Genomic DNA, 121,896 nt, shown 5'->3' on the forward strand with positions numbered 1-121,896 from the left:
TTCACTAACTGTTTTTTCAGCTGTCTTATCGATCAGGAAATGGTAAAATGGTAACGACTGTCAGATTGTCGAATTGTCATATTCTAAAGACACCACAGTACGACATTATAACAGCGTTTGAACATCCCACCCTGAGCGTGACATCAGAGGAAAATGGCCGCTAAGTCACTATGGCAAAGGACTCTAACCTTCTCCTCTCTCCGCCACTCAAATTCTCTTTTTGACATCTGTTTTATAGCTCCACCTCTAAATTTCTTAGGTTTCATTCTGCTCTCTAATGCCGGTTATATATTTAAAATGTATTTTTTATAACTCACCCACCTTTTTCACCTTTTGTCCTTAGTTTCTGTACTTTGTAGTCAGACTTTTCTATAAACCATAAAGGTATCTAGTCTCCATCTCCTCACTTATACACGCTCCACACACTCCAATGTATTCCAGACCCTACAGTCCTTTATTCCCGACAGTGAGCTCCCACTGACACTGTGTTTGTCCACTGAAGTCAAAAACAGAGCTGCCCTCAGTGATTGATTTCTCAGTAATCCCACAGAAACAACAAAACAAGCTCTAAAATCACTGTTGCAGCACGTGCTCCCCCGCACAGCGGGTAACGAGCAGGATCACATGATTGGCCGAAACAGCCCTGACGATCATCGCTGTCCCCCCTCTTTCACCACAGGATATAAATGCTTCCATTTTTAGTGTTTAATTGCGGAAGCCATTACCGTCATCCACAAAGACACAGCGGCCCTAACTAGAGCCGAACTACCCGCTGTGACCCCGCAACCTCAGCCCTGAGTGAGCTTTGAAACCTGAGAAAGCAGCCCTGACCTTTGACCTCCAGCCCATCACCTCCCACGGTAAGAGGAGCCCCCTTTTTTCCCCCTTCGGACAGGATGTGACCCATGAGAGGAGCTCTGTAGGAGGGCCTTGACCCCAGACACTGTCCAGACTGAGTGTCTGGACCATGGCAGAGTGAAGGCAACAAGATGCAAGAGGTTACGATAAGTGTTAAAAGAACAATCTGTGTTTATTTAAAGTTGAATGAACGATCAATTGAAATCTTAGCGGATCAGTTTACAGATTATTTTTGTTGTGTTTAGGCTCTTTGAACATGTGTCCTGTCTTACAGGAAGCTGTTAGTTTCCATTCATTTCTATATGTAACTTTTATACAATTCCTTTGATTTTAGTAAAAATGATGTTATTGTTGCACACTTGAGCATTTGAAAGTGATTGATATGATATCTCTGCACAGTACTACCAGGCTACGATAACATATCTTTGACAACAGGCGGACATGATGTTAACAGTGATGGATCACTGATCTTAAGCAGGTTTCAAGTGACTTCAAAACATGCAGAAATGAATAGAAACCAAAGGCTTTATGACAAACTTATGTCTTAACACTGTGGGATGTGGAAACAAGGTTATTGGAAGAGTAATGGTGGGTTTTAAACTCATTTATCCGACTTAACCGACTGTTTCAATGTAGCATTTCTCCATGTCCTCTCTCTTCCTGACTTTTATCCTCTTTTTGTTCTTAAAGGGCCAGTTCGCCGATTTTCAACCTCTATCCTATTATGCTATTATGGGGAGCTAATGCCATTACGGTAGAAAAAAGATGCAATTTCACTCTGCCTTTGGAAGACACTATCCACTTCTCCAATGGGCCCTGGAAAACCTCCGCCGGATTACGTAAAACGCGTCATCTGGTGAGGCAAGGGAGCTTGCTAAACTACACTTCCTCATTCTAGGACGCCCGCCTCCGATGTCACGTCTCGTCTCAGGTTTGAAATGTAGACTGTAGACCCGAAGACTTTTTAGACAATCCACCGGTATATTCTCATCGTATTTCAGATTCTGTACCGCTCTGAGCCATCGCCTGCAGCGATCAATGTCCTTGAATGGAAAACGGTAGTATTTAACTCCAGCGCCTCTCGCTGGGCCGTTCCTTTCAGAGGGACAGGCGCAATGCACGCTGGGTGTTGTAGGAACGTAGAATGGACGAAACTACGAGCTGTTTGTACAACTTTCTCCACAGCTATGGCGCCAATTTTAAATATTATTGCTTTTATATCAAGAACACCAGCTTTTGCTGACAGTGTTTTTTTCCAGGGGCAAATTGCTCCTTTAAACATAACTCACACTCCATCCCCCACCTGACATTATAAAAGTATCCAGTCACTGCCGGTAAAGTTTATAAGAACAAACTCTCTTTGTGAAGCCACTAGCTATTGTGCATCCACATCATCCATTTGCTTTTGTTTCAGTATTTAGCTTCGGCTTTCCTCCGAGTGCACCACTGAAAAACTGGTCAAACCACCGTCTAAGCTTCTCCATTCAACTCAGAAAACTGCTTTGAAGCTTTTGATTGAGGTGTTTTTGTCCGATTCCTTTTCAGGTCGGACCGTTGATTGTTTTCTTTGTTGGTCTGCAGAGCGTCAGCCAACAAAACATCAGGAGGAGCTGAGCTGTTAAGAACAGGCAGAGGGTTTGGACGCGTCGGGAACGGGGTCATGACGTCTGGTGTGTGTCAGCGGCAAAGCAGCTTTCACCGCCAGAAGAATGAGAACAAAGAACTGCTGCAGGATTTCACTAAGGCTAAGTACCAACAGTTTGATAGCATGACGTGTTGAACTGGTAAATGAGAAATTACCGGTGTAGGGTTCAGTTTGGTGCAACAGTTCTGGTATGAAACTTCCTGAAAGTTGACTGTTGTTTTTGTGCAGTCAGCATACATTCACATTAAAATCCTGGGCAGGTTAGTTAAGGACGTTTACAAAAGTACTGCTCTCAGGCACTTTGCTGAGGTATCTTGTTTGGCTTTAACTACTTCATTACAAGTGTATGCAGAAGCTTTATTTGATAAAGAGGTATGTTTTAACCCCGTCAGTTAGACAGATGTATAGGTATAAAGCCTTGTACAAAATAACCAACAGACTGGGCCTTGACACTGGTGGTGATGAGGCAGTAAAGAGCCTCAGTGTGAAGATGAAATGGGCTGACAGTTATCCTTCTGCTTGAACTCGCACTAAAGCTTCTTTACTCTTCCCACATCTGGCTTGTTGTAATAACCTTGTTTTCTCTTGTGTTTCCATTTACTTTTTTTACAGTTTAACAATCCACAAGTGATGTCTTCGTGATGTTAAAGCATAACTGTTTATACAGTCTTTATACGGTAAATGAAACACATGTTACAATAGTTTTTCAACGGTCAAATTGCTGCGTAAAAAGATATGCGGAGCAATTTATTGTTGTACATTTATAACATATTATACCTTAAGTCACAATCAGAGCAAAGAGTCTGTCATGACACCATTTCCCATGATGCAACACAGCAGCATCCTTCATTAGCCCTTCCCACATCTTTCATTCATTCATTATTAAATCTATTACATCTATACCGCTTATCCTGTTCAGGGTCACGGGCGGGCTGTCATTGGTCGAGAATGATCGACCGGTGGACCAAGCCATCGCTTTGTTTACCCGCATTGAACAACAAGAACAAGAGTGCAACCTTAACATTCAAGACAACATTGATGTTGTTGCTCACAATCTTGCCAGCGGTAATGAAGGTCAAGTTAAAGACGTTGCTCCCGAGCCTCGTGTTGAAGTCCACCAGCCTGTGGAACCAGAACTTCCCCTGCCAGGAGGATTCAGGCCGAGAGAAGATGATGAAGGTGTCGAGATGAACAAAGAGAAGTGAACAAACCGCAGTGACCATGTCTCTGAGCGTGACCTTGAGGATGAAGTAAGCAAAATTAAGGATGAAGACACAGAGGATGAAGACAGTGGATGAAGACACTGAGTATGAAGACACTGAGGATGAAGACACTGAGGAAGCACCCCAATTGAGCCCAGTACCTGGAGGATCCAGGAAGAGGTCAAGGGAGGAGGATGAGAACGGCGACGAGATGCGCAGCAAGCATTTCAAATGAGAGAGGAATGAGAGGATGAAGCCCAGTACCTGGAGGATCCAGGAAGAGGCCACTGGAGGATGACGAAGAAGATGAGAGAGACAGCAAAAAATTCAAACACTTAAATGAGTTTGCTGTAAACATTTACAGCACGCAGCATTAACTTCATCTCAAGGGGGACGTTATAATAAAGATCATCAGCTTTTCAGATTAGGCACAATTGTTGTCTTTTAAAATGCTGAAATATATCATCATAAATTGCAATCATTTTTTATTTCATGTGTTGGAAAACATCACAGATGAACTCTGAGTGTCAAAAGACAAGTCAACGTTAGACAAAAGAAGTAGTTACTGCATGCTGTCCAGTACAGTAACACTAATGGAAATTTGTTGATGTTTATCGTATAAAAATGTTTCAAAATACTAATAATAAAGAACCAATAATCAAGTGCGAAAAATATTTAATTTATATTTACTTAAAACTGAAGCACAGCCCCGTCATAGACCTGTGTTGCAGGCATGTATAAAAGGCTCATCTCAAGCTTTGTTAAAGCCACAGTCTGCATTTGTATCCAGCAGTCTGACAGTTACAATTCTTCATCATGAGCTCTAGGACTGTGTGTGTGTGTGTGTGTGTGTGTGTGTGTGTGTGTGTGTGTGTGTGTGTGTGTGCGTGTGATTGCTCATATGGGACACTGACGGGAGTGAACCATAAGGAGACAAAAAGGGAGGGAGGGACAGAAGGAGATAGAGGAGGTCTGGGAGAGACAGGGGGAGCAGAGGAGACAGTGAGGGAGTGTGATGTGAGTGAAAATCAGAGGGCTAATCGAGAGCGGTGCCATATTGCCCCGGCTGTGGGAACAGGCTCACGTGACGGCTGCAGCCGACGGCCATAGTCAAGGAGAAGCTGTATTTATTGTTTTTAAGGTTTGGGTAAAAACGTGGATCATTTCCGAGGACAAAGTGAGGCTTTTATTCCTGCTGGGATTTGAGCGAAGGAGAGATTGAATACCTCCTCGCGGCAGCCTCCTAATTGGTCTCATTACTGAGTAACTTCCTGGTGAATGCGGGCCGCTCTGACCTTGGCCTTTGAAATATAGAGCCATGGCGTCTCGGAGCTGCCGGCCGAGGGAAGGAACAACCACTCTCTCTGTCAAACAGTGCATGCCTCTGTGTGTGGATATAAGTATGTGAATGAACATAATGTGTGTGTGTTCAGGGGCTGGATCATGTGTGGGAGTCAGCGGTGATCCGTCTAACGTAAAGCTGCTTCACAGACACTCACTTACCCTGACGGCGGCTGACACACACCGTGAACCGACCTGTAACCAGCACATTCCTCCTCGCCTGTATTTGCACTGTAGCGTCTCGAGCAGGATCGCCGTGCGCTTGGTACGGTTTCATGCTGTTTCTGTGTCGCTGTCGCACACAGAGAACAGCTTGTCGCTCGCTCGAGTGACAAGCAGAGAAAATGTCCCTCGGGCCAGTCAGGCCGGGCCGTGTCCCGACTCATACCCACTCAACCCAGCATGAACAACTGCTCTGTGATGGTGCATTCTTCTGAGATCACAAACTCTATCAAGCGTTCAGTCTCTCTCCCTCTTAGTATATCAAGTCTGATTACTGCCCTGCCTCAGCCCCCTTTAATTTATATACATAAATCGTTTATAAGAAGTTCAACAGACCTCCTGCAATGTGGACAGCCTTTCTGTTTGTTAAATGATAACAAACAGCTTTCAGCTCTTTCTCTTTCTCATTACATCCTCTAACTCCTTACCCTGTTTGCCCTAACAGCACGTTATCCTTCTCCGTGTATTCCTAATCCCCTCTCTCATTCCCTGCAGAGAACACACTTATTCTGTTTATCCTTCCCTCTCTCGTTTGTCCCGTGCCGCCGCCGTCTGTTGCCCAAAATGAGCCAGGCGACTGCGTCGGCCAGCTGCTGCAGATGTCTCAGTGCGTCTATAGATAGAATCACTCTAGACTGGCAGGCCAATCTCCCCGCTGAATACAGCTCATCTTAATACTCACACAAATACAGTGGACATGCTGCACAGTCACGCTGCAGAATCCGGACGGATTTAAGGCTCCAATTCGAACCGTACAACTAAAAAGACGTGCATCAGATGGCCCGACATTATATTAGTTTAACTGTACTGCACATAGTGATGCAAACAATCAGTTTAAATGCCATGCTAACCTGACATTAGCATCATGTTTCCGCTGACTGAGTTAAAGCTGAGCTGGAGCTCTGTTAGACATGGAAAACCTGAGTCCATGTGACACCTGACATCTGTTGGAACAGTGTAATCATCAGGACGTCTGTCTGCTGTTCCACCTGGATCTGTGTGAATAACAATGCGTCTTTATTCGACCAAACTGATTCACTACCTGTTGACTGAAATGATGCAATCCTTGAGCAAGCAGCCAGCCGGAGTAACAAAAAAAACAAACAGAGACTAAAGAAAAACAAAGAATGAAACATTGGAAAAAATTTTGAATGGATGTTTTTGTTGTCTTAATGCAGGTGGGACGCATATGAGGGCGTCCAGGGCCGGAGGGGTCAGCTGGTGGGAGCGAGCGGCAGGTCGGCGGAGGACATTAAGTCTATCTGTGTCTCCGTCAAAGGGGCTTATTGACGAGTGGAGGAGCGTAGACGCTGATAAACAAGAGGTGCCATTCTCTCACCCTGACATGTCACAGCATGGAGAGACGGCGCGCTGTATGTCCGCCCTTATGCATTACTCTGTTCTTCCATCAACCCACCCTCTCCCTCTCTTACATAACACACCCAAAAGTCTCTATAATGTACTATTCATGCACACGCTCACGCACTGCAGCGAACAATAGGCTCGCATGCATACAGCCCACAGAGTTGTGCAGGCGTGCCGTACTTTCTGCATGCATTTGCAGAGATTTTGCACATCATTTAAATCAACTCAATATATCAGAGTGCTAATTTACCAAGCAGACTCTGCTGAGACATTATTATAATAACAGCTGCTTCTGACCTCTCTGACTGGGGAGTGAGTCAGACACTAGAAACACCCTGCAACATAAATATAGTAAGATAAACAGACCCGACAGGCTGCTGCGTGAGTCCGTCGTGTTATATAAAGCCCGCTGCCTATTTAAGACATGCTGGCTAATGCAAATGCTGCCTCAACTCTATATTTTAAAATAGACATGCAACTACAGACTCTACTACTAAATAAGAAATAGAAAAGAGGTCAGGAAAACAACATGGCGACACTTTGTTTGTATCTGTGGGCTGATGGAAAAGTGGGCAGGGTGGGATGGGCGCTGTTTTACGGCCTGTTGATTGACAGACGCCCCGGAGCTGCAGACGGAGGGGATGACATAAGAAGGGGATGTAGGAAAAGTAAATGTCGGGGCACAATGGTGCAACCTCAGCTAGGGGGGAGAAAAAGGGAGGCGGTTACAGAAAGAAGACAGAGGAGGGAAGGAGACGAGAGGGGGCAGAGGGAACATATAAGGAGGTGGGAGAGAGAGGAGAGGAGAAGTGGGGGAGTGACAAAGCTATAAATCATGTCTCAGTGAAAGAGATACAGGCAGTAAAAACGGTCCCCAGAATGCATTGCTGTGAAATACACACTTCAGCCCTGTCAGTAAGTCCGCAGCACTGACGTCAGAGTCTCACAGTTAGTGGGAGAAAAGTAAATATCAGGCTGCTTTTGAAAGAGGTTTGTGAGGATTAGAGCTAACAAAGGACACCTGCGTACTCCAAAAGCTGTAAGGGCATTTACTGGAAGTCAAGCACGCACACACACACACACTGTTCTCTTTGAGGGGTTATTAAAGGCGAAACTAGTGGACTCTGTTCTCCTACAGAGCAGAGGGAGCCCTTTGCAGCAGCAGAGCAGAGGGGCCTGTGTGTCAGTGTGATCACGGCAGCGTGTCATAAAAACAGCTCCGGAGGGCCTTCAGATGACACACACGCAACAACACACCTGAGCAGCCACAGAGGTGAGAGCGTTTCTATACATGTGAATACATGCCAAACCTAAAATGAGTGATATGATGCTGTCAGGTACGGCATAGAGTGACACTGGGGTGATGTAGGGTGACACTTTCAGGACTTTTTTTTTTTCAATTGGCAGCAGAAACAATTTGTGGACACAACACTGACATCAAAATGTATTGGGCCACCCATCCATTATCTATACCGCTTATCCTGTTCAGGGCCAGGGGGGGCTGGAGCCTGTCCCAGCTGTCGTTGGGCGAGACCCCGGACTGATCGGCAGTCAATCACAGAGCTGACACATGGAGACAGACAACCTTTCGCACTCACACAATGAACCTAACGAGCATGTCTTTGAACTGTGAGAGGAAGCCAGAGTGCACGGAGAGAGCCCACGCATCCACGGGGAGAACATGCAAACTCCACACAAGAAAGGCCAACCAGAGCTAGCCACTGCACCACCGTGCAGCCTCAACCTGATTGGTTGATTATCATTCGCCTTTTAACTTTTGGTCTCCACCAACTCCTGATGGGAATATCAGGCTCTTTAACTAATAAACACTCCATTATGTTCTTCAGCTAGTCGCTAACTGTGTCTGCTACTAGACAGGTTTATACAGAGGGCATTTTGGACCTCTGGTGGTCATTAAATCGGAGTAAGGGAGGTCGTCAGGCGATGTAGTGCAGGGAAGTCACTGTAGGGAGGAGATAAGGGTGGGAAGAGGGGTCAGACAAATACAGGACTTACATCCTGAGGACTGGTGTCCATGTCGCATGTCTAGCCTAACCAAAGGTCAAAGTTGACTTAATACCCAACCTAAGTAGGCATGTGTCATCATGTACATAACTTAAGTTACTTAACTGACTCTTTTGAACTTGATCATCTAAGTTGTTTTAGGAGTCATTTAAAGTCAACCTGTTATGTTTAGGTAAGAGTACGTGTATGGAAAAAATGCACAGGAAAGTTGCAAGCAATTATCTCAAAATTCAGTTTATGTCATGGTCTGGGCTGTGCCTCTCCCTCATTCCTAGTGTTTCAGTTGTTTTCTCCCCTCCTCGTGTGTGTTGTTCCCGTGTGTTTTCTCTCTGTCCGTGTGTGTGGGCGTGGCTATCAATTACCCTCCTGCTGCCAATCCACCTGCACACCTGGGATCCATTCACTCATCAGCTCCTGCAGTATATATACCCCGGCTCTTCACTCCAGTCTTTGCCAGATTGTTCAGTTCGCATCAGTGGTACTGTGCTGCGGCCAAATTAATTCTTGATCTGTGGATCTTTTTTCGTGTTTTTGACTCTTGAGTAACACCGCTCCCACATAACTCCAGACCAACTTCTTATCAACCTCAGTTGCAAGTTAAATAAATAACTTTGAACTTTCTCCTTCTGTCTCTGCTTTTGGGTCCAACTACTACACACCTTGACAGTTTAACTCTGCGCTCTTTTGATGTAAATCGGGCGTCTGTCAGGTTGTTTTTAATAATGTCATTTGGTACATTTTGATCACATAAAGTATCAGTTACTGCAGCTTTTAACCACATGCTCGTCAGATTGTCTGGAACCCACAGACAATCGCACCTACTTTAGTCAGATTGTGTCTACTACTAAATTTGAAGCACAGAGGCCTTAAAACACCTTTCATTTAAAACACAGTTGAAGTGTGAAAACAGCAGATGCTTCTAGAAAGATTTAAAACACCCAAATATGAAGGACAATGTCTACAAACTTGGCAACACAACAACCTTTTGTCTGGTAACTGAATGTGCAGAAAATAATTGAGCCAATTGTTTGTGGCTCATTCATGCTAACTGTTTAAAAAGTAGTGTGTAATATGAGTTGATCTGTCGTCCTGCCTTTGACTTACACACTAAATATTTTATAGTCTTTCACATTTGTTCCCCCCGACTCTAAGGGGAGTACGGGTAAGGAGGGCTGAAGATAAGGGAGAGATTACACTCCCAAAGAGGGCAAATAAAGTCCATGTCACAGTGCTGAGAGCAGAGCCCCTGTAAGCCCAATCTCAGGGGTTTATCCCCCAGCTCAGGCCTTTAAACCACATATCAGCCATCATGCCAGATATCAGATTTAAGGCGATATAGGGCACACTTATTACTGAGCACACTTTTTTAATGTTCTTTGCTTTTATCTAAGTTGAAATGTCACAGCGGAAACTCGGTGTAGTCATATCAACACTTTTTCTGCTTCCACCCAGACTGATAAGAGCTTAAAGAGGGAAACGTGATGCTATATTTGGTGTTTACTGAATAATAGCAGTATAATATCCCCTGTGCCACACACAGCTCTCGGTCTGACGCTTGGCATAAACACTAACACGTGTCTGATATGAGCCAAAACAGAGCCTCTGTTCTAATATGGTTTTAGTTGAGTGAATATCAACAGAAGAGAGGACACATTTCACTCCCTGGAGACGGATCCGCAGCCTGTGATGGATACAAGACACAAGTTATGAAAACATTATGATTTTTTCCTTGTTTTTTTCCACTCCCTTCTGTCTCCTGTATCCTCCGAAGACAAATATTATCATCAGGCCAAGTATTTGCTGTGTCGGAGTCGCACTGTTTGTATAATAAAGATTTAGTCAGCACCTTCCTGTTTGCAACGTGACCTCCTCTCACAGGACACACACACACAGTTTGCATTCGTGGAGGCACACAAACACAGGGCACGTGATGACGGGCGCACACACAAACAGGGAGAGACAGATGCAGGAGTGTAATTGAATGTTTGTGGACAGGCAGAGTGCTCCGGGCTGCGTGAATCAGCACGGTTGTGTTTGGCCTCCTAAACCGCTTCAGTGTTAAAAAAGATGTTCAATTTCTTTTCTTTTACACTCTCATGTCATCCTCCTTGTTTCTCGTCCAGATACTTTCTTATTATAATCCATCAAGTAGCTTAAATATCTGATAAGTGCATCTATTGGTGAGACTGTTGCACCTGAGAAGAAAAGGTTTAAACTGAAGTCCACCATCCCCGCAGTTTTAGCGTGGGAATCCCCCGACAACTGGTTATTTCTGCTGCCGGCATCTGCCTCATGCACTATCATGTGTCACACATGTACGCAACATACATAACATACGCACATATATGAAGCAACACACACATACCGTGTTCCCCCAGCTGCTGTGGGTCACTTGTTATTGTCGCTGCGACCCACGTCGTCTGTCGCTGGGGAGAAAACCAGAGCGGGTCTCAGGTTGCACGCCAACATCTGCCATGTTTGACGCACATCTTTTCTCCTCACACACACACACACGCACGTTTCTCAATTTGTCAACACTTTTGTTTATGTAAAGTTGCAGTATTTCTATCATGTCTTTAAGCGCTAACTTCCAAACCTTTCAAAGTAAAAGCACAAAAACACACAGGACTGTATGACCAAAAGTGAATCATTAATATGCTTCTTTTTTACTCTTCTTGGAGGTGTTTCCACAAGAGTGTGAAGTCTGGTTGCTGGGGTGTTTTCCCATCCTGCCACGAAAGGATGAGTGAGGTCAACCACTTCTGTTGGGCTTAAAGGCCCGGCTTGCATTCCCTGCTGAAGGTGTTGGCTGAGGTTAAGGTCAGGGATGTGTGCAGGTCGGTGAAGTACTTCCACAGCAAAATGGGAAAATGATTTATCTAGCTTTGGTGCAGTGGTTAGCGCTGTTGCCTCACATCTAGAAAGTTCCTGGTTCGAATCCCAGTTTGGACATAGTGGGCCTTTCTGTGTGGAGTTTGCATGTTCTCCCCGTGCATGCGTGGGTTCCCTCTGTGCACTCCGGCTTCCTCTCACAGTCCAAAGACGTGCTCGTTAGGTTCATTGGTGACTCTCAATTATAGTGTAGTTGTGTATGTGAGCGTGAAAGGTTGTGTGTCTCTATGTGTCAGCCCTGTGATTGACTTGTGATCAGTCCAGGGTGTACCCCGCCTCTCTCCCAATGACAGCTGGGGTTGGCTCCCCACCCCACCTTCCAAGAGTGTGAAGCGTGGTTGCAGGGATGTTTTCCCATTCTGCCACAAAATCTTAAGTGAGGTCAACCACTTCTGTTGGGCTACAAGGTGGTGGCTGAGGTTTTTTTATTTGCCTTGTATGCCTTTATTGAGAGAGTGAGGACAGTGGATAGTGTCGGAAAACAAGGGGGGGGGATTGGGATGACTCGCAGCAAAGGTGTCGAGGTTGTGAGCTGGACGAGGGACGACCGCATCGAGGACTGTGGCCTCTGTGTGCGGGACGTACGATTTAACCGCTAAGCTAAACCGCCGCCCCAAGGTGTTAGCTGAGGTAAAGGTCAGGGATGTGTGCAGGTCGGTGAAGTTCTCCCACACCAAATCATTTCATTACGGATGTGACTTTGTGCACGGAAGCACGCTGAAACAGGAAAAGGCTTTTCCCTAAATGTTTGCTACAAAGATGGAGACACACTAGAGCCTCAGCGTGTCATTATATATGAGATACAAGAGTGTCAAAAGAGTGTTTCCTTGGTCCTTGTGTTTCCATTTATTGACCTCCTTTGTGCGCTAAATATGAAGCTAACAGTTTCATCCAGCAGAGACTCCAAGAACTAGAAATATAGATAGATGATAAAAAGATGAAGAGCTATAAATATGCAAAGTCTCAAAGTATGCAAAGTATGCATTTAAAGTCTCTGTGTCGTGTTTTGTTTTAATGCCTGACCACTGGACAGAGCGTAACAGATAACACACACACACACACACACACACACACACACAGAAGGGAGAAAGACGAACATGCAAACAAAGTAATAAAGAAAGAGTGACAGTGGAAACAAAGAGATTTGACAGGACCGCAGCAGGAATGTGCCGGCAGGTAGCACAGGGGCCCAGGAAGCAGGGAGACATGGGAAAACATGGAGGGGGGGAACAATGGCAGCCGTATGTGTGTGTGTGTGTCTGTGGTCGGGGTAGAAGATGGGGTGTAGCAGAGCCTGGGGGTAGATCGGTTTACCCACCGCCACTTATACCTGCTCAGCTCAGCACACACACGCTGGGAGCAGGCCTCAAAGGGAGGCGCATCAATGGCTGCTATTCATATGTGTGTGTGTGTGTGTGTGTGAGCTGTTGATTAATTGATGCAAAGATAAGGCGGGGAGGAAATCTCTCAGACTTTGTAAACTAAACAGCCATGTTTGATTTGCATGTGTGGTTTCTGTGTAAAGGTTTCAAAAAATGTGATTTCCGCTGTGCAACAACTCTCACAAACGAGCTACTCGCACCAAATCTCAGAGCGGATTAACACATTTTCTGGCTCTGATACAGAGAGGAGATTATGTAAGTGTGTGTTGTGGGGCTGTTAATTACACACAAACACTTAGAAAAGCAAGTAATTGTGTGCAATCAAACACGTGTATCCCCATGAGCAAAAACCCTTTTTTTTAATAAGAGGAGGAGACAACACATCGGGGATTTTCTGGGATGGATGAGGGGATTTTAGTGAAGAGTCTGGCAGAGGAGAGATATTGAGTTTCTGATATTTTTTTTTTTTCGAATGTAAGGTGATTGAGATTTTCTTGTTTTAATAACGTAGATATACAAAGTTTCAAAACCCCCCATAACTAATGTTTTGGCCCTTTGTGTCTTCTGCTCGAAGAGTCTCATAGACAGGAGAGAGGGAAAGTACCAAAACCAAAAACCATTCTAAGCACTGAGCTTCATGTAGGCCGCCATGGGTATTTCCATTTGATGCTACTTTATAGTTTTTTTCTATTAACTTCCTGGTTCGTGCATGCGTGTTTCCCCTCTGGGTCCAAAGACATGCTCGTTAGGTTAATAGATTAATTTAACCTTAAATTCCCCGTCGTTGTGAACGTGAGTGTGAATGGTCGTCTGTCTCTGTGTGTTATGGTGCGTTCCATGTACCTCGGAGGTCGGAGGTCGGACCTGGGAATGACGACACACCTGAGTTGACCTTGTTCCAGTACAGCCTATGGTTCCAGTACAATAAGTCAACTACAGAACAAATATGAGGTCCACAACATGTCCACGGATAGAAGTTGGACGTGTGAGTACGGCTGATTTAATGAGACACAAATGAGACAGAAGTGATAATAAACAGTTAATACTACAGCTTTAAGTTACTGTTAATGCACGGAGATATGAGGTCGGGGTTGGTGAGGTTCCTCCGACTTTCCGAGTCGGAAATCTGACTTCAGGGGGACGTTCCAGTTGAAATTTCCGACTGGGAACAAATGGAACGCACCATCAGCCCTGTGATTGACGGAGCATCACTCCAGGGTGTACCCCGCCTCTCGCGCATTGAACAGGATAGGCAGTATAGATAATGTATGGATCACTAGCTTTATAAAATGACGCTTACACATTAAGCAAACAAGCAGGCAGCAATGTTCAATTTGTTATAACAGTACCCTGCTGCAATTTACACGCTATGCAAGAACGATAAATCATCATCCATCCATCCATCCATCCGTTATCTATACTGCTTATCCTGTTCAGGGTCACGGGGGGCTGGAGCCTATCTCAGCTGTCATCGGGCGAGAGGCGGGTTACACCCTGAACTGATCACCAGTCAATCACAGGGCTGACACACGGAGACAGACAACCATTCACGCTCACACTCACACCTACGGGCAAGTCAGGAGTGAAGCTAACGAGCACGTCTTTGGACTGTGGGAGGAAGCCCAGAGTGCGCAGAGGGAACCCACCAGGATTGGAACTAGGAACCTTTTAGCTGTACCTTGCAAATGTAGTGCTCACAACATTACAACACAACAATAAACGTCACTCTGACTTCACTCAGCATGGATCTTCATCTTCTCAGATGCAGGATGGAATAATCACACCGATCACATAAGAGCCAGTCCTCAGGTGAGAGAGATACAAGCTTTTGGGACGAGCTTTTTCCCACATGTGAGTGTTTCTCTGTCTGGTCATTTAGTGAAGCACTTAGTGACCCCCGTTCACAAACTTTAAAGCCCCCTTTCACCCCTCCTTTCACCCCTTCTTCACTGTTTTCCCATCATGTCTCTGATCTTCTTCCCTCACCTCCCTCAAGTCTCAAGCCCCACACCCCTCGGCCATCCCATCCCCAGGGGGCCCCCTAAGAGCCTGACTGGGTGGTCCAGCCTCCTCCCTTTTTCCCCAGCCCAATACAACCCCTCCTCTGTTGGGTCAGAGGTCAGAGGTGAACCCCGACAGTGTGTGGGAAACGTGCTGCGCCGTGTGCTGCGCAGGCAGGAGAGGAAGGAGTCGAGGCTGCCGCGTTTCCTCCTCCAGCTGGTTAATGGGGCTCCTGAGGTCAGCGGGACGGAGAAACACAGGCGTGGTGGAGGTGCTGCTGCTGGTGTTGGTTACAGTTTTGATTTATTGGACCAATTTCTTCTCCAAACGTGAGCTTGTTTGGGTTGAGAGGGAGGCAGAGCAGACGGGCTTAGGCCGAGGGGATCAAGAAAGACGCCGCGCAGGATGAGTGTGTGTGCTCTTGTCTCTGTGTATAAATGTGTCCGATGTGTGCGTATGCGTGTGGGCAGCCTCGATCCCTTGCTGAGTGAAGCATTTATTAGCAACTGTCTGGCCAGTGTCGTGTCAAAGGAGCTTAAAGTGATTTATTTGGATGGCTGAGAGAAGCTGGTTATTTTACTGGCAAATTGCTGTGTGTTTTAGAGAAATGAAGGCCTTGATTCTGTCCAGCGGGGGATAACAAGCCAGGCTGGCATGAAGGCCATACCTGGGCTAAACTGGAAAATCTGTGATAATAACAGCTTCAGACAGCAGGCTGAGATTATACGAGGCCACCTATGAAATATTTCTAAAAAACACAAATACTTAAGCTGAAGGCACGAACGTGAGGTTTATATATCCCACCCAAAGTCACTGATACACACGTAAAAACAATCAAATACAAGAGGGTTTCTGTGTTTTCTTACAATAATATTATAGTGGTAGAAAAGTAGGAAAAACTTTATGTATAAACTTTAAAAGCTACTCAGGATATATGATGTGATAGGCTGCTATTTACTTACGTAATCTTAAATTTTTTGATTGATTATATTTCCGTTTAAAAATAGTCTATAACACTCACATTGAGAGGTCGTCCATAGCAACGGTTTACTCTGTTGCCTTCTTAAAATGAGCTAGCCGAGCTGTTGTTACTCACATTTAATGTTCAGTTTTGTAGATCTCTCCGTCGTAGCAGAGAAATAGCAGACCCCGGAATGTCGGAATCAGAATCGAGTATTTAACACAGCCATGTAATAATATTACATATACGCACCTAAGCTGTATTATCATCTCTGTTAGGTGCACTTTTTCCTCTGTTTTTCATTCAGTAAACTTTTGCACGCTCCTTTCAGTATACATAAAGCCCTGTAATGTTAAAGGGGTTCTTGTACTGCCCCTCAGTGAACATTGAAACCATGTTTTCAGCCCCTTTTGGAAGATCACTCCAGTTTTCCGGTCTATACAGGTGATTCACATCCCCGCTACATCTGCCTAACTTCAACTAAAAAGACAGAAACAGTAAGAGTGAAGGGCAGACTGACGTTATGCTGCTGAACATGCAGCAATGGGCCGGCAACTAATTAAACATCACCTTTAGAAAGGCGACTATTTTACTGTTGTATGTCCAGGTGAAATACTGTATTCGTATGGGAGTCTGCTTTCTGCCCTCCAGCAGTAGGTGAGAGACATCAGAACACTGACTCTCTATGTAGGTGTGTGTGCACACACTCACTAAACTACACACTCATACAGTGTTGCTCATACAAGCAGACCTATAAACATTCTTATTATTGTAAAACACACACACCCTCATTCAAAATCCATATGTGCTGATTGATTTGTGTTTGGTTTCCCACACACACACACACACACACACACACACACACACACACACACACACACACTCCTCCTGTTCTGCAGGTTTGTTTACAGGAGATCAGCCCTGCAGTGAATCCTTTCAGTTCTAATATTTCATCCCTCCTCTGTGACACGTGAGGGACATGGATCGTGTTGAGAAGACGGCTGTAACATGTAAACATATTTGTGATCACGTTTCATCAGTGTGCACGAGCACACACTTTGCCAACAACAAAACTCTCGTCTCATGAAACTGTTAGTTTTGACTCATTCGGCCTTCCATATTCTTTAGCCCTTATGGCTCATCGTCCTGTTGAGTTAATTCAAGCTAAACCCGCCGACACAAACACACTGCGTAAACTTCCCGAGTGTCTCTTACCCGGTCTGCTCTCTGTTGAAACACACAACAAACACTCAATAACAGCGAGCTGTCGGCTGACTGACTCTTGGCAGCTCTCCTCCGTCACGTGTGGAGTGCTGTTTGGTTGGCTTGAACTTTATTACCCGTAAGAAAACATAGCCTACATTTTAATTCCCAACTTTCTCCTTCAATATTTCACGTTGAGATGTTATGGCACATATTAAAACATCGTGTCATTGCGAGGAAATGTCAATAAAGTTGATTCAAACATTATGATAGAGAAAATAAAGTTTAAGGAGTTTAAGTGGAAAGAGAGCTATAATATGATTACAGTTGTATCTGTATGTGGGAACTAGGTATGAGGTGTGTGTGTGTGTGTGTGTGTGTGTGTGTGTGTGTGTGTGTGCGTGTGTGTGTGTGTGTGTGTGTGTGTGTGTGTGTGTCAGGATTCTGAGAGGGGGAAGTGACATCATGGAAAGTGATTGCTGTGAAAACAGAGGCTGGAGCCCCCAGGAGGGCTCTATGATTAAGAGATTGTAGAGGAAATGAAAGAGCTCACACACACATACACACACACACACATGCATACCTCTGTGCACATGCAATAACTTACCCAAGCCTTCAGTGTGTATGAATGTCTAGAAAGCAGCAGAAGCAGTGTGTGTATGTGTGTGAGTCAGTGTGTGTCTACGGGTAAAGGAAGTGAGGTCACAGGGGTTACCTGTCCTGACCAGCAGCTACCTGCAGCTCTGACTCAAGAGCGGAGGGAGCTGATTCAGCATGGCTACAGGACAACAAGCCCCAAATACGCCTCGTCCTACACCCAGTCATCCACACACACACACACACACACACACACAGAGAAAGACCTCCACCTGACTCAGCCGTTAAGACTTTAATTACATTTTTCATCCCTGACAACTAAATTTCACCTGAGCGTTCCACCCAGATCGGCCGTTTTTGTTCCACTTAGAGATGAATTGGCTCCATGTGCTGTGTTATACTGTGTTGCTATTAGTTACACGTGTGGCGATCAAAGAGAAGTTTTCTCTGCAATCAAAACATCACAGCGATATTTGGCTCGGCCTCTAATCGATACCACATTTACGCGAGAAAAACTGTTCCTCCATTGAGAACTTTTACAGACATGTTGTGAGGTTCTCCCACATGTCGTCCATATGCCCTCGTATTGTTTACTGTAAAGGTAAAGCACAGGAACAACAAAAGGTTTTCATGCCTTCAGCTGTCGGACGCGGGAACGCGATCGGCAGCTCTGCACCGCCGAGGCCTCCCGCTGAGGCATCCCAGCAGAGGTTATTTGTTCCTTCCTGGAGGGAGGGGGGCAGTGGGTGATCTGGTGGGGGTGACACGGCCTAAAGGTCTTGTTTTTGTCTTAAGTGATGAGCAGGTTAATTACAAATGAAGTGTGTGGGAAAAAAAGTGGGTGACAGTAGAGCAGAGTGGTGAGATTTTAGCAGGATTATAACGTGATGCGTGTTTACAGCCGTGTTTGTGTGCGTGACGGGAGACTTTGTCGCCACAGTAACGGTAAAGAAGGGATCGGCTAAATTGGCACTTTCCCATGCGAGCTCAAAAGGCCTCCCCCTACTCAGCCTCAAAAGTTGTCACTTGTACAAAAGATAATCCCGGCGCTCCATTGTTTCCTGTTCAGCCACCATTAAGGCCCCTAAAGGCGAGCCACTCACAGCAGCGCAGCCGGCTAATTTAACCCCAGGCTTCTAAAGGCCTATTAACTCCTATTCTATTAAGTGAGAGCCCTTTGAGGCCGTCAAGTCAGCCCTGACCCTCCAAGGAAACAAGGCTTTATGAAATAAACCAGGAAAATGGTGACAGAGAGGGTAAAGACACAAGTTTAGCCTTTTAATTAAGCCAACATGACAAGTGAGTGGCTGATGTTTGCAGTGGGGACACGAGGCCCGAGAGAGAGACAATGACAAGGTGGTTAAAGAGAGGAGGTTCGGTAAACACAGGAGGCACACTCCTGCTGGAGATGAGAGGCCGTTGTGTTTGCACAGACCCTGTCATTTTCGGAGCGGCTGGAAGTGAGAGGACGTAAGGACAGAGCTGCAGCTGGGCTCCTTTAAACGCTGAGGACAAACTTATCATCACAACCTCCCCACAATGAGGTGTTTATCTCACTTTGTTTAGACTGTTTTGAATCCGTAGACGTACTTCTGTCCCAATCAGAGGCTCGTTCGCTGTAACAAAACACATAGAGGTTAGACTAAAGTCTTGGCCTTTGGTTGCACTGTTTCAGGGAGGATTTAGATTTTATACTGACTGATTTTTAAGTCATATATTTCCCAAATGGACATATATACGCAACAGACTTTTAGCGCCCAGCATGACAGAGTTAAAGCGGCTATTATGAATAGTTTGTCATTTCAAATCCATCCTTTGACTACTTGTATGTGGGTCGCCTGTAGCGCTGAGCTCCAAGAGCATTATCACCCACTAACTACACAGCATTATTGTAACTTTCCTCTCATTGGTCTAGTTTTCCATCCCCTGTTGTTGTTGTTGTTTTAACACACTCTTAAAAAAACGTGTGGCAGCATTATTCTACCTCATTTTGGAGTTTGTTAGCATGTTAGCATTGTTAGCACTCTGTGTTGTGTTCCTATACGTTATGATTTATGCTCCTAAGTGGCAAAAAATACATATTTTACAGTTATTTTAGGTGTAAAAACAAACAAACAAAAGCTTTTTTCTCCCCTTTATGATCTTTTAAAAAAAGCCTTCCCTCCCTCTAGTGCTTTTTTTATGTGGGCACCATTATTGTTTTATTTCGATACAGCTCCATAACGTATACGAGTAGTGTACACTTCCTGGTTTTGAATATTGAATTGATGACTCTCTCTTTACTCAGTTAAGTTCTTCATGCTCATGGGAGAAATGCTCAATGGGTGTGTATATATTATTTTGGCACAACACTGAGATTGTTGTGTGCAAGTATGCATGTCAAGTAGACCAGGGTTTTATTGTACTTGAACATCTATTCATCTTATTGTTCTGCTGGAGTATCATACAGAGTGTCTTACCCGTTACACAGTGACTTTTCTCTGCGTGAGAGGAAAGAAACAGAGTGTAATAAAGAGAACAGCAGCGTGAGGCGGGGCTGAGTTTGTGTTTGCAGCTTCTGGAGGGGATGTGGGATGAGAACACAATTAGAGGAGCTTAAGAGAGGCCAGCGGGAGGAAAGGGGATGAGGGTAACCCACACTCACCTGCATGAGCAGTCTGACCAAAGCACAGGTGTGTTGCACACCTGGACCTTTTGGTGTCCCCATTAGCCAAACAGATTAACCCACCTAACGGAGGTCAATGACCCTCTCTCGTGTTACAAATAGAGAGGGGATTTTTGTGAGGTGGAATTAGGACACATTAGCAGGTTGAGTAAGTACACGGATATATGAATGCATGTAGAGCTGAAACAAATCATTTATTCTTCAGTCTGAAAAATCTGTAAAAAATAATGAAACAGGTTGTTAAAAATGTCTTATAACTCCGAGGGATGTCTTTAAATTATGAACCCTGTCTCAACAAGAGGCCAAAACCCGACAACATGACATTTAAAAAAAACGTTTAAAGCAGGAAATCCCCGCACAATTCTTCCAACGTTTTGAGACACAAAGAGGATGTTCACAGACATCCCTGTGATTTGTGGTTATATGGGTGTTGTGGTCAGTGATGTCATCCATCATGGCCCCTGACATCATCCTCAGGGGGTGACTGTTTTCCCTCACTGACACTTGCAGCGGCTGCAGGGCCGGCTAACGGCATGCATGGACTTGCAAAAAGCTCATATGAAGGGGCTCCTGTTAGCATGCACACTTTTGGATTTCATTACATACAAGCTCCACTGACCTAGATTTGCATGCAGTCATTAAAGCTATTTAAGAAATTACAAAATGATTATCCCTTGGGGCAGGGATTTGTGAATCATTTGTGCTATTTTCTTCACACATGTAACAGCTAACCATAGGCGATGTAAGTCGTCTTTACATAACTTGGTGAGAGGATCGAATAATTATGGGATTATATCTGTAAGAAGAGGATAAATTCTCAGGCTTTTTTTTTGACAGCTTTGAGAGGAAGGGGAAATACAGAGGAGGGTTTGGCACATGTTAGTGCCTGAGGGAGGTATATGAGCCCCACAGTGACACGATGAGAACCAGAGAGAGAGATAACCTCTGAGAGCGGAGAGTTAGTGAGAAAGAAAGCGGTTCAAGGCAGGGACAGATAAAATCAAAGGCACAGATTGAGTAACTAATAATTAGGCTGGTCTGTTTTCATTAGATACTATATGTATTCAAGAGTGAGACATATAGGTAATATGAGGCTTTGTGGGCAGCAGGGATCTCCTCCCTCCTCTGCACACACACACACACAGGTACAATGTAAAGGAAGGGGCCATTTCTTCCCGGCAAGCATCAGCCTTTGTGTACGTGCAGTCTGGCATGTCGCTTGATGTTTTCTGGAGGGGGTTTCTCAGTTAAGCATGTGCTGAAAGATGAACTGACAATCACATTTTGCAGAATACCCCCTAAATGAAGAAATATGACTTCAGCTGAAAAGAGAACAAGCAGCGACAGTCAGCTGCAGGAAAGTTGAACTTGTGGTGCTTCAGGCTGCTCTTTCACGTTTTACCCCCGGGGGACCTGCAAGATGATCTTCACAGCAGAGCTGTATGAATTCCACACACTGTGAGTGACATCATGCAAAGATTCCTTAACAAGTTACATCCAGCATGCATGCAGCGAGAGCAGATGATAAGGCCTTCCATATGTCAATATGTGTCATAACATCAGGCAAAAGACTGTGATTGATTATCTTAATGGAGCCGAGGAGAACACATCTGGGCATGCTTCTGATTGAAGTATCATGTGGTAATGTTTTATTCCTTAAGATTTAAGCAATATCTTTGGCTGATGAGTCCAGGCTTTTACGCAACTGACTGATTCAACATGTGAAAATAAGAACAGTATGATGAAATCTGGTTTAACCCACTTGGAACATAGTAATGTTATAAAAGAACACAGTAAGGTTATAAAAGAAGTGAACGTAGTGACCCATTTGTTTGTGGACTACTATTTTGAAGACTTGAGTTTGTTTTTGTTTTGTTTTTTTGGACAAAAGAGAAAAGTTGCAGACAAACATGGGGTAAGTAAAAGCTAAGTTATCAAGGTGCAGCTGTAATTCAAGGTAGCTGTGATTGGGATGCTAATTTTGACCAGTGGAAAACAGGCTTTAAACATACAAGTACATACTAAAAAAAGGAAAAGGGGAAACCTTAGAGTCTTTTATTAGGACTAATCACTGTGGTAGAAGCTTTCTCATCATTTGTTTACTTAATGGGACCATAATTTGCTAAATCAACATAAAGCTGTATCGAAGAAGGCTTGTTCTACTGTGCAGCGTTTGATACCTTTGATACCTTTCTTTATGGGGACAATAAAGTGTACCGTATCGTATCTTATTGTATTGTATCGTATCGCATCACACCGCATCGCATCGTATCGCATCACATTGCATTGTATCTTATCGCATCATATCGTATCGTATCGTATCATATCGCATTGTATGGTATTGTATCACATTGTACCATAACACATCTTATCATATCATATTGCATTGTGTCGTACCGCATCGCATCGTATCAAATCACATCAGATTGTACCATATCACATCCTAACACACACATCGTATCACATCGTAACGTATCGCACCGTACCGTAGTGTAGTGTATCATATCGCATTGCACTATATTACATCGTATCACATTGTATCACATTGTATTCTATCCTATCCTATTGTACCGTACTGTACCGTATCGTATCATATCACATTGTATCGTATCCTATCGCACCGTACCATATCACATCATATCGTATCATATCGTACCGTATCGTACCGTATCGTACCGCATCGTATCGCATTGTACCATATCACATTGTATCATATCACATCATATCGTATCACATTGTGTCATTTCGCTTAGAATCTAATCATATCGTTAACTAGCGACTAAGACCATAAACCCACTAATAAAATGTTTACTGAGGTAATTAATGAAGGCCAGTTTAGGGGCCTTCTGCATTGGATTCATCTTTCAGACCTGTGGGCTACGTCCACTTCTTAGAATACAGTCTATGGTCTTGAACAACAGGAACCTACAGAGGTTACATGCTGAGATAGGTAATGTTTCAATTTCTTATCTCAGAAGGTCTGCAGCTTTCATGATTCCTCATTGTTCCCTGTCACTTCCCCGGTTAATTCTCTCACTCCTACTTTAGTCTTGCACAGTGCTCTTTCAAACTTTCCTTGTTTTGACATGAAGGTGAGCTTACTCCAGATATAGAGTGGAAAGTTTGTTAAATTTAGCAAGAGTGACTGTGAACCAATCACGGATAGGGATTTGCTTAAGGCAGGTGTTTTTCATAAAAGTAGACCTGTGCTTTTTCTACTTACTTAACTATTGTTTAAAGAAAGAAGAAAACATGAACCCTTAAGGCACAAAATACAGCCAGACGCAGACTTGTGGCTGTTGGAAACTTTGAATATGTTTACTGATTTAACTTTCAACTGAAAAAAAAACGATTGCAGTGCACAAACAAACAACTTTAAACCTTCTTTCCGGCTCCAAAACACCTGACCACTAACAACACTTGGCCTCTTTCTCCTCCAGGCTGTGGTGTGGTGGTGTGAATAGCGGAAGGAGAGCAGAATTGGTGGTTGTGGAGGTGAAGAGAGGTGAGTGTGCACTGATAGGAGAAGATGTATGGAGGAGGCTGCCGGGGTTTAGATAGTGATCTGCACACCGCAGAGGTCAGCGGGATTCTTTCCACTAACACAGCAAGGTCGAGTCCACGCTCTTAACCTCTGATCCCCTCTGACCTCTGACTTTAATGACCTCTTTCTCACTGAAAACTCTATTTGCTGGAGGACCCTATAAACATAAAGCAACACAGTCAGACAGTACAACAAGAAATGGATTTATGCTCAAACTACTTGGACGGATAAACTCTGTTACTTTGACTAAAATGGGTCATAAATCCTGACTGCAGTCAGCCAGCTCATGTGGAATGGATTTACCATGCGGATATTCAATACGCACTCACATAGGGAGATTTGGAGTGACGATAATTATTGGTATTGCTAAACATGCAAACAGCAACTAAACAGAGCCAAGTGATCTACTTTATGATGTCAGCCCAAGGAACAAAATCTAAAGTTGTCAAAGTGAGTTTGAGTCATTTCTGCAGTGAAAAACTCTCTGGGAAGATTCCCCACAGACCCGAATTACCAACAGCAGCCACAAAACTAGATTTAAATTCCAAAAGTTGGCCTTAAGCAACATGATCTGACTATCCACTGATGATTTAGAAAGACTTTGAAAAGATTGACTTTGAATATACAGTATGAAGACCACGCAATGTGTCAATATAGTGTTAAGCTAGCCTGTCTGACCTAGCTAACAGGCTTTGCTCCCCTACATTTTAACCCATTAGCATCGCCTGGGCTTGTGAAGCAGTATTTGTTAAAAGATGCCTGTGTTGTTGCTGTTTTGGGTTTGTGTGGACCCTTGAAGTCATTGACATTCTTCTGCTCCTTTGGAACTTGGTCTCATTTCAGTACCTCCTCAAAGCCACCTACGGTGAATGGGGAGATGTAAGCTAAAAGCTTCTCTGAATCTTCAGTTGAGTCTGTAGTTGTGTTCAGTCTTGTGTAGGTTGTGATGCCTTTACTCTATTTTCGGTCTGCTAAGGTTCTAAACTCACATTTTAGCATGTAACCGTCAAAACATGCTAAACTTACTAACAGTTACTTACTAAACAAACTAACAGCACCGTTATCAGATGCTAGTTAGCTAGCTACATTGTTAGCTCAGTTTAGCTGCCACCTCATCATCCCTGCGGGTCTTTGAGTGCTTCGTCTGTATTAACTGACACCTCTGTCCTATGGTGTACATACAGGGGACTAACATGGCTTCCTTAAACGGTCACTAACATGAGCAGACAGATAGTGAGTAAAAGTTGGCAAAACTTAAGGCACAAAGCTACAGTAACATGCCCATACAAGAAGTGTGTGTGCACAGACGCTGAGGTATCCTGGGCTGGGAATTCAAGCAGACTTGGTGACCTTGCAAGTTAAAAACTGTTGCATTAAGTCCTATGTGCTGTGTATTTGTACCTAAGAGGTAGCTCTTAGCTTCTAGGCCTGTATGAGGAAGTTAAATTACTGTGGCTGAGATCATCCATCAGTTAACTGTAGAGCAGCAGCTGGCAGGTGTTTCACTTCTCTCTTGACATCTGTTCCCATCCTGAAAGTAACATCACTTCTGTTTGTACTTCAGGCAATCTATATTACAAGTCGATGCTTATACAAGACACCGCTCTGTGTGGATGGACATGATGACCAGCAACCAGGCAGTTATAACTATTCTGCACACATTTTATTTTTTTTATTTAACCTTTATTTAACTGGGAAAGTCATTAAGAACAAATTCTTCCACACAATGGTGGCCTGGCAAAAGACAAAGCCTCTTGAGGGATGGGGGTAGGGGCTAAAAAGCTATTAGCTTCTAGGCGTATATGAGGAAGTGAGAAGCTAAACTAAGCTAATGGATTGGTAGATGGAAAATAAAAAACATAATAAAACTATTTTGATAAGAAAACCATTCCATTATAATCTCATTTACATAGATAAAATGCAGCATAGTGAACAGTAGTCTTTTTATAGATGGTAACACGTTGTCTATCTCTCTTGATAATGAAAGAGACGTGAACTTTGAGTAGCCAGACATTTATCTTTAAACTTTACTATGACTTTAAAAAGATATTTTCTTGTACTTCCTACTCATTTCAAAGACTACATTTGCCTTGTGTTAACATTCTGCTTTCATTCCCTTTACTTACAAACAGCCTTAACTCATACCCTGGGGCCTCTGCTGTAATGTGTGGTGACCTACCTCTGATTTAGCCAGTGCAGAGTGAAGCATACAGTACTGGAGTAGATGCCCAGTGTGTAAACAAACAGTTGCACAAGCACTACTGTGCAGAGTAGGTATGCACATAAACCCCCTCAGTCTGAATCAGAGCTGCACTGTTGGTTCTCCTCTCCAACAAATAACCGTCTGTCTCAGAGCCTCATTCTGCTTTTGACGGTTGAGTTTAGTGATTTTTCAAACTCTGCTTACAGCAGGCACAGCGCCTCTGTAGGTGAAGTCTGTCTGCTCATGTAAATAGTTTCTGGCTTCACAGAATTCTTGTACTTGTTTCAACTCATTAATACATTCACACCTTTTGGCTGTGTGTGCCTTATAGCCCTTACCTCCTAGAACGCCTTTGTTTCTGTATATAAAACAGCATGGTGTCAGAGGCATCCCTCTGATTTTACTGTACGGGCCGGTGACTCATGATGTGACAAACACCATTATGTTTAGAGTGATGCCGACAGACCGCAGAGCTCACCTGTCTATAGAAGTGTTTCACTCAAATAATCCTCTGGAAAATTACTCATTGTTTGTTGTACACATCGTGAGTGTTGTCGGGTTTATGAGGGGCTTCCCCAGTGTGCTCATCGGTAACACATTTGCTTTGATCTTGGGTCTTAGAAAGTGTCTGAACGGGATATGACTAGTGTTCTGCATCTGTTTTTGGTTGCCTTCAGAGCTATTTTCTGCTTGATGAGTCTATCTAAAAGCAGGGCCTCTCTGTTGTTATTCTGAACTGTCATTGACAGGAGAGTCCAAGGTCAAAATCCCCAAACAACCTACTAACATACGCGCACAAGCACCTTGTTTGCCCTGCAGTCCAAACAAATATCTGCAGTAATGAGGACACCCACAATCGACAAGAGGACAAGAAATAGGACAAAAGAGACAAGAAAGACCTCAAAGGTAAGGAGAGCGCCTAACGGAAGCAAAAACCTCCCTCTTTTCTTTCTGCCTGTCGCACACCTTTGAGGCCAGCCTTTCTTGTAGCCCACCTTAGGAAAACATCCGTGACCCCACACGACGCTGAACCTTGTGTTTCCTTCTGTCTTTAATCTCAGTGAAAAGAGCTTTTAACAAGACTGGGGAGGATGAGTGGATCTGCCAAAGCAGAACAAAGGCAGGGAGGAACTGGGGGAGATAGTAGCAGAGTGGAAAGCTCTGTAATTTATCACCTGTTGCCCCTGGGCGGCCCTGCACTTCAAGCCCTGGGCTTGGTGCGAGAGTGTGTGTGTGTGTGTGTGTGTGCATGCAGGTATGGGAAGGTGATGAATGAATAAGCAAAGGAACCAGACATTCCTTGTACCTCTAAAACCTCAAAAGACATGACTTTGAACATTATTTCATGGGGAAACTAGTTATCCGCTTGCCAAAGGCACCACATCTATGCATAACTCCCTTTAGCACGTATTTTGATGCTACATGTATGGGCACTGAAGGTTTTATTTTCTTGGCCAAGACTCAGGGATATAGGGGTTAGTATAGACTGACGTGTGTAAGTGTCTATAGAAGGTGTCTGCAACACTCATACAATATAATGAAATTTGAATGTGAAATAAATAAAGCAAAAATAAACACAAAATGGACCAAAATGTCATATTATGTTATGTTTTGTTGAGGCTTCAGTATCTAAATAGACTACATTTTGCTCTCCCTTGAAAATTCAGTAAACATCCTTTGTCTTTGCCTGCCACCTTGTGGCTCACTGTTGCATCTACACACATAAATAACTACAGAAAAACCCTATAAATAAGGATTAGTCTCTGTTATATTAGAAATAACCGTATACATTTGATTAGACTCTTATTTGAATAAAATGTGCTTTGACTCGCACTGAGAAATGCACAGTAATTAGGAGAGGTGGTGGGACTGATGATACTTAAAAAATGCTGCTTTCGAGTCCTCTAAGAGAGCACGTTCACAACAGTGGAAACACGCGATTTTTTAAAAAATTACATGAAAAAAAACAAACAAACATGGAAACTAAGTATGATACCCTTTTCCTATCTTTTGTTTCTTTTGAAATTAATCTAACACATTGCTGACAAACAGACAAATGCAATTCCTGATTTTGATGAAAAATCAGTCAATTTGATCGAAAATACTTAAATTATTCAATTAAATATGAAGGGGTAATGGCTGGGTTTCTGAAATATTGTTAAAATAAATGATAATGACAAACCACAACACAGCAAATGTCTACCATGCCAAAGAAAACCCCATTTTCGACGACTTTGTCGGGGTTGTAATGGTTGCTCACTTTAAAATCCCAACACGGTCGACAGCACGAGAAGGCAACACTAGACGACGGATGACGTAGCACGCAGCGGCCGTGTTTGGTTGTGGTCGGAGCAAAAAAAAAAAAGCTAGGAAGGGATCAAGGAAACCTCTAGCATCGTAGATAAACACCCTTAAGAGGTGTGAACCCAGCGAGCTCACAGCTGTCACAATACCAAGAGGACAGTAAAAAAGGCCCGACTGAGTCCTTAATACAGCGAGGGTCAACATGTCTGAGACATACGGTATGTTTGTGCTCGGCGGCAGACTGTAATTTCATGCTTGCTAGCGGCTACATATACACAGCTCTGTGGTGAGATGTACCAGCAGTGTTGCTAGTTAGCTAGCTACATTTGTTAGCTCGGTTTAGCTGCCACCTCATCATCTCTGCGGGTTTTGATAATGATAAGTAACGTTCAGCTGCTGACATTTAATTCAAAGCAACCGGTATAGTTTGAGTGCTTCGTCTGTATTAACAGACCGTCTACGATGGGTGGGTAACATTGCTTCCTTAAACGGTCAGTAACATGAGCAGACAGATAGTGAGACATTTCCAGGTAAAAGTTGGCAAAACTTAAGGCACAAAGCTACAGTAACATGCCCGTACAAGAAGTGTGTGTGCACAGACGCTGAGGTTTCCTGGACTGAGAATTCAAGCAGACTTGGTGACCTTAAAAACTGTTGCATTAAGTCCTATGTGCTGTGTATTTGTACCTAAGAGGTAGCTCTTAGCTTCTAGGCCTGTATGAGGAAGTTAAATTACTGTGGCTAAGATCATCCATCGGTTACCTGTAGAGCAGCAGCTGGCAGGTGTTTCACTTCTCTCTTGACATCTGTTCCCATCCTGAAAGTAACATCACTTCTGTTTGTACTTCAGGCAACCTATATTACAAGTCAATGCTTACACAAGACACCTGTCTGTGTGGATGGACGTGATGACCAGCCACCAGGAAGTTATAACTATTCTGCACACATTTTATTTTTTTTTATTTAACCTTTATTTAACCAGGAAAGTCATTAAGAACAAGTGGTGGCCTGGCAAAAGACAAAGCCTCTTGAAGGATGGGGGTAGGGTCTAAAAATGAAATGTCAAAAGTTATAGGGCAGCAGCACACATCTAAACATTGACAACATGCAGGGCATTCATAACATGCAGTCTAGCACACAAGCATTGGTCAGGTAGCTAGCAGGCAAACATTGACAGGAAATACAACAAGACCAGCGAAGCATACACAAGCAGTATGACAAACAGGCAAGACAAAAAAGAGCAGCAAAATGACACAAATATGCACAGGACAACAGTAAGCAGCAAACAGACAAAGATGAGTTGATTTATTTTTGTCAGGTTCAGAAACAGCAGCATGTTTCAACATTCATTAAACATGACTCCACTTGATAGTATCAGTAGCTCAACAGGCCTGACACAGTAGATGCAGTTGTTTGAAATGGCATACAATCGTCAACTGTTGTTCCACTCTCTCTCTCACACACATACACACACTCTCCATCTGTCTCTGCTTGTACCCTGTCTCCTTCATTCCTTGTATGAAACTTTATCCCAGTGGGCTGTATTTGTGTAAGAGTGCCGGTGCTAATGGTTGCAGTAATAGCCTTTTATTGATTACCGTCTCAGTCTCCTGTGCTGTCTCCTCTCCTGGAGGGCCTGTAGTGGAACTGGCAGAAAGCATTATGATTACAATAAGCACATGGCCAGGTTCAATGGTTGGCAAATGAAACTCCTAACATTTGGTCTTTGGTGAGTGTTGGTGTTCATGTATGGAAAGGGAAACATAAAATACTATGATGGCAGTTTTTAAATGATGAATTATCTGAATTTACACAATTTACTACAATACAAAGTGCTCCATGTAGGCTTAAGTTAATAGATAATGAAGTTACAACTATTGATTACAGTGAATTATTATTTTAATAATATTTCTTTAGCACATTTAGACTAGACATATGGACAATCAATACGTCAAACAATCCCATGTAACAGCGTGCAATCGCTCTCTGATCAGAGGACACATCAGACACAAACGTTGGGTGGATCTGAGGCTCAATGTGTTAAATGTTGTCACAGTGTAAATGAATGCAGATAACAGTGTTAGCCTGTTCCCTCGGGTTATTCAATATTGATGTGTAAAGAATACAAACGCCTAAAAGGGCTGCTGCTGAGAGGAAAGCACTGCATTCTTCTCTCCCCGTCGCTCTGACATATTGACAGCTTGATTGTTGTACGCGGATCTCATATGGGAATATGTGATGTCTGGGAAGATGCTGAAAAGCTGAGGCAAGCTCTTCAATAGGAAGCTGTTAGCTGTTTGATTTTGTCAGTTCCTGCTGTCACGACCGTTGACAACGTGTGGTTGAGATGTAACAATGCTGGCTGCTGTTGCAGAAGGAAACTGTAAGTGCTGGTAGGGGCCTTCCCTTTAGCTGTTCTGGTACAGTGAATTTGACCTCTAGCTGGTGTCGCTTCAGAAAACACAGGCTTCAGCAAACAAAGGTGCACCATTAACTGTGTGGCAGCGGCGGCGGTGGTGTGTGTAGGGAGATGAAAGTGGCTCCAAGAGCGCTAGTATGATCATTTTAAGTGTCACAAAGAGAAGTGAAGATCAACTCATTTCGCAACCTCCTTTCGCCCCGAAACTACTGTTTCTGTCGACCTTGTGTGGAAGTGAATGCTTACCTGGCTGGAAGTCACGGCCAATTAGTAGCCAGACCAGCATTTCTCCCTGCATAGCCAGCGCTTCAGCTTTAACTAAAGTTTCACGCTGTCTTCAAATTCCATGTGAAGCCAGATCTCTGGAGGAAAGGTGCAGTTTGCAATCATTACTTGCTCTCAGGCTTCATCATTCTCAGATTTCCTGTTATTCTTTTACAACATCTCTGGGCGTTACTCACAAACACCCTCTCATTTATGATTCTCAAACACACACACACGCACACTATCCATCTTGTCACAACTACAGCACACCCAACGTATGTAAATCCTGCATTGGTTGCAGCCCCACAAAGGCTGTCTGTACAATGGATGGACTTGCATGTCAGGAGTCATTCGAGCTGTGGATCATGTGCGTGGGTTGGGTTGTTCTCTCCAGAGCGCGGGCCTACTCTCCACAACAACAACATCTGCACAAGCAGCTGGCTTCGGTTATTCAATCCCCGCGCAAGACAGCTAACCTAATCCACGTTCAATAACTCTCAGGCTTTGGCTTTGCTCTAATGAGATGTGTTATTAAGTGCTGGTGTTGGTGTCATGTTCAACCTCAGACAAACATGCATATTAAATTAGAATCATAAGTCGCAGGTTATAATGATTACATGCAAAGCTTTGTGATTAGGAAGCTAATTTGGGGCTGTTGGATGCTGCGAAAGCAGAAGCTCAAAGGGGATTAAAAGGAAATCTAAGGATTGTCTCTTGGGAAGACGGAGCAGCAGGTTTTAGATTCTCGCCCTGACGTCGGCGTTGCATTAATCTCTACCTCCTCCTCTCTGCTTTCAGACTTCCTGTTTAAGTTCCTGGTGATTGGCAGCGCTGGGACGGGGAAATCCTGCCTCCTCCACCAGTTCATTGAGAACAAGTGTAAGTGTTCCCTCATTGAAGCCCATTAGTCACAGCAGGTTCGCAGCAGAGTGAAAACATAATTGTATTATTTCACACAGAGACAGAAATGGAAACAGTCATGAAATTAGTGTCGATTTTTCTGAGTTTTATCATTTAAAATACATTAAAAAAACAGTCTCACTCTGCCGCGATATTCCACGAACATGACTAAACCTGTGAAATCATCTTGTACTGATGTAAGAGTCCACAGTTTTGCTTTCATGAGTAATGTAAATCAGTGTGAACTCAAGAGGACTCATACACACACTCCCTCGCATGCTTGTATTAATTTGATTAAAGACGTGTAAGGTCCCTGTGCTGTCACCGAAGAGAGAAAGGGAGGGCAGGTTGACAGTGTTAATCTCATGCAGGCTCCTTCTAGTCTCTCATGTGGATATGAGCTGTTTGAAGATAACAACTGAGGTTGAAACACACCTACATATTATACATCAGAGGACCAGTCTGGGAGCAGTGTTGAAAGTGTTTTCTCCATAGTGGCAGACTGTGCACACCTGTTGGTTAAAAGGAAAGGCTTAATTTTGCAAGTACAAAACGCTCGCCTGAGTTCTGCTGAGCTGTAATGTCTCTCCTCGTTTCAATCTCTTCTCTCTGCGTCCCTGCTGCAGTCAAACAGGACTCCAACCACACCATCGGCGTGGAGTTCGGTTCCAGAGTGGTCAATGTTGGTGGAAAGACGGTCAAACTGCAGATCTGGGACACTGCCGGGCAGGAGAGATTCCGGTAACGAGGCCTACAATATTCCCTGCTGACTTTTTAAAGAGGGGGCATTATGCTGTTTCATATTTTATATGTCCATACTATGGAAGCTCTTAGCGGACATGCATCCATACATTATATTTACTCCGTTTTCCCGTTTTTTCTTGTCGTTTTCTCGAGATCTCGACTTATTTATCATGTTGTCACGAGATAACGACGCAGCACCACCATAACGTCAGATGATCCTAACTCGTATGACCTTAACTTACCTCATTAGTGTGGGCAATGGCAGCATGGCATTTCCTGGTCTGTAACGTCACAGTGAACAACCTGTTTTGTTTTCTAGATAGCTGGAAAATTATGCCGTTATCGCAAGAAAACAAGCTTTGTTATCTCGAGATAAATTGATTTGCACATTCCAAGTTATTTTTGGAATACCAGCTTTGTTTTCCCAAGATAATGAGAAAAATAGGTCAATAGGTCAAGATGTCAAGAAAACCACCAGAAATAACTCGTTATCAGGGGAAAACAGAGTAAGTGAAATTTCAAATCTGTAGGTAAAAGTATGTTGGAGTAATCCCAAGGCTTCTCAGCTCAGTCTGCAGGCAGGTTTCACACTTTTTTCTACATGCTGCACTTTGTGACGTCACAGCAGGCTTCGGAGAGCTGGCCAATCAGAAGAAAGTGGGCTTGTAGGGGTGGGGTTTCTTAAAAGGACAGACTGACTGAGTCATACGCCGAGCCTGTATGAGAGCCTGCAAAATGATGACTTTTTTTAAACTGTAAATTATGCTAAGCTACTCCACAATTACTCCAATTACTGAGCACGGATGCTGCCTTCCAGCTGCAGTTGCATGTGAAATTGCCACACCATTGAGCAGCTTCAATAGAGGAATTATGCTAGACTTATGATAACAGCTAAAATGCCAGAGACAGTTTCTCATTCCTCTTCCCCGGCCAGATTTCACCAGCTGATAGTGATATGTTGATATATTTTGAATGCATTTTTAACCAAGGTTTCTGGATTCTCTCCACAGTTCTGTGACACGCAGCTATTACAGAGGAGCAGCTGGAGCACTTCTTGTCTATGATATAACCAGGTAAAACAATCCCCACACCCACTGTCCCTCTAATATTGCCTTTTGTGTAACAGAATTTAACATTTCCAAAAACAGTCTTCATATTTTTAGATATACAGACACAATTACATTACGTACACCGTCTCGCCTGTGCAGAATGTGTCTCTCAGACTTGACATTTTATTTTATTAACTGACAAAATAATCATTAAAATCTGCCAAAAGCTGCAGACAGAGGAGCACACTACCATCATTCAAAGCAGTAACATTTTGATCTATTGAAATTGGATCTGGCTGGATTTGAAATTGAAATTTACTGATCCATGACGCGTAACAGTAAATGGTTTTCACTTTATTCTCTCTTTATTTTTATGAGCATCTAAATCGTTCTTTTCAGTCTTTTTAAGAGTGTCCACATCACCTCCAGAAACTGTGCGATTTAATGCGTATGTACTGAGGCCCATACGGTAAAATATGCATACCAAAGCCCACTCACAGGCCTGTATTTCATCAGCTGTGGGTTGCGATAGAGGGCTTGTGAAATCAAGATGGAGTGAGAGCAGTAATGCAGAGAGACAGGAATGTAATACAGTTTGTGTTGCTTAGAATGTATGGGCTTTTGTTGAGTGCTGAGTGACAGCAGCTGTAATGTAGAGGCATCCTCTGGCAGGCAGCAGCAGTCAGGAGAGCACAAGTCCATCACAGGAAGTGTCACCTGGGGGGGAAAACAAACAGGGAGAGTGGAGGGAGAAAACTGCAGGGGGAGGGAGCAGGAGATGGGAAAACAAGAGAGCGAGCGGGGAGATGGAGACATTTATCACTTTTCACAGGTGAAAAGGTCAGCAGGAAGACAAGACAGGAGAATGGTTGAGAGGGTGTGTGAACCAGATTGCAGCCGGGCCGCTCGGTCCCATCAGCATGTGGATGAGGATTGACGTCACCCTTTGGCTGTTTGTGAAAGCAGCTGTTTAACATCACTGTGCTGACCCACACCCTTCTGCACACCTCACTGGCCTCATGTTGCCATTGACACCAGGGTCCTGTTTCCATGGTGACCTGTGGCTTTACCCCAAAGAAGTTTGCATGAAAGTGCTCCACTACCCGGTGTCTGCTTTGTTTAATAGTTAATCTAAGTTTAAGAAGGCTTGCTTTGGATGTTGTTTTAACTTTGTTTTCTTTGTGGCTGTATAATCACTTTTCAAACCCACCCACAAACCAAACATGCAAATGTGTTTGTTTGATTAATTTAGTTAGAGATAAAGTATGTCAATTAGTCAAATATAACCTGGCTTCAAATAACAGCGGAGACGTAGTTATTGAGAGCAAAGGCTGGTTGAGGGAAAACAAGGCTGGCTACACGACAGGTAGTTTTGGTATCACATGCCTGCCAAGTTACTATAATGCTCTTTACTTCTATTGCTTTAATTTACTAAATTCAACGATATTATCTTTTTATTTGCTAATATCTTGTTATTTTATAAACTGTTTTTTGTGCCACAAGATGGCAGTCGCTAAATTTCAACTGCAAATGTTCTACAATTTAAGCCTGGTTAAAGAACGAAGAGCTTCTAGTGAATGAAACACCACAGGGCTTTTAATTTGAAACACACGCAAGACATTTTGAGTTTGTACTAACGGCACTGGTACTAATTTAAACAGAGAAAACAGGAGGTAATCCAAACAAGACCATGCACTGTAAGATAACTAATAACACTGAACCAACTGAGTGGATTAGAAACAAAGGGCCTGCCTCTAAGGCAAGCCTGCTTCAAATAGAGGCCTTGTCCTTCCTGCAGTTAATAACAAAAGCCCTGGTCACTATTTGAGGAAATACAATATATTTGTTTTGTCAGGGGAAGAGCACTAAAACGCTGAAAGATTATAGTTCACTTTATAGTTGGCATGCAGTAACCCTTTGACGACATATAGTGTGCTTTTAGTGTGTATTTTGCATGAAGTCATTTATTTGTGTATAAAGGCTCTTTTAATGTGTGGCACTTTGAGCAAGGGAAAGTTATTTGTTTAATTTAAAAAATGATTATGCAATATTAAACACACAAAGTAAGTAATACTTTAAAGGCCCATATAGACTCCAAAACAGACACAATCTTCAGCTTATACTACACTGGGTGTCTGCGTAGTAGGACATTTTCACACGAGTGAAAGTGCACTCGTCTCCGACATGCACTAGTGACTAAATTTGCATGTCACTCAGACCCCAGAGGCCATGCAAAACAATGTGAGCTTGATATGTTTCCTTTAACCCAATCTCGGATCCCACCGGCTCCCAAATAGAGATTACCTCTACCCAGAATAACAAAGTAGCATACCGCTCACATGTGTCCATCTTTCCTGTCCTCCCTTCCAGTCGGGAAACGTACAACGCCCTTACCAACTGGCTGACGGATGCACGGACTCTGGCCAGCCCCAACATCGTCATCATCCTGTGTGGCAACAAGAAGGACTTGGATGCAGACAGAGAGGTGACCTTTCTGGAGGCCTCCCGCTTCGCTCAGGAGAACGGTAGGCAAAGTTTTATCTACATCGTGTAATATTTCAAGTGTTTATCTCTTCTTATTCTTCTGTATAATTATGTTTTCCTCCTGTGTGCTTTTTTCTTTCACCTTGAATGTGCATGTTTTTGCCGATATAGAGCTAATGTTCCTGGAGACCAGCGCTCTGACAGGGGAGAATGTCGAGGAGGGATTCCTGAAGTGCGCTCGCACCATCCTCAACAAGATAGACTCAGGTACACCTCCTTGTTTCTTTGTTCTAAGGGTGTGACTGAGATGGGCGTTATGTATGCAGACGTTTGCATGTATTTACCTATGATATCATGTGTGACTTTTGGTGGCTCTGCCTTTATGTGTCTGCACTGCTCACATTTTTTTATTACTGCTCCTTTAAAAGGTGAGCTGGACCCGGAGAGGATGGGTTCAGGTATCCAGTATGGAGATGCTTCGTTGAGGCAGCTGCGACAGCCGAGAGGCACCACCACACAGAATAAGCAGCAGTGTAATTGCTAGGGTACGGGGGCCCCACGCTGGCCTCCGCCCACAGGCCCACACAGACAGGACGTCCCCTACAGGTCGGTGGCATTTGATTGGTAGTTTCAAATGAGAGACGTCACATAGCCGGGCGTTTTCAGGAGCATGTCAGTGATCAGCTTCTCCTTTCTCCTCCTACATCTCAGCTCCAGGTGCTTTTCGGTGTGTGGGACCCTTCTCTCTGCAGTCTCACACACCTTGGATCACCTGGATGAGCGGTCGTGGAGATCACTGCAACCCCTTTGCCCTTGCGTCTGGGCAGGGAAACCCCTCGGTGTGAACACACTGAGATCATAAAGAAGAGGAGGGGTCTTCTTAAAAAAAAATGGTTTCTCAGTTTCTTACCAGACAAGGACATGTGGAGGGTTGTGTGTATGGGCTGTCCTGCTGTTGTTTTATCTTTGTGCTTTTTCATTCTGGTTTTAGTAACCCCGACATGCTCTCTACGTTTGCACATCATTGTTTGTAAATTATTATTGGTTAACTATCTTGCACATATTCATCATTCAACCTATCCGGATATGATTCATTACTGGTTTAATTATCCATTCTTTAACTGTCTTTGATATTGAATAAGTGAAACAAAGCAAACAGTCACTGATTGTGGTTTAGAACTGCTGTACATATATTGTAAGCCAGATACAATGCAAATCTAAAGTAGTAACTCCCCTTGATCCAAATGGAAGCAGCTCATCGATGAGTTAAAGTGTTCAAACTCTTAAAGGGCCCAAATGTAGAGCCCTGTTCTTGCCTTCACTTTGAGATGTGTGAGTCATTTGACGATAGCATTTAAATGCACTATGAAGACATAAAGTGTCGGCCTTAGTAATATACTCGATATTGTGGATCTACAGTATATTATTTCATGTCTCCAAAACAGTCCAATCACTCCATTCAACGCCCACATCGACGAGCCTGTGGGTCCAATTTAAAGCACAAAAGAGAGATTTTATTTAACTCCAAAGCTCCCAAAGTCTGCAGATTAGCATTCTAATATTTAGCCCGTATTAAAGGCCCAGTGTCTCTGGTTTAATCACAGTGAAACGTTAAGAAAAAGTCATCATGTGTTTGCAAAACTAACAATGTCTTCACTCCTCTTGCTCGGCTTTTTTCTCCGACTTGTTGGCCTCCTTTTAATTCATGCCGCACATACTGTGTAAGTGATGTCACAGGAAACCACAGTTGGTTTTGCAGCAGTGCCATGTTTGGGAAACTTTCATTCAGCCCACCCACTTCTCTCAAAGATGCCTGATGCTGTTAAATCAGGCAAGGTTGTAAATGCACCTTTGATTAAAGTCAAGATTCTGGTTTTAGCCTTTTTTTGTGTCAAGTACAGAATCTTTGCTCGGTGAGTTTTCAAAGCCGACACAGATGTTTTCTCCTCCGAACAGACCCCTTGTTGCCCCAGAGAGAAGCAGGGAATTTCCACTGAAGCATGGTTTCCTCTTTGTGTGTAACACTAACAGCATGGTTTGTGGTGCTGCTGGAGGAGAATGAGGTTGCGAGTTAATAGCTTAAAAAACATCCCGAGCTCTCCCGCACTACTGAGTAAAAGGCTCACGGCTTCTGTGTGAACCGCCGAGAGCGGGTCGTACTGACCCAGGCGAGAGGAGATCAAAAACAAACTCCTTTCTCATGTCTCCTCCTCCGGTTTTCACATATGTCCTCCCAGACAAACCATATGCGTTTGCAGCTGAAGTAAGCCAGCAAGCGTTGGGGAAAAACATGGTTAGTTGTGCAAACATGAGGTAATACAGAATATCCAGAGACAGATGGTGAAAAAAATGTAGTTTTCATAAGATATTGGCATCGTGTGATAGTTTGTCTCCTTCTGCAAGTGCACTTTTACTTTTGAGTTTTCATGTTTGTTTTTGTTTATATGCTGCAACTATAGAATTGTACATTTTATTTTACTTGAACAGTATACTGTAATAAAGATTTTAATTGTAGATGTTATCATTTCTTACTAAATAACAACTGAGACTCTTAATTTAATTTCCTTTCTCGTGCTGCCTCGAGGCGAGACCGCTGTAGTGGTGATAACCTCCTGCTGTCTGAGCTTTCGTCTGTTTGTTGCCCACTGCTGACGCGGAGGTAGCGATGAAAGGATGTCGACTTCCTGAGCTGCGGGAGGCCGTGGCAAGTGGTTGAATACTGTTGAATCAAAGCGCTTTCACTTAGCTTGCATTTACCTCGAGTGTATTTATTGTACAGTTCATAAGAAGCACTTCCAAATAGCCATATGATACGCATAATTCCCTCTCTTTTTCCAGCCTGGATTCAATCACATGATGAAGGCAATCTGACTCAGTTGTTGCTTAGTAACTAATGTTATATAATCAACCTAAATTCTTCTGTACATCTAAAGTAACCTATACTGTAAATAAGATTTGTCTATTGTCTATTGAGGGTGAGTGTTGCTCATTGATTGTAATGATTATGCAATTCCCAGTAAACTGCTTGTTTTTTCATTTAACCTGTCTCCTGGATGTTTATATGTGTCGTGCCTGTAAGTTACGGTAAGTCACATTGATTAAAGTCCTGAATATAGAAATCGCTCACTTTCCTCCCTCTCTCCTGTGAGCAGCGAGCTGTAAAACATCGGTTACACAGGCAGCGGACGTAACAGACCCTGAAATTTCACAATACAATCCATGACTGTGATTCATTTGCCTCATCTTTTATTCTTCAGTCGAATCATTTCTCTCTCAGGCCGTCAGGGTGAGGCTAGGATATCAGAGGGCTCGAATGATGAAGAGTAAATGCCCTCTGTGTCCAATTGCCTGGATTTATGTTCTTGGGTCGATGGAGCAACGGCTAGAGTGGTTTAATGTAGCTGAAGTGGATATATTGACTGATTTATTGATTCTACGCCGGCTGTCAAGATGACCTCATAACAATAGGAAGAGTCTGTGTTTAACCACTAGGTGGTGCTAAAATACTAGACAGAAATGTTTCTACTTCCTGTTTGTGAGGGCTATTGCATTTATGACACATTTCATTAGTAAGTCAGTTGTTCAAATGTAAAAGCCAACAAAAGTGTTTCTCGTTATCAGAATATTATTACATATTTATAGGAAATTAAAGCTCCTGTGAGGAGTTTGTTGCTGGTTATAAAACGGACTGAAATTAATTCTGATTACTCTGTATGACCCACAAAAGCAAACCAGACCATCATTTCATTCATTCACTCATTCATTCATTCATCCAAACCTTTATTTAAGCCTCGAAAATCATTGAGGTTTCCCTCATTTGCAATGATGTCGAGATACAGAAAACGACACAATTAAAGCAGTCAAAACACAGTAATTAATAAAGACATTCGCAAGCTGAGGTGAAGTGGTTTGAGATCAACGCCTTCATTAAAAATTTAGAGTGATGCATACGACTGTAGGATGAGATTTTTTGTTAAAAATCACCACTTAAAGGAGCAGTTCACCCCTGGACAAAACCACCACTTAAAGGAGCAGTTCACCCCTGGACAAAACCACCATCAGTCAAAGCCGGTGTTCTCTGTAATCGATAGAAGAAATTATATTTGAAATTGGTGCCATAGCTGTGGAGAAAGTTGTACAAACAGCTCGTGGTTTCGCCCATCCTACATTCCTACAACACCCAGCATGCATTGCGCCCCTCCCTCTGAAAGAAACAGCCCAGCAGGAGACGCTGGAGTGAAATACAACCGTTATAGGCCCGGGTCCTCGGGTTCCAGTAGACCCGTGAAGACCTCTAGAATGAGGTTAAAAATTGGCAAACTGGTCCTTTAAGCATGTACAGTACAAAATCAGCAGAGGTAAGAGGTACTTTGTCCACAGGGGGCGCCAAAATCAACACAACCCAAAAGTTCCTCACAGGAGCTTTAAGTTTCGAAGGTAAAATGTTAAAACATGTAAAATGTTAAAACATGTTTTTTTAATAAAACTATTTATTGACAATAAATCAACCATTAGAATCAGACACAGTTCATGTTGTTGTTCATGTATCACTTCATCTGTTTATTTTTTATTTACATATAATGGGACGTATCGATGTGGGTAATTGAATCAGAGACAGTAATACACACAAACACACATCTTCCATCAACAAACTCGCACAGGTGGACAATAAGGGAAGCAGTACATATTTCACTTTTGTCAAATCATTAAAAAAAATACAAAAGTCCAACAACAGTAACATTTGAAACCACCTCTGACACCGGTTAAAATTAGAGAATGTCAAAGTCCAGCAAAGGGAAATGAATAAAAGTGGATTAATTCTGTCATCGTTTCGTTGTTTAAAAGCTAATTTATTGTTTTTTGCCAAAGGAATTAATGGTTCTTTAACATGTAATACTGCTCAGACTGTATAGCGAGCGGGAACCACTCTTTCTGGAATGGATGTGTTAATTTCACAATATTCAACATACGCAAGATACACTGTATGTACACACACCATACGAAGCACACTTCACAGTACTACTTCATGTAAAATATACTTTGTGTCCAGGTTTTTTCCGTCTGAGTGCGTTTATGTTTTAAGTGTTTATGTTTAACCAACAAGCACCATTAATTGTAATCAGCTGCACCGAATGATGCAGATCGTTTGCAATGAAAACAATTACAACATCCATCTGAGCTAACATGACCTGCACTGTTTATCATCACCGCCCGTGAGGATGTCTGACACAGCACGGGTTGCCATAACACGGCGTCAGAATGGCACTCAACCAGAGTACACTCCATTCAATTATGAACCTGCCGCGCAGGGTCAATTGCTCTAAAGGGCTTTCTAGTTGTAGTTTGCTTGTACTGTGATCCGGATATTAAATGAGCAGAAGGCGTGACGGGTCTAATACCACATCGCAGGCAAGGTCTTTCTTGACGTGGATTTATAGCGATGGCTGCAAGGCTGTTGTAAGTGCTCAATGCTGGTGGAGCATCATAGGCGGTCTCTCTTTATACATGGTGCTTGTTAGTTATAGTAGTGCTGTTAAATGAATGTCGAGGACATTAAAGGGAGGAGAGGAGGAGGGCAGCAGAGAGAGAGCAGTGTCACTCTGGTGTGTCTACACTGCGCAGAAATAAAGCAAAGACTAACTGGTTACTACATGAGTTATTCTGCAGCCGCTGGCTTCATGAAACGTTAATTGTAACTTAGGCGGTGTATGAAATGCTAACATGTTGAAATGTACAGCCTTGATCCTGGCTGACTTCATCTGAACAGTTACATAGAGACTGCTATGACAAACAGGTTAATCCAACTTCCATATTATATAGCCATATGTAAACAATATTTCTATTTCTAAAACCCCGCCTCCTGAAGTTCTGTAAGAAGTGAGGTCTGCTCTGTAGAGGAGGGGAAATGACAGGGAGGGGGGGGGGGGTCCTTTCCAGAGTGAGGGGGTTGGTTTGGGTGCCAGGGCAGCAGATTAGTGGGCAGGTAGGTCGGAAGGAGGGTTTTCCTGTTTTCTACTCGAGCGACTGGAGCATGAGGAGCTGCTTGAGGACCTTGGTCTGACTGGTCTCCCTGATCTCTCCCGCCAGGAACATCTCATCCACCACCGTGTACACCTTTAAGTGGAGACACAGAAAGTGCATTAGAGCAACTTTTTCATAATGAACACTCTTTTAAAACTTTATTTCAGCCCACTTACCTGTGAAAAATATTTGGTAGGAAAAACACTTAAAAAGAGGTTTGATTAAGTGCTGAGCCATCAGTGTCTGATTTACTAAACAACAACCTTGTAACTGAAAACACACTTAAGAGGTTTGCTGGCTTAATGCAACTGTTATTGCTTATTTCTCCCTGTAAAAGTAGATCAATGCGTGGGGAGGGTTCAAAGCAGGGATTAAATGTATACTTCCTGATACTGACAGTATTTTAAAGAATCTGATTCATTTTGCAATTCTTTCTCTGTATTTTTAGCTTTTTGGTGCTTTACTTCAACCAAAGATTACATTGATTTTTGTCTGGCGTACAATGTCAAAACTAGCTTTGTTCAAAACAATATTATAGCTATAATAATAATATAAGTTTTCAGTTTCATTCTATTTGGTGGCATCTTATGGCGATGAAAGGCAATTGCGGGTGCCTGCGTTCGAGATAACCAGACGTCTACGGCGGTCTCCCTTTGTTACGGTTGTAACTCTTGATTTTCCTCGCTGACTGTCGCTTTGGATTTTCACTTATTTTCGAAGTTGTATCTGTAGTCATCGATCTTTTCTTTGTTTGTTCAGCCATAGTAGATCACTGTTTACTCGCAACACTTGCAGAGACTGGAAAAGCAGTCGCTTAGCTCCGCCTACCCTCTCTGGCAGACCAACCACTGCTGGCTGATGGAAAACGCGTCACTAACTGGTCCCTGCTTGGGATTTTTTCCACAAAAGTCGCCGCAGACACCCAGTCTGTAATAATACTATATACTGCAAATGCAAAGGCTTTCATCAGTGAGCCATAGGCTCAATCACCATTGTGTCACCTCATTCTGCGATAGATAGTGACTTAACAGACATTTATTTAAATAAATATAAAATATAAAATTTGGTGTATCAAACTTCAATAACATTTTAAAGGGAATTATTAAAATATAATAATTTAAGAAATATGAAATGACTGATGTTCTTTAAATTAACATATTTTTGACAATCTCAAGTCCCCTCTGCAGGTCTCCAAAGTACCCCTTAGCATTATGGTACCTCAGTTTGAGAAACACTGCATTAGAGGGCAGACGTGGCCCAACATTATGATGAAAGGAAATGACAGGATTGAGGCAATTTGGGACTAGAATAGAGTACAAATGCCACAAACCAGAGTAACATTATCTTCTTCCCTAGACATGAAAGGGTTGGGTTTCCTGTAAAACTATACCAAACAACGAGAAGTCATCGTCTTGTCTGTGGTCACCATTACTCATCTCTTCCACCTGTCTGTGTCATCAAAGTGTAAAAATAACTGTTGTGTAAATACATTGTGCGGCTAACTTTAGCGCACGTGAATTAGCATGACAGACATGGAAGGATGAATCAGTGTTTCTTGCCACACACCTGAGACAAGTGGGCGACTGAGTTTGTGAAATAGTTTTGGCCTGGGAGCAGCAGTACATCATGATGGATGGGAAGGAGAGGGAGGTAGAAATAAAAGTTGAAGTTCCTAACATGTTGGTCGCTATTATTTACGACACATCAAAGGTGGGTGGGGGCAGCTTGATTTAAAGCTTGTTCGCAGATAATCGGACACCTTGAAAATAAGTATGGACCCTAGAAACAGTTTTATTTCTTTCTATAAGAAAAATGTATCCATCCCCCACTTAAATGATTTAGATTAAGTTAACTGAATGCTTGCTTCAGTTGTGCAAATGAAATCAGTTGCCATGGCATTGTAATAAAAGAAATAGTTTCTCATCTGCCCTTTGTACTTCTCTGCTCCTTCAGGCTGATTAAGATGTTTATTAAATGATATGAAACTCTTGAGGCGAAAATAATCTTGCGACGTCCTTACCTTGTAGAAGTTGAACACGAGGTCCAATTCACACACGTTGTGGAAATACTCATTCAGCACCTAAGAAGAAAAGAGAGGAACAGTTAGAAATCCAAACCTATAATTCACTTAGATAGCACCCGGCGGATAACCAAATACACCCCTTTGAGAAGACACAAAGATGTATGGTAATTGTATGTCTTGATGTGGTGCACTATCGCAGGAATAAACTGGCGCTGTAGCAGCAGCAGAATCCATTTAACATCCATGTAATAAGCTGATTTCCACTACAAGGACATCCGTCTCATATGCGCCAAATTAAAATTAATGTGCTTCTTGTCTCATCGTGTTTCCACAGGAGATCATTTAAAGCAGTGATATCGTGACATTTACAATGGCAGAATTACTGACCCCTTGTTAAGAATTTGCTACAGTGAATGTTGAAGCGAGCGCCATGCAGCACTGCTGGGAGCTGCTGTACAGTTCAGCTTCATTCAACATGAGTATGGGTTCAGTGACTAAAAATAATACCAATCTTAATAAAACATGCACTGTATTGCACGGCGATGATTATGTCTCCTTGGGAATGTGGCTACATGCAATAAGCAGCTTACAAGCATTCCTTCATAGTCAAACATTACATCGAATGACCTTCACTCCTGAGGACTCTGGTAGAAATGCTCTACTGTTTGTCTTAGCAAAAACAAACAGCAGATTGAACCTTAAACTCACAGTTACAGTTGGAGCTATTTAATCATTAAAGCTAAAATTACTTGTTATTTCGCAATTCAGCACCTCAGTGATAGAACAAGATGCACTTGAGCTGCCTAATGCCTTCAGTAATTACACCATTTTAAATGAAACACAGCAAGTAATGCTGATTAAGTCACTGATGGAATCAAATGAAACAGTAATGAGCTTACTGAGGAGTTCTGCTGTGTGATGGGAAATTTCTATCTTGGGCTTATGGTGTTCAAAAATGGCAGTTAGTAATGATACACTGCATTATGTAAAGGACATATTATGAAAGACGAAATGATCAATACAGGATGATGTGTGCTGCGTTTCAGGTCGAACAGCTTCTGTATTGAGGTCATCTGTCATCTGTTATAATTATTCTCATTCAACCTATTTAGCCTTGTGACTCTGAATTTAAAACATAAACATTTTCTTTTTAACATTAGCTTAGTTGTATTTATTTGCGAGATTATAAATAAGAAATTGACTTCTCTACTCATATACTTATAAACGAAGCATGACTGATTCCCTCCACAGAGCTCTATTTAGACCCCTTTAAGAGTGCTACTGTTTGAGGAACAAATAATTAGGTTTTCACAATTAAATACACTTGGAATATTCTTTGTTGAATACCTTGAACTTGTGATTAGACCCGTTATTAGCATTTCTCTTTATGCAGTATCTACTACTTGTAATATATGACCCAGCTTTATCCAACACTGATCAAAGTCAATAATAACACACCCTGAACATAATCTGTTGTGTAGAAATCTGTGTGATGGAATTTGTACTGAAATGCACAGTCTTGCTACATTATTGAACTATGACTCATTTGTTTTCCTAGCAACAACCTGGTGGCGATGACCCACATCAGGTTGTTGCAAGGAAAACAAATGAGTAACAAATGATTCTATTCAAAAATTTACCTTATGAATTTCATTGGGAACAAATGGTGTTGAAAAGGCCTTACATGTATCTTAATAAAAGGCAACTCAAACATGAAATTGAATATTGAATAATAAACTACTAAAATTCCACTAATAGTCCTCTGAGTGTAATCTATACTTCACACATGAGAGCGGGTTTGATATGAAGGAGTTGAAAAGCAGTAGAGGAGGGGAAATCATTAACAGACATTCCTAAAAACAATCAGACCATGAGAAGTAAATCATCACAGTTCACTTACTGTCTATATATCATGTGCTGTGTGTGTCCGTTACCTCTACAAAGTTGTGGATTCCCTCGAGGTATGCCAAGTTGTTATCAGTCACGTCCACGCAAATACAGAAGTACAGACCCGCATAACGCCGGTAAATGATCTTGAAGTTCCTGAACTGTGAGAACAAACAAGGATAAAGCTTCTCAACGACTTTGTCTCCCATATTATGGCAATAACATCTGCTTTACTTGGATTAAGGCATCATAGCTTTAAAGGTGAAATACACCCATTACATTCCTAATATCTCTGGAACAAAATGCTATACATAAAACAGATCAGCAGAGCAGGATTTTATTTCTTTTTGCAGTGCATTTCTCTAAAATGCCACCCACTACTTTTTAGGCTTTTTTCAATTTGCATTAGAAATAATTTTAATTAATTATGGTTTGTTTTACTAGCTAGTGGAAAATGCTTATAATGTGGGACATATGAGTCATCCAATTATTTTACTGTTAGAGAAGCCACAACAGTTGATGTGAATATGTTTTTTTGTCATTATGCTGCAGATAGGATTCAGGAAAAAAGTTATGGTTCAACAAAACAAAGTAGAATAATTGGATACGTTAGAGAACCACCCAGAGAAAAAGAACCACACAAAATGTATGCATAAATACGATCAAACTAATCCCATACCTCCACAAAGTTGGTGTGCTTGGCATCTCTGACAGTTACCACAGCATGCACTTCCTCAATCAACTTCTGTTTCTCATCATCATCAAATTGCATGTACCACTTGGCCAGCCGCGTCTTCCCTGCTCGGTTCTGGATGAGGATGAAGCGGATCTATGCGAAGAAATTAGAAGAGACAAACATCAGATTGCTATATCATACTCATACGGTACTACAGTAACACTACTTGTCCTTGCTGTCAAAGTGAAATAAGACACAGATAAATCATAGACTGGACACGACAATAGTCAACGTTACTTTTTGGGTTTTAGATGTATATGATATCGGCCAATATGTATATTTCAATGGTTAGTATTTTTTATATATCGTTGTTTAACGTTAGCTAGCTGTAGCCAGATACTGTTAGCGTTAGCTTAAGTCGACTTTTAAACTGGGGGTTAGCTGGACCACACCCATTTGTTTGACAACACTAACGTGCAAGACCTTTTAAAAGTGACAATTATTGCCGTGCGATGAGTATTAGTAAAGCGTTTTTCGATCTTTGTGGTTAAACATCGTGACTTCATATCTGTGGCCTAGTCTGCTATGATAAGTTAGCTATGTAAGCCAGCTAACGTCATCCACAGACTGAATGAAGCTAACTCTTAAATGCTAGAGAGCTAGCGGTAAAACGCTACTGTTATGCGAGGAAAATGGAACATTATTAATCCGTAACATATTTACCATTGTCGTCTCCTAAATATGGACCTTAGAGGCTCCAGAATATCACGTTCCTGAACAATTATGCTACAATTTTACATAGATACATCAGTAATTTCTTCGACCGCTTGTCCGCTATCTTCTCCGAGCTAACAGGAAGTGCAAATCTACGCGAAGCTGCGTGGCATTGTGGGGACTGTAGTTTTCTTTGCAAAGTTTAGAACCTATGGAAGGTAGTATGGCACTACAAGAACCAGTATCCCACAACGTTTTCTCGAAATATGGATCACATGAGAAGCGAAAAGGCAGTTACTGGGATTTTTGTGAAGCAAAAACATTTTTATGTAGTCAAGGAATCCGAATTAATAGAAACTACGAAGTTAAATTTGGAAGATAAGATTAGAATTAATTTAAAAAATAATCCAGAACTTTACAACACTCGGTCAGACTTGTAAGTATTTAATGAAACTTGATGTGTTATAAGTATTAAATTGAATATACTCCAATATTGTAAGCATCAAGATTTCTTTTATGAAACAAAATACCTTAATACATTTACGGAAAAAAAATCATATATATTCCAAAATGATACTATTTTTCGTATTTTTTGTTTGTGTGTGTCTGTGAAAGTGTGTGTGTGTGTGTGTGTGAGAGAGAGAGAGAGAGAGAGAGAGATTAGTCCTATGTGTACCACATTTGTAACACATCTCAGAATGACTTGCAAACAGACAGACAGAATGAAAAAGTAGCCATATATATTTCCACCCTCTTGAGGTTCTGTCACTTGTGGTTGTATTCTGCAGAGTCAGGGCTCAGAGTTTGTTTACTGGTTTGATTGGGCGGCCAATTCACCGCAGAACATTGCCCAGACAGCTTGGACAGCATGCCTCTGTTTCTCGGCTTTCTGGGTGTTTAGGGAGTCAGAGGGGGATGGGGGAACCGTGATTGTCAGGGATTGCACAACAGCGAAAGAAGGAATGTGCTTGCCTTTGGGACCCAAAAATATTTCAGCTGCAAATACAGAAATGGTTGAGGTGGGACAGGGAAAAGAAATAAAGATTAAAGGGAAAACCATCCAGTGAGTAAACATTAAATGTATGAGTTTTTCTTTTGCAGCTGTGTTTTGATACTGGTGTGTCAAGGGTAATAAAAGCACAACAATTGTAGTAATCTTTATATTACTTATATGAATACCAGAAATAACCTCATGCATCATCATTTTAAAGCCCAATGAATCAGAGTTGTATGACATGACCCGTCACATGTTTTTAAAAAAGGCTGAGAGAAAGAGATCCAAACCACAGGCAGATTAATCATCAGAAACGTTGACCCTTTCTAATCTTGCTCTGTGTGATTGGGGTCATGCAAATATTGCTGAGAACACAGAGACTAATGTGATTGGACAGAAGCTTGTGGACTTATTCAAACGGAGGGCAGTGCACCTTGAACCCTGACAGACTGTTTGTTTAATGGTGGGTCACATTTCAAACTGTCACGGCACGCATAGCGCTCCTTATACACTATAATTCTACTTGATGTAGCTTACAGAGCTTTTAACTTTTTATATGTCTATATAGTTTTCAGGGTGCTGTGTTTTAGTCTCAATATCCCCTGAAATGTAAAATTGACTTTATATATATATATATATATATGTACAAAAAAAAATAAAAGAAGAGTTTAGGTTACCAGATTGGTTCCAGGAAGGAAGTTCACAGAAGGACTGACAGGGTGAGAGAGAATTCCACAAAGACGCTCCCAATGCAAGACACTAAACATCTGTTTATGCTGTTGACACAGGCACTTGTCTTATACAACATTGCAGACATTTCTACAAGAAGTTTGAAGTATTTGTATTGTCTATCTGTAGGGGCTTATTTTTTTAATCTCTAAGTGCCTGAAATCTCCAAAGTACAGACAACTTCACAGCAACGCTTTAACCAAATGGATGATTCAGGACTAACTTTTGAGATGATTGATTTTTTTCACAGGAGAGATATTATATATTTTCCCTCCGTGCAGCTCAATAAAGTATTAGATAGTTGCCCTTGTGTGAACATAACATCTACTATCCTTTATGTAGACACAGAATATAAACTCTTAAGGGAGGAAAAATGTTTTTTTATGGGGAAACGGGGATTAGTTGTGAAAGGAAGTGGTGTGTGAGGCATGGGGCCAAGAGGGAAAATGGACCAAAATAAAGTCAATTAATTACAATCATGATGACAAGACCACATTTTTTCCTCTCTGTAACAGTTTCGCAATGAAGTCAGCTGTGTGGTATAAAAAGAAAGTAAAGTGAGATCTCCAGTTGTTGATCATTAAACAAACAACTGAACAACTTAGTGTATTTGATATATATGGAAGTGGCCATATTATTGTAGGTCTAAGACAAAAAAAATCCTACAACTGTGTACTTATCTAATCATCAGTGGTGAAAAAAGTATCTCTGTAATGTAGAAGTATTCATGTACTTAAAGTAGAAGTACAGGCGCATTCATAGTATTGACAATTGAAGTTAGTGTCTTATAATTGTTAGTATGGAGCATTTAGAAGCATTTCACCGCTGTAACACGCCGAGGTGGAGCTGAGAAATAATCTATTACATGATTGACAAAGTTGATAATATGTACAGCATGTGTGAAAAATACAACTGAAGTGCTTCTCCCATCTTTACCTCCTCCTGACTCACCCTGCTTATTTGTTGCTGTATGATTCACTTTACATAAGCAAATTGTTTAGTGCTGACAAACGATTGTGATACGTGATGATGCTTGGCAACAATTTTCTTGCATTGACACAGGCCATAAAAAAGAATAGTATTTACATTACTAAAGCATTAACTGTATTGCATGAACAACATATGTAGATCAGAATAGGAGCTGCGGCATAAGATAAATACAAAACAATAAACAAAGATTAAAAAACAATCATTCCTTCTGACATTTACTGTAGCATAGAGTAGTAGTATAGATTTTCTGTAGTATAGAGTAACAGATTGGAAATACTCAAGAACAACTAGTTAAAGTACATTTTACTCGAGTATACGGAGGCCCGAAGCGGACATGCATCCATCCAATTTATTTACTGCGTTTTCCCATGATAAGTTATTCCCAGTTATTTTCTCGAGATTTTGACTTATCTCATTTCATTATTTCTAGATAACAATGCTGCACCATGGTAACGTCCGACGATCGTAACTTGTATCCCCAGATTAACAAACGCACAAAACAAACATAGAAACAGGCTTAACGACATTAGTGTGGCCAATGGCAGCATGGCATTTTGTGGTCTGTAATATCACAGTTTTGTTTTCTAGATCGCAAAATGATTCCGTTATCATGAAAAAACAAGCTTTGTTATCTCGAGATAATGAGAAAAACATGTCAAGATCTCAAGCAAACGACTAGAAATTACTTCTTATCACGGTAAAGAGGAGTAAATAAAATTTATGATGCATGTCTGCTTAGGGCTTCCGTAGATCGAGTCATCATAAGAGAAATGTATTTAATTTTTATTAAGTATTTTGATTTGTACACTTATTTATAATCCACAACTTTGTCTTAATAAATGTATAAATCAAGCCATTTAAAGTAAAGCAGTGCAGCAAGTCGTGTTTACTGAAAATATATTTTTTAATGAGTATTCCATCTTTAAATTTAATATTTAATTTATGATTTTTCAATTTAACAGTCACCGTTTAAATGTTGAATAGTGATGAACGGCAATACTAAGCAGTAGTTTACAGTGATAGTGTTCTTGTGTTGTAATTATGTCCATGAACCGCTGGGCGAGTCTCTCTCTCTCTCTCTCTCACTCTCTCTCTGAATAGGAGGGGAGATGCTGGATTCGGGAGAAGGTCCGCCATTATTGAGAAGCTGAAAAAAAAATAGACTTAAACACACCGTCACACATTTAGCTTGTACGGAGGTTAACATTAGAAAGGAAAACAGAGCGGGTTGGGTCGAGCCATTGGACAGTTGAAACGACGCTTTAGGGAATAAAGACAGAGACAGTTTATCGCGTTTACTACGGACTCTTTTATTTTTGACACAACAAAGGAAATAATAATTGGTCAAAACAACGTGGTGGCTGAAGCAAGAAGGAAAAACACACCGAAACAGCGCTTTCCTTTCCGACGCCTCCCCCTTTCCTCCTCTCGTCCAGCCGTGGTGAAAGGACTGGAGTTTGAACAGCATTTTTTCTTTTTCCTGACGAGAATTTAGTTGTTTTTTCCCCCCATCTGTCCTCCTCAGACCGAGAAAGAGAGAAATGCATGTCGTTTCTGAAAACTTCAGAGCGATAGAAATGAGCATGTAATGTTGGGAGCAGAGGACAGAGAGGCTGTTTACTGAGACAAAAGCGGAAAATAATCGATGTGAGTGCTGGTGGGAAGTGTTTTTGTCTGTTTTTTAAAAGTCTTTCACCGGCTGTGAGTCGCAGAGAGAGAAAGAAAGGAGTGGACGAAAGGAGAGGAATGCTATGGTATGTAGCCTTTACTCTTATTTTACACAAAACAATACACGTGAATGGACAATGTTATTAGTTGAAAAGATACACGAAGGCGTTTGCTTCTTACGTACATTGCTACTTTGTTTAATTTGAAGAGCTGCGAATAACAAGAAACTGGGAGTCAACCCCAGTCCCCCTCAGTGCTGCTGTGCTTTAAAACCCTTTATAATGATAATAATGATATTATTTCTAATCATTATGCATGGTGTTTGTAAAATAAAACCGGTTCCTATGCAGGTTACCGTTTCATGTGCGTGTTTAAACGGGAAGTTTGTAGAGGAGAAAGGAGGTCATAAAATGGATCTTGTCCAAACATTAAAATTGTTTGTACAACAACACCTGGAATGCATTGGTCTTGTCAGGCCTTGAGAAACTCCTTAAATATAATGAGCCATAAGGACTTTCAATGGGTAAAGGGCAAATATTATGTTTGGCTCGGACTATAAGGACTGTGAAGCAACTGTTTGATGCTGTGTCTGCATGTTTTGCTCGTTTTTTAATGTGCTGATCAACTCCTGGTCAAAATGAAAAATGGAGTGATTTCTAAATGAGGTTTGGTGTAGTTTTATGTTGGCTGCTGCCTGGGCTTTTATTTTGGTAGCATTTTAGTAACCCTAATCAGATTTAGGTCATAATATAAGCTCTTTCACATTAGAAACTTAAGTCAGGAGTAATTATTTCCCCTCTCATTAAATGCCCCACTAACATCAAAGCTGCATGTACAGGGCTTCCTGGTGACACAGTCAGCTAATGTGCGTACGCCCTGCCGGGAGGTGACAGGATGCACAGTGAATGTCTCGCCATTTTTCCACCAATTAAATATCTCAGGTGGGGATATTTAACTTGCCTCTCTGGATGCTGCATGTCTGCCCCTCCATGTTGAAAGATAAGATACAGATTGTGATCATTAGCATGATAATGATCACAATCACCACGACCATAAATCTATTTTTGTGCCAGCACTAGTCACCGGTGTGTCACTGTAATCTCCCTGCCACTGCAAAGTGGTCATCACCCTGCCAGCCACTCCCTTTTTGTCAACGACTTCAGTTCTTTTGCTTTAAAAGTGATTTTTCTTCCTACCTTTGGATTATTGATTTGATATTGATGTTGAAAGACTTCACAGAGTGAGATAAGTGGGTGAATGTCTGCGTACGGTCGTGATATGGCCTTAACACAGAGGTGCGCAGCGTGGGCTGTGGCCTGCACTGCTGCTGTGTCACTGCAAGAGGGGACATTTTCAGTAATTTGATACAAGTTTTACATTGTTATTTTGAGGATTTTACATCATTTTAAGCACATATGTTGACCTATAACCCCACGTTGTGGGTGCTCTTTGGCTTTTGTTGTTCGATACCAGTATCGGTATTGGTTCCCGATACAGTCTAAAATGTGGTATCAGGTATCGGCAAGTACACCAGTCAATGCACCAATCCAATACCATAATTTATTAGTCCCTCAAAAAACACATAGCTAGTCATAGCTTGCTAAATGTCAGCAGTAAGCGTTTTTTCCACCAGCAGTACCCAATCTTTTTAAAGGCACCGGTGTCAGAGGGGTCCTCTAAATATTGGCCTAAGTATCGTAATCAGTGTCAGGAAGGAAAATATAATATCGTCACATCCCTGCTTTTCTCTCCCTTTGATCTTAATCAACCTTTTTCTGAAGACCTTTCTACGGAGGAAGTAAACACACACACACTTTCCTTGGTAAGACGGTCTCTTTGCTCTCAGGTAAACGCATTAGCAGCTGTCAGCACTTCTGTTCTCTGCTTGATTGGGCCCTTTGCTGTGCAGTCACACCTCTCCAGGAAGCCTCCCTCTTCCCCTAATAACCGTGCCATTTGCCCAGGCAGCAGGCTGGCTACCAGCATACCCACTCACCCCTGTCTGTCTGTCTGCCTGTGTGCCTGTGGGCTGCGGATCTTGTTGTGAGTCCCTGGGCTAGAACATGTTCCTGGGATTAGAGGAGGGCAGGCTTTGTTCGTCAGGATGTAGGCCAGAGATGTGGATACGTCCTTTGATGAGGGCACTGGAACAGAGATTCTGTCCCATATTATGTGGACGGATAAACACAGGGTTTGGCATGCTTCATAACGGAAACAGTGGAGGGATATCGGCTGCTTATATCACCACTAATTCTAATAGCCAGCACTTGACTTCCTAGTAATCAAATGAGAAAGGTAATTGGAGAGTACTTGAGCTCTTTAGTGTGAAAAATGCCCCAAATCTGTAAGCCTGGCTGTGAGCAGGTTATTTTATTAAGGAGCAACTTAATACCACAATTTAAAATCTCGCCCCACGCTATGTTATTACATGTCAAACCAGGCTTTTATTTCCACAATCTACTGTGCCGCTGACTCAGACGTCGCCCTCTCACCTTCTCGCTTGCCGATTTCACAGCCAGCATACCTGTCAGCGCCGGGTGACTCCATACGCCAAGAATTGAAAATGTGCCGATCGCTAAATCTCTCCTCTCTCTTGTATTACAGGAGAGGTTCGCTTGTGAGTCAGTGTAGCCTGTGTTTGATGGAGAAAGGAGCTAATTATAGCGGGCAGCTTTGGAGTTTGGTGGACCAGATTACAGTCACTCTCCTCTCAATGGCGGCCTTGTTCTAGTGGCCGATTATTAGGCAGGGAGAAGTGCATTCTGGGATGATTGTATCTGAATTTCCATTAGAAAGTGTGCCTGCCTCAGTTGAACTGAGGTTCCCTTCTCTCCCCACTGTTCCAGCTCTCTCGCTCATTACAGATTTGCAGATGGGGACGGCTTGATATAAAGGCCTCTGTAGTGTGGCCCCGTCCTGTTTTAGAGCCAGTTTAACTCCGTGTCCTCAATGGATGAATTATGTGCGAGAGAACTGACCCCGAGTCCGCGATGGTGGATTTGCCTAGTTTTTATGAAGGGTACATTAAAATAGAAAACATAACTGGTATTCTTGTGCATAAGCTCTTTATAGCAAATGGTTCACCCTACAATTTTCATGGAAATCAATCAGAAATAAAGATTGCTTTTGCTCAATATCCAAATGCGACGCTATTATGGTATTGCTTTTCCAATATCAGTGCATTCTTAATGGAAAGTAAGAGCTTTAGGTATGATTAATGCTTTGAATGGTGGTCATAGGGCTCGGTAGAGATGGTTTTAACTAGCCTTCATGTTTCTTTGCAAAAAAAAAACATAAAAGAGTGTTTAAAGCACGGTGACCATGGAGATGAAGGACCAGGATGTAAGCCACAGAGGAATGGTGACCTCTGGACGTGAGCGGCCCTGTTTTGCTTTTCCAGCTCCAATTACACAACAAGAGGGACGCGGGTAATGGGGCTGTGCTAATTTGAAAGGGCTGTAGAGAGGGAACATGAGGGGAGAACCGGTGAGAGAGTGACACAACAAAGTTGGTAGTCAGTTAGAGGAGAAAGAGAGGGAGAAAAAAAAAGGTGCAGGAATTGGAGAGAGTAAAGTAAAGCGCGAGCAAACGGCTGCCAGTTTGTGCTTCAGGCTGTGTTCCTGGTATGTGCCCTTTCAGCTTTGTGCTCAGGGATCAACCAATCAATGACAGCCATAAGTAACCCTGCTGCTTGGCTATTGGCCACAGCTGAATTCCATGACTCAGCATGTCTGCAGATAAGATGTTATGATTGAGTCACTGCCAACGAAATGAGGCCACTGCCCGGAGTTCAATAGGTTGGACTTTTGCTGCTCACAAAAACCACCTACATACAAAGCCCGCTCGGTTCTTTGCCCTGAAGTTATCGTACGTTTTTAGGATTTTTTTTGTAGGTAGAGAAGTTTGGCCTACATAGTTACACTCATTCAATTATCATGTTAAGAGTATAATAGCCTGTAATTGTTTTCCAGTGAGTCAGTGTTTAAGCAGACTGGGATTTAGAAAAGCTGTAGACTCTGGAAACCTCTCACCCAAAGAAACAAATAGAGACTGCCCTGAAATCCGCCTACACACGTATTAAAGGATAACTTTGAACATGTTTGCAGACTGAGGACACATTTCCCACTCTAACCTCTTCATTTTTGTCCAAACCTGTCGCTCTGACCCACCTTTATCTCGTTCGAATGACTCCAGGCCTTCATGGCCTAAATTAGGCCGGAGTCAGGCAGAGAGAGGTCCCCGTGTGTCATTGTTTGACTTTCTCTCTGGAGATTCTCCCTCACGCCGCCCCTCGGTTTCCTGTAGGAAGTCCACCTACGATGCCTGGTTGTGTTCGAGGGGAAGATGGGAGGCCAGGAGAAGTGGAAAGGGTGGAGGAGTAGAGGAGAGCTGAGGGTCAAAGATGAGGAAGGTTGGCAACAATGGAGCCTCGACTTATAACCAAATAATAGGCAAACGATCAGAATAAACCAGCCGGGTCTGTTGGAAAGACTCCCGTTATGCAGATGACTGTTTGCTTTATCCAATTACTCCATATTTTCTAAATGTCGCCCTTCTAAAAGTTGGCAAGGATAAATGTTTAGTATCTGTAGGAGTGGTACTACATTCTGATACCACTTGTTGGATCACTAGAAAGCTTAGCACTCCAGCAATAATGCATTTCATTCCTCTTCAAAAGCAAGTGAGTTGGCTCCTACGTGTCCTATTTTAAGTACGATAGAGGTTTTCGCTCTGATTACCTACTGTTGAACAGTGTTAGACTTCCTTAGGCATCATCAGTCCGATTAGTTTCATTCAAAAAGGGACAAAAAGCTCCTGTACCTGCAAAAATTTGTGTGACTGTGAGACTCTGAGTTATGGCTGTTATCTGCGAAAGAAAACAGGCTGTAGGTTTAAGCTGCTCCTGTCATGTAATATCACAACAGCATCCTCACCTCAGCTCCTCCACTCCTACCGTTCTGTAAACACTGAAATTGAAAGCAAAAGGTGTGTGACTAAATGCAGCAATATTCTTTTCCACCTCATTTTTTCCACATTAGGCTTAATACGATTATGTATGTCATGAAATATGGCGCAGGGACTATTCTAGTATTTGAACGTTCACAAGAAGAAAACAGGATTTGGAGTTGTGGTGATATTTGGATGTAGTCGTCACAGTCGTTCAAAGTAAAACGGCTTTGGGTCTGATGGTTAATGCATATTGATGCTGCAGTAACCAGATGTTTAGTTTGTGTTCTCTGTTTATCATGCCGTCTCTTACATGCTGTTGCTGTCCAGTGTTCTGACAACTTTATTAGAAGTGTCGTTGTGCACCTGCAGCCTTCAGACGGAGAAGAGAGAGGTGGAGAGTGGGAGGCAGGGAGGTGTTCTGTGTCTACAGTGTTTTCTAATTAAAGCTGGCAGGTTTAATCACAGACTGATAAGCATCAGAGAAGAAAAGAGGGGGACGGAAGTATAGAGGAAAGAGGAGAGGGAGGGGGGAAAGGGCCAACAGACCAAAACAACCGGTGCTCTTTGAAAGTACCTCACTTGACCCAAGTTTTCTGACTCTTCTCAAACTCCTCCTAAGCTCCATCGATCGCTCTTTTCTCCTCTCTGCTTCTTTTCTTCTTTGTCGCCGAATATTTCTGTTCCCATGGCTCCTTTAGTTCCCTCAATTTTTTCTGCCCTTACAGCACAGTGCAAAGTTATTGTCAGCTGTGGTTAAGGACACAGGAAGGGCACCACCTTGTCAGTAGATGTTTGTCTCAGATGCCACTTCAGGGGGATCTGGCCACCACTGTGGCGGCCTTTGGCATCTCCCCAGTGAACATTTGCTGACACTGTCTCTCTCTCCCACTCATACAAGGACACACAGAGCTCATGTATTTCTGACAGGGACTTTTTTTTTTCACAATGTTTGATTAAGTATTCTTAACTTGGAGCGTGCCCCGGGCATTTTAACATTTACAAATCATTATGTGGCTGTTTTTGTTTAGCATTCAGGGCCAGTGCAACTTAACTTTGAAAGTTTGGAAGTTGGCATTGAAAATAACAAACTGTTGATTTTGGGCAGGATGTGCGGTAGTTGCACTGCTTTACTCTAGTGGTGGGAAAAGAATAATCTCACTAGAGTATTAGGATTCTTTTATGATGTTTTTTTTATGGCATTAGCTCAATTCGAAGGAACGGCTTAGTTTCGATGGAGGGTTTCTGTTTTAAAGGAGCGATTCTCCCCTGGAAAAAGCAACCGTCAGTAAAAAGCTGGTGTTCTCTGTAATCAATAGAAGCAATAATATTTGAAATTGGCGCCATAGCTGTGGAGAAAGTTGTACAAACAGCTCGTGGTTTCGCCCATTCTACATTCCTACAACACCCAGCATGCATTGCGCCCCTCCCTCTGAAAGGAATGGCCCAGCGAGAAACGCTGGAGTGAAATACTACCGTTTTCGCTGCAGGCAATGTCTCAGAGCGGTACAGAATCCGAAATATGATGAGAATATACCGGTGAATCGTCTAAAAAATCCTCTGGTCTGCAGGCTACATTTCAACCTGACTATTTTGAACGAGACATGACATCGGAGGCGGGCGTCCTAGATCGAGGAAGTGTAGTTTAGCAAGCTCCCTGGCCAGACTACGTAAAACGTGTCATCTGGCGGAGGTTTTCCAGGGCCCATTGGAGAAGCAGAAAGCGTCCTCCAAAGGCACAGAGAGAAATTTAAATTTTTTCTACCATAATGACATTAGCTCCCCATAATAGCATGATAGGACGGAGGGTGAAAATCGGCGCACTGGCCCTTTAACTGACACACCTTTTCCACTGTTTACTGTTTAAGCAGACAGGAAACTCATGGACCAATCGCAAACTCTGTAAATCATCTCACGTTAGTGTTGGGAACTGCAGGGTAACTCACAGTACGATACAACAAGCGTTACGTGGCCCATGATAACGATAATATCACGATACAGCGATTCTGCGATAATTGATAAATTGCAAGAAAATAATATAATGATGATCTCCGCATCTGTAGCAATACTTGTAGAATCGCAGTACATCTGCAGCCATGTATTGCGGTCCTATGGCAGCGGGAGATAAGTGTCAGCTTTACTCTAAACGCCCATATATACACACAATGTGACCACCTGACCCGTCCTCGCCCTCTTACACACATGGTTCTGGCCGTTGGGCAGCTGTGTGACAGCGGACATCATATCCTGTTTAAGGTGAGAAGATGAGGTGGCTCTTCATGGCCGTTTGTTATCACAGGCAGCGAGCCCCCGACACCTCCACATCCCTTATCTGGCCCTGTCCCAGCTCCTTGCCCTGGCTCGGGCTCACGCAGGCCCAGGGCTGATGAGTAAGCACTGCTCAGGCTGCAGATGGCCGGGCCTGCCGTTATCGATCGCAGAGCCACCGCCTGTCATCCAGCCACCACTTAGCTAATGATGTCCACGGTATTGTCTCGCGGCTGGGAAAACGGCCATAAACCAGAGAGTGGCGACTCACAGATCGTAGGGGAAGACGGATTTTACCGATAGAGGAGGCGCACCCAAAGCTTGAGCCAAGTCATACCGTGTTATGCTGTCTGAGGATGGTGAGCTCTGTCATCCCTGCTACTCTCTCTGTCTCTATCCTCTCCCTGTCCTCTCTGCTGTTGGCTGTCGTCACTGTGGAGCTCCTCTGTCCATCTGCGTGAAAAAAAAGTCAGACCACGATTCCCGACAGGCTGCCAGTCTCCGTGTCGGCCTGCTTTTGACCTTGTTACACTGATTGTTGCTGTTGTTGGGCAAACAGCACATTTGATTGTGCTGAATAAATAAGTGATGAATCACCTTGACTGCATGAATCTCGAGACAATTACAGAAGGCAGCTATGAATGCTGTAACGGTGCTTTTGTAAGGATTGTAAATGGATTTAACTCTGAGCTGGGGTTTCAGGGGGGTGACATGGGTCATTTCTCTTCTCAGTGCCATAATTTCCCAGGATGCAGTTGGGGCCCCAAGGTCCATAGCTCTTATGTCAGAGTTCATTTCCTGTTGCAGTGTTCCAGCAGCTCCTGAGGATCCACCATTTTGTTACATTCCTGTTGAGGACTGGAGAAAAGTGTCCCAATTCACCACCTTTTAGTCACATATGTAGCTTTTAGCTCAGTTATGTTCAGTATGATCAGCTGACGTAACCAGTGTTTTCCAAGATAAAGAAAATCTTTCTCACAATCGTTTCTGCTTATGGCTCTATTTCCAATAATACTTTTAAATCATCATTGTCGGTGTTGAATCACAAACCGCAAACCCGTGTTGCCGTGCTGATTCCGCGTACGTCCCGAGCTGCGAGGATAAAAGTGAAGGAAACATGGGTGAAGAATGTAAACATTTCTAGGAGTTGTTTTTGGTTTTTTCAGGGTTGTTCGGAGAGAGGACGGCTCGTGTTAGTCACAGTCATCGGAGAGGAGAGAATGCAGACCTTTCTGCCCAATGAGGGAAAAGGTCGTAGGGAATGCAGTCTGTCAGGTCAAGACGAGCCGGGCCTGTTGTAGCTGTAATCCATGTGACTGCCACACAGACAGAGAGAGAGAGAGAGGGGGGAGGGGGGGGGACTTCAACAGGACTAAATTTTGGTTAAACATGAAAATCAAGCCAGACCACTTTTACATTCAGCTTATGTGTTTACATGTAGTCATCATACATGACTTACTGGATGTTAGTTATTGTTTCAGTTAGAGTGTCAATGTAGTCTTAGGTTCCCAGAGAACTTTTATCCACTGTTTTGTCTCTAGTATAGGTCAGGCTGTTAAAACACTACATTTCCCATAATGCACCTAAGTAGTGTCTGAGCCAATTTGGGTAATTTTCTCAGCCATTAGTAGACATTATGTAATTTTTTACAGGTTTGGTAGTGCTCTCAATAATAAAAAATGTTGGATTGCACCTTTTAAAAAATGAATTACTACAGTTAATTAACTTTTTTTAAACAGGATTTTTCATGAACAATTATTGCATGATTAAATTAAAACGTGAAATATACTCATACTAGGCTGTAATCTTCCTTTTAATTTGAAAATAATCATTATGAGTGTTAGCTTAGGGTTTTGAAACTTCCCCTCATGCTAACCTGAAGCTAGTGCCGCTCTCTGTGACTGTTTGTACACGCGGGCTGTTTTGTTTTCAGTCATGCAGTAACTCCTAAGAGGCAAAGCAGTTAATCACTAATGACTCTGAATGACTAATGGCATAATCATCCCGCAGCGATTGTGGTAAATGCTGATTTTCTTTTGTTCTTAATTGTTGATCATATCGGGTCAGTGACAAAGACATTAACTCACAGATATCCCTGAACAATCAAGACAGAGATTAAACAAGATCAGAGACATCATGGCTGTGTGATCGGACTTGTCCTGTGACCTAGATCACCATGAATCATAGACTATGAAATGTTTGACATCAAACTTCAGTTACATTATAATAAAGGGATTTTTCAGATGTGTTTCCAGCAGTAATATATAAGTCCACAGCCTCATCAGAGTGATGTTTGATTTCTACATATTTACCTTTTTCCTTTGGAGCAAGTTGTCGCTGATTTGCACTTACAGCAGCCAACATTCAAACCTTCAAACTCACAAACATAGTGACAAACCACATCTGCTAGCTAACATGTAGGTCCTGTGTGTCATCGGGGAGGGACATAAACATTTAGGGCCTGTGTCCACCAACAGCTTTTTTTGCGCCGGCAACGCCCCCAACCTCAACTTCAGAGCGCTTCTCACCGGCACTTACTGTTGCTAGGTTACAAAAGTCGCCTGGCAGCACTTCCGCTTCCCTTGCTAGAGACCTAACTGTTTTTAATTGCTCTGTGTGCTTCAAGGTAAATTTACAAAGACAACATAAAAACAATGGAAAGGAATCTGTGTCCTGGCATTAGCAGCAGCTCTAAACCTGGAAATTGTACCCCTGAAAAAATGAGGAAACAAAAAAGTACGCTTCTCCTCTGCCATTGTTGTTGAGAAAATTGATATCGGAATACCCGCCCCTTCTTGATTGTGATTGGTTGGTGAGGGAAAAGTGACAGTGACGAGCGCGGTGGCGTTCCAAAAGTTAAACTACTTTTAGCGCGCTGTGAGCTTTAGAGGCTGAGCGCTGAAAATGCTGAACTGCATTGGTTTTAGTTAGCAAAAAACGCAGTTAGTGGACACAGGCCCTTAATTGTCATTAAGGCCATTGCGTGGACGGATCTTGGAGTATAGGTGCTGATCAAAAAAATGTAAATATCTAGTTTGATTTCATGAGAGTTTGTTAAATCAACTTAATCACACAGAATCATTACTACAAAGAGTAGCAGCATCTTACAGCTTCTACGCATCTCAGGTTGTGTGCCGTGCCATGTGGATCATGTGCATGATTGACTGACATTCCTTACATTGCTTCTTAGTCCTTATGTTTCAACACACTACGACTACATGGTGAAAGAATGGAGAGAACATCCCCCTGTGACAGAAAGCAGCAGCGTTCATTTAATGTAACTTAGTGAAGTAAACAATAAGAGTAATAGCATCTTATGTAATAATGATTATAAACAAAGCTATGTCTGGGAAATATGATTTCAAATTAGGTTCGCCTCCAATCTTGGAAATGATCATTACAAAAATCACTGCGATAGTTGTAACTGGCAATTACTTCTCTTTATTAGTTTCCACCAGAATTAACTCAAATTATAGTGATGCCGATGCTGTTATTATTCCTACCACCTGCTGTGTGTATATTGTGGAAATATGCACGAGTGTGTCTGAGAGTTCAGGAGTGAGGCACAGGCGTGATTCAAAAGAGAAGTAAGAGAAAGAAGTGTATCAGTGCCATCAGTTTAGGTGTTGCCATAAACATGTCAGATCGTTTGAGTCATGCTGGTTTGATTGCAGGGTACTAACTTGTTTGTGTGCTGTTCGTTAGAACCGACCAAACAAGTGCAGCAGACGAGTTTAACCTGCCCTTGAAGCGCAGCCTGAGGTATTCTGCATGAGCACACTGACTGTCAGAGCTTAAGCAAACTGTGTTTCAACATACTCCTATATAACCGAGACTCCCGTCCACGATAGAGCCGCTTTTGCTTCACAACTATGTAAATATATCCCCTCTCCGCGTCTCTGTTCTCTCGGTGTTTTGCCATAATGGATCAGATTCTTGGAAATTGTGAAACTCTAAAAATTTCCACGTACAGCTTTTTTGACCGCAGAGCCGAGCGAACATCTCCGGCCTTGCCTTTTTCCCTCTCTTCCCTTCCCCGCTCCCTTTCAGAGGTCAGAGTTGACAGGCGACATGGGTGGGTGGTGTCAGCCCTCTCCTAAGGGGGATCCGGTAGTGGGGGTGGGTGGGGGGATCCTCAGGGGTCTTGTGAGGTTGGGCAGCAGCTCCAAAAGGGGAAGACGGGAAGCGATGATGGCAGAGAGGAGGGAAGGAACGGCTCGCTGTTGTTGTACTTTGTTTGTTTTCTCACGTCAGTGCTAAAGAGGGAGACACAGGATGTGGATGGTTTGGACTTTTTGAGCCTTTTCATGAGTGTGTTTGTGTGTCTATAAGCTGCTGAGACCATCTGGTACACCACAAGGTCGACAGATTAAAACTGAAATTCTGATTCAGCAGTATTTTGTCGTTTTTTAATCCAGAATTTATTTGGATTTCCCATATAGCCATCAAGAACAAGATGGTGTTTTAGCGCCCGCTGGCTCGTCGACTTGTTCACGGGTCTATAAAGTTCACCATCGTGTGCGAAACACTTGTGCAAAAGGTTGTGAGATCTCTGCGAGCATGTTGGGCGGTGCTCCAGGGGCTCCCTTATAATGTACGGCAGCAAACAGCTCCCACTGCTTGCACAGCTGGGGCACACTTGACAGGCCTCTGCAGTGAACATAGAGAGGGAGGTGGAAAAAGAGAGAGAGAGAGGGATGGGATGGAGGCAGACAGAGAGAGAGAGAGGGGGGGAAGAGAGGGGGAGAGTGGCTGGACCGATACAACAGAGGAATGCTGTGAGGGCCTTCAGGGCAGGATACAAACTGCAAAAAAGTACAAGCGAGTGCAGAAACACGAGCAGAAAACTGATTATAAATGACAAATCCCCGGCTCTCGCAACCAAACAGCGTTAGCTGCTGTGTCCTCAGGGTGGGGAAATGCAACATTTATGACTCCAACACAATCTCCTGTATGTATTTTGCACACATGTGTCGACTATGTTTGTGTTTGTGGCCTTCCCCTCTAAATTCAGCAGGCAGAGTCAGGAAATTTTGGCCCTCCCCTCCTGCGTCCTCCCTTCATCCCGTGCCCTGTCCTCGCTGCCGGCTGCTGATTGGCTGGGAGGGAAAGCGAGGGATGAGGTTTTGTCGTCTAATCTGGCAGCAGATCGCCACTGATGGGCCTCTGTAGAATGGCTTTAGTAAATTACTGTTCCAGGGAAGGGCAAATCCCTTCTATCAGATAGCAGCTCTCTCTTCATCTCTCCCTCCACTCTCTTTCTCTTCACTGCATCAGTCAGGCTTTGACTTTATCTCTTTATCGCTACCTTCCTCTCCTCTCCTCTTCTCTGTGTCTTTATTGTCCTTTCTTTATATCTTTTTTTCATTTTTAATACCTCATGTTGTGCATCTATTTGTGACCTGCGTTTCGCCGCCCAGGGGCCTCGCACCTGGAGTGAATGAGATGTGTCGGCGCTCCGTGGAGTTTGCTCTAAGGCTACTCACCGACGTCAACACATTGCAGTGTGTGTGTGTGTGCGTGAACACTCTCCTCTATCCCCTGGTGTGTTTGTGCATGTTAACAAGATAGACCAGTTTGAGGGCGGCCATCTTGCCTTGCCCAGTCTGAAACCATGCAAAAAATAATCCTGTACATCCTGCTTTGGGATTAGAGGGAATTGTTTTTTAGTTTTGCATACCTGTGTCACAAAAGGCAGAACGTAACCGAGGCAGGAGGAAAGAAGATTAAGGAGTGAGAGAGTGTTTTTATCTACCTGTAACTCACCGCATGTGTGTGTGCGTGTGTGTGCGTGTACTCTCGCCTGAGGTGGGGAATGTCGCCCGCTTGCAGTCAAACTCTGAGGGACCTCCTTCACAATCACGTAAAACAACATTCGTTTTGCACTGACACATGGCAGCCAGGCATGTGTTATGTCACATGACGCCGCCATCGCCGCGATGCTGCTCCCGCTCCATAATTAACAGGTGGTGCATAGGAAGAGGTGGAGAGGCCACACACGCACACATTTCATTTAACGTGTGTTTTTCAGCTTTGCTGTTGTGATGCGGCGCCTCACCAAACTAGATTTACAACCCAGCAGAAATGTCTGTTGGGTAAACGCTGTTGATGCTGTTTACATGTAGAGTCATGTCCTTCTTTATGTGTTTACAAGGAGCATGTTAGCTTACATGTTGTATATAGAGCCTCTTTGCTCTTTGGCGTATTCAGCTTGTCATTTAGTCACCTGTAATTGTCCATGTTACCTGCACCACGCTGCTCTATGTCTGTGTGGTAATGCTGCTGCCTGGTTTGTGATGCATTGTTACAGTGTCTGATAATGAGCAGGCTGTGCAGCCTAATTCTGGCTGGTGTACCGATACTGATTAGAACGAGAGGAGGACTCGTGTTCGGTGAGCCCCACCCTTCTTTATCGACTCTCTCCCCAGCACTCTGAAAGGAAGCATCTGCCTGCCCTGCTGCCTCCCCGCCGCTCGCCACACACGCTCTCTCTCTCTCTCTCCTCAGCCCACACTGCCATCGCTGCGGCTGCTAGCTATCCAGCTCGAGCTGATGTCAGAGCCTCTAATCTCTCCAGCATAAAGGCCATGCAAAAGGGAATTTATGTTAGTCTGCCACAGGAAGAAAAGGCGAAGCGGAGAATCGTTTGAGCAGGTTGACAGATAAGGCTCTTGTGCTTTCTGTGTGGTGCTTTTTAAGCCATGTTAAGCTGCTTAATTAGACATAATCTACAGACCCCAGACTGAGGCGGAACTAATGAAGTTAAAAGACTCAAATCCCATCCTACCATCACACTCTCCTCCACTCCACACCATGACTTGCGCCTCTCCGTGTGATCACCACGCTCTCCTCTGTGCCGCCTGCCGCCTCACTCTCTCCTCGTCACGGCACACGCTCGCTTCCTCCTTACCACCCCACGCCTTCTTTTTCAGGGCCATCACGGTCTTCCATCACACCCAGACCATCTGTCCTGCCCTCATTGCAACCTTTTTATTTAAACAACCAAAACTAAATTTTCTTCGCCTAATAGATTCAGCAATTTTGATGAGCGTTTGCCAGATAGCCTATAAGCTAATTTTAGCATTTAAGACTAAAACAAGGAATATGCTAGCAGGGCTGTGTCTGGAGTTTGAAATGTCTACTTACTAGCCCTGAAACAAATTATGTTTAAGTTATTAAATCTTCAAAATCTAGTTGAAGACTCTTTCTAGGAGACTATCTGTAGCAACATCACAATAACGACAACATAATGGGAAGTCACTGCACCCAGCCAAGGAATAATCCAACATACATCCCCCGTTAATGGTCATATTTAAGAAAAGGGAAAACGCAACCTGTTCCTTTTAATGCCTCAAATACTCCTACAGTAGAATACATACCAGGGATAAATACTTCATGTAAAAGGCAGTTTAGGAAAACGTCTTGCCTTGTCCGTGCTTGTTATCCAGCGCTAGCTTGTCAGACGATAAATCCAGCACATCTAAGCTTCCAGCTCTGTGATAAAGTTCCTCAACAGCAAGGCACATAAAACAAAAACAACATAATGAGGGCCTTCTGAGGTTACGCGCTAACGGTCGCTGCTATGATCAGAATTCAAAAGGTTGAAGCCAGGCTGAGAACCCGGGGGGAAGTGGTGAGTGCTCTAACATGTAACTTGGCAGAGTCGGCCGTGTTTTAGCACATTTCCATCCCTGCAGCCGCTCTGCTTCCTCACTTTCCCCTGCCCTTGTTCTTCAGCCTTCCCTCTTCCTCATGGAGTAAGAAAAAATGTGTTCCTCATGTCTGTTACACTCCTTAATCCCACCATGGGGCAAACCTGTGCCCTGGCCACGCATGAATATTTCATCTACAGGTGGATGAGTCATCCCAACGTATTTCCCAGCTCACAATCCTCTTTATTCATCCACCAGCTTGCGATGTGTCCCGCCTGTTGTCGCGGTGGCATGTTTACATTTCTCTCCTATCGCCGCATCTTGCAGGACCAGCTTCTTTGTCTTGTTTTGAGTTTTCCCTGAAGCTGAACAGCAGTTATTTTCCTTCACAGAGGAGCGGCTGGCACGCTAGCTTGTAAACGCTCATCCTCTGTCCAGGAGGAGATTGCAGCTGACCATTGTTGGGTTTCATCATGCTCATGAATGCACTGCCTCGCTGGTGATGGCCTGTCAGAGCATCTTTTCACCCCATTATCTCTCTGCCTCTCCTTCATGCCCTCCTTTAGCCCTGCTTCTCGCCTCGTCTCTACCTGGAGTGCTTGCAGCCTTTTGAGCTGTCAAACTCTTTTCAGTATATTTTGCATGTTTTAAAGCTTAGATGAGGGAAGTATAAATCCAGACTAAATCTTGCACTAACAGGTAATTTTATCTTTGCATATTTATCCTCTTCATCATCTTTTCTTTGCTCCTTCTGCTCCTCCTTTCACGAGAAACCTCTCCCCATCACTGCGGCCCGGTATCATGGTGCTGTTGACTGGATCTGAGGGCTGCTGAATCCTGGTCTTGCTTGATTAGCCAGCGTGTGATGCTGCAGGCAGCTTTGTTTTGTTGCTGAATGGGCTGTTCCACTGAGAGCACACAGGAGCCGACGAGGAGCAGAGGAGGAAAGGAGGCGATGGAGAGGAGAAGGGTGGAGTGGAAAAGGAAAAGCCGGAGAGTGCTGGGGAAAAAAAACGGCAAAGGGGGGGAAGGATATGAAAGGCGAGGTGTGCACAGTAGATAAATGAGAGAGGAGAAAAGGCTGGGGCAGAAGGGGAAAGCAGAAATGAGGAGAGGAGCGGACGTCGGAGCGGAGGAGAAAAGAAAAAGGAATGACCTCTCCTCCTGTGGAGAGGGAAGATAACTGCGAGTGTTTAGAAATGCTGAGGTGGACAGAAGCCATATCTTCCTCCAACACAGCACCTGCTAGTCTGCCTGCCCCCTCCCATTCATTGACCGACTTTCTATTGTGCGTATTGGTGCGCCTATGTGTGTCTTTCCTGTCTGTGAAAGCGTGTATGCGCATCTTTACATACACATTAATATTCAAACAGCTAGTATACCATTTTTGTTTCAGCCCATTAGATAGCAGCCTGAGCTTTTCTACTTGAAACATGTTAATACTCAGACACGACAAATCCCAGAATCCCTGCACTGCACCACTTTAATACATGCATGCTTAAATAGCTTTGTGAAATATGGAAGGAGGTCTGTTTGGTAGTGTTTCTTTAAGTATCTGCTCATACATGCAGAGTCAGAGATGTACTCCAAATATAGCTTTCCTGTAAACCCAGGAGACCAGGAGCACAGATCTTTAGGAGGTCCACTTGGTCTTGGGCGTGGTTCCTGATGAGGCAGAATCACAAGTTACCACAAAGTTGTGCTAAAAAATATTTCAATAACATAATTTCTGTTATTTTCTACTGATTATTTCTTAACAAAGTAGGCCTGTATTTATGGTCTACGCCATGTTAAACCACACTTAATGGGGTCATCCGTATGTTCCCGTATGTTCCTTTGTTCACTAACATAAAAGATTGGTATGGGCAACATTTGTAGTCAAAATTGCTAAAGAACATGGCATGACGGGCATTTTAAATGCAATGTGAATGGTAAAACAATGTTCAGCTTCTCTGGAGAGATCAGTGTTTAAAGTCAAGAAATGTGCCATAGGTGTCGACTAGTATAACAATAGACTGTAGCATCTGTATGCTAATAGCTGTAGTGGGGCGATTTCAACATATTGACGCCGGGAAAACAACGTTTGACCATCTGAGAAAACAAAGCTGAAAACATAAAACCACTTGAAATGTCTTCTTTTATTTGTGCTATGAGGTTGGAGAGCTGGGGAACATCGGACGCTGAACTGCTAGCTAGCTGGAGTTAGCGTCTGACAGGACAAGTTGCTTCACAGCTCTGAATCCTGGTGACCCTTTTATGGTGAATAACTTAATAAGATGTGATGTGTGATGTTCCTAGAAGTTTTAGGTAAGAAAGATTGTCTTTACAAACCGTCTATCACTGACAACAGCTACAGAGCTACTTGCTAGCTAGCTAGCTAGCTAACTAATAGCTTAGCTACCTGTCCAAATGTGGCACCAGTTACTAATATGTGAGACAGTTAGCTGCTCTGTTGGACTTTCATGGACTGCTCCTTTAATGTCTTAAACATTGAAATGATAGAGCGGTATTGTATTGCTTTTGCTAGCTCACACAATTAATGCTAATTAGCCACAGCTGAGTCTTAATAGCTGTTTAAATAGCTGACTTAAATACACACTTGCTTCAGCCTGTTAAGGATGTAAGTTATAATTACAGCTGCCACTCTTGCTGTATCAAAATTACACTCTTTTATTATATGCATGCAACTAGTGACACTTCTATGCAATGACACTCTTCAGCACCAGACTACGGCTTTAAGCACGAATCCTCACCTCTCCCAAACGAGCTCACCCTGTCCTCTGTCTGCTGCCCGTCTGATGACGAGACTCCATGGTTATCCGGGCGTGGACAGATGGAGGATGCTGAGAAAATGTGTTATTTTTTCTTCATCTTCGTATGAGAAATAATGCGTTTGGTGCTGCCCGGGCCTTTTCTTTCAGATATTCTGTGTGAGTGTACGCGTGTGATTCCGTGCCAACGTGTAAGTTTGTGAAAGGCGACTGCTTTGTACATGGAATAAAGCCCACTGTGAGTGTTGACAGTGTTGGCTTGTTAGTGCTGATGGGGTGGATGAAGGCTGAGTACTGTGGGCTAGAATGGCAAGGCAGATCTGCCGCTCTTGTGCCGCCTGTGTTTGAGTTCTGCAAATCTCTCTTGATAAATTCAAGGTTGTACAGTAAAATGAAAATATGACAACGATAAGCCCTCTTGAGCTCCTTCTTTACCATCTCTGAGCCCCGCTTCCTCTTTCATCGCCTCTCTGCGCACACTTTTACTTATTCCTCTGTCTCACATGTGATTCCTCTTTTCTACCTCCTCTTATTGCTTCCCTTTTCTTTCGGTATCTCTATATGTTTCCACTCCTCCCTTTAACAAATGGTCTGTTTGATAGACGATTGGGAAGAACACACACTTGCACGCATTCATTCACACACAAGCGAAAGACTGAAATAAAGAAGCCCCTTATCTCTCCTACCAGAGACACTTGGTTCATGCGCTCGCATGCAGATGAATAATATATGTGGATACAAGCGCGCACACACATACACACAAGAAACCGATTGGTGGTTGTGGTGCTGACATGGGCCGTTGTACGCTGTGTGTTTGTGCTCTTTGTGACACATCTGCATGCGTGCGTGTGTGTGTTTGCTGTCACTGTGGAGGGATGCAGAGTCTCAGGGGCCTGAGGAAGAATGGGGGTGTTGTTGTTGTCAGGTCCAGCTGCCTTTGTGAGTCTTTACGCCGCATGTTCTCCTATTATACCACGAGCGCTGCGTGTTCAGTGTGGCTGCACGGGGAGCGAACGTGGGTGGGTTTAGTGTCAGTGTGGCTTGAATGAACGATTCTTCAAGGTGTGAAGATGTTCACATGCTGGATTTGTGTAACCAAGGTTTTAACACGCAGGGCATTTCAATGATGTTAATAATTATAAAAATAGCTGCGTTCTCTTCATTTGCATGGATAGTTATGTGTGCATTTGCATGAGGTTATTGCTTGCAGTAAGCAACAGAGTCTCTCCTGTGCCGGCATGTAGATATGTCAGCATGTGAGCGGTGGGCTCCGAGAAAATGCTGTCAAAGCACAAGCTGAATAATTTGCCTCCAGACACATCCATGATACGGTGACGTGCAGCATAAATTTGCCTTCCATTGGACCGGCTGTGTGGTTTTCACATAGTATATAATACCACATTAAGCTGCAGTTAAGTGAGGAGGTCTTTTGTTTCTACTACACATGGATATTAGCCCCACTGGGATCTCTCTTAGAAGACAAGTAGAGTATGCTCTCTTCACACTGGTACGTGGAGAGCAGTCGAGAATTTATGCCTTCCTCTCTGCTGTATGCAGATGAATCAGGTTATGATTTGTGTTCAGTGGATGTAGGAGCAGGTAGTACCAGGATGATGGATGTTAATATAGAGCCTCATGGGACTACTGTGGCCACATTTTGACTACGCACAATTGCACATCTTATTCAGTTTTGCACATAATAGCTGTAGCACTGACCTAGCGTAGCGATATTTCAAACAGAAACTCGCAGGAATACTCTGTACAAGTCAATATGAGTCATGACCACATGCAGTATTTAGTGTGATCTAAAAAGAAAGTACATTTTTAACCCACATATGAAATAGACTTAGACTGCCCTCTGAGTGTTTCTTTGTGAGACCACATGCCAAAGTGCTAAAGCCTGTTGGTCAGGTCTGACTGATTGATGACACAACATTTGCTTTACTGGCCACTATCCAAAAATGTAGGACTGTTTTCTCTGTCACAGCATTAACAGGATGTTGTCATAATGTTGCTTTGTGCATCTCTGAAAAATAACCACAGCCGTCTGAAAACTTCACTGACAAAAGGTTCTTCTACACGGAGTTGAAACTGTCTTTGGGTAATGTGCTCTTTTATCCGGGAGAGAAGATGAGAGTTTAGCCTGACTGTTCATAAATAGTTTTGTTCTGGTCTGGAGATTCATTCCCTATTAGAAGAAGGCTTTTAATTTGCCACACACTTCCTGTCTTGCTGTGATGGTGATGTCAGTGAGCAGTGTAGACCTTTTTAAAAAGGAGTTTTGTGAAAACATAAATGCAGAGCCTCCTAACTAGCAAACTGCGAACAACCTTCACTTTGATATTGGGTGCTCTGACTTTTGTGCTCCTTAATCACATGGCGCCACGTGATGTGTAGAAAATCTTCTGTCAGTCCAAACTGTTAATTGTGTATCTTTTTTGTGATTTTTACACGGCAGCTTTATTTTGTTGATGTTGCAGAGCAGAGGTACTGAAAGACTATTAACAGCATTAAATGAGCCAATATGAGAGGACCCGACTCGATACGATACGATAGCAAACGACTGGATACGAATGAATAGGGTTTAATATGATTGGATATGATACCATTAGATAGGATACGATACAATACAATATTAATATGACACGATACAATACGATACAATACGATACAATATTGATACTATATGATACTATATTGATATGATACAATACTGATGCGACACAATATTGATACGATACAATACGATATAATATTAATACGACACAATATTGATATGACACAATATCGATACAATATTGATATGATACAATATTGATACAATATTGATACTATATGATACTATATTGATATGATACAATACTGATGCGACACAATATTGATACGATACAATACGATATAATATTAATACGACACAATATTGATATGACACAATATCGATACAATATTGATATGATACAATATTGATACAATATTGATACAATATTGATATGATATTGTTACGACACAATATTGATATGATACAATATTGATATGATACAATACTGACACAATATTGATATGATACAATATTGATATGATACAATATTGATACGATACAATATTGATATGATACGATACTGATACAATACAATACAATGCAATATGATACGATACATTATGATACACTAACAGTTGTTAGTGTATCATAACGACAAATTGTAAACTGAGTAATCCATACTCACAATCAAAAGACACATATTGCACATCATCAATATTGCATCAATATTGCACATGTTCCACATAATGCACAACGTAAATAGAGAGTAAATAGAGATACCAACCCTATGGAGCTAATGCATAACCCCGACAGCCTGAAGAAAAATGTTTTCACATTTTAATAGAGGGAGGCACAAATGAGCTTTTAAAACGGGTGAGTTTACATTGGGGTACTGTATATGGCTGCCAGAGGGTCAGAGCGCATAATCAGAGTAATATTCTCTTGTGCTGTCCTGAGGACAGACTGCTCATTTGTTGACTGGTTGGACAGTAGAGATGACTTGCAGACTTACTTGCACTTCACAACTGCATTCACACAACACTAAATTACAAGTTTGTGTGTGCTGTCCGTGCTTCCAGGTCTCCAACATCCTGTTAATGTCCCTAGATTTGAATTTACTGGAGTCATTACAGCAGGTACAGCGGAGCTTGTGGAGAGAGTCATTTGCATGCTGTACATGGATTTTGCGAGGAAGCGATCGCCTGTTTTACTTTAACTCTGTACTTTGTTCACATTTCAAGATGATACTCTGGTGCTTCACTAAAGTCAGGCTAAACTAACTCTTTTCATTGTTTATTTTGTAAATCATTTACGGACACATGCAATAATACAAAATGACAGTAAAGCTTTGTGTCATTGTTGGACACACAGACGCACTCTCACCTCCCTGTGCTGCTTCAGGGATCTAAATGGGAATCTGACTGGAGGTAAACATGTCATTGTGCAGAGCCGCCCAGCAAACAGGCAGCCCGACAGGCCGCTTAATGGGGAGATGAAGGGATAGTGCTTAATAGGCAGCAAAGAAATAATAGCAGACTTATGTAAACAGGGTAATATTTACCAGTCTGGACAACGTCAGATTGTGTTTAAATTGGCGTCCCTGTTCCTCGCTGTGTCATTTATCTCTAAATTCTTCTTATTTAATTCTGCTAATTCATTATCATACTCCCGTGATGGTGCCAAGAGTTTGATTTAGCTTCCACCGTGGGTTGTTTCTACTAAGGCAAGAGCCGCACTTGAAAAGCTAAACATCAGAGTGGATTGTGGGACGGCAGCCAGCAGCAGTCCCCTGCTTCTGATGTGCAACAAATATTAAAGGTTATTGGACGCTGGGAACGGATGTGTAGGTACGTTGTTTAAATCAGCGTTCTTTATAAAGTGGAAAGTTTGAGAAATGTTCCTGCCGCAGTTTTATTGGCTTCTTTAAATGAATCTTTGCTCTGTAATAAAGTTGTGAATAGCTTTAGTAACAGGTTGAAGTGTGTGACTCAGCTTCGCCACGTTCCCTTTCTTTCACTTCCAAAGGCCTTCAGAAGCTTCACTTCCTCTCTCCCCTTTACACAGCCTTGGTAGCAAAACTCTCTAGAGTGCAAAAGGAACAAGGCTCTATCTGGCTTAATTCGTTTATTCCTTTCTTTCCTGTTTTCCCCTTCACTTAGAAGATTGTATCATGTTTGGATGTTTGGTTTCCCCCCTGCTGTGTAGGTCGGCTTTATGAATGAGCCTCCTCAAGGTCACTTGGTCACAGTGCCTGTCGAGGCTTCGCGCACACATACTTCCTTTATCTCTCGATATGAAGGAGAGAAAAAAACTTGTTGACTGGCTCACACCTCCCTCCCCTTCCTCCCTCTCTCTCACTCTCTCTACTCAAATCCCCATGGAGACAGCAGAGAAAGGAAAAAGGAGCAAAAGTGAGCCGGAGAGATCGTAGGAGAAAGAGGGAGATAAAGACAAAAGAGAGAACAGTAAGTCCCCTGATGTGTGTTGAGTGGACGCAAGCAAAATAATTCCTCTTTTCCTTCACATGACGGTCTCAGTAATGATCTTAGCCTGCGCTCATCAATAGAGAGCCGCGCATCTTCGAGGGGGGGGCACAGGTGGGGCACAGGTGGGGCGTGTTCGGTGGTGTGTGTCTGTGAGCGCCTACCTCCTTTTGTCTGAGATCAAGGATTAGACAGGCTTAAAGATGGTGCGCCTCGCTGGGTGTGCACACTTGTGTGTCTCTGTGAGGTTGGAGTTATCTCAGGTGACGTCAGCAGTTAAAGAGACTGTGCTGTTACATCTGAAACTCTGTAAAGTACAGAGGCTGCAGGAACGTTCGCAAAGTGCTGCTGTGGATGGGAAGAAAGTGAAACACATTCTTTGGTTTAATTTCTGCAAGTCATGATGGAAAAACCCTTTCCCCCTGTTTTTGTGACCAAATGAGCAACCTTCAGCTTTCATGAGTCATACACCTACATCGCCTGCATAGTTTATAATGTGCTGTAGTTTAATTCTGAGCAGGTACACTTAAAAGTGTTCATGAATTAACCTATAGCTGTTGTTATATTTAATCGTTATCATGCACTGGGGCGTCTGTGACTCAGTGGTAGAGTGGGTCAGAAAGGTTGGTGGTGCGATCCCCAGCATCTGCAGTCTACATGCCCTTGGGCAAGACGCTGAACCCCAAATTGGTCTCAAAAATAGCCCTTCCTCATTGGTGTATAAAAGGGTGATTCTGATTTGGGGCGGCTGTGGCTCAGTGGTAGAAGAAGAAGAAGGTTCATTTTATTAATAAGTGTTTTCACATATTAGAAACATGCTACACAGACACAGGCCTGAAATACACACATGCACAAACAGGATTGTGTAGACATGCATTAATGGAGAGATGTCAGAGTGAGGGGGCCGCACATGGACATGCGCCCGAGCAGTTGAGGATTCGGTGCCTTGCTCAAGGACACCACGACAGCGCCCAGGAAAGGAACTGGCAGTGGATTGTCTGTCAATTGGAAGGTTGGGGGTTCGATTCCTGACTGCTACAGTCACATGTCAAAGTGTCCTTGAGCAAGACACTGACCCCTAAATTCCAGAAGGCATAGCTGTCGGCTATGAATGTGCACAGATAGTGATAGGAGATTGGCACATCAATGTGTGAATGAGTGTGAATGTAACATGTAGTGTAAAAGCACTTTGGTTCATGGCGTTTCTTTAGTCTTCCAACCACTCAATCTGTCTCTGAATATAAAGACAAGGAGTCTTGACATCAAACTACATTATAGTGTGTAATAAAACATTAGCTAATTGTTTGTTTGCTTTCTGTTTCCATAAAATTCAAGTTTAGTTATACTTATGTGGCTTTAAAAAAAGTAGTAAGTAAGTAGTTTGAAGGACGAGCACACCTTTTCATTCTAAGCCAAGGGCCCTTGTTTTGCCTTCCTAAGGCCTGTGATGTCAGGGAGAATTTGGAAAACTGCTGTCTCGGCTCACCTGATTGGTCAGCGGGCTCATACGAGAACCCTGGGATATGAGGTAGAGACTAGCCACGGTGCCAATCACAGGAGAGAGACGGGGTGGGTGGGGAGAGGAAGGGAATAGTGGAAAGGAGTCTTGGCATCATTGGTAAGTAGAGGAGTTTAATAGCGTGTGTGTGTGTGTGTGTGTGTGTGTGTGTGTGTGTTCATTGGTGGGAGGCAGGGGGTTAACACTTGGATAAGGGCCAGGAGAACTGCTTTAAAATCCAACCTGGTTTGTTTCCTGTTTCAGCAGAGAGAACAGTCTTACTTTCGCCCCCTGCTTTCCTGAGACATTTTCTTCCTCGGGGCCTGGAGAGCGAGCAGGTCAGACATGGCACGGAAACTAGTGTGCAGAAGAATAAATAATATAGTACGCATGGAACTTTTAAAAATGAGGAGGAGGAAGAGGCCAGCAGAGGTCAAGATCGATAGTTTTTTTTTTTCTTCATTTGGCTGGATCTGTTTGTGGTCAGCCATTATGTGTATCACATATTACCAATTGTACAGCAGTGCAAAGTGTAGATTTAGACTTCTCTGCGAGTCTCCTGCCTCTCAGGCTCCATTCTGCCCCACAACCTGTCTAAACAGATCCACACTTCTCGTCCAGACTGTTGTGAGCACTCTTAGCCTCCAGCTGCCACTCTCAACACAGGAAGTTTTATGGGAGGGGCAAACCCTCTAACAGTAAGAAGTAACTTTCGATAGAGGGCTGGTACGACTGACCATAAAGCATGGTTATGTTTGCTTGTTTATATGGGCCTACATAAAATTATAATGGTAGGAATGGCTAGGAATCTACTATATGTGGCATAGAAGCAATATAATCTGTGAATAGTTTCATTTTCAGAAACAAACTGATTCGTTTTACCACCTAGAGTTGGATAAAAAGATCGATACTGCTCTCATATCTGTGCGCTCGCTATGGAGCTGGAGCCAGGGGGCGATTATCTTAGCTCTGCTGGTAGCAAAGAGAAGTTGCTAGCCTAGGCTCTATCCAAAGTTTAAAAGTATGCTCTCGGGTGACTTTAAAGTTACATATTTATATTGATTGTCTGATCTGTACACAAACAGAATTGTTAAATTAACAAGTTGTTGCTTCCCCCCTACTTAAAGTCAGCTAATGCTACGCTAAACCAAGCTACAGCCCTTTTTACACTGCCAGTTCAAGGCGGGGTGATTATGCTGTTACGTTCCGTCTTCTATGTAGGAAGCACGGAGGCGTAATGGTGGGGCGAAGTTGTTCCACCTCTGAGCCGGCATCAGAGGTAGTAACACAGGTGAAACAGCGTGAATGTTGAACGCCAGAATTCTAGAAGCTATTTAAAAACACACACAACGCTTTACGCCGGCGTTGCGTGGTCCAATGTAGAATGACAAAGGTGCCGTGAGGACGGAGCTTCGTTACGGCGCTGAGGCGGACCACAGTGTAAAAAGGTCAGCTAATGCTACGCTCAACGGAAGTGTGGTTATTTCGGTACATTTCTTGCCGGCTTACTTCTCTTTCTTTTAAGACCCAAAGTAAAAGTAAATGTATCATTGCAGATGTGAGAATGAGTGTATTCACTTCCCTAGTTACCACCGAATTTCCATGTATGTACTGTTTTTAAAAAAACACCAAGACAGAGATTAAGGAAGCAGTTTGCTGGTTGTACATGGGCACAGGCACAGACACAATATCCTGTACCATGCAACGTGTTTATCTCTCTGTGTCAAGAAGCCGACTGAAAGGCTGCATTCCTCAGACAGGACCAGCTGAGCGGCCGACACTAAATGAGCCTCGGCAGGCAGAGCTCGGCCTTGGGCTCTGTTACTGCTGCAGCTGCAGGCAGAGCAGCAAACTTTTGAGCTGTAATGGCTCCTCCAGTGTGTGTCTGGAGACTGATTTAAAATGGATGACCAAGCAATAACCCCTCTAACCTCTGGATGAGCTGCCCCGGAGCCTGTCAGCTCCCTCCACTCAGACTGCACGAGCAGCCCGGAGGTGATGCTCCCGCATGTGCGCGCACATGAGCTGCTTTAAAAGGTGAAATAGTTATGCATTACTGTTGGAGCAGGAGATGTGCTGTGTTTAAGCCTACTCACCACTCTCCCTTCTCTTCACCTGGTTCATGTCTCGTCATAGAGGAGACAAAGCAGAGGCTATTACAGATGGGGGTTATGAAAACATGCTTTATTTGTGTTGCTTTTATTGCCCTTGCATGAATTGCACTTTGCTGGAGCTTGTGGGAGGGCAGAAAGAGAGAGCGATAGAGGAAGAGGAGGGAGGGGGAGGGACATTATGGGGTGAAAAAAGCCTCTGTAGCCATCTGCCTTTTGTGCCAACAGAATGTTACTGTGGCAACCAGTAAAAAGTCATTATCTTTAATTTACACTGTGGCATGTTCAGGTGTTTTCAATTGTATCATTAGCTGTTTTTTTTCTCCCTGCAGTGACTCACCCGTCTTTGGCAGCGCTCCTCCACTTCATTCTGAGGCGCTTCATTTTTTATACTCCTGTGTCATCCTTTCTCTTAGCGCCTAGTGGACTTCTTTTAAAGCTTCCTGGTGATGTAGGGTGCGTGTGTGTGTGTATCCCCTAGCAGTTGTCTCTCTGTAAGGGCGTGCTGCTTGATGCCACTGTGCTTTTAAGATGACAAGGAGTATTGATGGATGACACGATGACAGACGCAGCGGAAAGTGAAGAGAGGACGATTTAAAGAGGGAAATGACAAGAGCAGAAGAACTGACTGGCAGCGGAGACCACTGTAAAGAAGGTGGAGGGCGACGCAGCAGAGAAAGTGGTTGTCTATCCCTTTTAACAGGGGCTCATTTCTTTCATGTTGAGGCTTGTCAGGGCGGCAGCAGCATGAAGAGCAGATGAGCGATCGTAAAGTAGTCCTGTCTGTGTACCATTAGCCAACCGCAAGTGCTAAGCACTTACCAGAAGCCGCTTGTGTTAACCTCCTCCTCCTCGCCTCCCCCCCTGATGCTCACTCTCCCTTTCTCCCCCCTTCTTACCTCACTTTGCTGGAAACTCCTCGTGTTCTCTCATAATATTTTTCATTGCCTCATTTATGATTTCAGACACTCGCCTCCCCCCTGAGAGTACATCTACGTCCTACAAACTTTGCTTCTTGTCTTTGGCTCATTTAATCTCTCTTTTATGGCGTGGGACACCCGAGTTTTTGCGAGGTTGCATTTACAGACGGAGGAATTGTTTCATTTTCTTCGAGGCACTCGGAATAAAAAAACACTACTTTATTCCAGAGTCTTTAAAGAATACAAGCCTTCAGAAACAGTTTGTGGTTTCTGAATCCATTATAGCACAACGAGCAGTTTCTCACCTCCATCCCTGGCGCGGTCGATCAGTCTGTGGGTACAAAAAGTGTCCAATTTAATGAAAAAGTAATTACACAAACAAAGCCAGTATCGGGATGTTGTGTGTACACCTGTTGTGCCTCAAACTATTGGAGCGCCTGTCAGAGCCAGTTGGCAGCGCGGTGTCCAGGCGAAGCTTTTATTACTGCTGGCTGCTTTATTAGCCGTCCACGGAGCGGGGAGGGATTGAAGGAATTGACTGGAGATGTGATTGGAAGTGGCACCTATTGACTAGTTTGTCTGGTTGTGATACTTGCAGGCTGCGATAATGCTATAAGGATACTGCTGCCCATTAGCACCTCCGCGGATGAGAACGTGACAAGAACAGACGACGTGTCGCGGCCTCGCGGTGATGCACCGTAGCTGCTGCCGTGCTGCGTTTCTAGGTGTGCGCTTTTCAGCACTTTGTAGAAATTGGTTTATATTATCTCCCGTTCCCCTCTTGGCCCGTCCTTGTTCCTTCATTTCTGTCATTTTCAGACTTAATTGGTCTCAGGATTCAGCAGTGAACATTTCTCGAGGCAGGGGGAAAGAAAAAACGTTTTTTTAAGCAGTTTATAGAATTGGTGTTATTGAAGCAGAGAGCCAGTTAGAGGGCGCGCTCCTGTGTGAGGGGAGAATGTGCCGTATCTACGTCGCAGCATATGGTGTAGGTGCTGGGCTTGTGTGTGTGTGTGTGTGTGTGTGTGTGTGTGTGTGTGTGTGTGTGTGTATGTGTGTGTGTGTGTGTGTGTGTGTGTGTGTGTGTGTGTGTGTGTGTGTGTGTGTGTGATGACCATCTGTCACCTGGTAACAGTTTGTGTGATCTCTGGTTGATGTAAGATTTCCCTGCAGGGATCATAACACCTCATTATATACAAAGCCTGCAGGTTGGAAGTCCAGATGGGAGAGCTTAAGCAACATTATTGAAAAAATCTGAGTGCTGATCAGAAGGTAAATGATTGTGTTGCTTTAACTTCAGAGTAATAAATATTTAAATGTTGCTTAATGCCGCACAGACTTTCTGGATCCTGTGTGTTTAGTGTAATGTATCTAGGCTGATGAGTTCCAACAGGTGCTGCACTTTTTGATATATAAAAAGACTAGGTCAAAACCGAGTATGTGGCTGACTTTTGTGGGCAATGTGTTACAAGGACTGTCTTTATGAGGCTGAAGACAACGTGTTTGAAAGCAGGGAGGTGCTGCGGACGTAGGTGAGGATAGCGGAGGAGCAGCCCCGCCTACTCCCCGAACAAAGTATCCAGAGCCGTATAGACAGGGAGTTGCATCAGTGGAGGTCCAATATGCTCCATGATCTGCCATTGCAAGGTCGCAACTATATCTCTCTACGGCTGTGAAAGTACCGTCGCTCACTCACTCAGTCAGTCACATACAGACCCATGTGTAGGGCTGACCCCAGCGGTCAGCCAAAAATGTATGCGGGGGAAGAATAAGATTTTAGTGCTGTAAAAATTGGTTGAATAATCAACCAATTTTGCGACATATTGCGGAAAAAAAAGATATTTGAATAGTTCGAACCTTTTAGAAGGAATCCCTCTAAAAAACACAAAGGTTCGAACTATTCAAATATCTTTTTTTTCCGCAATATGTCCACCAATACAACAAGAGACACTTGCAAAGATATACTTATTTAAACATAAACATGCCTTTTAAAAGATCAACATAAGCTTCCTTACTCCTTTCAAGATAAACAAATAATATATTAGGTAGAACGGACATTCAGCACTCAGGCGAGCTGTATAAGGAATAAACACGCCTGTTCAAAGAATCAACATAATTATACCTGTCCGTTATGCTGTGTGTGAGAATCTCTCTCTCTCTGGCTGGGATTAAAATTCTCTGCCATCATTACCACACGCCACACGGTTGTTTTATCAGCTCGTGTCAGTCAGACTAAAGTTAATTATTAACGTATAGAGTGACGTGGTGTGCATTCAAAGATGCTCCGTAATCAAGGGAGTGCGAGATTTTTTTTTACGTCAAACATTTTTTGTTACAATTTGGTTATAAATTAGAATTTAAAATATTCGTTGACAGCCCTACTAGATTTACACTTCATCTAAATATTGCAAATGAAATTTGGTCATGTATATTTGGCAACTGATTTTTTTTTAAAGATATATAGTTGGCCTTTTTTTTTGCCTTCATTTATAGAGAAGACAGTGGATCGTGGGCGACTGTGGCTCATTGGAAGGTTGGGGGTTCGATCCCTGACTGCTACAGTCACACGTCAAAGTGTCCTTGGGCAAGACACTGAACCCCAAATTGCTCCCGGTGGCATAGCCATCAGGTATGAATGGGCTGATTGGAGATTTCCATTTAGGCCTCTGCCGTGTGTGTGAATGGGTGAATGTGACATGTAGTGTAAAAGCAGCTTTGAGTGATCGGAAGACTAGAAAAGTGCTATAGAAGTGCAGGCCATTTACCATTGTGTTGGAAACGGGATGAGAGAAGGGGGGATGACACACGGTACAGGGCTGAGAGTGTGAGTCGAACCCTGGGCCGCTGCATCGAGGTCTGTAGCCTCTGTACACGGACCTGATTTAACACAACAGCTGAGCTAAACCGGCGCCCTGGCAACAGATTTTTGTGACAAATCTCTTAGCAGTAGCCACTTGCCAAAATCCTTCCACGTCCTGTCTAAAGCAGGAAGCAGGGGAAATAAAGACACAGGTAAACGCAGCCCATATGCTACACGACGGAAACATTCGGCCATATTGAGGTCAGACAATTGAAGCTGTGTGGCTGCAATCAAGTAATTATTGCAATCAAGACTTTGTCTGGTCATCACCATCTTCGCAGCAGTAGATAAAGTGATAAAAATTAAGCTCTGGCGGCAGAAGTGTGTGCACAGCTTTCCCATCTCGGGCCACCATCTGGAAAAACACACCCAGCACATCTATTAGACGCCCACTCTCGCTAAGGATGAGCGCCCCGCTGAAAATGGGTTAATAATGACAATCAAATCGAAGGTAATGTCAGCTGTCGATCCATCGCTCACAAATCACAGTGTTTCATGCAGATGGCTTTCTCAGCCCGCGAGTGGAATAGCGAGTCACTGAGTCGAATTATTGTGAATCTCAGAGACACAGAATCCCGTTATTTGTTTTATAGAGACGTTCTCTTACTACGTGAAGCCTTTCGCAGCCAGAGGTCAGAGTGCTGGTTCATCTGGAGTTATCCAGGAAATAAATAAGAGAAAGTTTTGCTCAGCTGAACTTTCCCTTCAGCAGCATGAGACCACACATCCCTCTCTGCTTTATGGCCTCTTTTATTGAGGAAATCTTTAACGCGGAGTCTGATTTTTATTTGTAAACAGAGAGGATGTGATGGAAGCAATTTTCAATTTATACTAATGCACCAAGACATGCACCAGGATATTTACACACACAGCTAGAAAAACTGCCGTATAGAAAGATGAATGCCGTCATCTATAACCACCAAACTTGTTGATGAGTGTGTTTGTTGTATGAAAGCGTGCCCCGTGTCTGCCTCCCCTGTTGAGTGTATTGGACATTTTTGCGTCCGGTCTATATCTGTCTGTGTTGCAGCTGTTTGTTTGTGCGGCTGCATCGAGTTTGGCTGGGAGGACGGGACAGCTGTATTGGGTGTCTGAATGTGTGTATACAGTTGTGCTGATGCTGACAAGCCTTCTAGCAAGGGATCAGGGATCAGATGTATGCTAATACCACCAGCAGACAGTCTGCTAGTCTGACAGGGGCCGGGCCGCGAGGTGAGGTACTACTGCAGGAGAGGACGGAGCTTAGAGAGAGAGAGGAGATAATATAGGGACAGGAAATATAGTGCGAGTTAGACAAGGGCCAGGGGGTATTGAAAGAAATGAGGAGGGAGGCAGTTCATGGCTGGCAGAGGGAATTAAGAGGGCGGGAGAGAGGAGGCCCACAGATGAGCTTTTGTGCCAAAGGGAAACACAGGCTCGTCTGTCTTTCTGACCGCGCATGTAAAGCATCAGCTGCTGCTGTTGTTGTTGTTTATGATGTGTAGCCTGTTGCACAGGGCATCGCTGCAGCAAATACTTTCGTGTCCTAGAGTGCACGTCGAAAGTGTACAGCTTTCAGTTTTTGGAGCCTAAAATCCCAAGCAGTAAAGCCGCATTATCCAGCATCAAGGGCTGCAGCTGGCGATTACTCACTATTGAATATTCTATTATTTTTTAATTGCTAAGTCTTGCTAAGCCAAAGATATTCAATATGCAATTATATTTAACAAGGGAAAGCAAAGCGTTATGTTTGAGGAGCAGAAATGTTCAGCACTTGTAGCTGAGCTTGATAAATGAATTGAACATTTAATTTTCTGTTTTTTGAATTTTTCTATCAACCAAAAAAACAACGAATCGACCGATTATTCCAGCTCTGTCAGCAGCATTCAGAAAGTCACTTTTGTCTTCGTGCTGAAAGTCAACAAACGAAGATCATAGCGGAATAAAGTTTCGGGCCTGAAATCAAAGATTAATTTTAACAGCAAACTCGTGTGAAGGTTAAAGAAGTGACGTCACAGAAACGCTGCGGCCTCTCCCTTTCACTCGCTATCTGTCAGCTGGGAGAGAAATGACCTTATCATTGAAGAAGCTCCCGCGCTGCGAGTACTTGCGCATGTGTGTGTGTGTGTAAGAGCGGATTTATACGGTGCTAGTTCAAATTTATAGCTGTCATTGTCCGTGTTTCCAGCACATTATTTTTAGCTGTGCTATCAGTGAGGCCTTCTGGTGCAGTTGAAGAGGTTAAACCACAGTGACACACTCCTTCTCTGCCCTTCTCGCTCTCTCCTTCCCCTCTCTAAATAGGCTGTCCACTCATTCAAGATCCATTCTTTATCGGACTTAAACCTTGCTCCTTCTTCTGTCTCAGCTCCTTGAACTGCTCAGTTATAGTCTTGAATTTCAGATTAGGGCCGTGACTACGGTCTTCTCTGCCCTCTTCCTTCTGTCTCATTCCTGATATCCTGCTTTCTCCACCAAGTGTTTATGTGCGCTCTTTGTCTCTCTTATCCCTTTTTTCTGCTCTTATCCTGCATCCTTCCTCCTTCTGTCTTGTCGGTCCACCTCTCTCCTCAGGGGGTCTGACTGTAACCGGCCTTCTATCTGCAGTGCCAGGCGGAGGCAGGAAGTGGAAGTGAACTTATAGCCGAGGGCCTGGTGGGGCATGGCGGTAGCACTTTAAGTTACTCGGTGATATAGCAGATGGGAGTAGAATAAATACCATATCCTAATGCACATATGTGTGTTACTTTGTTATGCCCGTGTTCAGCAGCATGTGGATTTGTTTGCTCTTTATTTCCTGGTTATATCACCATGTTATCGGATCATGCTAATGCACAGACAGCGCGCCTTGTGATCCTGCAGATGGAAAGATGCAAACAGCCGTGGCTAATCCACAGAGTCCACAATCCCAGTCCGAACTGACCCGCTCTCCTGCATCAGGACCAGGATACGTGATGGCTGTTTGGGTGCAGCATTAATATCCAGCTATGTATTTTTTATACGACACTATAGGATGGCTGTGCTGAGCTTTTTTTTCGTACAGGAATAATTTATGACGGTTGGATTTGCTCGCGCGGTTTCGTTGGCGTATTTTGCCGCCTGGCCACATGTGAAATGCATTAGCAATGCTGCCATCGCAGTGTTTATGTTGCCTGTTGGTTGTGCGTCGAATACAGAAGGCGGAAAGTGAGTGAGGAAATTTGTATTTCCTGTTTGCTGAGTGATGGATGGATGTGTCGCATTTGTGGAGGAGACAAATGACTGCTGTTTGAGTGGATAGCTGATATATTTCACCACAGAGCACTCATGTAAAGTGCAGTATGTGTGGTGTCTGATTATTAAGCAATTATTCCAAATATATAGAAAAATCTGCACTTTTAAGTATGCATATTAATTAGTTATATATATTTGCTTTGTGCTGATTTGCACCTGTCTTTATAATCACGTGTGTATGTATTTATTATACACATTCATCTGTGTGTTTATACCCAGAGCAGGAAGTAGAATCAGTGTAAGGACAGCCCCCACCCATCCACAGCCCCATTCCCTGCCCACAGCCCCAGTTTCTTACTAATGGACAACAAGCCTCCACAGAGGGGGAGAAGAAGAAGGAGTGATGCAGAGTGAGGGAGACAGAGGCGAGTTTGACAGATGGAGATGGGAAATCTATATGATGAGGATAATGTTGTGGGTGAGAGAATGGGAGACGGAGGAATAACAAGGGCGAGGGGAGCGGAAGTGCAACCAGACTTACATCATGCAGAAGGAGAAACAGACATTTTTTTGGGTTGAGGCAAAGGGAGGGTCAGCCAGCCTTGCACAGAGTGAAAGAGAGAGAGTTTCTCCTCTCCTGCCGCTCTATCATCATCACCATCACGCTGCTTTATGACTATTTCATGACCTTTGTTTCCGTCAACTCCCAGAGTGTATAATACTGTACAACCAGGGGGCTTGCTGGGAAACCACACAAGTGGGCCTTGTCATGTATCATGATTGAGGAGTTATGAGTATGAACTGTTGGACATGTCAGTATTAGCTCCTTGTGTGTGTTAAATTAGAAAAATCTATCCTTTCTGCTGTCAGCACACAATAGCATCATACACTAAAAACTTTTGTTATGTTGCAATATTCCACTTCTTAAAGGGCCAGTTTGCCGATTTTCCACCTCAGTCCAGGGATGCCAGGGAGCTTGCTAAACTTCCTCAGTCAAGGATGCCCGCCTCCGATATCATGTCTGGTTCAAAGTCATCAGGTTTAAAATGTAGATTTAGAGATGTAGATGTAGACGTAGCGATCAATGTCCTTGACCGGAAAACGGTAGTATTTCACTCCAGCGTCTCTTGCTGGGCCGTTCCTTTCAGAGGGATGGGCGCAATGCATGCTGGGTGTTGTAGGAATGTAGAATGGGTGAAACCTCGAGCTGTTTGTACAACTTTCAATTTCAAATATAATTGCTTCTGTCGATTATAGAGAACACCACCGTGTTTTTTTTGTCCAGGGGAGAATTGCTCATATAACAACATTCAAAAGTCCCTTACAGATGTTCTGATACCGTCCCTTTCTTCCCAGTATGATTCAGGTATCAGGAATTGAGTACTGGCCAATACCGAGTTCCCCTTTTGTGCAAGTGTGACTGAAAATATAGACATAACATTGGTGGAAAAACACATTTGCTCAGCTAGCTTTGACTAACATTACACACTCCACTAGCACCACACTGTTGCTATTTGTCATTGTCACAGGATAATTTACCTGAAACCAGTTGATTCTTCGCATTTCAGGCAGTGTCAGGGGCTGATATTGATATCTTGACTAAGATTTTCCTAACATCCCGCTTACATGCAGAGGTATCTCACGCTGTCCATGTCTGTTCAGGCTAACATTTGTCTGTGTATAAAAACAGGCCTGACTGACAGTAACTCCAAACTCTTGGGCAATACCCCCCTGGCTCACTCTTCTCCTTTGCTCTGTAATGAAAGGAATGCAGCCGTCCCGTGCAGGCCTACATGCTCTCCTCTCATGGGCAGTGAACTCAGCCTCTTCCCTGCTGCCCTTTGTAGCACGTGTTATGATGAACTTCACGCCCTGCCGCCCTAGCATTAGCCTCAGGCTGCACTCCAATACCCTACAGATGCATCCTATCTTCCCTTGCCTTGTCCTGTCCTTGATACAGCCAGTGACCTAGAAAGGGCTGGTAAGGTCAAGGCGAGATTGTTGTCTTGTGTTTGTTGTGACTGTTTTGCAGCTGTAGATTGGTTAATGCTTGTTAGAGGAAAGATAGGACAGAAAGCAGAGAGGAAATGGAGATGTGGTATTTAGGGATGTCCTGCGTGTAATGCTGTTTGTGATTAGCAATTTGATGGTTCAGACCCAGGTCCAGGTCTAGCCACGCCCTGCGCCTCTGCCCGAGGGGATTCCAATGTGCAGCTCACATGACCCAGGCCACTGACCTTGCTCCCCTTCCCCTCTTGCCCATTCTTCTGTCCACCCCCCATCCTCTCCATGTGCACAAACTTCCTACCCTCTGTCTCCTCCCCCAATGCCTTCCTGTGTCTCCTCCTGCTCTCTCCCTCCCTTTCTGATCACCCTCCTGTTAAAGGGTCAGAGGCAAATGCAACGCAAGCCCTAACCTATCTCTGCCTCAGCCCTAAACAGGTCTTGTAACAGTGGTATGTGGCTGGACATGCGCACCAGGCACCAGGCCTCAGGGTGAACTGGGAGACTGGCTGCCTGACTGGTCGACAACTAGACTACTGCTAGTTTAGCTGAGGCAGTGGAGTCTCTATATGCAGGAAGAGGAAATGTATTCCCTAAATGACTAGATCTATTCTGTAGGAAGTGTTGCCAGTAGACAGGCTGTTGAAACAAGCTGAATTGTGCAGTTGTAATGTCATATATATTCCATGTTTCTGTCAGTCTGGCTTGGGCATGCAGTCAGTCTCACACAGCATTTTATTTTCTTCCATTATAAGCTGCTGCTGTGTTCTAAGCCATCGCATCCTCACGTCAGTGACGACTGAATTCTGAGCTGTCGGCTTGAGTCTCGCTTTGACGTCTCAGTCTGACAGCTGGAAAAAAGAAAGAAAACTGCATTAAGTCTTCTTTTGTTTGCCTTTTCTTTTGAGCTTATTGTAAAAAGGCCACATGCAAACACACCTAAACTGCTCTCTACTGCAGTGAGGATGTTAGTGGACACAGGCTTATGTGCTTGTGGACTCGCATACACATTTGATGACATTTTTCAGGAACATTCTTAGAAATGGTAGGTGTGGTCGATGAAGCAGATGTTAGCTATGAATCTGTGCGAGTGTTGAGCCCGGCTCGCTTGCAGGTCTAAAGGGAATTAAAGATTGCAATCACTTTATTTAATCCAGACACTTTCACGACTGGTCACAAACATGGCCTATTTCACACATGATCACCAGGATATTACACGGGATAAAAACATGTATGTGTGTGTATTTCTGTGTGTAAGCTCATATAGGGCATCTGCTAATGTGGGTCTGTAGCAGGGCTTCCATACTTATCTCTTTGTAACACCCTGTGTCAGCTCAGCAGGCAGCTACTTCAGGCATGTCACAACAGTCCAGCAATACAGAAGAGTTGAGCCAATGGACAGTCATCAACCGCTGATATAAAAATGCGTGCAGTTAGGGGCAAAGCAGGGCATCTACTGTATGTCATTTATTATGAGCAGGCTGGATACATGTCTTCTTCCGCCCTGACCACATTTAGGTGGCAGCAGGTCATGTTTCCTGCTGCTGATTGAGGTTGATGCTGTCTGCGCTGCACTGTAAACACGATCAAGTCAGGGCACAGGTGTCTCTTCAACCTGCTGACTCTATAGATACGACACCTGCAGATTTTCTCATCAAGTAAAGGCTGTATATGCTGCGCTGTTTGCCCACTGGATATGTTCACAGATTGTTGGTGCAAACAATAAAAATCATATACTGGGAAGTAGATAAAGACACATGCAGTCAAGAGAAGACCTTGAATTTACCATTATTCCAATGTTATACACTTAAACGTGTGAATTGCCTGAGCACAGGAAACCACACCTTACGATTACACAGATGGGTTTATGTCTGGGTGCCTTGATAGATTTTTATGCATGTTTCTCTATCAAAACACAAGGCATTCTTTTTGATATCGACCCCCTTTTCTGCTGGCACTGGGGAGATATTGCTTCTGTAATGCTAATTTACAGTCTGATTGCTTTAGTAAAACTCAGGGTTTTAAGACTTTGGCATCACTGCCAGCCTTTATCTACGATTAGGGGCGCAAAAACAACAAATGTACAGTACACTGTACACCCAATACATGGCAGGTTTGGGGTTGCCTTTTATTTACAGTGTAATCAACTGTAGTGCGTTTCTTCCTCCTCCTACCGTCTCCGTTTCATTGTCTACCCCTCTCTTGTAGCAGTGTTGGACTTTGAAGTTCATCTTTGCGCATCCACAGTTCGCTGTTGTCTGACAAATTCAATTCAGCAGCAATGAAGGCTTTGTCTGCTTTTGTGCTCTCTGTCAAAAGAGCTATTGATGATTAATAGTGGTTTTAATGTCTGCTTTACTGCATTAACACCACAGTTATGACATGAAGGGGTTGGTCTTATACTTCAAGTCTGTGCCGGCTGTCTTGAAAGATTTTTGTTCCTTACAAATTGTGCTGTCATAAAGGGCCATTCCATAAAGAGCATCCCCGATCCCTCGTTTCTACCCTCGTTATTTTTAGGTCTGATCTTCTGGTGGAATAAATTATTATTTGGTTAGCCAATCGACTAAGAGTCTATGAATGTTCTTTGGGTGCTGTTTCTTGACAGTAAGGCAACCACTTTGCTGCGTCTACTGTAGGTAAATGCATTGAGACATTAGTGATGCTACATCAGCCAACTCTGATCTGTTTGCAGGGTGCTGTTTGGTAAGAAACATAGGAAAACATGTTTTTGATGGAGGCAAGTCAGCCAACAGGCAGTGCAGCCTTTTAAAATGCAGATGGCTTTCCCTAGTTGGCCAATTAGTAACTTTAGCTCTGCAACACTTATCTGCTTTCATCTTCTTGTGTGTGTCTTTCATTTGGGGTGAAGGGAGCTTAGTGGGCCTGCTTTCACAAGTGTGAGTCAGTGCGTGAGTGCACGTTAGTGTGCACATTCATTTGTCTGTTTTCCGCGACGGTTAAAAAACCCCACGTAACTTTGTTCCACCGCTGCTGGCAGTGAGACGACCAACCACACTGTTAGATGTCTGATAATAAGCCCAAACACACACAGAGTCTCAAAGAAAATAGGAATGAAATGTGGAAGACACCACTGTTAGCCGTGCAGTCCTGGCAGTATAAAAATTAAATGAGTTAAATGATGAAAAATTGCCTTTTACTGAGCTACAGCTGGGTTAAGTAATGTTCAGCATTCCATCAGCTTTGCGCTGACCTCAATCTTTTCAGGAAACATTCAGTGGAGAAATAGGATCACAGATTAAACATTATTAACAGCACATAGGCCCACAGTAGGAATTTAGATGAGACACAATAGCTCTCTAATAATGAAGCCTGACATTGGAATGGTTTTATTTCTATATTTGTCTAGATGAATTTTATCTCACCACTCTTTCTCTCTTCTCTATCATGCAGGTCAAGACTGCTGCCCTGTGAGCACCTCTTGCATGGAAACCCTTCCTACTTGGCAGCCTTCTCCTCTCCCTAGAGCTAACGGCCAGCATGGCAGGATGAGCCTCTGCCAGCGATGATGATGGCCAAAAAGCAAGATGTCCGGGCACCCACCTACAACCTGGTCGTGGTTGGGCTGTCCGGCACGGAGAAGGAGAAAGGCCAATGTGGTGTGGGCAAGTCCTGCCTATGTAACCGCTTTGTCCGGCCAAGTGCAGATGACTTCTACCTAGACCACACCTCAGTTCTCAGCACCAGTGACTTTGGAGGCCGTGTGGTGAACAATGATCACTTCCTGTTCTGGGGAGAGGCTGGAAGAATGATGGAGGAGGGGCCAGAATGCCGTATGAATGTGGTGGAGCAGACGGAGTTCATAGATGACCAGACTTTCCAGCCCCACCGAAGCACGGCACTCCAGCCTTACATCAAGAGGGCAGCTTCCACCAAGCTGGCTTCAGCTGAGAAGCTGATGTACTTTTGCACGGATCAGTTGGGGCTGGAGCAGGACTTTGAGCAGAAACAGATGCCTGAGGGCAAGCTTATGGTGGATGGCTTCTTACTCTGTGTGGATGTTAGCAGGGGTATGAACCGAAGCTTTGAGGACCAGATGAAGTTCATCACCAACCTGTACAACCAGCTAGCCAAAACGAAGAAACCTGTGGTACTGGTTCTCACAAAATGTGATGAAGGAGTTGAGCGCTATATTAAAGACTCACACACCTTTGCCCTTGCCAAGAAGAACCTACAGGTGGTAGAAACATCAGCACGGTCTAATGTCAATGTTGACCTAGCTTTTCTGACATTGGTTCAGTTAATAGACAAGAGTAGGGGAAAGCCCAAAATTATCCCTTACTTTGAGGCACTGAAACAGCAGAGTCAACAAATCGCTTCCGCCAAAGACCGCTACGAGTGGCTGGTGAACCGAATTGTCAAGAACCACAATGAGACATGGCCTAATGTCAGTCGCCGCATGCAGACTGCCCCTGAGTACAAGGAATATGTTTTTCTTGAGGGGACAGCTAAAGCCAAGAAGCTTTTTCAGCAGCATGTGCATAGACTTAAGCAAGAGCATATAGAGAAACGAAGGAGAGCCTACTTAAGTACACTACCACAAGCCCTGTCTGTGTTGTTACCAGAGTTGGACGAGATAGACCACCTCAGCTGGTCCGGAGTTCAGAAAGTCCTGGAGACTAAGAGAGACTTCTCCCAGTGGTTTGTAGTGCTAGATGACACCCCTTGGGAGACAACACCTCACATTGATAAAATGGAGGATGATCGAATCCCCCAGGACCTCCTTGAGACCCCCGCAGCTGAAGCTATCTATGAGACCCACCTGGAGCAGCTAAGGAATGAGCGAAAACGGGCTGAGATGAGATGGGAGTTCAAGGAGAAGCTAAGTGTCTCTCCTTTTATTACACCAGGCAAACCCTGGGAGGAGGCCCGTAGCTTCATCATGAATGAGGACTTCTATCAGTGGCTAGATGAGGCTGAATATATGGATATCTACAACAAACACCAGAAGGAAATCATTGACCGAGCCAAAGAGGATTTTCAGGAACTACTTCTTGAATACTCTGAGCTTTTTTATGAGCTGGAAGTGGATGCAAAGCCAAGTAAAGAAAAAATGGGAGCCATTCAGGAGGTGTTGGGCGAGGAGCAAAGGTTTAAAGCCCTGCAGAAGCTACAGGCAGAAAGGGATGCTCTGGTGCTGAAACATATCCACTTTGTCTACCACCCCACAAAGGACACCTGTCCTAACAGCCCCCACTGTGTGGACAGTAAGATAGAGCAGATACTGGCCTCCAGATTTCCTACCCGCTATGCATCGTCAGAAAGTTCAAGACTGGATGGGGGGAGGGCCGAACGAATAAATCTTGTCATCCTAGGGAAAGATGGACTAGCTAGAGAGATGGCAAATGAGATAAGGGCCTTGTGCAGCAGTGACGACCGGTACGTGTTAGATGGCAAGATGTATGAGTTAGCCCTTCGTCCTATTGAGGGCAATGTACGTCTCCCAGTCAATTCATTCCACACGCCAACCTTTACACCCCATGGTTGCCTGTGTTTGTACAACTCAAAGGAATCCCTCTCCTACGTTGTTGAGAGTTTAGAAAGGCTTAGGGAGTCAACTATAAGCAGAAGGGAAAGAGAAAACAGCTTAGCCCAACTCCCACTATCCCTCCTTCTGGTCACCAAGAGGGGGGTGGGGTCCATTGGGGATATTGGGGGGGAGACAGCTCAGACTCTTATCCAACAAGGGCAGCAGGTGGCTTGTAAGCTGCAGTGTGTTTACCTAGACCCTGCCTCTCCTGGTGTGGGCTATGGATGCAATGTCAATGAAAGGCAGATAAACCAGATGCTGAGAGGCCTCTTGGACTCACGAAGAAGCATAGGGAGCAGCTCCCCTCCCTTACCCCCTCCATCCTCTGCCTTCAGAGACTCTCAGTCCCAGCCAATGCTAGAGGCAGACCTGAGGATAGTCATGTGCCTAATGTGTGGAGACACATATGACCTAGACCAGCTCCTTGCTCCCTTCCTGTTGCCCCAGCATTGTCGTCCTGCTGCCAACCTCAGCAGTGGCACCTCTGTTCTACTGGATTTTAATGTAGGAGGTCAGAGGCAGAATATTGAGCTGTTACTGCTGTCCTACCATTCCTCATTCTCTCTCCGCAAGACTAGGCTGGTCCACGGCTACATTGCAGTTTACTCTGCTCGCCGCAAGGCCTCTATGGAGACATTATGTGCTTTCCTGTGTGAGGTCCAAGACATCATCCCGGTCCAATTGCTAGCAGTAGGGGAGAGCCAGATGGAGCTGTCAGACTCAGAGTCAGCTAAGGAGCAGGTCAGTCAGGGAGAGGAACTGGCCCATGAAATAGAGGCGAGGTTTAACACAGTGATATGTGGACATGGTGGAGTCGTAGGGGGGCTTCATAAGATAGACCTTTTCCAACCCTTCCTCAAGGAGGTGGTAGAGAAGCGCACCATTGTAGAGGCCACACACATGTATGATAATGTTGCTGAGGCATGTACAAATGAGAGCATCAGCCCTCGCTGTGGCTCTCCTAGTCCAGTTAACATCATGGACTCAGAGGACGATATTGATCCATCACCACCTTACACTGCCTTGAGGGAGGATGGCAGCCTGAGTTCCCATCTGGTAAGCTTCAAGCTGCCAGATCTGGATTCAAGTGATACCTTCTCTGTTATCTCAGAGCTTAGCACATTTGAGAGCAAGCTAAACAACAAGGTTCCTCCACAAGTAAAGCCCAAGCCTGTCCGTAAGGTTAACCTCGGCCCCTACATGGACCAGCAGGGTGGCACCAACCGTCGCTCTCAAGCTGTTACCTGGGCTCCAGGTAGTGATGGTGGTTACGACCCCTCAGACTACGCTGAACCCATGGATGCTGTGAGCAAACCTCGACCCACAGAGGAGGAGAATATTTACTCTGTACCTCATGACAGTACACAGGGAAAGATTATAACCATTCGCAATGCCAACAAAGGTCACGCCAATGGGAGCGCTGGGGGGAATGGGTCTGACAGTGAGGCTGACAGTAGCTCACTGGAGCGCCGGAGAAAGTTGTCTGCAATCGGAGTAAAACCTAAGTTTTACGCTGATCGATCCAAACGGCTCGGAAAGTTCAGCAGTTTTAGGACAAGCTTCTCCATTGGCAGTGATGATGAGATGGGTCCACCCAAGGCCAGCCAGGATGATGGAGGGGCCCAGAAGGACTCCATTGAAGAGAAGAATAGTTCTCCTTTTGGGGTCTTCGCTAAGAGCCTACGCAGAAATACAAAGGTTAGTGTTTTGGTTAAATATAAGTGGCATATTGGTTTGATATATTACACTTATGTTACTTGCAATTTGTCTGCAATTTGTATGCACATGTATTTGTTTATGGACAGAATGGATGAAATGTCCATACTCCACAGTATAATTAGTTATTGGCTGTGATTCAACACCTATTTAATTGGGTGGATAACTGCTTATCACTAAAGACGAGGGAGAACTTATGACTCCAGTATAATCTCTCTACTTCCTGTAACTTTGCTCAGTGAAAACGTGGCATACTGTTGAAGTTTCTCTGAAAGCTAGTCTCCGTTATTCTCCCTGACTGCTCCGTGAGAATTCTGTAAACTAGTCAAACCATCAGGAAAAAAATAAGAGACAAACTTAAGTCACTAAACTTCTATACGAGATACCAAAAGGCAGAAACTCTTAATGAGTAGGGACGGAGCTGCACTATACACTGTGCTATTTTATCCCTCTGTGTGTATGCCTGCTTGGATCAAATTTTCCATTATACGAGCGCTGGCATTTGACATTTATTTTAGCAAGAATTTCACATCCATTATAAAATTGTCACTAAAGCGGTACATGAGGATAAATTAAAACTGGTATATTTCAGCAGGAAATAAGCTGTAAACATCCCTGCTGTTAAGGAAACAATAGTACTACCAAGTTAATAATGTGAGAGAATCTCAGCACAAGAGTGTTTGTGTCCAATTATAATTTATACATGCTGATGGTGCTGATCAGGTCACCTAGTGAAGGGTTTATTTACAGTTCAGTGTTGCTGTAATGCAGTGAAGTACGTGCCAAGCTCGATCAACTTGTCCCCGAGACTCCCCTGTCAGTTTGGCTTTCTTTGCTTCCTTCCTTTCATTCTTTCATATCCACAGTGTTTGTCTTCTCTTCTTGCTGATTCATACTTTCTGCTTCTCACATTCCTGTCACACTCTGTCTCCCTCTCTTTGCATTATATTCTCCTCATATCGCTCTTTCCTTTCTATTTTTCTGCTGGAGGTCCTTTTTTTTTTTTTTTGCACACACAAGCATCTCCTCCCTTACTTCTTCCCTCCACCTCCACCTCTTCTTTTCTGTGCTCGTCTCTCAAATGTGTTGTGACGATACTTTTGACCTTACACTGTTAGGCTTATCGTCCTGGTATGCCGCTGTTCATTCACACACATGGCGTGGTACAGAGGTGCTAGCTGAATAGGAGTTACAGCTGCTTATGATGTGCGTGCGTGTCTGTGATAATTACCATGGCTGTCAGTGGGGTGGAACAGGAGGGGGATGATTAATGTTTTCACACACTCAGCTGTGATGTACAAGGACGTGTGTGAAGGCTGTCTTCTCGCATAGCTCAGAGCTGCCTAAACTGCGTTCTTTCATTTATGCACCAGCAGACTCGGCTCATAGTGTAGTCCAAGCCTTTTGTCATTTTGAAAAGTGTTAGGACACACACGTTAGCAAGTATACAACCTCCAGTGGTTGTGACATTCCCCTGATCCTGCGCTATAAAGCCCCATGTTTCAAAACAAATCCCCAAGAAGATTGAAGACACAGAATTTAGAGTTTAAGGCTGCATCATTTCTCTGATAAGTGCCTCTGATCTGTGCTTCTTAGCAGCTTTGGGATCTGGATATCCACATTACAAGCCATTATGGCCTAATTGTGGTTGTAACAATGTGATCAAGTTTCATCACCTGTGTTTTTTAAGCAGCTGTCTCAAAGTTAAAGAGTCCATTATCAATCTGCTGCAGCCTGAAAACCCCTCCAGATAACTGCTGTGTTATTGAGTAATTTGGGAGATGCAGTGTAGCAGCGACTCTGGGTTGGTAAGAAACCAGGCGCTTTTGTTCGATTGTCTTGTTTTTAGGGTGAAGGTTTGGCTTTATGCAGTGTAAACACTTTCCTGGTCTGAACCTTAGGGTACTGTCTACCTCTCTGAGTCATGACGGGGTAGGAACAAAATAATTGAAACTAGACTCTGAGCCAGTTTTAAAACCCCCTTTTACCTCAGGCAACGACCAACTGTGTCTCCGTCCCACCCGCTCTCCCTCAGCGAGAGGCCGGAAATGTTTCCTCTCTCTCTCCTGCAGCTTTTTTCAAACCTCCTCAGCCAGTGAGAGGAATGCTTGAAATTCCTCAGTCACCTAGTTCCAGTCTAGTGTCCTCAAACAAAACATAAATTGGAGGAGTGTAATCAAAGGACAAGGAGAAAACGCAACCCCAGAAAGAAAATGAAACCGAGCCGGAGAACAATAAGAATCATGACTTTTTTGTGTTTCTTGCTTGGCGTTTTGGCTTGCTGTGTACGTAAATCCTCACCATGGTGTCTGTATGTTATTATTACGGATGTGTTTTGTTTATCTTCTGTGGTAGAGGTCTGTTTTGTCTTCTCAGTGTTGGCAACATATCCTGTCTCAGTCAGCAACTAAAAGGAGTGGCCAGAAGGCAAAACTGCAGGGGGAGAAGACTGAGAGAGAAGAGTGTGTGGAGGAGTGCAGGAGGGCAGTATAGAGACAGTCTGCTAAAGTGAGATAGGGCGTAGATATACACAACACAGTCAGTGTGACAGGACACAAATAAATTATTAGCTGCGACTTGGAGCCACAAATCCAGTGAATTACGACAGAACTGCTCTCTACTACTACAGTAGCTGTTGTCTTGTAACGTCACGTCGGCTATTACAGCTCCTTTAAATCAATTAAAGCCTCATGTGGGTGCTTTGTGCGCACATGGAGACACACTCCAGATGTAGATGCACAGATGTTAAGTAAGTATAAGGATGTCTGAGTGTCACAGAAGGATAGGGCAGCGGGGTAGGGGAGGTCGTTGGGAGTCATAAGAGAAGGAATTCCGCATAGGAATCTGCTCATGAGGGGATATAACAGAGAGAAAACTGGGCAACAGATACTTGAAGGGAAAGTCAGCAGTTGTTGAAGCTAGAGAGCCTTCTTCAACAACATCATGACCTTTTGTTTTCCTGACACTCGAGTACCCAGTTGACTGGCGGTGAAGTAGTGACTTTGTCCTTTTTCAACAGAGTACTACAGATAAACTCCTCAGATTAAAGAGCCAGAATAATATGTATCCCTTACATATTACAATGTACAGTGAGCAGGTTATTATCGCAGAATGGAACCGAAAGAGAGGGTGAGCAGGTGTTCAGGTCTCACCTTTATTTGACTCAAAATGTTAATTTGGAAATTATTTTATTAATTTAAAAATGATTATATTTCCGTTTTCCGTTTAAAAATAGTCCGTTTCACTCACAGTCAGAGCACACATTAAAATGAGCTAACCGAGCTTTTATTACTCACATTAAAATGAGCTAAGCTAGCTGTTTTTACTCATGTTAAAATGAGCTAGGCAAGCTGTTATTACTTACATTAAAATGAGCTAAGCTAGCTGTTATTACTCACATTAAAATGAGCTAGCCAAGCTGTTATTACTTACATTAAAATGAGCTAAGCTAGCTGTTTTTACTCACATTAAATTTAAATTACATTTCCACTGATGGTGAAGTAAGACACGGTGAACCGTACCGCAGGAATCATCAAGCACCTGATTTAGGTTTGTCAGAGTCTGTTGACATTTTAGTTTTCATTCACGGTCATTTAACACCACTGCATCCCGTACTGTGTTCTTTTTAATGTTTACTAAATGTGCCGTCTTCAGTTTGCAGATCTCTCTGTTCTAGCCTTCAGTTTTTATTGCTTTCTCTCTGCTGTTCATTGTAAACAAGCCGTCAAATTTACTGGAATACATTCGGTGGACTGATATGATTACAGTTTGCCCTCCGTATTGAGTGATTAGAGCCGCATCCCTAGCAACAGTCTGTTCTTCATAACAACTGTCTGTTGTCAAGAAATAACAGACCTCGGAATGCTGTGATTAACCAATCAGAATCAAGTATTTAACACAGCTGTGTAATAATGGCTAATAGCGATATCCCTACTTGCAAACAGTACCAATGTATATATCATTATTCTAATTTTAGATTAACATTTTGTTAATAGAACATGTCTTAGTAAAGAGATTTTGTAGTTAGAGCAGCAAAGATTAGTTTTTTAATTAATTTAAGACGATTCATAGACGATTAGCTGAAGAAAATGTAAGATATAATATAAGTAAGAAACCTGCTAATGTTTTATTGGCAGCAATCTTCATACTTTTTTATCTTTCTTGTTATGTTTGACTTCTTTGTCTCTTTGAGGTACCTCCCAATAGACCCTCTGATAATGATTTATCTGTATTGAACACTTAACCAGCCATTAATATTGGCATGCAGATGCATTGCTCTGGCTCTTTAAGCTAGGAGGCTAATGAAACACGATAACTTTGCGCTATTGAGCAGTTGATTTATAGCAAAGATTAACCCCAGAATAAAGTCACTACATGTTTAAATATCAGGCAGTGCAGTAACAGTCCAGGTGAGCCTTTGTTGATCTGCTCAGTCTTAATTAGTGCTTTCACTTTGAGTTACTGTGTATATCCGCAGTATGGAAAATGTTTGGTGGAGTGCAATGAGGCCAGTATCTGGAGCAGAGGGCACGCAGAGCTCCTTCTCTCTAATGAGCACTCCTCCGCTCTTTTCCTGTGTCTGTCTGTCAGGCCTGCGCTGCTCCCACTGTCTGTGTGGCCAGCCAACCATGCAGCCCTGCCTCACCAGCCCGCCTGCCAGGGCACAGCCTCGGGGGGCTGACAGACTTACTAGAGATCCAGGCCTCAGGGGCCTTCAAAACATTCCCATTGAACACCATTAAAGCGCCGTACAATTACTGCTGATGTCTCAGCCATACGCAGGAGTGGGTTAGAGGTCTTAACAGTAGAATAACATTAGTTAGAAGTAATTAAACAATGAGGACGATGGTTTTATTATCTGAGAGCTACAGAGAGAGAGAGAAGCACAGAACGCCAGAGGAAGGAGGAAAGGATGGAAGAGTGATGAAGGATCTGATGTGTATCTCACTTTGCACAGAACAGGACTCAAGACGGGAATGTGTGATTACTTATCAGTTTAAGGTTTGTAGGAATGTGCAGGACGGGTGTGTGTGCACATGCTTGTTCGTATTTTTGCTAAAGTAGATGCTAACATGAGAAAGCACAGCCACTTTTAAATAAGGTCATCATCTTTTCCGTCTTAATCAAGTCATTTATTTCAAGAACAATACCTCCAGGCTGAGTGTCATTTTTGGAAATGTTTTCTTATGTCAGCAGTGACAACGTCAATCAGGCTCAAATCATCTTCCACTAATCTGCTTTTCCTTCTCAACTTTTTCTTTCCCAGAAACCTCGACCCAAACCCAGGCACTCGATCTCAAAACCCATCGAAAGCAACTACTTCGGCATGCCACTCTCCACCGTGGTCAGCCTCGAGAGGCCGATTCCAGTCTTCATTAAGAAGTGCATCCATTTCATTGAAACAACAGGTGAGAATCTGTTTTACCTCACATAAAAAGAAGCACAGACAGTTAATGGAATCCAGCCAGACGCAGCCCAGCCTGCTGTCTTTTCAGTAGTGACTGTTTTAAAAATGATTTCAAAGGATCCATTCAGCCTCTGCGTATGCTATACCTGCCTCATTTGATCTCTCTTTTTTCCTACACTTTTTCCTTATCTTAATCCCTCTCCCTGGTGGGATTGTTACCTTCTGTGGACTTCACTGCTAAGAGTGCGATTCTGTCATCCTCCTTTAGTCACACGCAGCCTTTGTGTCTCTGTGCTTTTCTTTTGTGTCTTCCTTATTCTTTGTTCAGGTTTGATAAACGGTAGCGCTTGGCTGAGCTGGAGGCTTTACAGGTGGGCAACTCCAGGGACCTGAACCAAGTTACTTTTTGATAACCAAGAAAGTTGTTTGATAAAATAATGAAGTGTGTAATACAACAGTGAGTTCCAACCAAGCGATTTGATTGGACGAGAGGCATTCTGAGTTCTGATATAAAGTACAACAACGCTGGGTCTTTTAAACATGCGTATCACTCTGCTTCAGGTGACTATCATGAATGTATGTTACAGTGAAGAACAGTCTTCTTCAAACAGGCCACCAAAGCAACTTCCAACAGACTCTTATTGCAATCTGTTTATGCTACTTCCTATAAGATGTTAGTACAACTGTTCAATACAAGCAATCATCACACTCGAGGTTGTGCGGTTATACTGAATATCAGCGCTCCCCCTTATGTGATATAGCTTAAATCTCTTTAAATGCATATTATGTATACCTAGAGTTTGTTCAGCAGTAAGGCAGATCTTGTTAGCTTCTTCTTGCAGTGGTTACAATCACAGTTAATGTGTGCTTAATTTAAAATGAGTCATCAGAAGCTCAGTCAAATCAATGTGATGATGAGAAAAGGCCAAGGGGGATTCGAAGCAACAGATTGGTTGTCATGGTGTATAATGTAAGGCTCTATGTATTTCAGTTGAAACACTGTCATATAACATTGAAATGCAGTGTTTATAAAGAGTCTGGACTCATATTTATAGCCTGTTTCCACCAATCATAAACAACCTCTCCTCCTCTCCTCACCTCTCTCTCCTCTGTGAGAGCACAGATGTGCTTAGATAGCCACGTCTAACCTTGTTACCCTGTTGCCCAGATGCCAAACCCCCTGCCGGGCTGTTCTGGTGCCCCACTGCCCTCAGTCTGCCACCAGCTGTTTTACTAAACCAGAGGCGACTTAGTGCAAGGCCGATTTGGATGTTAAGATATCTGAACTTGTCTCTTGTGTTCTTGGCTGGGCTGTAACCAAGATTTTAGATGCTTAAGTCATGAATCAGTGTCCCACGCCTCCGCTCCCAGACATTTAAATCTCTTTTTATTATTTGGAATTCGGTATGTAATGTATTATTTTTTTAGTAGGGTGTTTCATTGTATTTTTCTGCAAGTGTTATTTAAATGGAGCATATGCTTTTGTTCTGATATTCCAATGAACTCAACACAGTTAACTAATATCTTACTTAAACACATGCCTCAGAAAGTTATGGCTATTATATCCAATGACTGTGTATATAGATGGACGACATGTCTCCAGAGCTGCGCAGTAGAGATTGGCAGGTGGAGCCACTGTAGCCACTTCTGCTAACCAAAACACACACTCGACTTGACGTTCACAGATATGTAAACTTCAATGTCTGTAGTGATTGTTTTACTTACGTCTCCACTCACCGTTCCTCCTCTACTCTGATAATCCAGAACAGATCGGCTGCAGGAGCCTTATTGGTCAACAGAGCTGTCAATCATCCTTTTTACAGCATCAAATAACTCATTAAAACTAAACTTGTCAGAAAAATAAACACTTGTACGTAAATCAGCATGATAAGAACTAGCTATAATGACAGAAAAAAAAAAAGTGCGTGTATTTTAATTTTAAAGTTTGACTCATGTCCCATCTGTTAACATGGAGGAGGCGGGCTTTATGACCTATACTGCAGCCAGTCAGCAGGGGGCGCTCGACATATTTTGGCTTCACTTTAAAGGAGCTGTCATGTTGTCCATCTTTTTATACAGTCTATGATTATAACCTGTACCTGAACTAAACTTCCCACAAAAATGCCAAGAAATTATGTAACTATTATATTTAAACTTTTCCCAAAAATATTCAGTCTAAAAAATACAGGAGTCGGTCTCTAAATAAAATCTCTTACTCTAAAGTAAGCTCCCCTGAGGTTGCTAACTCCTGCACTTTTCAGAAACCAGCACCTAGATCCTGACAATGGCACTTCCTGTCATGATTTGAATGTTTCTCTTACTGTAAAACAAACCTAATGTGGTTTAGGGAACTTTATGATCCACCTGAGTAAATAGAAATGTGCAGACTCATTGCTTAAAATCAGGTTTTTATTACCTTCCATGAAGTGAGTCACATTAGAGCAAGTGAGATCGTCAAAACACTGCTGCGGCTTTCTAACGTGCCAAATCATTCCTTTGTTATATCTATCCCGATTAAAGACTCCTTATTTGTGGATTATTGCAGCCTTACAAAACATCCAGCGCTTTCCTCTTGTGTGGGAGTCGAGGGGTAAACGCTCGAGCTAACAAGGCATCGCGTTAGATTTCACCTCCCGCTGTTGGGATGTTAACTGGAGCAGTCACAACACTTACATCCTGATGAAGGTTGAATATGCGTTTATATACATAGACGCTGGTGTGTGCATACGTGAGGATGAATGCTCCTCGAATCGTGTTTTCCACCACACTCTTTTAGTATTTTGCTTAATCCCTCTCCTCCTGTGTCTCTACTTTCTTCTCCTGATCCTGTCATCCCCCCGCCCCGTCTCCACGAGTACCTTCACTTGTCACATTTAATATCTTTCATCTTCTTCCTAACCTATATTTCTATTTCACCTCACACAATTCACTGCACTTCTCTCCTCCTTCATCTCTTTTTAGCGCCTTCTTCCTTCCCTTCTCTCCTTCCTACTGTCAGCTTTGTGTGTGTTTTAGCGAGGGGGTTGCCAGATAATACTCTGCCCCATCGCTTCCCTTCTCCGATCAATATCACAAGGTAGGAAATTTGAAGAATGTTTGGTCTCAGCTCTTTTCTCTGTGTGTTCAAGCTCCTGTGTTACTGTATTTGTGTGTGCACATGTAATTTAGTTTACATACTCACACATGCGGTGCACAATAGCAGACCCACACAGAGAATGACTGTGACTGGAAGGGAAATGAGCTACAATGCGCTTTTTCAAAGTCAGACTTTACTTATTCTGTATCTGCGTCTACAATCTGCGGGTATAATGGCACCCGCAGGAAATTACCGCACAGCGCTGACACTATGTTTGTCACCATAGTGCGAGCTGATAATGAGTGACGGTGCGAGGCTGACCCTGGACCTGCCGCTTTGACCTACATCCTTCCCTTCTCCCTCTTTCACAGACAGAAACACTCACAGCTAAAGCCGGCGTCCCTGCCTTTATTTTTATCTGTTTACGTGACACTTGTGTTCATACAAATCCTTCTTTTTGTCAAGAATGACGCCCCTGGTCTTTGTAATATCCCTCAGACAAAGCAAAACTGTTTATTTTCTAGTCAGAAAACTTTGAAATTACGGACACTCGATGCTTTAAAGAAAAAAAAAATCCTATTTTCTTTTTCTCTTATTTTCCATTCAACCGTTTTATTTCTTTGTTGCTTCCCTTAATTGTGCTCCACAGCTCGCTCCCTTTGTCCCGCCGAAGAATAGAAGTGGTTTTTCTGTGTTATTTTCATGCATTCTTGTAGAAAAGCAGCTGTATAAAATCAATCCATAGTGGCTGCTGTTATCTCCCCTCAGCTCCGGCTCTCTCTCTCTCTCTCTCCCAGCGTGCTTGCCGCAGTGTGTGTTGTGTTCTGCTCATGGGTACCCAGGTGATGAATGTGTGTGAGCGGCTGTAGGAGCCTCCATAGCGACGTAAAGGGCAGAGCCCAGCGACTGCCTGTTTGTCATGGTGGACTGTGAAATCAGGCTCCTGGCACTCGCTGGGGTTCCGGGCTGATTTGGGATCAGCTGGTGGGATGTCAGACAGTTGCGTGCAGCAGATTGCAGGTTTCACAGATGTGTTTTTGTCCAGCTATGAGGTCACTACTATAGATGGTTGTATTTTTAGTTTTCAGCTCCTGTTTCCGTGTATTACATGGAGAGGATACAGGCACCAGGGGACAGAGGTACTCAGGGTACCCGGAGCCTCTCTGCACACTCGCATTGTGAATTATATACTCACTCAAATATGCCCAGAAAGCTCCTAAAGTCCAACATCATGACTGACTGCCACTTCTTTGGAGGAGCTCACAGGTTGTCAGACAAAGAACGCAAACAAAACACCGGTCTCAATATGTAAAACTCATATAGCCACAATCTATACAGTTTTTACATTTTTTTAAGACAATTTTTTGGCTTTTACCTTTATTGGATTAGATAGGACAGCTGAAGAGAGACATGTGGGGGGTAGAGAGTGAGGGATGACGTGCACCAAACGATCGGCAGACCAGGAGTCGAGCCTGCAATCCGTGCGTTGAGGACTGTAGCCTCTGTACATGGGACGCCTGCTCTACCATCTGAGCTAAACCAGCTCCCCAGGTATTGAAACTTGTATTAAAATGTTGTGGTTGGGGCGCCGGTTTAGCTTAGCGGTTAAATCGGGTGGCCCATGTACAGAGGCTCAGTCGTGGACACGTCGGCCCCGGGTTCAATTTGACTCTCGGCTGATCGCTGCATGTCATTCCCCACTCTCTCTTCCCGTATTTCCAACTCTATCCACTGTCCTATCAAGTAACGGCAAAGGCCATAGAAAAAACAGAATACATTTTTGTGATCTACCTTACAGTAATGTTTTATTATAACAGCAAAATACCTTAGTGCCTCTTATGACTTAGGAAGCTGCGATTATGCCGAAGGTCAACAAACAACAACAGAAGCTGATAATAGTAACAATGTTTCCGTCCGAATATTCACTTTAGTGTAGACTGATAAGAAGTTAAAGGTATACGATAAAGGATGCCGACATGTTTGCCACAGGAAGTGCTTGTATTTTGGTTGACCTCAGGAAGTGTCGGTGCTTTCTTTGACCCCAGAGGAAGAGGATGCTGTTGTCTGTTTCTCGGCTTTCAAAACTCTCATAACAAATTTATTCACCTTCTTTATCCACTGACTTCTCTCCCCCTCCCGCTTCCTTAAGTCTCCTGTAGCCTCTGTCTGTTATGTGTTTTGTTGTTTCAAACACATTCCCCGTCCCTCCATATATCCCTCCTTATCTTAATCCCTTTATTTTTCATCCCCTCTTTCATCAGTCTGACCCTCTCTCCTCTGCGTCCTCACACTCCCCCACTATCTCCCTCATACTTGGGTGCTTGTCCTATTTTGCCCCTATCTCTCTCTTCCTCTCTCTCTCTCTCTCCCTCCACACCGCTGCTACACTACTCTCCCTCTCCCTATCTCTCCTCCCATCCCTGTTTTCCTAGTGTCTGGCTAGAAAAGCCTTTGTGGATAATTGATTGGTAGAAGGAGGAGATCGATGCCGTGTGCCTCGACTGAGAGCTCTCTCATTTCCTCCCTGCCTCTCTCTATCTCGCCCTCTTTTTCTGCCACTCCCTATCTCCCTCGCTCCCTCTGGATTGCTCTTTGTCTCCCTGAATCGCCGGCAAAGTGTGAGCATGGGGAGATTTTCAAGGGTGGGAGATGCAAGCTTATCTTATATAAACTGGGGAAATTATTAATGAGAGAAAATGAAGCGAGCTTTCACTCACACCAGATGCGCCTTTTCTGTCGTCATTGTCCTCATTTGACTCGGTTGATTGTGCCTTTTCTGTCGCCGTACAAGTATGTGTTGCTAAATCACAGGACTCATAGATATATTTACATCAATTTAGGCTGCATTTACAAGAAATTACACTCGTGAGTGATAGGAAATGCTATTAAAGCCTCGTTTGTGCATTTCTGCAAATCAGTGGAGCTAAAAATAAGCGTCTTCTGTTTCCCCTTTGAGACAAAAGTTGTACAGCATGTGAGGAAGTATTAGTTTATTTATTCAGCAGTCGTCAGCTCAAGAAAATGATTGAATAAAAATGCCTCCCAAAGCTGTGAAAATCAATGTGAGAGAGATTTTCTGTAGTTGTTAAAACTCTGAAATTAGATTGTGAGATTATATTGGAATAGATTGTTCCTGTTCGTAGATAATAACACCCAACAGGCCTCTTTAATAACTATTAAAGTGGCTCTTTCAATCATATCGCACCAGGCTGCACCTGCTGCGAGGCATTTAAAGCCTGGAAAACACATATTTAAGCAGACGGGAGGAGGAACAGTAAAGCATAATTGTATGAAAAATAGCAGGCTGTTGCATTCTGCCTCTTTTGTCTTGTATTGCTGTCGTGATGAATGGAGAGCTCTTGTAAAGTCACCTCTTTTATTCAGCTGCAGTATTCTTTATGGCTGCCTCTAAAGTGTTTATGTCTTCGGAATTATTAGATGGACCGAAGTTGACTTGGCGACGGTCTCCTACTGTGTCTGCTTAGCAAAACATTGACACAGAACAGACAACAGATTGTTCACAGCCTTTGTCTGAAAGTCTGAAAGAGGGGGTGTTATGCTGTTTCACATTTTAAGACATATAGTATATAATGTTACAATGTTGGATGTCCAGACTAAACGTGGGTGAAGCTTCAAATCTGTAGTTAAAGTATGTTGGAGTAATCCCCAGGCGTCTCAGCTCAGTCTGCAGGCTGCTGTGAATGCCAGGTTTCACACTGTTTTTCTACACGCCTCATTTTGTGACATCACAAAGTGCAGCCTCAGCTATCCAATCAGAAGAAACCAGGCTTGTAGGGGCGGGGTTTCTTAAAGAGGCAGAGCTGACAGAGTCGTTTCAGGCAGAGGCTGTATGAGGGCCTGTAAATTATGCTAAGCTACCACACAAGTATCACAGAGTGAAATATGAAGCTTGAAATTAGCCCACCTTTAAGTGAGTTTGCCATTTTGTAGTGCTGAATGTGTTTATCCAACGCACAGTGCAGTCGAAGTATACTAAAATGTACCATGAAAAGAAGTGTGCAACCAATGGTCACTAGCCCAGCAGTGTATATCATCAGGCATCGTGCTGAAAAAGAGCAGCAATGATGTCATTAATGCCACTGAGAAAATGTCCCGAGTATCGTCCGGAAGTGTTTTTTTTATTTTGCCGATGAGCTCACTTTTAATTGAGCAGGGAGCAGGGAACGAGGGAATCACTTCAGACACAACCACAGCCTCTTCTGCTGCATGTGTTCGAGGGGATATCTTGCACCTGTATATAGAAGAATAGCGTTTACTCCTTAGTGCAGCCTTTTAAGTGACGATGAATGCATCCATATATGCTGCTAAGTATGAAGTTGGATGTCAGAAAATCCTCAGTCTGTGGCACAGAGCACCAGTGGGCTCCTTGCAGGCCAGCAGGACTAATTTATTGCTTTAATAAATAATGTTAATAGTGTTTAGACTGAAAGGGACATCAGGAGAGCCTATTAGCCCAGCCTCCAGTAGCTCCAATTTATTCATCTATACCTTGCGTGATGATGTATCACAGTCCGATTGACCAGTTTCCATTAAAGCTTGATACATTGTAGCAAATTAAACAAATTAAACACTGAACTAACAACGTTCTTCTTCTCTCTCTGCCAGGTTTGAGCACGGAGGGCATCTACCGGGTCAGCGGGAACAAGGCCGAGATGGAGAGCATGCAGCGGCAATTTGACCAAGGTTTGTTACTTCCCGCTCACACTACACCCACGTATACAGAGTACACGTGCTCACTCTTGCTTCAGCTGCACACGCACAGAAGAAAAGGCCATGAAGGTGCGTGTGTGTATGTCGGTATATATCTATAACAAGCCTGGATCCCCTTAATTAACCAGGGAGCATTCATTCTACCGAGGGAATTGGCCTCGGCTTCCTTGTAGACTGGAGAGTGGCCTTCTTAATCTTCTACCTGTGTGCATGTGCATGTTGACACGTGTGCATGTACAAGTGCTCTCCATGCGTGTCTCCAAGCATGTGTCTATCTGGTGTGGGCAGTTAATTACCTCCAGATTGGTTTGGTTAATGAAGCATGCTGCTGCAGAGATGGATAGCAGAGCATGATGGCCTTTGGTAGATGTGTGTGTGTACGCGCATTCATGCCTGGTTGAGGTTAAATCCAGCTCAGGTAATCAGAGCTGAAGCCCCGCATTGAATCATTCTGAGCCTCGGGACAATGGGACAAGACAATTACAGGTGAAACCGCAGTGTAGGTGTCTCACAGCCACACAGAAGATGGCACTTCATCAGCTCCCTGAAGATTCAGATAACTCATTACAGGAGGAAGCGGCGTCAGAAGCACCGCACTTTGGAAACTCTTAAAAATGGGAGCTCTCTCTTCGGACTGTTCAAGAACTTGCTCACCATTTCCGTCTAACTTTGTTCTTGCCCATCTTTCTTCTACACATACCTTTATATAAAGTAAAAAGTTATCAGAAAATGGCTTTTTTAATTAAGTCTCCTGCTCTCACACGCTCTTACTCTCTCTGGGGCACCGCTGTAATGTCTGGCCCTCTGAGCTTTCTCTCTGCTCAAATCTACTCTCTAATTGTCTGCCATTCATTCTGCTTTTATTAAAGTGCTTTTATTAACCAAAGTTTCCCTATGGTACATCCCTGGAGAGGACATTTGGTATTTATTCATATTGATTTTATGATTAAATTACAAGTTTTAAGGCAGACCTGATGTGGCAGGCTGGTCTGCAAATTGTGTGCACAATCGGACACATTGGATTTAACCCACTACTACTGCAAGTGTCATTTTACACTGTAACATGTCTACATATCATGAATTCTTTAGAAAATCAAACGCCAGGCAGTAATGTGTGTGTCGAATACAGAAATTTGAACACCATTAAAGTTAAAGTGGTTCAGTGCAAAACTCATTAAAAGGCCCATTAATACTAGAAAACCTCTTGTTCATTGATTTGAAATGCCACAGCCAAGCTGTCTTTCTGAAAATGAGCAGCCGTATTAATATAGGTATTATTGATAATATAAGTGTTAAGGGGGGGGCAGCTTAGCATAATTTACAGTTAAAAAAACTCCTCATTTTTCTCACACTGGTGCTCTGTGCAGGCCCTCATACAGCCTCTGCCTGAAACGACTCAGTCAGCTCTGTCCCTTAAAGAAACCCCGCCTCTTCAAGCCCGCTTTCTTCTGATTGGCCAGCTCTCCGAAACCTGCTGAGGCTGCACTTTGCAGCGTGTAGAAAAAACAGTGTGAAACCTGATGTTCACAGCAAACTGAGCTGAGAAGCCTGGGGATTACTCCAACATACTTTAACTACAGATTTGAAACTTCACCCACGTTTAGTCTGGTACGGTAGCCCTTAGCGGACATGCATCCATACATTTTATTTACTTGATAACAACTTATTTCTGCTGGTTTTCTTGAGACCTCGACTTATTTTTCTCATTATCTTGGGAAAACCAAAATCCAAAAATAACTTCGAATGTGCAAATTAATTTGGCCCATTATCTCGAGATAACAAAGCTTGTTTTCTTGTGATAACGGGATAATTTTCCGGCTATCTAGAAAACAAAACAACAGGCTGGTCACTGTGATGTTACAGACCAGGAAATGCCATGCTTCACCCACGTTTAGCCTGGACATCCAACATTGTAATACGTCTTAAAATGTGAAACAGCGTAATACCCCCTCTTTAAGGTAAATCAGCTTTATTGGGGACTTTTCATGTACAAAAGAGCAGAAAATACAAAGTATACAAAGTCAATGGGAGGAAGAACGGTTGAGTTTTAAGACGTCTAACAGTTTTTGTTAACTTGTATCTATGTTGGTACAGCTTTGTTTACACTGAAACATCATCCCTGTGTAAAATTTGTAGGAGGGCCTTTAAAAAGAGTTTATGTTTATGACGGTTGACATGTTTATAGTCCAACCAGTCTGCAGTTGCAAGCTTCAGCTCATTATTGCTTCAAAGCTGTTATTGTACTGTATTTATGTGACATTGTAACTTGTATAAACACCTTATGTGTCATGGTTTTGTACTAAAAATATCTTCTTTCCATTTCACGTTTTCTTCCCAGACTACAACTTGGACCTGGTGGAGAAAGACTTCACCATCAACACAGTCGCCGGAGCCATGAAGGCCTTCTTCTCCGAGCTGCCGGAGCCTCTGGTGCCCTACAGCATGCAGGGCGAGCTGGTGGAGGCCTTCAGTAAGTCAGGGGGACATTTTGCACGGGGATGTGGGGAGAGTTCTGCACTCAGAAATCCGAGGTGTATTGGATTTTGCCTTAAATCCTTTCCCCTTCATTGTAACTTTTCTTTAACCTAACAAGCAAAACTCTTGCAATCCAAATCCATCCATGGGGAGAATTGGATTTGCCTTGCTGGGTGAGGAGCGGAGGGAAGAGGGGGATGGAGGAGAGAATATTTAAAGCTCCAGGAAAAGGAGGATGTGGGGATGATTGCTTATGATTGAGGGATCCAGGAGCACTGTGGATGAAGTCATAAGAAAACAGTCATATGTTAGATAAACGAGGCTCGACACTGCCTCTCTTTTTCTCTTTGTGTCCCGTAATCTGTCGGAATGGAGATTTAAGGCGTAGCTTAGTCTTGCATCGCGCCAGAGAGATTTACCCCCGGGCCGCAAGGCTGCTGTCACTCATGGAGGTCTGCGTGTGTGTGTGTGTGTGTGTTTTTAACGGCCCCAGTGAGACCCCTCAGCCGTGACAGAGACCTGATAAAGCTGCTGCACTCTGTGCCACAATAGAGCAAAAGAAGAAGAAGGGAGAGGTGGAGTTAGAGACAAGAAAATACAAAAATTGTGCCTGGCATTTTCAGACTTATTTTCTCCGAGAGGGAGATACAGAACGAGCTCGGTGGGTGGATTTTAATGCATACTGTCACGGTGACGTTACTTTAAATAAGCTGTAGCAAGTTAAGTTTTGATTGCACATGATGGATGTAAAGCGGGAGGAACTGGAGCCGTGTAAAGCCATTACGCCTCAAATGTGTTTTTGATCCGCGCTGACCTCATGGTGGGAATACAAAGTCAAACTGTGTGATTGTAAATCATGTTTGTGATGTGGAGGAGAACATCTGCTGTTCTCACTGCTGCTCTCTGCCTCGCTCACGTACACACAGGATGGACTGTGTTAGCCGGTGACGTCAGCTGTTCTGACTCACTCCTCGCTGCCATCAGGCTTAACACACCCAGTCTGTGTGTGTGTGTGTGTGTGTGTTTTAGTGCAATCTGTAGGACATTGTGATGGGTGTATGCGTGGTATGTTCTCCTCTGGGATGTGTGTGGTCTTTGTCTGTAGTTTTTCATCCTTTTGAGTCATGTGTGTTTCCAGGGATGTGTGAAACTCGTACTTCTGCAGGATGAAATCACTGTCCTGCACAGATTTTCGGCAAACTGAATCCAATTGCTTTCACTATGCTCTCCGAACTCTCCTCTTCTCCACTGTATCCCCCCCCCCCACCTCCATCCCTCCTCATCTTTTTGTACTCTCACACCCCTGACATCTTATTCCTCTAATCTTTTCTTTCAGCCACTTTCCCTCACTCCTCTAACCTCTTTTTCTCTCCCTGCCACCATCCAGAGATCAACGATAGGGAGCAGCGCTTCCAGACGATGAAGGACATTCTGCGCCGCTTCCCCAAGGAGAATTACGAGGTCTTCAAATATGTCATCAGCCACTTGAACAAGTGAGTGAGTGACGGGGTCAGAGACGCTCTCTGACAGCCGTGCTGACTACACCGCCGGTCACGCAGTCGAGTGACCTCGCAGTGACATCATTGAAACTAGCGCAGTGACAGAACAGAGGTTGCACTCAGGTTGCAGCGATGATTTAATCTCTATTTAGATGGCTAAACAAAGAGGATGCTAACATGTTTAGCATTGAGCCTACGGCAGCACAGAGCTGCTAGTGTGGCGGTAGACTCTGCTGCAACAGTTGGTCCATTTATCTTAAACTTTAGGCGGGAAATGATGCAACTGTTTTAATGATCATTAAAATAACTGTTAACTAAAAAGTTTAAACATTTTCTGATCCCAGTTTGTCACCCATAAGGATTGTTTGCTTTCTCCTGACTCCGGTTTAACTTTGCTCTCTATGTACACTTTGACATTAAATATTAAGCTAATATCTATAAGCCTACATCAAACATTAAATATTAAACTAATATCTATAATCCTACATCAAACATTAAATATTAAACTAATATTAAACAAAGACAATAGTGAAAGTATGAGGAGTGCAACAATGCTAAAATATAGAGCGCAGTACCGAGGCTGCCATCTGCTGCGCCATCTTTGTCTATCAGGGTTTTTTGATCAGCAGCAAATCATTTGACACATTCCTCCAAAATGAATCCATGTGCAACATCTTAATTAAATGTTCTGTTTACCTTGTGTTCCTCAGGGTGAGCCAGAACAGCAAGTTGAACCTGATGACCAGCGAGAACCTCTCCATCTGTTTCTGGCCGACACTCATGAGACCAGACTTCACCACCATGGACGCCCTGACCGCCACCCGCACCTACCAGACAATCATCGAGAGCTTCATCCACCAGTGCGCGTACTTCTTCTACAATCAACCGCTGGCCGACGGCCTCCCCGGCTCCCCCACCTCCACGCTCTCCTCCTCCTCGGCCTACTCCTGCATGGCCGGAGGCTACTCATCCTCGCCGACTCCGTCCCCGACCCCGACCCCCTACATCCTCCCCGCCACCCCTCCTGTCATCCCGCACTACGGCCCTCCTATCCACCACCACCACCACCACCATCACCACCACCATCAACACCAGACCCCACCCCACTCCCCACCACCTACTCCCCAGTCCCCGCTACCAGCCCTGCTGCCGCCCTCCCTGCACCCCCATCACCCCCCTACGGAACAACACACGCTGTGAACCAGGGATCAAGGGAATAAGAGAGGGAAAAAGACGAGGAAGACGGATTCAGAGAGATTTAAGGGTTCAGAAAGAGAGAGATTTTAATGTTTGGGAGATAATTAAAGTAGAAACAAGAAGAGAAGGTAGGAAGATGTTGGGAGATATTGAGTGAGATGCAGTATGTACAGGGAGAAACCTACATGTTTGGGAGATGAAGAAGAAGAAGGGGGCATTTGAGCCTCTGTTGCTTTTACAAAAAAAAGGACACACACACAAGGCAGAGAAGGGGAACAATGAAGAACCTCTTTCTCCCTCCTTGACACTTTATCCCTTTGTCTCACTCCATCTAGACCTGCCCTCCTTGCCTTATAGAGAAACCACACAAACACACTATAGAAGAGTGAGACTATACCAGGAACTGCTAAAGGGACTCAGGGAGGGACTCTGTAGTAAATTGCAGGAGGAACGAACTCTTATGTTGGGATTGCTTCACCACACACACACGCAAAAACACCCAGTGGCCAGTGTGCCTCTGACAACCATTCTCCTCAATCCCTTTGCCTCTAACTTTGCTGGGAATTAAAGGTGGACGGCGCATGTTTTTTTTTGTGTGTTTTTTTTTAAACTGACCCACCTGCTGTACCTACCTGGAGATAAAGCGGAGCAGAGAGCGAGTCCTGGAACACTTTGTTTGTTTGTTTCGCCACCGCACATGGGGACTTAAGCAAGAGACACGTGTTGCTACTCACCCGACAGGATGTTCTGTCCTCCACAACTCAAACATTCCTCTCTATCAACCCCTCGCACAGACACACACGCAGACAAATTTCAGTTTCAGTCGTGGCGGTATGCCAAGCACGGAGGGAAAAAAAAAAATAATCCAAACGGACCAGGGAGCAAATTGGAGCAAAGGATTATGGGGGTTCTCACACCTCAGGCATTCTGGGAAGGCTCCACTTAGTTTCCTGTTTGTTCTTTCTTGTCCCAACACTTAAAGAAAACAGCGTAAAAAGTGGATATTTTAATCAGTCTTCATTCACGTTCCCGCTGTTCCTTTATTTTGCTCTTTTTCTGACAAAATCCGGGGAAATCTCGGCCGATCACTCAACGAGCGGCCTTGTGTGTAAGCGTCTGTGCGACTGTCTAATCTGTCTGTGTGCGCATGTATCCATGCCTTTTAGTTTTACCTGAATTTCCTGCAGCAGGCAGATGGTGGGAATAATTCCAGTGTTGGACCTTCACCTGTCATGTCGCTTCTTTCACGCTGTGGTGGTCTTTCACGAGCGAGTCGGCGCTGCAGTTTTCACAGTAAGGACCTTGTTCAAAAAAAAGCACTTTTCTGAGCACTTTGAAGGCACATTTTAAATTGGAGCTGCCATGACATGACAGCCACCGTTCACTTTATTGTCAGTCCACCCGACTCTCCCGTTCTCTCTGGGAGCACACCACTGACATCTAGAGGAAGAAATGGGTACCGCAGCCATAACCTCACCTCACCACTACTGCATGGGCGTAGCACCATTTTCCTCCTGTGGTTTTTGTAGCGTCAGACTCTCCTATTGGGTGCAATTGTAAGGATTCTTCATCGTTGTATGTCAGGTAAAATAAACCTTAGAGCTCATGAAGCGTAAGAGTGTAAATAAAAGGACAACAGCAGTTTAAATCTGATACAAATCAATTGAGATTATATAGATTACATTGCAGTTAATTAGACGTGCAGTGAATAAAATTGCCTCTCTGTCTTTTGTTGTTAGATCCCACTAAACCAAAGCACTCAGCTCGTTGGTGAGGAGTGCATGCCACCTCCTAGAAGCTGTGCATTAGTGGCAGCAAATGAAGATTTAGGAGATTGGGGCACAATGTAGCATTACAGGCCAGAAAGTAAAAGCTGGAAGCGAGGCTCACGCTTTAAAAGGTGGGAGGCTTTTTATTGTCGGACATAATTGGAAACCACTGCCCCAGGCCTCGGCACGGTGTCCTCTTAGGAAACAGCGTTATGCCTTTAAAAAGGAGACTTAAACCTGCTCTCAGTGGACCCAAAATGTAATTTGGAAGAGTGTAACCACTACAGCAGATTTCCCCTGCCATCACTGTTATGCCACCACATTACCCCAGTCATTCCCTGTCCAACAGAGACAGTTCGAGTCTGGGAGAGACGGCTAACAGAACAGACAGTCCATTCATCCATCTGCATGACTGGAAAGGAGCATCACAGAATTCCTCGGCCCCGGCCTGCTGTTACTGTAGAAACCAGCGAGATGGGGCTCGAGGAGAGCTGCTGAGCCCTGATCGAACCGCGTGTATGTGTGCGCACGCATTCATGTGTCTGTGTTTGTGTGAACTTATGCGTGTTAACGTTAAGCAGATGCTCACCAAGGTCACTTAATTCTGTTTGACACCGAATAGCATCTCTGCATGTCTCCCCAGACTCTCCTCTCTGCCCAGAAGGAGAAAAAAAAACCTTTTAATCAATCACTGAACTCTTAAGGGAGCTTTTATCAGTCTACACTACCTATTTACCTTGTATATGTGTGTGTGTGGTGTGTGATCAAGGATAGCAGAATTAAGAGTGTGTGTTTGGGTGGGTGGGTTTGAGCTAACATTCTAGCAAGCTGTGCTTGGCAAACAGCCAGACACCAGCGTGATCCAAACAAACGTGAAGGAAAGGAATGCAGTTCTCTCGCGGTCATTACCCCGCTGTGTAACCCTGTTAGCCCGTCCAGATTACACACACTGATCCTCAGAGAGAGTGTGAGAGAGATGGGGGAGAGATTGGGGAGGGGAGACGGACAGCAAACGGGTGAATGGGATCATTATTTGGGAGACAGAGGGAGGAAGGAGGGGTGACCACTGGTACTTGTGTGTGAACGCCGGCCAGTGGCGTTCCCTGTGTATATCAATGTGTTAATACTGAACTGACTGTGAGGCAGCCAAAGACTGTGGAAAAAAAGGGTCGAGGGAGAGACGGGAAGCAAAGTGACAGTTTAGAAGAACAATTGAATAAAAAATGTGACTTTGGTTCAGTGATAATATGTGGCTGCATTGCTTTTCTTTTTCTTTATTTCCTTTTTTTTGCGACAATGGTGACAGATGTCTGTTAAGTTAAAATGAGAAACAAGCAAAACTATATTCAAATGGTTGTTTATTGGTATGTTAGGGGGTCTAACACTTTGCCCTTTAGTCAGTGGTGATAGAAAAAAAAAGTTTCTTTTTATGTTTTATTTTATGATTAAAAAATACAAAGCATTTTTTTTTTAACAATTTCTTTGTGAACGATTGAGAGACCAGCCCAGTATAGTGCATGATTTCTTCCCAACCAAGGAAGAGGGCTCCACCACTCTCACTATTTAAGAGATGATAAAAAAAATATTAAGAAATTATGGGGGGGAGAAAATACTACAAAAAAAAAATGAAGTACTGTAAAGTGAAAAGATAACATCAAACAAAAAAACTGTCATTATTTGCTGAGTATGGTAATTTGTCTCAATGGGAATGGTGTATACAGCAAGGCCTTATGTGATCTGTATCATAGTTAATAAATCAAATCTTGTAAAGCTTCTGCTTCTTGTCTCTTTGTTACACATTATTGATCAGAGGCATATTTATATATTATTCACAGCGGACATTTTGACTTCTAACAGGAGGAAAAGCACAGGTGTTAGTAATAACAACTTTAACAATGGTTCTGTTGTATTCAGGTGTCTGAGAAAGCCAGGACAGGCACTCAGCATGCACACAACCAGGACCATGAAAATGAAGCAGCTACATGGAATACAGCCATCATTAACGCTACTATAAACCCCTGCGCTTTTCCTGCTGTGCTATGCTAAAAAGTCAACTGTGTGTGGGATGTGGCGGCACCTAGCGGCGAAGTTGCAGTTTACAACCGTGAAGGAGAACTACGGTGGCCGCAAAGCCCACAATAAAACCGAAAGGCCTTATCTTGTTTGTCCCTTCTGGGTTACTGTAGAAACATGGCGGATTTCCCGGAAGCGGACCCACCCAATCTGTAGCTATTTAGAGCTAACTTTAAGGTAAGACAAAATACAACAACTCTCATTTTTAGTGGATTTTTATAGCACTGAAAACATAATAATGAAGCTTATAATAAGTATCTCTTCAACTTTGTACCCTTGGGTTAAAATATCTGATAATTCACCAGAAAACAGTAAAGTTGCTAACACGTACAGGCTACAGGTAGGTGTGTCATCTTATACTCAGTGCTGTGTCTCCTGTTAAGAAAAATGTACTTGCATTAATTTTGCAGATCTGTCTTGTGGAGTGGGATTCTTGTTCAAAGACGCACATGATAGAAGGAAATTGGAATCCTTACAAACCTTTACATTAAATCACCAATATGCCCTAGCAAAAGAGATACAGCTGCCCTAGATGCAGTTTTTGGGTGGTAGCCTGGTCTGGTTTTTATAGATAGGACCTAATGTGGCATGCTTTTATTTACACAGTCTAAGGCTTTAACAAATACTGCAAAGAAAAGTGGCCATAATCTTGGCTGTTGTCTCACTCTCTCATACTCGATATTGAAAAGAGGCTTTGCTGTAAAGTTTGTTTTAAACTGTTGGTGAGGTCTTCTAAATAGAAATAAAATTGTTTACGGTCACAGGAAGGATTTTGTACATGAATTTCAATCATACTGTGTTATAAAAAGTTTAGTTCAATACAGCATGTGGTAGTCTTTCTGCCACATTTTGCTGCTCTGTTCGCTCTGTAAACTGTTGAAGGGACACTAAAGCCACAGGGGGTCTGGAGGAGGTCACACGGGCCCCCGGGACCCCCCTGGCTGTTGTGAGAGCGGCCCCAGAGGAGTCCGGCCTGTGCCATTTCAGGGTGATGTGAGGACTTCGGTCCCTGTGAGGGTGATGTGAAGGCCTCGCTGCCATTTCATGGTGCCCTCATCTGACCTTTTCATAGAGTCAAACCAAAGGAAATCCATGTCCATGACCTTTGTGGTGCATCTCTCCACTCTGGCACGGGAAGAAAAAAAAAAGAGAGAGAGCGGCTGATTGGGAATGAAAAGGGCAGGCCTGTGTGCACACAGGACACACGACCCCTGAACTCCAACCTTTAAGGAGTGTCATGAGGGAGAGAGTGGTGTGGGATCTGATTGGAAGTCAAATATGGGGATCGTCAACATTGCTTGACTGGCCAATATTGGGTGAAACTGCCCAAGGTTGTCGAACACTGGAAGATTTAGGTACAAGCATGAGGGGAAATTTCGCAATTTGCTAAATGAAACAAATTAATACAGCCATTTCAGCTCATTTTGCCATTTACCGAAATCACAATTATCGAATATTCCCATTAGTCTTAAAATGTTTCTCTAAAGGGCATTTTTCCCGCTTTTCCTTGTGCGTACGCGAACGCACCACTAGGAGGCTGACTTGCCCCACACTACCCATCGACCATTGCTCTGCTGTATCCGGGTAAAAGGAGGCAAACGCCGAGCATGGACCTTAATTGATTGGGTCAAGGTTTGGATGTCAACAGTGAGACGACGTTTTAATCCCGCGCTCTCAGTGAGATGAGCGCGTGAGACGAGCATCTGAAGGCGTTTCTCATTGATGTCGGGCTTCCACTTCCCCTCTCACAGTTTGAAGTTGGAGGAGGAAAAAGGTTTGACTAAACTCCAGAGAGTGTGTGGGGAGGGGAGGGCGAGGAGAGGAGGGGAGGTGGAGGGAAAGTAAGCCGCGGAATAAAGACAAAGAACTTAATTTGAAGTCATTGTTGCTCTGCATTAGAGGCGTGAGGTGCTTCTTTAGCGCGAGGCATGACTAAAAAAAGTTCAGAGGTAGACAGAGGAGGAGGAAGGGGACATATATGGAGAAAAGGAGACGGCTCTTATGATGAGTCGAGGCACGTATCTCCGCTCAACCGTGTCTTTCTGGGCTCGGAGCTCGCAGCTGCGGCGGCGGGTATTGAATTCAGATGCGGCCTGTCTCTCCGCTCCGGCCGCTACAGGTGGAAATGCTCTTATCAATACGGACTGTCCGAGCCTGACTGCGGGCCGATCCGTCTCATTGATGATTTTTAGGTGCCCCTGCCCTCCCTCTCCTCCCCGAGGAGCCCATTGATTAATGTCTGGGTCACACTGGTATTTCCATATTGATACCTCGATTGATGACGGCGCTGCAGGAACAAGCCGTATTGACCAGCTGGAAAGTGATACGTTTCAAACTGTTTGGCGGATGTATTTATGCATAATGGGTATAATGGGGTTTAGATACATGTGGCAGAGGCACAGGAGATGTAGGTTAAAGATTCAACAATGCTTTGAGTCTGAAAATCACATCAATATTCCTACAACAACACCCTGTTATAGTGTTACTCCAACCGTTGGTAATGCAGATATGACTAATTGTAGGATAATTTATTGAACACCAGGAGGAATCTAGCCTAGCATAACAACAGTACAAAAAGGCAAGTAAAGTAGGTATATTAGGAAAACCTATACATAAGTAATACAAATTCAAACAGTAAGCTGTAAAGGAAATGTGTGTTTTTAAGTTGTATTTAGCATATGCAATGTTTCCAAAGGATTTAGTTAAATGTAAATTCTATATGTAAAAAACAACAACACTCCTTGTCTCTAAGGTCAGCTGATTCAAATGTGGGAGATGGGACCTCCTGAGGTGGGAGAAAATAGTAGGAACAAATGGACACAACACACAAAATGATGTTTGTTGCCTTACTCTTCTCAACTCTTTGATTTAATGGTAGTTCATTGGTCATATTACAACTCATCAACATATGTAACGTGACTAGGGGTGCAGAGGGAGGGGTTAAAGGGCATGAAAGGGTCACAGCTTTATTGTTCCTCTATGTATTTGATGGTGAACTTTTTGTAAAGATACCTTGAAAATATCAGAGCAACATTAACGCAAATGTAGCACATTAAAAAGGGACTTTTGAGTAACTGAATCATCTCTGAACATTTAACAGATGGTCATTTTTGGTTGCATGACAGTTAGAGGGGTTTGTCTGCAGCAAAATAAGACAGAATAAAAGAGACTAAATGAGTTATGAAATCAACACAAAATGGCTAATAGAGCTTCAACAAGGTTGAATCATTTGTGCCTGAATTGCATATGCAAGAACTTGCTTAATTGTTTATGAAAAATGTTTCTGAAAAAGCAAAGGTTTAAAGGAGGCACAGCGGCCGTAATGTACAATATGATGGGCATATAATAGTGCACAAGGGTTAAGCTAGTGTTGCTAATTGTCATGCAACTTAATGTGATCTTTGTCGCTGTGTTTGCAATGCAGATTTAGTTATTTAAAAGTTTTTTTTCGTGAGGTGTTTACATGGTTCTGTCAGCTCCTTACTGCCGGGTGAATATATTTCTGTGATATTTCCACGCTGTCTTTGTAAAAGTGGCTACTTTTTTTTCTTCATCGGGTCAAGTGCACACACTGCATAATGCAGAACAACTCCACCGAGAGCCCAGAGTTGTGAACCCAATTTTGCAGACACCCTAATTTAAAGGACAGGGAGACAACAACATGATTCTGTGGGACTTGTTCTGCTTGTTGTGGAGATTACTTCAGAGGCAGAGGGCATTGTGCGGAGAGGATAGTCTGCGAGGAAAAAATAAAGCGTTGAGCAGAAGTGATACCACTTTACGCTTTTGGGGTCAGTGGTCGAAATGGGTGCTCGGCCTCCAGGTCCCCGTGACACGGATCAGGGGCCCCGATGTATATCTGCTGATTACATCTCCTGGAGTGGAAAACATGCAAATAATAAATGTATGAGCAACGTGCTTGTTTTTTTGCTTGATTAATTATGCCGTTTAATTCCAGATCCACCACGCCGCTCCACCGTATAATTTCCCAGTGGTCTTGGCTGTTTCTTCTCTCACATGCGCGCTCTCTCCTTTTTTTTTCTTCCTCATTGCAAAATGAATCATGGATCCAACCGTCTGTACCCGGGGGAGAGCGGCGAGCTGGCGAATGGGCTGACCAATCATGAGCATCAGAGGCAGACACACAGACGGAGGGGGCCTTTTGTTGTGTGCTGCGCTCATCAAGTTAGACGACAACTACCGATTTGGCCTGAAGGAAATTAAAAGATGGAGTGTAAGGAGACAAAATAACTAACTTCATCTGTATTTATCTGTTTTCTCTCTCGTGCTACAATAAATCTCCTCTTTGCTCGGCAGCTTATCCAATCAGACCGGTCACTGTGTGTTTATCTGAGTGGGTGGCAGAGATTCAGCACCATTCACAATGTCAAGTGGGACCATGACTGCTCTTCTATTCCCAGCCTGGCCAGCCCTCGTTCAGCCTCCTGACAGTTCCAGGTTAGCTCTCTCTCCTCTCTCCCCTGGCCCTCCTCTTCTCTCCCCTCCAGCCTTCCTCTGCAGCTCTCCCAGGGGCCCCACTGAGAATACTGCTCAGATCCAGGCCTCTGAGCCCCAAAGCCGGCCCTAATCCTCCGCATCGATCGCCCTGAGAATTTCCTCCCCAGCACAGCAGGCCTGGCTCCCGGGCGCTCACGCTCCTCGACCCTGAACAGCCAGCACTTCTCAGCGAGAGAGACGGAGAAAATAGGGTCAGGCACATTACCTGTGTCTTCTCAACAGATGGATCTAGTTGATGTGATGTGTGTTATTAGGTGGTTATAGCAGGCTGCACGTTGCTCCTGGGAGCGCTGGTGTTGTTGCCGTTACAAATTCAGTCAGACTTGGCTGCGATCGGCTCAATGAGCATTTCTCCATGTTTCAGGCTGAGCTATACATGCGGTCTTTCTATCACAAGTTGCAGTCAAAAAACTGGTCTGGATCTCTTTTCCATTGTTTTGTCATTCTGTTGTGCCAGAGGTTGGAAAGGATACAGAGCTCAGTAGCTCAATGTTGCAATTGAGAGTGGATAAAAACTTGTTAGCAAGTAAGCAGAGAAGACTAAACAGTACAAAACAGTATTGTAGAAATTGTCTTAAAGTTATTGGTTAAAGGGTGAAATAGTTCGCTAAATGATTATAGCTCAAAGTAATGGCCTTTGTAACTAGTAGTTGATAATAGTAAAAAT

The 121,896-nt window shown here is 43.5% G+C and overlaps 3 protein-coding genes across 3 annotated transcripts; 2 read left to right on the top strand and 1 right to left on the bottom strand.

The window, feature by feature from the left end:
• Window positions 1-28,476: 28,476 nt before the first annotated feature.
• Window positions 28,477-39,311, top strand: rab4b (RAB4B, member RAS oncogene family). Its single transcript, XM_069668884.1, has 8 exons — window positions 28,477-28,628; window positions 31,892-31,972; window positions 32,620-32,734; window positions 33,748-33,810; window positions 36,157-36,311; window positions 36,442-36,537; window positions 36,699-36,876; window positions 36,982-39,311. Exons 1-7 carry the CDS (start codon window positions 28,613-28,615, stop codon window positions 36,812-36,814), a joined length of 642 nt encoding a protein of 213 aa, XP_069524985.1. The 5' UTR covers window positions 28,477-28,612; the 3' UTR covers window positions 36,815-36,876; window positions 36,982-39,311.
• A 1,492-nt stretch (window positions 39,312-40,803) lies between these two features.
• ap2s1 (adaptor related protein complex 2 subunit sigma 1) lies at window positions 40,804-47,744 on the bottom strand. Its single transcript, XM_069669097.1, has 5 exons — window positions 47,601-47,744; window positions 46,881-47,030; window positions 46,249-46,362; window positions 44,312-44,371; window positions 40,804-42,384 (listed from the first exon to the last, which is right to left on the bottom strand). Exons 1-5 carry the CDS (start codon window positions 47,601-47,603, stop codon window positions 42,283-42,285), a joined length of 429 nt encoding a protein of 142 aa, XP_069525198.1. The 5' UTR covers window positions 47,604-47,744; the 3' UTR covers window positions 40,804-42,282.
• Window positions 47,745-51,408: 3,664 nt separating this feature from the next.
• On the top strand, window positions 51,409-116,394 carry arhgap35a (Rho GTPase activating protein 35a). The gene is given in 8 exon segments (XM_069668148.1): window positions 51,409-52,058; window positions 90,632-94,466; window positions 99,751-99,892; window positions 107,594-107,671; window positions 110,037-110,168; window positions 111,561-111,666; window positions 112,383-112,825; window positions 112,828-116,394. Coding segments are annotated over 7 exon segments (4,689 nt in total). The 5' UTR covers window positions 51,409-52,058; window positions 90,632-90,743; the 3' UTR covers window positions 112,893-116,394.
• The last annotated feature ends 5,502 nt before the right edge of the window (window positions 116,395-121,896 follow it).

Source organism: Semicossyphus pulcher, unplaced genomic scaffold (assembly GCF_022749685.1).
Source record: "Semicossyphus pulcher isolate SPU_LCO1_2020_fin unplaced genomic scaffold, fSemPul1.0.p SCAF_19, whole genome shotgun sequence".
In the NCBI taxonomy this organism is placed as follows: Eukaryota; Metazoa; Chordata; class Actinopteri; order Labriformes; family Labridae; genus Semicossyphus; species Semicossyphus pulcher.

Coding starts and splice junctions, on each gene's coding strand:
- rab4b (XM_069668884.1), top strand. Junction 32,735..33,747: donor GCCGGGCAGGAGAGATTCCG/GTAACGAGGCCT, acceptor TTCTCTCCACAG/TTCTGTGACACGCAGCTATT. Junction 33,811..36,156: donor CTTGTCTATGATATAACCAG/GTAAAACAATCC, acceptor CCTCCCTTCCAG/TCGGGAAACGTACAACGCCC.
- ap2s1 (XM_069669097.1), bottom strand. Junction 44,372..46,248: donor GAATCCACAACTTTGTAGAG/GTAACGGACACA, acceptor TTTTCTTCTTAG/GTGCTGAATGAGTATTTCCA. Junction 42,385..44,311: donor TCGTGTTCAACTTCTACAAG/GTAAGGACGTCG, acceptor CTCCACTTAAAG/GTGTACACGGTGGTGGATGA.